Raw genomic sequence first — 144179 nt, 5'->3', positions numbered from 1 at the left:
TCTTAGAATGTGTAAATGAGCGCGAAACTTATATTAGCTATTGTGGCTCTGATTATCATTATATCGCTATACTTTCGACAAACTTTTCATAAAATAAAGTGTATTATTTCATTTTTTGTTTGCGTCATATTTTAATACTTTAAAAACTCTATTTGTTGATCTACACTGGATCTTCATGCGATTTACAATGAGGAGAATACGGGTGCTTTCCAGAAATGATATTTTTTTTGACCCACTGAGGGTATAATGGTCATGTCATTTGATGTAAAAATATTTTTTCATTTAAACTACTTGGGTTAGAAAGCAAATTGGACAAGCTTTCTAATGGCTCAAACCACGCATAAATCGGAGTTCGGGAGTGTCTGGGGCAATATTACAAAGTTTGACATTTCTGTATTGTCTAGCGTGCGCCCGAGGCACAATGGAATGCGCCCGGGGCGCAAGAACTGAAGCCTGGGCGCATTAATGCTGCAAAGAAGTTTAAACTTTGCGGGTTTGCCCCGAACACATCCGAACTTCGATTTGCGCATGATTTGAACCTTAGAAAGCTTGTTCATTTTACTTTCTAACCCAAGTGGTATGGATAAAAAATCATTTGTACATCAAAAGATGTTACAATTTTACCCTCAATGGGTAAAAAACAATTCATTTCGATAAAACACTTGCATGTCTCTCATTTCAAATCGAATAAAGACCAATTATACATCAATCCTTAGAGTTTTTAAAGTAGTAAAACATTGTAGAATCATTAACACTAAAAATATTTATGTTTGCTTTATAAAAATTTTGTAGAAAGAAGACCGGCACAAAAATTCGTCAGAACCACTAAGGCTAAGACACGTTCTAAGTTTCATTCTGTACACAAATCTCTAGGTCTTATGTATTTCGTTCAATGCCTAAGTGTTCCACAGAGTTCGTTGAAGCGTAGAAAAAATAGTGCCATCACGGACATTGGCCAAAGCAGGACTTCAATATTTTCGAAGTCAAAATTTGGATGTCTACAACTACCCATGACGAAAATTTTGAATGTTTCCAAACTAGAATACCGAAAAGGATTTATGTTGTTCCCTATATTTTAAACATACCGCCACCACATTACAACAACTTCCTTCAGGGCCACCACAACGCATTGAGAACATTTTCTATTCAAGAATTTCAGAATTTTCATGTTCACAAGGTTAAGATCCTTCACTACATTATAACCACCACCTCTATGTAAAAGGTCATCGATTTTTTTTTTTGGGAGTGTAGTATGTATTTGTAAGAATTGAGATAATTCTCAATAGTTTTCGAGTTTTCTTTTTTAATGGAGATAATTTTCATTCATTTTTTGGCTGGTATGGTGATGGCCGCAATGGTTGTGACAATGGTGATGGAAAAAGTAACCAGCTCACTATTGGCATTGCTGTTAGTCAGATTATAGTGGACCCTCTCAACTAGTAAAGCGTCCCAAGCAACAAAAAAAGTAAATATACGGTGTTACGTAACATGAGTAGGAATGGCTTTAGACACTTGATCCGTCAGTGGCATTCTGCGTGCCTTGTATCTACCTTATTGCTTTTCACCCATCCACAAGATTTTAAAAAAAGTGGCAATACATGCTCGCGTGACGTTCCAGACCTGCCATAATTAATTAATGGACTCTGCATCATGAACCCAGTAATTACCCAAAATATTACACTTCTGCATGAATGATTTGTTCGACAAAAGTTTTAACGGTATCCAAGTTCAAAACAATTTTGAACCCTGCATATTTCACCAGCAACATTCTTAAAATCTCTTGAATTTAAGCATTGCTAAACCAGTATCTGCTTCACCCTCCTCCAAAATGAGAGAGAGAGAGAGAGGGAAGGAGAGAGAGAGAGGGAGAGAAGGAGGGAGGGAGGGAGAGAGAGAGAGAGTCTTGACTCTTGTGGTTTCTAGTGTTTGAAAGCGGAAGCGATAGGTATCACTGAGTTAGGGATATGGAAGTTAAATGGATCTTAGAATGTGTAAATGAGCGCGAAACGTATTTTAGCTGTTGTGGCTCTAATTATCATTATATCGGTACGCTTTCGACAAACTTTTCATAAAATAAAGTGTATTATTTCGTTTTTCGTTTGTATCAACTTTTACCACTTTAGAAACTCTATTTGTTGATATACTTTGGATCTTCATGCGATTTAAAATTAGGGAAATATGGGTGCTTTCTAGAAATGATATATTTTTTGACCCACTGAGGGTAAAATGGTAATGTCATTTGATGTAAAAATATTTTTTCATTCAAACCACTTGGGTTAGAAAGTAAAATGAACAAGCTTTCTAATGGTTCAAACCACGCATAAATCGGAGTTCTGGAGTGTCAAGGGCAAGATTACAAAGTTTGACATTTTTGCATTGTCCAGAGTGCGCCCGAGGCGCAATGAAATGCGCCCGGGGCGCATAAACTGGCGCCTGGGCGAATGAAAGCTACAAAGGAGTTCAAACTTTGCGGGTTTGCCCCGAACACATCCGAACTCTGATTTGCGCGTGATTTGAACCGCTTGTCCATTTTCCTTTCTAACCCAAGTGGTATGGATCAAAAATCATTTGTACATCAAAAGATGTTACAATTTTACCCTCAATGGGTAAAAAACAATTCATTTCGATGAAACGCTTGCATGTCTCTCATTTAAAATCGAATAAAGAGCCAATTATACTTCAATACGTAGAGTTTTTAAAGTAGTAAAACATAGTCGAATCCTTAACACTAAAAATATTTATGTTTGCTTTATAAAAATTAGGTAGAAAGAAGACCGCCACAAAAAATCGCCAGAACCACTGAGGCTAAGACACGTTCTAAGTTTCATTCTGTACACAATTCCCTAGTTCTTAGGTATTTTGTTCAATGCCTAAGTGTTCCATAGAATTCGTTGAAGCGGTGAAAAAATAGTGTCATCATGGAAAATGGCCAAAGCAGGACTTTAATATTTTTGAAGTCAAATTTGGATGTCTACAACCACCCAAGATGAAAATTTAGAATGTTTCCAAACGAGAATACCGAAAAAGATTGAGAGTATTCCCTATATTTCAACATACCGCCACCGCATTACAACAACAACCTTCAGGGCCACCACAACGCATTGAGAACATTTTCTATTCAAGAATTTTAGAATTTTAATGTTCACAAGGTTAAGATCCATCATTACATTATAACCACCACCTCTATTTGAAAAGTCATCAATTTTTTTGGGATTGTGTTGTGTGAATTTGTAAAAATTGAGATAATTCTCTATAGTTTTCGAGTTTTTTTTTTTAATGAAGATAATTTTCATTCATTTTTTGGCTGCTATGGTGATGGCTGCGGTGGTTGTGACGATGGTGATGGAAAAAGAAACCAGCTCACTATTGGCATTGCAGTTAGTTAGATTATTGTGATCCTCTCTACTAGTAAAGCGTCCCAGGAAACAAAAAAGGTCAATAAACGAAGTTCCGCAGCGTACTAGGAATGGCTTATGACACTTGATCCGTCAGTGGCGTTCTGTGTGCCTTGTATCTATCTTATTGCTTTGCTCCCATCCACAATATTTAAAAAAAAAAAAGTGGCAATACATGCTTGCGTGATGTTCCAGACCTGCCATAATTAGTTAATGGACTATGTATCTGTAGAAACTTTATATCCATCTCAAAACCAATTGGCAATGAGTGGAGAGATCCCAAATGATATTAAGTGATCACCCATTTCACTCCCAAGCAATGTGGGACTCTATTTTCTTAACATCCCCTCACGTGCAGCCACATTTGAGGTCTATCACGTGTGTCCACTTTTGGGTCTTATCATCGTGTAGCCTTTTTGCTGGTCTGTCATTGTGGGGTGTGAATTGTAAATTTTTTAAAATATGGGGTGGAACGAGCCCCGTTCTGATACCATGTGGAAACTTTAAGGAAATGAATCCCACATTGCTTGGGAGTAGAATGAGTGATCACTTAATAACATTTGGGACCTCTCCACTCATTCTCAATTGGTTTTGAGACGGATATAAAGTTTCCACGTGGTATCAGAGCAGGGCTCGTTCCACCCCACATTTTGAAAATTTACAATCCACACCCCACAATGACGAATAGCAAAAAGGTTGCATGATGATAGGACCCAAAAGTGGCCACACGTGACAGACCTCAAAAGCGACTGCACGTGAGGGGGATGTTAAGCAAATAGAGTCCCACATTACTTGGGAGTGGAATGAGTGATCACTTTATAACATTTGGGACCTCTCCACTCTTTGCCAATTGGTTTTGAGATGGACTTAAAGGTTCCACATGGTATCAAAGCAGGGCCTGTTCCACCCCACATTTTATAAAATTCACAATCCATACCCCGCGATGATAGACCAGCGAAAAAGGCTGCACGATGTACAATGTTCATGTCTTTTGATGTACAAATAATTTTTGATCCAAACCACTTGGGTTAGAAAGTAAAATTTTCAAGCTTTCTAATGGTTCAAACTACGCGCAAATCGGAGTTTGGGTGTAATTGGGGCAAGCCAACTAAGTTTGACATTTTTTTTTATTGGAGAGTGCGCCCGGGAAGCACTGAAATGGGCCTGGGGCGCATAAACTTGCCGCGCATTTAAGCTACACAAAAGTTTAAATTTTGTGAGTTTGCCCGGGAAACTTCCAAATTCGGATTTGTATGTAGTTTGAACCGTTAGAAAACTTACTCATTTTACTTTCTAACTCAAGTTTTATGGATCAAAAATCATTTGTACATCAAAAGATGTTACCAATTTACCCTAAGTGGGCCAAAAAAAAATCATTTCTGTAAAATACTTGCATATCTCTCACTTATAATCGAATCAAGACCCATTATATATTAACACATAAAGTTTCTAAAGTAGTAAAAGATTGTAGAATCTAACAATAAAAATAATTTTGTTTGCTTTATAAAATGTAGGTAGAAAGAAGACCACAACAAAAATCGTCAGAGCCACATAGGCTAAGACATATTCTAATAGAGTTTTTATATGACACTCAAATCCCCAGTTCTTAGGCACGTAATTTTTTTAATGCTGAAGTGTTTCACTGAGTTAGGGATATGGTAGTTGAATGGAAGTTAGAATGTATAGATGAGCGTGAAAACGTATTTTAGCTATTGTGGCTCTGATGATCATTATATCGGTATGCTTTCGACAAACTTTTCATTAAATAAATTGTATTATTTTATTTTTCGTTTGTATCATTTTTTACTACTTTAAAAACTCTATTTGTAGATATACAATGGATCTTGATGCGATTTAAAATGAGGGATATACGGGCGCTTTCCAAAAATGAGCTATTTTTTGACCCACTGAGGGTAAAATGGTCATGTCTTTTAATGTAAAAATATTTTTTGATTCAAACCACTTAGGTTAGAAAGTAAAATGAACAAGCTTTCTAATGGTTCAAACCATGCGTAAATCAGAGTTCGAGAATGTCTGGGGCAAGATTTCAAAGTTTGACATTTTTGTATTGTCTAGAGTGCGTCCGAGGCGCAATGAACTGGCGCCGGGGGCGCATGAACTGGCGCCTGGGCGAATTAAAGCTACAAAGGAGTTCAAACTTTGCGGGTTTGCCCCGAACATATCCGAACTCCGATTTGTGCGTGATTTGAACCGTTAGAAAGCTTGTTCATTTTACTTTCTAACCCAAGTGGTATGGATCAAAAATCATTTGTACATCAAAAGATGTTACCATTTTACCCTCAATGGGTAAAAAACAATTTATTTTGCCAAAACGCTTGCATGTCTCTCCTTTCAAATCGAATAATGACCCATTATATATCAAAACATAGAGTTTTTAAAGTAGTAAAACAAAGTAGTATCCTTAACAGTAAAAATATTTATGTTTGCTTTATAAAAATTAGGTAGAAAGAAGACCGCCACAAAAAATCGTTAGAGCCACTGAGGCTAAGACAAGTTCCAAGTTTCATTATGTACACAATTCCCTAGTTCTTAGGTATTTTGTTCAATGCCTAAGTGTTTCATAGAGTATACGCACTTTGTTGAAGTGTAGAAAAAATAGTGTCATCATGGACATTGGCCAAAGCAGGACTTCAATATTTTTGAAGTCAAATTTGGTTGTCTACAGCCACTCATGACGAAAATTAAAAATGTTTCCAAATGAGAATACCGAAAAGGATTGAGAGTATTCCCTATATTTCAGCATACCCCTGCCACATTACAACCACAGCCTTCAGTTCCACCACGACGCATTGAGAACATTTTCTATTCAAGAATTTCAGAATTTTCATGTTCACAAGGTTAAGATCCATCCCTACATTATAACCACCCCCTCCATGTGAAAGGTCATCAATTTTTTTGGGATTGTGGGGTGTGAATTTGTAAGAATTGAGATAATTCTCAGTAGTTTTTGTAGTTTTTGGCTCGTTTTGGACTTCTCAACCTCCGTGGTCCAGACCAAAGCCTTGGTCGTCCTGACCAGCCCGTGTTCTAAGTTTCTGGAGCTTGCTAATTTTTTGGTCCGGCCCAGCACACACTTGGTCCGGCCCCGCACACACTTGGTCCGGACCAAGACAGATTAGTATATAAGCATATTTTAGGGTTTTTTGCCTATAGTATTGCATTCACAGCAGCTTTTCTGTGAGAGGCAAAGAGAGGAACTCTGAGAGATCTCATCTGTAGCCCTTTGGGCATCTGATTACTTCCGTATAGTGAAACCCTTGATCGTTTGACTGCCCGTGGAGTAGGTATTCATTACCGAACCACGTATATCTCTGTTTTCTCTGTGTTCTCTGTGATTGCTCTCTCTTTCTCTCTCTCTCTCTCTCTCTCTCTCTCTCTCTCTCTCTCTCTCTCTCTCTCTCTCTTTTCTGTGGTTTGTTCAATTACAAAGCAATTAATCATGTCCGTTTCTGAGTTTGTTAATGCTTTCGCACTACAAACTGGTATCAGAGCCCTAGGTTTTCGATCTAGGGTTTGTTTCTGGTGATTTTTTCTTTGTTATTGAAGAACGATGTCTGAAGAATCCGGTAAATCTTGTAAAACTCCAAAAGATGGAGAGTCCACCAAAACTGAATCGAGTTATCGGCCTGGGGCTTCGAGGCCGATTATGTCGAGTGCGAAGTTTGATGTGGAAAAATTTGATGGCAAAAATAACTTCGGTATGTGGTAGTGCGAAGTTATGGACGTTCTGATCCAACAGGAGTTGGATTTTACTTTGGAAGACAAGCCTGAGGACCTTGATGCAAGGGATTGGGATCGGATCAACCGTCAGGCGTGCGGTTTTATCAGGATGTGTCTTGGCAAAGATCATGAGTATTTTGTTATATGGGAAACGAATGTGAAGGTCCTGTGGAAAAAGCTCGAGGACAAGTACATGACCAAGAGCGTGGAGAATCGCCTTTATCTGAAGAAGAAACTCTTCAGGTTTCAGTATCGTTCAGGTATATCAATGACCGAGCACTTGAATGATTATAATAAAATACTTGCTGATTTGTTGAATCTAGATGTTGAGATTCTAGATGAGGATAAAGCCCTGCTTTTGTTAAATTCCTTGCCCAAAGATTATGACCATCTGTCTACCACTTTAATGTATAGGAAGGATACCATTAAATTTGATGATGTCTCCAATGCTCTTGTGAACAATGAGTATCGCAAGAGGGATATGCAAGCACATGGAGATTCTAGAGAAGCCTTATCTGTCAGGGGCAGGTCTGAAAATAGGAAGAATAGCGGTAATCGGGGTCGCTCCAACTCTAAAGGGAGAAGGACCTCAACTTCTGGTAGAGTTGCTAAGGATGAATGCGCCTATTGTCGTGAGAAGGGCCATTGGAAGAAAGATTGTCCCAAGAAAAAGGGCAAAGATAGTTCCAAGGCCAACATAGTACATTCTGATGAAGATGATGATCCTAATTTAGCTCTGTTGGGTTCGTCGCTAGTTTGTCAGTCTGATCAATGGATTTTGGATTCCGGCTGTACCTACCATATGTTTCCTAACAAGGATTGGTTTTCCAGCATTGACATGGTTGATGGTGGAGCAGTGTTTATGGGTAATGATCATGCCTGTAAGACAATCGGGGTAGGGAAGATCAAGCTGAAGCTACATGATGGGTCTGTTCATATTTTGTCTGATGTTCGGTATGTACCGAACTTAAAGAAGAATCTGATATCGCTGGGTACTTTAGACTCCACAGGTTACCGGATTACCATTGAAGGTGGAGCTCTAAAGGTTTTGAAAGGTGCTATGGTTGTGATGAAGGGCATTTGACAGAACAATTTGTATTACCTGCAGGGTATTACAGTTGTAGGTGGGCCAGCCGCCGTTTGTAGCAACGTCGGGGAGGATGATTCGGACACTACCAGACTGTGGCACATGTGTTTGGGTCATGCTGGCGAAAAGGCCATGCAAGGCCTGCTGAAGCAGAATTTGCTGAAAGGTGTCAAGACCTGCAAGATGGATTTCTGTGAACATTGTGTTCTGGGGAAGCAGACTAGAGTCAAGTTCGGCACTACTATTCACCAAACGAAGGGTACACTTGACTACATTCATTCAGATGTCTGGGGGCCAGCTAGGGTTGCTTCTTTGAGTGGTAAATATTATTTTGTTTCATTTGTTGATGATTACTCTCGCCGTGTTTGGATTTATATCATGAAACATAAAGATGAGGTGCGTGATATTTTTCTTAAATGGAAAAAGTTGATTGAGACCCAGACAGGTAGACAGGTCAGGCGCCTCAGATCAGGCAATGGGGGAGAGTATCGATCTGATCATCTTTTCGATATTTGTGAAAAATTTGGTATAGCGCGGCACTTTATGGTGAGAGGCATTCCATAGCAAAATGGTGTGGCAGAGAGGATGAACCGTACTTTATTGGACAAGGTGCGGTGTATGCTATCGACTTCTGGTTTGGGTAGACAGTACTAGGCTGAAGCAGTGACGTATTTATGTCATTTGGTCAACCGTTTGCCATCTGTTGCACTTGAGGGTAAAACGCCATTGGAGGTATGGTCAGGTAAACCTCCATCAGATTATGATTCCTTACATATTTTTGGTTGCCCTGCTTATTATCATGTTAGGGAATCAAAGCTGGATCCTAGAGCCAAGAAGGCATTGTTCTTGGGTTTTATGGAAGGTGTTAAGGGATACAAGTTGTGGTGTCTCGATTCAAAGAAGGCGATCATTAGCCGTGACGTGACCTTCAATGAATCTGAGATGATCAAGCCACCTGTGCAGGTTATGGGTAATAAAGTTGCTCAGAAACAGGTGGAGTTAGAGACCTCGGTGGTTCCTCAAGATCCGATTCAGTTAGTTGAAGAAGACAGTGGGGTTGAATCAAATGATAGTGATACGGTTGAGGGTGAAGTCCCAGTAGACAGTTCTTCGCAACAGCAGCAGCAGAAAGATTCCATTGCAACATGTCGACCCAAAAGGGTCATCCGTGTACCCGTAAGGTATGTTGATATGGTTGCCTATGCATTGCCGGTTATAGATGCTGACATCCCGTCCACTTTCAAAGAAGCTATGGGTAGTCCAGAAACTGTGGAGTGGAAGAAAGCAATGGGTGAGGAGATGACTTCTCTTCACAAGAATCAGACATGGCATTTGGTTTCGCTTCCGAAAGGCAAGAAGGAGATTGGTTGCAAATGGGTCTACACCAAGAAGGAAGAGTCAACAAAGAAGGGTGGTATTCACTTCAAAGCTAGGCTGGTAGCTAAGGGCTATGCACAAAAGGAGGGAATCGACTACAATGAGGTATTTTCTCCTGTTGTGAAACATGCTTCAATTCGCATTTTGCTAGCTTTGGTAGCCCAGTTTGATTTGGAGTTGGCTCAGTTAGATGTTAAAACTGCATTCCTACATGGTCATTTGGAGGAAGAGATTTATATGTCTCAACCTAATGGTTTTCGTGTTGCTGGTAAGGAGAAGTTGGTTTGTCGATGACAAAAGTCTCTCTACGGGTTAAAACAGTCGCCGCGTCAATGGTATAAACGTTTTGATAGCTTCATGTTGAGTCAAAAATACACTCGGAGCCAATTTGATCATTGTGTATATTTCAGAAAGCTTGCAGATAAGTCCTTTATTTATTTGCTTTTATATGTCGATGATATGCTAATCGCATGTAAAAGTCAGGCGAAGATAGACAGGTCGAAGATTCAGCTGAGTTGGGAATTCGAGATGAAGGATCTCGGGGAGGCACGTAAGATTTTGGGGATGGAGATTACTCGGGATAGGGTGAAGGGCACCGTTCACCTAACTAAGCAGCAATATTTGAAGAAGGTGCTTGAGCGGTTCGGTATAGGTGGTAGCTCAAAACTGGTGAGCGTACCACTGGCTCCCCATTTTAAGCTTAGTGCTTCGCTATCTCCCACCACAGATGAGGAACGAAAATACATGGCGACCGTTCCTTATGCAAGCTTGGTTGGAAGTCTGATGTACGCCATGGTCTGCACGAGGCCTAATTTGGCACAGGCTGTCAGTATGGTTAGTCGTTACATGCACGATCCTGGCAAGGTGCATTGGCAAGTGGCTAAGTGGATTTTGTGGTATGTTCTGGGGACCGTGAATTTGGGTTTGAAGTTCGAAAGGTGCGCATCAGTTATGATCTGGTTTCTGGTTTTGTGGACTCGGATTATGCGGGTGATTTGGATAAGCGTCGTTCAACAACTGGGTATGTGTTTACCATGGCTGGTGGGCCTGTGAGTTGGTGATGTACTTTGCAGTCGACGGTTGCACTGTCCACTACCGAGGCCAAATATATGGCTGTGACTGAAGCCATAAAGGAGGTGATCTGGTTGCATGGGTTGATGGCTGATTTGGGTGTTGGGCAAGATCACGTCGTTGCTCATTGTGACAGTCAGAGTGCAATTCATCTTGCGAAGAATCAGGTGCATCATGCTCAGACCAAACATATTGATGTCCGCTTTCACTTTGTTCATGAGATCATTGATGAGGGGGATATTCTGTTGGAGAAGATTGGTACTGCGGACAATCTGGCTGATATGATGACTAAGGTTGTCACTGGGGTCAAGCTTCAGCGTTGTGTGGACTTGATCCATATGCAGCAAATCTGAGCACCTTTGGGTGCATGCGCCGTTGGGCTCTCTGATGGCAGTCAGAGCACGATTCGTTTGGGTATTCTGGTTATCTAGTTTTCTGGTTGCTGCATGTCTGGTTTTTTGGTTCGTAGTCCAATATCTTACCAAGGTGGAGATTTGTAGTTTTCGGCTCGTTTTGGACTTCTCAACCTCCGTGGTCCAGACCAAAGCCTTGGTCGTCCGGACCAGCCCGTGTTCTAAGTTTCTGGAGCTTGTTGATTTTTTGGTCCGGCCCAGCACACACTTGGTCCGGACCAAGACAGATTAGTATATAAGCATATTTTAGGGTTTTTTGCCTATAGTATTGCATTCACATCAGCTTTTCTGTGAGAGGCAAAGAGAGGAACTCTGAGAGATCTTATCTGTAGCCCTTTGGGCATCTGATTACTTCCGTATAGTGAAACCCTTGATCGTCTGACTGCCCGTGGAGTAGGTATTCATTACCGAACCACGTATATCTCTGTGTTCTCTGTGATTGCTCTTTCTCTCTCTCTCTTTTCTGTGGTTTGTTCAATTACAAAGCAATTAATCACGTCCGTTTATGAGTTTGTTAACCCTTCCGCACTACAATTTTTGAGTTTTTTTTAATGGAGATAATTTTCATTCATTTTTTGGCTCCCATAGTGGTGGCTGCGGGGGTTGTGACGAAGGTGATGGAAAAAGTAACCAGCTCACTATTGGCATTGGTGTTAGTTAGATTATTGTAGATCCTCTCAACCAGTAAAGCCTCTCAAGCAACAAAAAAGGTCAATAAATGAAGTTACGCACCATGACTAGGAATGGCTTCCGACACTTGATCCGTCAATGGCTTTCTGTGCGCCTCGTAGCAACCTTATTGCTTTGCTCTCGTCCACAAGATTAAAAAAAAGAAGTGGCAATACATGCTCGCTTGATGTTCTAGTCCCGCCGTAATTAGTTAATAGACTCTGCATCGCGAACCCAGTAATTACCCATTAAAAATACACCTCAGCATGAATGATTTGTTCCACAAAAGTTGTAACAGTATCCAAGTTCAATACAATTTTCAACCCTGCATATTTCACCAGCAACATTCTTAAGATCCCTGGAATTTAACTGTGTGTGTGTGTGTGTGTCTTCACTCTTGAGGTTTCTAGTGTTGGAAATCGAAAGCAATAGGTATCACTGATGGGAGGAGGAGATTTTAACACACAATAGTTAGCACACTTTTATTGATAAAGCACACAAACGATTACACAAAGCTCTCACGCTTCTCTCTGTCTTTTACTCTCACTCAACTCCCATACTTTTCAATACAGGTTACAACCCATATATATAGGCAAAAGAATAACAAAAACAAAGATGAAATAACTCTCATTTATTTTGCAAATCCCAAAACATATCACGGAAGCTCCAAAATTCTTCAAGCCTGATGAGGAATAGTGCTCCACATTTTTCTTCTCCCAATCATCCACTTGCCTTTTGAAACTTATCACCTCCAAACCAATAGTTCTACCAACACGTTTTTGTACATCAAGCTTACTTTTCAACATCTAGTTCTAATATTCTTAATAGAGAGCACGTTCAAATGAAGGTTCCGCAATATTTGGGTAAATATTACAACACAAAAAGCTGTGGCAAAGGAAAGACACAAGTACAACCTGTGTCTATAGGCAAAACAATAACAAAAACAAAGATGAGATAATCTCTCATTTATTTTACAAATCCCAAAACATATCACAGAAGCTCCAAAAGTCTTCAAGCCTGATGAGTAATAGTGCTCCACGTTTTTCTTCTCCCAATCATCCACTTGCCCTTTGTGTTGGAAATTGACTAGAATTCCTAAATTGACTAGGATTCGTATTCCTATTCGATTTAGGTTTATTTAGTGTTTTCCTATAAATAGAGACCTTGGGGGTTCTTAGAGTTATGGTCTTTTGTTCAAGGGCTTAGATATTAGGGTTTTGTTCATCTCTTAGGGTTCCACCAAGGGTTTGTGTCTCCCTTTTGGGTTCCACCAGAGATTTGTCCCTAGATATCTGTTTGGTGCTTCAAATAGAGTTACGGGTATAGCCGGCTCTTTGTTTCTCTCCCCATTTATAATGAATCCTCTTGCTCTTTTTCCCGTGGAGTACATTCTTGCTTTGTGCTTGAACGGAACCACGTATATCTTTGTGTTCTTGTTTATCGGTTGTTGATTTGTTATCTTCTCAATTTCGTTTTCAGCACAACAAATTGGTATCAAAGCTCCGGGTTTTCAATCCGAGGCTTTCGTTTTCCGCTGCGTATTGTGCAATTGGTGATCGTTTCAATGGCGACTCATTTTGAAATTGTGAAGTTCGATGGCCAGAGCACTAGCTTCGGTTTATGGCGTATTAAGATGAAGGCTTTGCTTGTTCAACAAGGATTACACAAGACTTTGTTGGGAAAATCGAAGAAGCCTGCTAATATGCAAGATAGTGTGTTTGAGGATCTCGATGCGAAGGCGCTCAGTTTGATTCAGTTGTGTTTAGCCGATGATGTGCTTCGCGAGGTTGGGGAGGAGGATACGACTGCCGGTATTTGGTTGAAGTTGGAAAGTATCTATATGACGAAGTCTCTTACCAACCAGTTGTATTTGAAGCAGCGCCTTTATATGTTTCGTATGAGGGAAGGTATGCCCATAAAAGACCATCTAGATGAGTTAAATCGAATTATTATGGATTTAAAAAATATTGATGTTGTGATTGATGATGAAGATCAAGCCCTTATTGTGTTATGTTCTTTGCCTGCGTCTTATGAACATTTTGTTACTACCCTACTTTACAGGAGAGATACGATTTCCATGGAGGATGTTAAATATAGTTTATATTCAAAGGAATTAAGGAAAAAAGTATCCGGTGAAAGTAAGGTTTATGCTGATGGTTTGGTGGCGCAAGGAAGAACTTCTGAGAGGGATAATGGCAGTAGAGGGGTTTCTTGCTCTCGTTCCACAAATCAGGAAGTAAAGTGTTTTTACTGTAGGAAATACGGGCACATGGTGAGAAATTGTCCTAGGTTGAAAAATAAGGACAATTTTGAAAAGAAGATTGTTGCTGGTATTGTTGAAGAGGATTCCGAGGATTCACTTATGGTTCTTTCTGTGAATGTCGGTGATGTCTGTTCGAATACCGAATGGATTCTGGACTCCGGATGTTCTTACCACATATGTCCGAATAAGAATTGGTTCGATACTTATGAATTGGTCAGCTGTGGTACAGTTCTTATGGGGAATAATATGCCCTGTAGAATTGTTGGGATTGGAACAGTTAAAGTCAGAATGCATGATGAGTTTGTGAGGACGTTGTTTGGTGTTCGACATATACCAGATTTGAAGAGGAACCTTATCTCTTTGGGTACTCTCGACTCTTTGGGTTGGAAGCATACCGCTGAAGGTGGAGTCTTGAGGGTTTTGAAGGGTGCTCGTGTTTTAATGAAGGGTCAGAAATCGAATAACCTCTATGTGCTTGATGGTAGTACGATTGTGGGTGCTACATCTTTGGGTTCTTCATCAGTGAATTTGAGGTTGACTCAGTATTGGATTTTTAACTCTGTGGTGGAGTTGGTAATTAACTCCGTGTGGAGTTTGAGCAGATCTTCGTGTGTGTCCGAGAGGAATGCATTGGGTGGGAGGTGCCCGTTGGAAGATAGAGGCTCAATTTGGAGGCATGTGCGGCTGGGTTTCCTGAGTCGCATTTACAAGGTCAAGCAGGTGTGCTTGAGCCTTGCTCGTTTGTGCCGTTGGTGATTGCCCCATGGGGGGCTTTTGGGGGAGATAAGCGATTGAAGGAGAGGATGGCCTATAGTGTTGAGTTCGATGGAATTCAAGTCAAGGTGGAGATTTGTTGGAAATTGACTAGAATTCCTAAATTGACTAGGATTCGTATTTCTATTCGGTTTAGGTTTATTTAGTGTTTTCCTATAAATAGAGACCTTGGGGGTTCCTAGGGTTATGACCTTTTGTTCAAGAGCTTAGATATTAGGGTTTTATTCATCTCTTAGGGTTCCACCAAGGGTTTGTGTCTCCCTTTTGGATTCCACCATAGATTTGTCCATAGATATCTGTTTGGTGCTTCAAATAGAGTTACGTGTATAGCCGTCTCTTTGTTTCTCTCCCCATTTATAGTGAATCCTCTTGCTCTTTTCCCCGTGGAATACGTTCTTGCTTTGTGCTTGAACGAAACCACGTATATCTTTGTGTTCTTGTTTATCGCTTGTTGATTTGTTATATTCTCAATTTCGTTTTCAGCACAACACTTTGAAACTTATCACCTCCAAACCAATAGTTCCCCCAACACGTTTTTATATATCAAGCTTACTTTTCAACATCTAGTTCCAATATTCTTAATAGAGAGCACGTTCAAAAGAAGGTTCCGCAATATTTGGGTAAACATTACAACTCAAAAAGCTGAGACACATGAACGGCACAAGTACAACCTGTGTCACACATCCATTTTATTTCACTGATATAAGTTTCTGATAGCTGCTGCCACGACTCAACAGCTGAAAAGTTTCCTCTCCTTCAAGCTTTCAATGGTTTCCTTGATGCTCTCCTTGAAGGGAATGTAGTCAATGCCCAAGCTATTTGCTTTTTCACTGGATATCTGGTAAGTTGGTGAATATGGATAGTCATCCGCGCACCTATACAAATTACAAGCAATAGAAAAGAAAAAAGGGATTCAAGTTAGAAAGCACCAACTGCAGAGGGAGAGAGAGAGAGAGAGAGAGAGAGAGGGGATGGACTCCCCCGTTAAAATACGAGCATCTACAGTTATGAAAGGATTAGAATCTCTACATTCATCAATTGGCTAAGCGGACAAACTAAAAAGGATATCCCCAAAATCAGATGATTCACTTACTTTTCTGACAAACTAAAAAGGGTTAGTATCTTCACAATTTCAGAGTAGTGTACAACACTCTCAACAACGAAATATCTTCCATTAGCAGAAGGAATTTCAATTGCTTGAACATGCGCGTTGGCAACATCTTTTACGTTAACCCATCCAAACGTAGAATTTTGAAATGTTTCTGAACCTGCAAGATAAAGGAGAACGATTATTTTCGAACGAGAAACAAAAACTAAATCGTAACGTTGAAGATTGTTCCCTCATACAAGCAAAGAAGAAAAGGCGATGAAAGGAGAAAAACAGAAAAGGAAACAGAGAATTAGAAAAAACAACTAGACTCCTTCGTCACTCGAACGAGATCCCTTGCCTTTCAGAAGCAGCGTATCCCCCACTTTTGCACTTCCTGATTTGCGCCTCTTGACAACATCTGTTACTTTGAAATTGCTTTTTTAAATTCTCCATCTCTATCCTCTTGCTTAAAACACCCTAGGAAAGTGAAGGCTTCTATGAGGGAAGCCTCCTTTTCCTTGCTTCTTTCTTCCTTCTTGAAGCTTCTGACGATCAAACATAGGTCTATCTCCCACAGCCACATGGCCTGCCCACTGCATTTCACCCACCAGCCCACTGCATTTCACCCACCAGTCAGAGCCCCATTGCTTCGCCCCGCCCCGAGGAAGAAATAAACTCGAGCACCATGTCATCCGAAACCTCACTCTTCTGCGACTGTTCTACCCTCTTCACCCCGACCTTCCCTTGTTTTCTCTCTTGTTCCTCCACCACCACACCTTGTACGTTCTTGAACCACGACCCAAATTGCAGCACTCTAGAATGAATCCCGACAGCCCTAACTGCCATAAGGCATACTGTCTGGCAACGTGCCACTGCCTCATTTAGCCTGATTCTTAACTATTGCGGAGAAAAGTGTTACCAGAATCAGCCGAACAAACCGTCAGATTTAAAGGGGAATCCCAACCGGGCCATGACTCCAAAGAAGAAAATCAACATTAAAATTACGTAATTATTACTTTTTCAATTCAACAGAAATATAATCTGATGTTCAAAAAAAGAACATTGGCGCAAACAGAATAGAGAGCACCTACCATTTATTAGGTTCAATATTTCAGCAGCACTAGAATTGAGTGATGGCTGCAACAGAGGACCGATAACCATGGCTGGATTTATTGCAACCATATCGATACCCTTTTCTTTAACAAACTTCCGGGCAGCATCGATCTCAGCTAAAGTCTTTGATAGCAAGTACCACAGCTGGTAGCAGAAAATAAAGGAGATTGGCAAAGGCAGACATATAACAGATTGGAAAGAACAGCCATTGTCATTTCATATTATCCCAGAATACAAGCATGTGCTGCATATCCACGAGAAACCAAAGAAAAAAATCACGGGCAATCATGCTCGTTTGTTGAGGACATAAAATTTGGACGTTAAGAACCAATGTAGGTAGTTAAAGAAAATAAGTCACTATGAGTGTGTGTTCAAACGCCGGATCATAACGATGGACAGAGGACTCTTTCTCTCTCTTGGGCGTCAATTTCTCACAAACCATTTCCAGTCGCAAAACCTGGAATATCAAGTTCTTGGTTATCATATTCTACATACTCTGCAAGCTAATAACAAATAACTTTGAAGACGATTATTTCCCAAAAGTGCATTGCTAGCTGCAGGGCCTACAGACATGGATTTAAAATCCAAACCCAGTACATTACTTCTTGATCTAATCAAACACAACTCGATGGAAAAACTGTAGTCGTCAAATTCTACTTATTCTGTTAGCCCTATGAACAGCTTTCATGAGCACAGGAAAGTATTTAACAGAAATGAGCGAATAGCATGTAGACATACCTTATGTTGGTTGCATAATTCTGGATCAGAAAACCGAGTCTCATCAACTACCAGTTCAGGAGTTCGAGGCCTACCATTTTGTACAACTGCAGCAATCGAGGATGTCAACACTGCTCTTTTCAACGCAGGATCAATCATTTCTGTCTGAAATAAAAAAACAAACAACAAGCGAATAACAAACACGGAGCAGAGCAAACATAACTCATATTATTACACTTAAAAGAACAATATCTAAAACACTTCCTTCTAAAGAGTCCATAAAGACCAATATGTACTTCGGGACTGCTTTGCGGACATTCAAACCATTTCACAAACACATGAGGGGTTAACCACATGTTATAACAACGTTATTCGAACCCGTAAAAGTATGGTTAAGTAGGGTGAACTTGCGGATCCTTGACATCTTGTTTACACCATATTTCACCGCCTGTCAATGATCGATCGAAAGGTGACAATTATAAAAATGCTTCCTATTTTATTATTTTGTATTAATAATATAACTAGTTTTTATTTCTTTTATTTGTTTGTATTTTAATGAAATGCAGGACACTTGACATGTTCCTACACACTTGGAAGTTAAAAGGACACTTGTCATCGTCCTACACACTGAGAAATTGAGAAGTTATTTGGACAAGTGGCATGCTCCTACACACTTTGAAGTTTGTGGGAAGTTATTTGGACACTGGAAAGATAATTAGAAGAATGAAGAGTAGTGAGAAGTTAGGAAGTTATTTCCGACACATTTTGTTTTTTCTACAAGTAGCCTCTTATAGTTTCATTATAAACTCTCTCCAACAAATCAAAGTCTTTACTTGATTCTTAAATTTTTGTCTTACTAACCCATTCGGGTTATAATTAAGAGTAGGAGTAGAATTTCATATTCTAATTAAGCTTAGCTTAGGATCTTTGATGTGTCGCTTACAGCGATAGATCGATCGTTGAAGATTGATGGAAGAATCTCTTCCATTCTTCATCTTTCTTATCACCAATTTCATGCTTGACTCGACTGCCATTTCTCTTCCGGTGAAGTTCTAAAATAACAGATCCGTCTTGTGGAGACATGGCCTTATTCGCCCTTATTTTTGTTGTTGGCATTGTTTCCCGAAATCTTTGTCGATTTTGATCGAGGAAGAAATTGGTAAACACATCCATGAAGAAAGGAGATGTGGTGTGAAAGACCCCTACACAGCCATCAATAGCAGCATCGAAGGAACCTTCTTCAAGTAGGTTTGCTTTGAACAAGTGAAGTCTCTCTTTAGCACCCTCAAGCGAAAGTAAGTGCTCTGTCTTCTTAGGATCACCTGCGCCACAATATCAAGTGAAAAAAAGTATACTTCTATAGACTTATAATGGAAAGAGACAAGCATGAATCAATGTGGAAAAAATTGGACTGCAGTAACAGAGTCATCTGTGAAATAAATTTGGTCCCTAAAGGATGCACTTGATATTAGTGTGGTTCTCAATATAGAAATAATGTTAATTTAGCTCCAAATGTACTAAATAGTGCTGTAATCGAACCGAGCAGCTCGTGAGCTTGACTCATTAACTCTCGGCTCGAGCTCGAGCTCGAGTTTTCGGCTCATTAAGAGAGGCTCAACTCGATTAAAAAGGCTCGTTGAGTAAATGACTAAACTCGGCTCGTTAATGCTCGAGCCGAGCTCGAGCTCAAATTTTCGGCTCGTTTAATAAACGAGCCAAGCTCAAGCTTGACAAATCTTGGTTCGGCTCGTCTACAGCCCTAGTCCCATAGAATTGTGTAGATGGGTGTGAAATATATATTTTAGCATTTGTGGGTCTGATGATCTTTATATCGGTATGCTTTCGACCAACTTTTCATAAACTAAGGAGTGTAATTTTTGTTAGTGTTCGTATCATCTTTTACTACTTTAGAAACTCTATTTATTGATCTTCAATGGCTCTTGATTTAAAATGAGGGACATGCGAGCGTTTTACCGGAATGAATTATTTGACTTATTAAGGGTAAAATGGTCACGTATTTTGATGTACAAGTGATTTATAATCCAAACCACTTTGGTTGGAAAGTATAGTGAACAAGCTTTCTAACGGCTTAAACTAAGTACAAATCGGAGTCCGGGAGTGTTAGGAGCAAACCCACAAAGTTGGACTTTTTTTGAAGTGTTGAGACTTGAGAGTGCACCTGAGGCGCACTGAAATGAATCTAGGGCGCATAACATTGCGCCTGGGCGCATTAAAGTTGTACAGAAGGCCAAAATTTGCGGGCTTGCCTCAGACACTCCCTAAATACGATTTGTCCGTGATTTGAACCGTTACAAAGCTTGTTCATTTTATTTTCTAACTCAAGTGGTTTGCATAAAAATAAAGTCTACATCAAAAGACGCGGTCATTTTACCCTCATTGGGTCAAAAAAACAATTCAAATTGTTCGGCACCTACATACAGTGGGTTGCGCGTTTTGGTGATTCATGTTTGAAATCCCGAAAGAGTTAGAGGGACTAATTCTTTTTTTCTTTTTTTTGCATCAAAAAAGAACTTCATAGATTAATAAAGAGTCATTACAGCCCATAGTTCGGAAATAAAAAAGACAACCATAGTACATGATAAATAATACATCATGCATAGAAAAGAGATGCAGCTTCCTAAAATAAAAAAGAACCATTTAGAAGCTTTATTCATTGTCAAGTGGATAAGATATATCAGCTTCTGAGCGGATCTTGGAGGATGCTGCAAATTTTGCCATTGCATATGCACGATGAATCCTGTTAGGATCACATTGAGAAATGCTGCAGAGGGACTAATTCTTGAAAGGTAGGATTGAGCTCCCCTCAAATTCGTACGTAATCCACACATACCGCTGGACCACAAGGACAATTCAAATTGTTCGGCATGCAGTTTCTACTTTCTATATCTATAAAGAAGAACGTCTCTGCAAAAACAAAACTTGATCGGATTTCGATAAATGCATGAATAGATTGTGTAAAATGAACGATTTATGTCCCATCCCCATATGTCGGATCAACTTTTGTTTTGCTTATATATTCCTCTAAACGAGTCCTACGACGGGACAACGTTTTAAGCGGCCTGTGATTGATTGTTAAACTTTGTCGAATCAAAAATCGGTTAAAACGAGTCAGTCGATAGCCAACCAACCAACCTTGCACATATTATTTTCTATGCGAGGCTTACGAGATGAATGGTGATTACCTAGGGTCGTGGTGTGCCGGTAGTACACCAAAGGCACTACAGGGTTGTAGTGCAATTCAGTTGAGTCCTTGATGAGATCTCAACATCACAATAATCATCGTTCATTTTGTAGAGGTCATTAAACACTTTAGATGTACAAAAAAAGATTTCAATCGGATGACAACAACATGATCGAGATACATTTTTCGTGCAGTTTATGTGTTGAAACATTTGGACCGTTCAATTTTTGAAAACAAACGTTTATCAGATCATGTCGTTTATAGTATTAGACCTGTCTAACATTTTTTACATTCAAAGTTTAGCCGACCTCTGTAAAAATAAAAAATAAAACGGTTCAAATGGTAATGACGAGATCTCAGAGGATCCGAATTAGCCATTTAGGTGCTTCGGAATGGGGGATGCTGCCAAGTACCTCCTGCAAAGCGGGTACAAACCGGCCGATCCAATCGTTCAGGGAGATGCTCGGCAGCATCCCTTGTACTGGGTCCCTCCTCCAATGCTATGTGGACTCCATAGTGGGCCAGAAAGTGAGTATTTAGGAGGGTACATTATATATATAACGAGAAATCCATTGTGGTGCATGTTTTGGAGAGCTACAAGAGATGTAAGACCGATGATTTCGGACTTGATCCATTCGATCAACCTACTTTACAGTACCAAGGGTTCACGAGTGAATCAGGATAGTTGGCCCAACAATTGTGTAACTTCGGTAGGATAATTCTTCTACCATGTCATAGAAAAAGGGTTGGTCCATTTGGAGTATAACAAGAAATTGTTCCCGATGTCCCAGGTTCGACATCTGGTCGTGCAGCTATGATGTAACATGCACTAATTCTGAGGCTATTCCTTCAATCGCTTCCGAGACCGAAAAGAGGGAAGTTCTTACTGCCTGCAAAAAAACCTCTTGAGGCCACTAGACATTCACGAAAGGACTTTGAATTCAATCAACATGCGCGCAAGTTAACCGCGGCATCCAATTGTCAAAAATAAAGAAAATCAAACAATAATTAACCAAAATCAAGGTACTTGTACAACAGCACTAAGGGACTTGCTTATTTTCAGTCCACTTTGTTCTAATCAGCCCACCAAGGATCCCACGTCGAAGGCCAAGCTATCCGTTTTATAGCGCCCCATTTAGATCTTTCAAAAAAAAAAAATTGCACGATCAATCATAATGCATGTTTTATTTGATCCCATATACTACTTGTTAAGGGGATGAAGCATCACGTGATGATGTTCCAAAGTCACTGATAAAGAAGGTTATTTTGCTTTAATTTCGATGCCTCCAAAGCTTTTATTTGTTGAGATATGTACAATGAATAACAGAGAAACTTATCATTACCACTTGGAACCGGAGTAGAAATTCAACACCACCATATGCATTTGCCTCTCTCTCTTAAGCAGCAGAAGAAGAAGCTTTACACTTCAAAACCAATGCAAGAACCAAGAGAATGAAAAGAATCCCAGTAGAAGAACCCACCCCCCCTATATATCCAGTCAGCATCAAACCTGGTAAAACTCTGTTCCAAATAAGCCAACAGAGTGATAGCCAAGACCAAAACCAACAGCAGAAGAGGCAGCAAGTGGGAAGAGATGCAACGAATCGGTTCCTCGTCAAACTCCGGCTCGATCGTGGGTCTCCGGTTGATATAGAAAGGTGAGAGCACGGTAATGAGGTCCAAGTATATGGCCAATATCCTCTCCGGACGGTAGATTCTTCTATTTGATATAGGTTTTTTGTTCAAAGGTAGCGAAAGGTTGTAAACTGAAATTTAACAAATACAATGGGTGACTGAGTAAGGGATGTGGAAGTTGAATGGAACTTACAATGTGTAGATGAGCGCGAAAACGTATTTTAGCTATTGTGGAACTGGGGCGAGCCAATAAAGTTTGACATTTTTGTAATGTTGAGAGTGCGCCCGGCGCGCACTGAAATGCGCCTGGGGCGCATGAGCGCATGAACAAACTACACAAAAGTTCAAACTTTGCGGGTTTGCCCGGACACTCTCAAATTCGGATTTGCACGTCATTTGAACCGTTAGAAAGCACATTCGTTTTACTTTCTAACCCAAGTTCTATGGATCTGCCCGGACACTCCCAAATTCGGATTTGCACGTCATTTGAACCGTTAGAAAGCACATTCGTTTTACTTTCTAACCCAAGTTCTATGGATCAAAAAATCATTTGTACATCAAATGATGTTACCAATTTACCCGCAGTGGGTCAAAAAAAAAAATCATTTCGGTAAAATGTTTGCATATCCCTCATTTCAAATCGAATCAAGACCCATTATATATCAACATATAGAGTTTTTAAAGTAGTAAAAGATCGTACAATCTAACAAAAAAAATACTTATGTTTGCTTTATGAAAAGTAGGTAGAAAGAAAACCACTACAAAAATTGTCAGAGCCACAGAGGCTAAGACATGTTCTAATTAATTTTTTATTCGACACTCAAATCTCCAGTTCTTAGGCACGTACTTTGTTCAATGCTGAAGTGTTTCATGGAGTTAGGGATGTGGAAGTTGAATGGAACTTAGAATGTGTAGATGAGCGCGAAAACGTATTTTTTCTATTGTGGCTTTGATGATCATTATATCGGTATGTTTTCGACCAACTTTTCATGAGATAAATTTTATTATTTCGTTTTTCATTTTTATCATCTTTTACTATGTGGGGCTCCATCCCGAATGATTCACTCTTTTGGACCAAGGGTGTTGAAATCTGCTCCTAGCCTTTCTCTTTGCCCTACAAAATGAAGCACGGCTAAAGACCACACCAAAGGTTCTCCGGAATGGCCCTCCGGTGCAAGAATCAGTTCACTTACAGAGAAAAATTAAGAACCAAGAGCTAGGGTTTTTTTCTGTTCGTACCTCCTCCAGGAAGGCATATGGGGTATTTATAGCCCTAGCTTGATCTCCAAGATTGCACCTATGCTCGACACGCGTCGGCTGATGTCACCCTCACGTCACGTTTAGGGTTTTGTAACCGTTTGTGGGATGAGCTGGCACCTTCACGTGCCCCTATCCTTATCCCGATAACCGATCGGATGACGTCACGAACGTCACCACGAATAAGGTTGTTGTTCCCATGCGGGTGAATTAAAGCTACACAGGAGTTCAAATTTTGCGGGTTTGCCCCGAACACTTCGGAACTCCAATTTGCGCATGATTTGAACCATAAGAAAGCTTGTTCATTTTATTTTTTAACCCAAGTGGTATGGATCAAAAATCATTTGTACATCAAAAGATGTTACCATTTTACCCTCAATGGATAGAAAGCAATTCATTTCGTTAAAATGCTTGCGTGTCTCTCATTTCAAGTCGTATCAAGACCCATTATATATCAACACATAGTGTTTTTAAAGTAGTAAAACATCGTAGAATCATTAACAGAAAAAAAAATTTATGTTTGCTTTATAGAAATTAGGTAGAAAGAAGACCACCACAAAAAATCTTCAGAACCGCTGAGGCTAAGACATGTTCTAATTAAGTTTTTATTCAACACTCAAATCCCCAGTTCTTAGGTACGTACTTTGTCGAATGCTGAAGTGTTTCAAATAGTTAGGGATGTGGCATTTGAATGGAACTTAAAATGTGTAGATGAGCGCGAAAACAAATTTTAGCTATTGTGGCTCTTATGATCATTATATTGGTATGCTTTCGACAAACTTTTCATAAATAAAGTGTATTATTTTGTTTGTCGTTTGTATCATCTTTTACAACTTTAAAAACTCTATTTGTTGATATACAATGGATCTTGATGCGATTTAAAATGAGGGATATACGGGCGCTTTCAAGAAATGAGCTATTTTTTGACCTACTGAGGGTAAAATGGTCATGTCGTTTAACGTAAAAATAGTTTTTGATTCAAACCCCTTCGGTTAGAAAGTAAAATGGACAAGCTTTCTAACGGTTCAAACCACGCGTCAATCGGAGTTCGGGAGTGTCTGGGGCAAAATTACAAAGTTTGACATTTTTGTAGTGTCCCGAGTGCGCCTGAAGTGCAATGAAATGCACCCAGGGCGCATGACCTGGCGCCTGGGCGCATTAAAGCTACACAGGAGTTCAAATTTTGCGGATTTGCTCCGAACACTTCGGAACTCTGATATGCGCATGATTTGAACCATAAGAAAGCTTGTTCATTTTACTTTTTAACCCAAGTGGTATGGATCAAAAATCATTTGTACATCAAAAGATGTTACCATTTTACCCTCAATGGATATAAAGCAATTCATTAAGTTAAAACGCTTGCATGTCTCTCATTTCAAGTTGTATCAAGACCTATTATATATCAACACATAGAGTTTTTAAAGTAGTAAAACATTGTAGAATCATTAACAGTAAAAAAAATTTATGTTTGCTTTATAGAAATTAGGTAGAAAGAAGACCACCACAAAAAATCGTCAGAATCGCTGAGGCTAAGACATGTTCTAATTAAGTTTTTATTCGACACTCAAATCCCCAGTTCTTAGGTACGTACTTTGTTCAATGCTGAAGTGTTTCAAATAGTTAGGGATGTGGCATTTGAATGAAACTTAGAATGTGTAGAAGAGCGCGAAAACAAATTTTAGCTATTGTGGCTCTTATGATCATTATATCGGTATGCTTTCGACAAACTTTTCATAAATAAAGTGTATTATTTTGTTGGTCGTTTGTATCATCTTTTACAACTTTAAAAACTCTATTTGTTGATATACAATGGATCTTGATGCGATTTAAAATGAGGGATATACGGGCGCTTTCAAGAAATGAGCTATTTTTTGACCTGCTGAGGGTAAAATGGTCATGTCGTTTAATGTAAAAATATTTTTTGATTCAAACCCCTTGGGTTAGAAAGTAAAATGGACAAGCGTTCTAATGGTTCGAACCACGCGTAAATCGGAGTTCGGGAGTGTCTGGAGCAAGAGTACAAAGTTTGACATTGTTGTATTGTCCCGAGTGCGCCCGAAGCGCAATGAAATGCACCCAGGGCGCATGACCTGGCGCCTGGGCGCATTTAGGCTACATAGGAGTTCAAATTTTGCGGGTTTGCCCCGAACACTTCGGAACTCCGATTTGCGCGTGATTTGAACCGTAAGAAAGCTTGTTCATTTTACTTTTTAACCCAAGTGTATGGATCAAAAATCATTTGTACATCAAAAGATGTTACCATTTTACCCTCAATGGATAAAAAATAATTCATTTCGATAAAACGCTTGCGTGTCTCTCATTTCAAGTCGTACCAAGACCCATTATATATCAACACATAGAGTTTTTATAGTAGTAAAACATTGTAGAATCCTTAACAGTAAAAAAAATTTATGTTTGCTTTATAGAAATTAGGTAGAAAGAAGACCACCACAAAAAATCGTTAGAACCGTTGAGGCTAAGCCACGTTCTAAGATTCATTCTGTATGTACACAAATCCCTTGTTCTTAGGTATTTTGTTCAATGCCTAAGTGTTCCATAGAGTTTGTTGGAGCGTAGAAAAAATAGTGTCATCATGGACATTGGCCAAAGCAGGACTTCAATATTTTCGAAGTCAAATTTGGATGTCTACAACCACCCATGATGAAAATTTAGAATATTTCCAAACGAGAATACCGAAAAGGATTTAGAGTATTCCCTATATTTCAACATACTGCTGCCACATTACAACAACAACCTTCAGTGCCACCACAACGCATTGAGAACATTTTCTATTCAAGAATTTCAGAATTTTCATGTTCACAAGGTTAAGATCCATCACTACATTATAACCACCACCTCTATGTAAAAGGTCATCGATTTTTTTTGGGATTGTAGTGTGTGAATTTGTAAGAATTGAGATATTTCTCAGTAACTTTGGAGTTTTCTTTTTTAATGGAGATAATTTTCATTCATTTTTTGGCTGCTATGGTGATGGCCGCAGTGGCTGTGACGATGGTCACGGAAAAAGTAACCAGCTCACTATTGGCATTGTTATTAGTTAGATTATTGTAGATCCTCTCAACTAGTAAAGTGTCCCAAGCAACAAAAAAGGTCAATATACGATGTTACGCAGCATGAGTAGGAATGGCTTCAGACACTTGATCCATCAGTGGCATTCTGCGTGCCTTGTATCTACCTTATTGTTTTTCTCCCATCCACAAGATTTTTAAAATAGTGGCAATACATGCTCGTGAGACTTTCCAAACCTGCCATAATTAATTAATGGATTTTGCATCGTGAACCGAGTAATTACCCATAAAATTACACCACTGCATGAATGATTTGTTCAACAAAAGTTGTAACAGTATCCAAGTTCAAAACAATTTTGAACCTTACATATTTCACTAGCAACATTCTTAAGATCCCTGGAATTTAAGCATTGCTAAACCAGTATCTACTTCACCCTCCTCCAAAATGAGAGAGAGAGAGAGAGAGAGAGAGAGAGAGAGAGAGAGAGAGAGAGAGAGAGAGCCTTGACTCTTGAGGTTTCTAGTGTTCGAAAGCGGAAGCAATAGCTATCACTGAGTTAGGGATATGGAAGTTGAATGGATCTTAGAATGTGTAAATGAGCGCGAAACGTATTTTAGCTGTTGTGGCTATGATTATCATTATATCGGTATGCTTTCGACAAACTTTTCATAAAATAAAGTGTATTATTTCGTTTTTCATTTGTATCAACTTTTACTACATTAAAAACTCTATTTGTTGATACACAGTGGATCTCCATGCGATTTAAAATTAGGGAAATACGGGCGCTTTCCAGAACTAAGATATTTTTTGACTCACTGAGGGTAAAATGGTCATGTCTTTTGATGCAAAAATATTTTTTGATCCTCTCAACTAGTAAAGCGTCCCAAGCAACCAAAAAGGTCAATATACGATGTTACGCAGCATGAGTCGAAATGGCTTCAGACACTTGATCCGTCAGTGGCATTCTGTGTGCCTTGTATCTACCTTATTGTTTTTCTCCCATCCACAAGATTTTAAAAAAAGTGGCAATACATGCTCGTGAGACGTTCCAGACTTGCCATAATTAATTAATGGACTTTGCATAGTGAACCTAGTAATTACCCATAAAATTACACTTCAGCATGAATGATTTGTTCAACAAAAGTTGTAACAGTATCCAAATTCAAAACAATTTTGAACCCTGCATATTTTACTAGCAACATTCTTAAGATCCCTGGAATTTAAGGATTGCTAAACCAGTATCTGCTTCACCCTTCTCCAAAATGAGAGAGAGGGAAGGAAAGAGAGAGGGAGAGAAGGAGGGAGGGAGAGAGGTACTTTGGATATACTTTGGATCTTGATGGGATTTAAAATGTGGGATATACGAGCACTTTCTAGAAATGAGCTATTTTTTGACCCACTGAGGGTAAAATGGTCATGTCTTTTTATGTAAAAATATTTTTTGATTCAAACCGCTTGAGTCAGAAAGTAAAATGAAAAAACTTTCTAATGGTTCAAACCACGCGTAAATCGGAGTTCGGGAGTGTCTGGAGCAAGATTACAAAGTTTGACATTTTTGCATTGTCCAGAGTGCGCCTGAGGCGCAATGAAATGCGCCCGGGGTGCATGAACTGGCGCCTGGGCGAATGAAAGCTACAAAGGAGTTCAAACTTTGTGGGTATGCCCCGAACACATCCGAACTCCGATTTGCGCGTGATTTGAACCGTTAGAAAGCTTGTTCATTTTACTTTCTAACCCAAGTGGTATGGAACAAAAATCATTTGTACATCAAAAGATGTTACCATTTTACCCTCAATGGGTAAAAAATAATTCATTTCGATAAGACGCTTGCATGTCTCTCATTTCAAATTGAATAAAGACCCATTACACATCAATACATAGAGTTTTTAAAGTAGTAAAACATAGTAGAATCCTTAACACTAAAAATATTTATGTTTTGCTTTATAAAAATTAGGTAGAAAGAAGACAGCCACAAAAAATCGTCAGAACCACCGAGGCTAAGAAACGTTCTAAGTTTCATTCTGTACACATGTACAATTCCCTAGTTCTTAGGTATTTTGTTCAATCCCTAAGTGTTTCCCTAGTTCTTAGGTATTTTGTTCAATGCCTTAGTGTTCCATAGAGTTCGTTGAAGCGTTGAAAAAATATTGTAATCATGGACATTGGCTAAAACAGGACCTCAATATTTTTGAAGTCAAGTTTGGATGTCGATCTACAACCACCCAAGATGAAAATTTAGAATGTTTCCAAACGAGAATACCGAAAAGGATTGAGAGTATTCCCTATATTTATTTCAACATACCGCCACCACATTACAACAACAACCTTCAGCGCCACCACAACGCTTTGAGAACATTTTCTATTCAAGAATTTCAGAATTTTAATGTTGACAAGGTTAAGATCCATCACTACATTATAACCACCACCTCTATTTAAAAGGTCATCCATTTTTATGGGATTGTGGTGTGTGAATTTGTAAAAATTGAGATAATTCTCAGTAGTTTTTGAGTTTTTTTTTTAATGAAGATAATTTTCATTCATTTTTTGGCTGCTATGGTGATGGCTGCGGTGGTTGTGACGATGGTGATGGAAAAAGTAACCAGCTCACTATTGGCATTGCAGTTAGTTAGATTATTGTATATCCTCTCTACTAGTAAAGCGTCCCAAGCAACAAAAAAGGTCAATAAGCGAAGTTCCCCAACGTACTAGGAATGGCTTATGACATTTGATCCGTCAGTGGCGTTCTGCGATCCTTGTATCTATCTTATTGCTTTGCCCCCATCCACAATATTTAAAAAATAAAAGTGGCAATACATGCTCGCGTGATGTTCCAGACCTGCCATAATTAGTTAATGGACTCTGTATCTGTAGAAACTTTATATCCATCTCAAAACCAATTGGTAATAAGTGGAGTGGTCCCAAATGTTAGTAAGTGATCATCCATTCCACTCCCAAGTATTGTGTGACTCTATTTTCTTAACATCCCTGCTCACTTGCAGCCGCATTTGAGGTCTATCACGTGTGACCACTTTTGGGTCCTATCATTATGTAGCCTTTTTGCTGGTCTCTCATCGTGGGGCGTGGATTGTAAATTTTTTAAAATGTGGGGTGGAACGAGCCCCGCTCAAATACCATATGGAAACTTTAAGGAAATGAATCCTACATTGTTTGGGAGTGGAATAAGTGATCACTTAATAACATCTGAGACCTCTCCACTCATTGCCAATTGATTTTGAGATGGATATAAAGTTTCCACATGGTATCAGAGCGGAGCCCATTTCACCCCACATTTTATAAAACTTACAATCCACACCCTACGATGACAGACCAGCAAAAATGTTGCACGATGATAAGACCCAAAAGTGGCCACACGTGACAGACCTCAAATGCGGTTGCACGTGAGGGGGCTGTTAAGAAAATGGAGTCCCACATTGCTTGAGAGTGGAATGAGTGATCACTTAATAACATTTGGGACCTCTCCACTCATTCCTAATTGGTTTTGAGATGGATATAAAGTTTCCACGTGATATCAGAGCGGGGCTCGTTCCACCTCACATTTTAAAAATTTACAATCGACATCCCACGATGACAGACTAGTAAAAAGGCTGCACGATGATAGGACCCAAAAGTGGCCACACGTGACAGACCTCAAACGCGGTTGCACGTGAGGGGGTTGTTAAGCAAATAGAGTCTCACATTGCTTGGGAGTGGAATGAGTGATCACTTTATAACATTTGGGACCTCTCCACTCTTTTTGTCAATTGGTTTTGAGATGGACTTAAAGGTTCCACATGGTATCAAAGCAGGGCCTGTTCTACCCCACATTTTATAAAATTCACAATCTATACCCCGTGATGGCAGACCAGCGAAAAAGGCTGCACGATGATAGGACAAAAAAAGTGGCCACATGTGACAGATTTCAAACGTGGCTGCACGTGAGGGTAGATGTTAAGGAAATGAATCTCATATTGGTTGGGAGTAAAATGGGTAATCACTTAATAACATCTGAGACCTCTCCATTCATTGCCAATTGATTTTGAAATGGACATAAAGTTTCCACATGGTATCAAAGAGGGGCCCGTTCCACCCCACAGTTTATAAAATTTACAATCCACACCCCGCGAAAAAAAGACTGCACGATAATAGGATCCAAAAAGTGGCCACACGTGATAGACCTCGAACGCGACTGCACGTGAGGGAGGATGTTAAGGAAATGAATCCCACATTGCTTGGGAATGAAATAGGTGATCACTTAATAACATTTGGGACCTCTCTACTCATTGCCAATTATTTTTGAGATGGACATAAAATTTTCACATAATATTAGAATGGGGTTCGTTCCACCCCACATTTTAAAAATTCATAATCCACACCCCACGATGACAGACCAGTAAAAAGGCTGCACGATGATTGGACCCAAAAGTGGCCACACGTGACAGATCTCAAACACGGCTGCACATGAGGGGGATGTTAAGGAAATGAATCACACATTGCTTGGGAGTGGAATGGATAATCACTTAATAATATCTGGGACCTTTCCACTCATTGCCAATTGATTTTGAGATGGATATAAAGTTTTCACATTATCGCAAACCCAGTAATTACCCATAAAAATACACCTCAACATGAATGAATTGTTCCACAAAACTTGTAACAATATCCAAATTCAAAACAATTTTGAACCCTGCATATTTCACCAGCAACATTCTTAAGATCCCTTGAATTTAAGCATTGCTAAACCTGTATCTGTTTCACCCTCCTCCAAAATGAGAGAGAGAGAGAGAGAGAGAGAGAGAGAGAGAGAGAATGTGTGTGTGTGTTTGTTGACTCTTGAGGTTTCTAGTGTTGGAAAGCGGAAGTGATAGGTTTCACTGATGGAAGGAGGAGATTTTCAAAAACAATAGTAAGCATACTTTTATTGATAAAGCACATAAACGATTACACAAAGCTCTCACACTTCTCTCTGTCTTTTAATCCCACTCAACTCTCATACTCTTCAATACATATTACAACCCATATATATAGGCAAAACAATAACAAAAACAAAGATGAGATAATCTATCATTTATTTTGCATATCCCAAAACATATCACAGTAGCTCCAAAAGTCTTTAAGCCTGATTAGAAATAGTGCTCCACAATTTTCTCCTCCCAATCATCCACTTGCCCTTTGAAACTTATCACCTACAAACCAATAGTTCCCCAATATGTTTTTGTACATCAAACTTACTTTTCAACATCAAGTTCCAATATTCTTAAATAGAGAGCACGTTCAAAAGAAGGTTCCCTAATATTTGGGTAAACATTACAACCCAAAAAGCTGAGGCACATGAAAGGCACTAGTACAACCTGTGTCACACATCCATTTTATTTTACTGATACAAGTTTCTGATAGCTGCTGCCACGACTCAACAGCTGAAAAGTTTCTTCTCCGTCAAGCTTTCAACGGTTTCCTTGACGCTCTCCTTGAAGGAAATGTAGTCAATGCCCACGCTATTTGCTTTTTCACTGGATATTTGGTAAGTTGGCGAATATTTATGTTTGCTTTATGAAAAGTAGGGAAAAGAAGACCACAACAAAAATCGTCAGAGCCACAGAGGCTATGACATGTTCTAATTAAGTTTTTTATTCGACACTTAAATCCCCGGTTATTTGGAACATACTTTGTTCAATGCCGAAGTGTTTCATAGAGTTAGGGATGTGGAAGTTGAATGGAACATAAAATGTGTAGATGGGCGCAAAAACGTATTTTTGCTATTGTGGCTAAGACGATCATTATATCAGTATGCTTTCGACCAACTTTTCATAAAATAAAATTTACTATTTCATTTTTCGTTTTTATCATCTTTTACTACTTTGAAAACTCTATTTGTTGATGTACAATGGGTCTTGATGCAGTTTAAAATGAGGGATATACATGCGCTTTCTAGAAATGTGCTATTTTTTAACCCATTGAGTGTAAAATGTTCATGTCTTTTGATGTAAAAATAATTTTTGATCCAAACCACTTGGGTTAGAAAGTAAAATTTTCAAGCTTTCTAATGGTTCAAACCACGCGCAAATCGGAGTTTGGGTGTAATTGGGGCAAGCCAACTAAGTTTGACATTTTTTTATATTGGTGAGTGCGCCCGGGAAGCACTGAAATGGGCCTGGGGCGCATAAACTTGCCGCGCATTTAAGCTACACAAAAGTTTAAATTTTGTGGGTTTGCCCGGGAAACTCCCAAATTCGGATTTGCACGTGGTTTGAACCGTTAGAAAACTTACTCATTTTACTTTCTAACTCAAGTTCTATGGATCAAAAATCATTCGTACATCAAAAGATGTTACCAATTTACCCTAAGTGGGCCAAAAAAAAATTCATTTCAGTAAAATACTTGCATATCTCTCACTTTTAATCGAATCAAGACCCATTATATGTTAAAACATAAAGTTTCTAAAGTAGTAAAAGATCGTAGAATCTAACAATAAAAATAATTTTGTTTGCTTTATGAAATGTAGGTAGAAAGACGACCACAACAAAAATCGTCAGAGCCACAGAGGCTAAGACATATTCTAATAAAGTTTTTATATGACACTCAAATCCCCAGTTCTTAGGCACGTAATTTTTTTAATGCTGAAGTGTTTCACTGAGTTAGGGATATGGAAGTTAAATGGAAGTTAGAATGTATAGATGAGCGTGAAAACATATTTTAGCTATTGTGGCTCTGATGATCATTATATCGGTATGCTTTCGACAAACTTTTCATTAAATAAAGTGTATTATTTTGTTTTTCGTTTGTATCATTTTTACTACTTTAAAAACTCTATTTGTTCATATACAATGGATCTTGATGCGATTTAAAATGAGGGATATACGGGCGCTTTCCAGAAATGAGCTATTTTTTGACCCACTGAGGGTAAAATGGTCATGTCTTTAAATGTAAAAATATTTTTTGATTCAAACCACTTAGGTTAGAAAGTAAAATGAACAAGCTTTCTAATGGTTCAAACCATGCGTAAATTGGAGTTCGGCAGTGTCTGGGGCAAGATTTCAAAGTTTAACATTTTTGTATTGTCCAGAGTGCGCCCGAGGCGCAATGAAATGCGCCCGGGACGCATGAATTGGCGCCTGGGCGAATTAAAGCTACAAACTTTGCGGGTTTGCCCCGAACATATCCGAACTCTGATTTGCGCGTGATTTGAACCGTTAGAAAGCTTGTTCATTTTACTTTCTAACCCAAGTTATATGGATCAAAAATCATTTGTACATCAAAAAATGTTACCATTTTACCCTCAATGGGTAAAAAACAATTTATTTTGACAAAACGCTTGCATGTCTCTCCTTTCAAATTGCATAATGACCCATTATATATCAAAACATAGAGTTTTTAAAGTAGTAAAACAAAGTAGTATCCTTAACAGTAAAAATATTTATGTTTGCTTTATAAAAATTAGGTAGAAAGAAGACAGCCACAAAAAATCGTCAAAGCCACTGAGGCTAAGACAAGTTCCAAGTTTCAATATGTACACAATTCCCTAGTTCTTAGGTATTTTGTTGAATGCCTAAATGTTCCATAGAGTATACGCACTTTGTTGAAGCGTAGAAAAAATAGTGTCATCATGGACATTGGCCAAAGCAGGACTTCAATATTTTTGAAGTCAAATTTGGATGTCTACAACCACCCATGACGAAAATTAAGAATGTTTCCAAACGAGAATACCGAAAAGGATTGAGAGTATTCCCTATATTTCAACATACCCCCGCCACATTACAACCACAACCTTCAGTTCCACCACGACGCATTGAGAACATTTTCTATTCAAGAATTTCAGAATTTTCATGTTCACAAGGTTAAGATCCATCCCTACATTATAACCACCACCTCCATGTGAAAGGTCATCAATTTTTTTGGGATTGTGGGGTGTGAATTTGTAAGAATTGAGATAATTCTCAGTAGTTTTCGAGTTTTTTTTTAATGGAGATAATTTTCATTCATTTTTCGGCTCCAAGGGTGGTGGCTGCGGGGGTTGTGATGAAGGTGATGGAAAAAGTAACCTGCTCACTATTGGCATTGGTGTTAGTTAGATTATTGTAGATCCTCTCAACCAGTAAAGCCTCCCAAGTAAGGGTCATCATCGGGCCGGGCCAGGCCGGCCCAGCCCGCCAAGTCGCTGCCCAAGCCCGTCCACGGGCCGGGCCGACCGGCTTTTTCTTTTTGGCGGGCCGGGCTACCTATCATAAATTGAAGCCCAAGCCCGGCCCACGGGCTAGCCCAATTGGAAGGCCGGCGGGCCAACAGGTGGGCTTAAATTTCCTTGGGCAAAACTAAACCAAGGGAAAAAAGAAAGGGTTTTGTGGGATTTTGGGCTAATAGACGGGGCCGTTGGCGGGCTTTTGGGCGGGTACCACGGGCAGGCCGAGTAAAAATTCATAGGCCCGAGCCCGCCCATTACAAACTACGGGCCGGGCTAGCCCGCCCGTTTTATGGGCTCGGGCAGGGTAAAAGCCCGGCGGGCCGGGCAGGCTTTGGGCGGGTCGGGGGCCTTCGGGCAAAATGATGACCCTTACTCCCAAGCAACAAAAAAGGTCAATAAACGAAGTTACGCACCATGACTAGGAATGGTTTCCGACACTTGATCCGTCAATGGCGTTCTGCGTGCCTTGTAGCAACCTTATTGCTTTGCTCTTGTCCACAAGATTAAAAAAAAAAAAGTGGCAATACATGCTCGTGTGATGTTCCAGTCCCGCCGTAATTAGTTAATAGACTCTGCATTGCGAACCCAATAATTACCCATTAAAAATACGCCTCAGCATGAATGATTTGTTCCACAAAAGTTGTAATAGTATCCAAGTTCAAAACAATTTTTAACCCTACATATTTCACCAGCAACATTCTTAAGATCCCTAGAATTTAACTCTGTGTGTGTGTCTTCACTCTTGAGGTTTCTAGTGTTGGAAAGCGAAAGCAAAAGGTATCATTGATGGGAGGAAGAGATTTTCACACACAATAGTTAGCACACTTTTATTGATAAAGCACACAAACGATTACACAAAGCTCTCACGCTTCTCTCTGTCTTTTACTCTCACTCAACTCCCATACTTTTCAATACAGGTTACAACCCATATATATAGGCAAAAGAATAACAAAAACAAAGATGAGATAATCTCTCATTTATTTTGCAAATCCCAAAACATATCACGGAAGCTCCAAAATTCTTCAAGCCTGATGAGGAATAGTGCTCCACGTTTTTATTCTCCCAATCATCCACTTGCGCTTTGAAACTTATCACCTCCAAACCAATAGTTCTACCAACACGTTTTTGTACATCAAGCTTACTTTTCAACATCTAGTTCCAATATTCTTAATAGAGAGCACGTTCAAAAGAAGGTTCCGCAATATTTGGTTAAACATTACAACTCAAAAAGCCGAGACACATGAACGGCACAAGTACAACCTGTGTCACACATCCATTTTATGGATTGTCATCCGCGCACCTATACAAATTACAAGCAATAGAAAAGAAAAAAGGATTCAAGTTAGAAACCACCAACTGAAGAGAGAGAGAGAGAGAGAGAGAGAGAGGGGATGGACTCCCCCGTTAAAATACGAGAAACAAAAACTAAATCGTAACGTTGAAGATTGTTCCCCCATACAAGCAAAGAAGAAAAGGCGATGAAAGGAGAAAAACAGAAAAGGAAACAGAGAATTAGAAAAAACGACTAGACTCCTTCGTCACTCGAACGAGATCCCTTGCCTTTCAGAAGCAGCGTATCCCCCACTTTTGCACTTCCTGATTTCCGCCTCTTGACAACATCTGTTACTTTGAAATTGCTTTTTTAAATTCTCCATCTCTATCCTCTTACTCAAAACACCCTAGGAAAGTGAAGGCTTCTACGAGGGAAGCCTCCTTTTCCTTGCTTCTTTCTTCCTTCTTGAAGCTTCTGACGATCAAACATAGGTCTATCTCCCACAGCCACATGGCCTGCCCACTGCATTTCACCCACCAGTCAGAGCCCCATTGCTTCGCCCTGCCCCGAGGAAGAAATAAACTCGAGCACCATGTCATCCGAAACCTCACTCTTCTGCGACTGTTCTACCCTCTTCACCCCGACCTTTCCTTGTTTTCTCTCTTGTTCCTCCACCACCACACCTTGTACGTTCTTGAACCACGACCCAAATTGCACCACTCTAGAATGAATCTCGACAGCCCTAACTGCCATAAGGTATACTGTCTGGCAACGTGCCACTGCCTCATTTAGCCTGATTCTTAACTATTGCGGAGAAAAGTGTTACCAGAATCAGCCGAACAAACCGTCAGATTTAAAGGGGAGTCCCAACCGGGCCATGACTCCAAAAAAGAAAATCAACATTAAAATTATGTAAATATTACTTTTTCAATTCAACAGAAATATAATCTGATGTTCAAAAAAAGAACATTGGCACACACAGAATAGAGAGCGCCTACCATTTATTAGGTTCAATATTTCAGCAGCACTAGAATTGAGTGATGGCTGCAACAGAGGACCGATAACCATGGCTGGATTTATTGCAACCGTATCGATACCCTTTTCTTTAACAAACTTCCGGGCAGCATCGATCTCAGCTAAAGTCTTTGATAGCAAGTACCACAGCTGGTAGCAGAAAATAAAGGAGATTGGCAAACGCAGACATATAACAGATTAGAAAGAACAGCCATTGTCATTTCATATTGTCCCAGAACACAAGCATGTGCTGCATATCCATGAGAAACCAAAGAAAAAAATCATGGGCAATCATGCGCGTTTGTTGAGGACATAAAATTTGGACGTTAAGAACCAATGTAGGTAGTTAAAGAAAATAAGTCACAATGAGTGTGTGTTCAAATGCCGGATCATAACGATGGACAGAGGACTCTTTCTCTCTCTTGGGCGTCAATTTCTCACGAACCATTTCCAGTTGCAAAACCTGGAATATCAAGTTTTTGGTTATCATATTCTACATACTCTGCAAGCTAATAACAAATAACTTTGAAGACGATTATTTCCCAAAAGTGCATTGCTAGCTGCAGGGCCTACAGACATGGATTTAAAATCCAAACCCAGTACATTACTTCTTGATCTAATCAAACACAACTCGATGGAAAAACTGTAGTCGTCAAATTCTACTTATTCTGTTAGCCCTACGAACAGCTTTCATGAGCACAGGAAAGTATTTAACAGAAATGAGCGAATAGCATGTAGACATACCTTATGTTGCTTGCATAATTCTGGATCAGAAAACCGAGTCTCATCAACTACCACTTCAGGAGTTCGAGGCCTACCATTTTGTACAACTGCAGCAATCGAGGATGTCAACACCGCTCTTTTGACAGATGGCGCTTTTGCACATGACTCGAGAACATTCAGGGTTCCCTTCAACGCAGGATCAATCATTTCTGTCTGAAATCAAAAAACAAACAACAAGCGAATAACAAACACGGAACAGAGCAAACATAACTCATATTATTACACTTAAAAGAACAATATCTAAAACACCTCTTTCTAAAGAGTCCATAAAGACCAATATGTACTCCGGGACTGCTTTGCGGACATTCAAACCATTTCACAAACACATGAGGGGTTAACCACATGTTATAACAACATTATTCGAAACCGTAAAAGTATGGTTAAGTAGGGTGAACTTGGGGATCCTTGACATCCTGTTTACACCATATTTCACCGCCTGTCAATGATCGACCGAAAGGTGGCAATTATGAAAATACTTCTTATTTTATTATTTTGTATTAATAATATAACTAGTTTTTATTTCTTTTATTTGTTTGTATTTTAATGAAGTGCAGGACACTTGACATGCTCCTACACACTTGAAAGTTAAAAGGACACTTGTCATCGTTCTACACACTGAGAAGTTGAGAAGTTATTTGGACAAGTGGCATGCTCCTACACACTTTGAAGTTTGTGGGAAGTTATTTAGATACTTGGAAGATAATTAGAAGAATGAAGAGTAGTGAGAAGTTAGGAAGTTATTTCCAACACATTTTGTTTTTTCTACAAGTAGCCTCTTTTAGCTTCATTTTAAACTCTCTCCAACAAATCAAAGTCTTTACTTGATTCTTAAATTTTTGTCTTACTAACCCATTCGGGTTATAATTAGGAGTAGGAGTAGAATTTCATATTCTAATTAAGCTTAGCTTAGGATCTTCGATGTGTCGCTCATAGCGATAGATCGATTGTTGAAGATTGATGGAAGAATCTCTTCCATTCTTCATCTTTCTTATCACCAATTTCATGTTTGACTCGACTGCCATTTCTCTTCCGATGAAGTTCTAAAATAACGGATCCGTCTTGTGGAGACATAGCTGCATTCGCCCTTATTTTTGTTGTTGGCATTGTTTCCCGAAATCTCTGTCGATTTTGATCTAGAAAAAAATTGGTAAACACATCCATGAAGAAAGGAGATGCGGTGTGAAAGACCCCTATGCAGCCATCAATAGCAGCATCGAAGGAACCTTCTTCAAGTAGGTTTGCTTTGAACAAGTGAAGTCTCTCTTTAGCACCCTCAAGCGAAAGTAAGTGCTCTGTCTTCTTAGGATCACCTGCGCCACAATATCAAGTGAAAAAAAGTATACTTCTATAGACTTATAATGGAAAGAGACAAGCATGAATCAATGTGGAAAAAATTGGACTGCAGTAACAGAGTCATCTGTGAAATAAATTTGGTCCCCAAAGGATGCACTTGATATTATTGTGGTTCTCAATATAGAAATGAGTGTTGCTACAGGTACCGAAATTGGGGGACCGAAATCGGACCGACGGCCGCCGGCGGGCCGTCTCCGGCCACCGGACGGCCAATCCGAGCCGTCCAAAAATTCTAAAAAAAAAAACCGAGATACACACGAAAAGGGGTGCTCCGATCAAGCACCCTACACACCTCGGATGACGTTGATTCCCGCGTGGGCCCCCTCGGTTTTTTTTTTTAGAATTTTTGGACGGCTCGGATTGGCCGTCCGGTGGCCGGAGACGGCCCGCCGGCGGCCGTCGGTCCGATTTCGGTCCCCCAATTTCGGTACCTGTAGCATTTTTGTATAGAAATAATGTTAATTTAGCTCCAAATGTACTAAATAGTGCTGTAATCGAACCGAGCAGCTCGTGAGCTTGACTCATTAACTCTCGGCTCGAGTTTTCGGCTCATTAAGAGAGGCTCAACTCGATTAAAGAGGCTGGTTGAGTAAATGACTAAACTCGGCTCGTTAAGGCTCGGGCCGAGCTCGAGCTCAAATTTTCGGCTCGTTTAATAAACGAGCCAAGCTCAAGCTCGACAAATCTTGGTTCGGCTCGTCTACAGCCCTAGTCCCATAGAATTGTGTAGATGGGTGTGAAATATATATTTTAGCGTTTGTGGGTTTGATGATCTTTATATCGATATGCTTTCGACCAACTTTTCATAAACTAAGGAGTGTAATTTTTGTTAGTGTTCATATCATCTTTTAGTACTTTAGAAACTCTATTTATTGATCTTCAATGGCTCTTGATTTAAAATGAGGGACATGCGAGCGTTTTACCGGAATGAATTATTTAACTTATTAAGGGTAAAATGGTTACGTATTTTGATGTACAAGTGATTTATAATCCAAACCACTTTGGTTGGAAAGTATAGTGAACAAGCTTTCTAACGGCTTAAACTAAGTACAAATCGGAGTTCGGGAGTGTTAGGAGCCTTTTTTTGAAGTGTTGAGACTTGAGAGTGCACCTGAGGCGCACTGAAATGAATCTCAGGTGCATAACATTGCGCCTGGGTGCATTAAAGTTGTACAGAAGGCCAAAATTTGCGGGCTTGCCTCGGACACTCTCTAAATACGATTTGTCCGTGATTTGAACCGTTACAAAGCTTGTTCATTTTATTTTCTAACTCAAGTGGTTTGCATAAAAATAAAGTCTACATCAAAAGACGTGATCATTTTACCCTCATTGGGTCAAAAAAACAATTCAAATTGTTCGGCACGTACATACAGTGGGTTGCGCGTTTTGGTGAATCATGTTTGAAATCCCGAAAGAGTTAGAGGGACTAATTCTTTTTTTCTTTTTTTTGCATCAAAAAAGAACTTCATAGATTAATAAAGAGTCATTACAGCCCATAGTTCGGAAATAAAAAAGACAACCATAGTACATGATAAATAATACATCATGCATAGAAAAGAGATGCAGATTCCTAAATTAAAAAAGAGCCATTTGGGAGCTTTATTCATTGTCAAATGGATAAGATATATCAGCTTCTGAGCGGATCCTGGAGGATGCTGCAAATTTTGCCATTGCATATGCACGATGAATCCTGTTAGGATCACATTGAGAAATGCTGCAGAGGGACTAATTCTTGAAAGGTAGGATTGAGCTCCCCTCAAATTCGTACGTAATCCACACATACCGCTGGACCACAAGGACAATTCAAATTGTTCGGCATGCAATTTCTACTTTCTATATCTATAAAGAAGAATGTCTCTGCAAAAACAAAACTTGATCGGATTTCGATAAATGTATGAATAGATTGTGTAAATTGAACGATTTATGTCCCATCCCCATATGTCGGATCAACTTTTGTTTTGCTTATATATTCTTCTAAACGAGGCCTACGACGGGACAACGTTTTAAACGGCCTGTGATTGATTGTTAAACTCTGTCGAATCAAAAATCGGTTAAAACGAGTCTGTCGATAGCCAACCAACCAACCTTGCACATATTATCTTCTATGTGAGGCTTACGAGATGAATGGTGATTACCTAGGGTCGTGGTGTGCCGGTAGTGTTTGGACCATATATTCACCGCCCGTCGATAACCCCGAAAGGTGGCGATTATGGAAATGCAACCTATTTTATTATTATTTTTGGTATTTGTATTTTAATAACATGTGCAGGACACTTAGCGTATCTCTATTTACTCGGAAGTTGAAAGGACACATGGCATTGTCTTACACACTTGGCGGTTGAAAAGAACACTTGGCATACTCCTACACACTTTGATGTTAGTGGGAAGTTATTTGGACAAGTGGAAGCAAAGGAGAATGAGGAGTATTGAAGAAGTTTGGAAGTTATTTCCTGCACATCTTTGTTTTTCTATGAATAGCCTTTTTAGACCTCATTGTAAAGACACACAAACAACGCCAATCAGGCCTTTATCTTTTCTTTTCTAGGAGTAGAGTTAACTTGTAATTGTTCACTCAATCATCTCGATTGATTGTTCTTATACTTTGAGGGTTAATAAAGTCCATTTTTGTTAATCTTCTTCCACACTTCATCCACTTCATTGTTTGTTTCCAAAGAAGTCCTGAAATACGGCAAGGAACCAAACTCTACTTTTCACACCCATATTCCAGCAAGCTTACGATATAATTTCCCATCGATTCTCCGTCGATTGGAGAGAAAACAAGAATTTTGGTAACAGGTAGTACACCAAAGGCACTACAGGGTTGTAGTGCAATTCGGTTGAGTCCTTGATGAGATCTCAACATCACAATAATCATCGTTCATTTTGTAGAGGTCATTAAACACTTTAGATGTACAAAAAATGATTTCAATCGGATGACAACAAAATGATCGAGATTCATTTTTCGTGCAGTTTATGCGTTGAAACATTTGGACCGTTCAATTTTTGAAAACAAACGTTTATCAGATCATGTCGTTTATAGTATTAGACCAATCTAACATTTTTTACAATCAAAGTTTAGCCGACCTCTGTAAAAATAAAAAATAAAACGGTTCAAATGGTAATGACGAGATCTCAGAGGATCCGAATTAGCCATTTAGGTGCTTCGGAATGGGGGATGCTGCCAAGTACCTCCTGCAAAGCGGGTACAAACCGGCCGATCCAATCGTTCAGGGAGATGCTCGGCAGCATCCCTTGTACTGGGTCCCTCCTCCAATGCTATGTGGACTCCATAGTGGGCCAGAAAGTGAGTATTTAGGAGGGTACATTATATACATAACGAGAAATCCATTGTGGTGCATGTTTTGGAGAGCTACAAGAGATGTAAGACCGATGATTTCGGACTTGATCCATTAGATCAACCTACTTTACAGTACCAATGGTTCACGAGTGAATCAGGATAGTTGGCCCAACAATTGTGTAACTTCGGTAGGATAATTCTTCTACCATGTCATAGAAAAAGGGTTGGTCCATTTGGAGTATAACAAGAAATTGTTCCCGATGTCCCAGGTTCGACATCTGGTCGTGCAGCTATGATGTAACCTGCACTAATTCTGAGGCTATTCCTTCAATCGCTTCCGAGACCGAAAAGAGGGAAGTTCTTACTGCCTGCAAAAAAACCTCTTGAGGCCACTAGACATTCACGAAAGGACTTTGAATTCAATCAACATGCGCGCAAGTTGACCGTGGCATCCAATTGTCAAAAATAAAGAAAATCAAACAATAATTAACCAAAATCAAGGTACTTGTACAACAGCACTAAGGGACTTGCTTATTTTCAGTCCACTTTGTTCTAATCAGCCCACCAAGGATCCCACGTCGAAGGCCAAGCTATCCGTTTTATAGCGCCCCATTTAGATCTTTCAAAAAAAAAAATTGCACGATCAATCGTAATGCATGTTTTATTCGATCCCATATACTACTTGTTAAGGGGATGAAGCATCACGTGACGATGTTCCAAAGTCACTGATAAAGAAGGTTATTTTGCTTTAAATTTCGATGCCTCCAAAGCTTTTATTTGTTGAGATATGTACAATGAAAAACAGAGAAACTTATCATTACCACTTGGAACAGGAAGTAGAAATTCAACACCACCATATGCATGTGCCTCTCTCTCTTAAGCAGCAGAAGAAGAAGCTTTACACTTCAAAACCAATGCAAGAACCAAGAGAATGAAAAGAATGCCAGTAGAAGAACCCCCCACCCTATATATCCAGTAAGCATCAAACCTGGTAAAACTCTGTTCCAAATAAGCCAACAGAGTGATAGCCAAGACCAAAACCAACAGCAGAAGAGGCAGCAAGTGGGAAGAGATGCAACGAATCGGTTCCTTGTCAAACTCCGGCTTGATCGGGGGTCTCCGGTTGATATAGAAAGGTGAGAGCACGGCAATGAGGCCCAAGTATATGGCCAATATCCTCTCCGGACGGTAGATACTTCTATTTGATATAGGTTTTTTGTTCAAAGGTAGCGAAAGGTTGTAAAGTGAAATTTGACAAATACAATGGGTGACTGAGTTAGGGATGTGGAAGTTGAATGGAACTTACAATGTGTAGATGAGCGCGAAAACGTATTTTAGCTATTGTGGAACTGGGGCAAGCCTATAAAGTTTGACATTTTTGTAATGTTGAGAGTGCGCCCGGCGCCCACTGAAATGCGCCTAGGGCGCATGAGCGCATGAACAAACTACACAAAGGTTCAAACTTTGTGGGTTTGCCCGGACACTCCCAAATTCGGATTTGCATGTCATTTGAACCGTTTGAAAGCACATTCGTTTTACTCTCTAACCCAAGTTCTATGGATCAAAAATCATTTGTACATCAAATGATGTTACCAATTTACCCTCAGTGGGTCAAACAAAAAATCATTTCGGTAAAATGTTTGCATATCCCTCATTTCAAATCGAATCAAGACCCATTATATATCAACACGTAGAGTTTTAAAGTAGTAAAAGATCGTACAATCTAACAAAAAAAATATTTATGTTTGCTTTATGAAAAGTAGGTAGAAAGAAAACCACTACAAAAATTGTCAGAGCCACAGAGGCAAAGACATGTTCTAATTAATTTTTTATTCGACACTCAAATCTCCAGTTCTTAGGCACGTACTTTGTTCAATGCTGAAGTGTTTCACAGAGTTAGGGATGTGGAAGTTGAATGGAACTTAGAATGTGTAGATGAGCGCGAAAACGTATTTTTTCTATTGTGGCTCTAATGATCATTATATCGGTATGCTTTCGACCAACTTTTCATAAGATAAATTTTATTATTTCGTTTTTCATTTTTATCATCTTTTACTATGTGGGGCTCAAATCCGAATGATTCACTCTTTTGGACCAAGGGTTTGAAATTTGCTCCTAGCCTTTCTCTTTGCCCTACAAAATGAAGCATAGCTAAAGACCACACCGGAGGTTCTCCGGAATGGCCCTCCGGTTCAAAAATCAATTCACTTGCAGAGAGAAATTAAGAACCAAGAGCTAGGGTTTTTTTCTGTGCGTACCTCCTCCAGGAAGGCATATGGGGTATTTATAGCCCTAGCTTGATCTCCAAGATTGCACCTATGCTCGACACGAGTCGGCTGATGTCACCCTCACGTCACGTTTAGGGTTTTGTAACCGTTTGTGGGATGAGCTGGCACCTTCACATGCCCCTATCCTTATCCCGATAACCGCTCGGATGACGTCATGAACGTCGCCACGAATAAGGTTGTTGTTCCCATGCGGGTGAGCCGGAATGATGGCCACGCTCATATGACACCGAGCGTGCGGTGCGACCATCGGAGAGTCTGCAACCGAACGTGTTTCCCGTCCGTATGGGGGCTGGAGGCTGAGGCGATTAAGTGAATCGTAATTAACAGGGCCCTCGGCTATGGAGACCGTCGGCATGCCAAACATCGATGGATGGTAAATGACTCAGAGTTGATCTGTCCACTGGATGACGTTCGAAAATGGCGCGAGTAATTTCGCTCGGCCTGCTACATACTACTTTAAAACTCTATTTCTTGATATACAATGGGTCTTGATGCGAATTTGAAATGAGGGATATATAGGCGCTTTCTAGAAATGAGTTATTTTTTGACCCACTGACGGTAAAAAATTTTGACCCACTGACGGTAAAATGGTCATGTCTTTTGATGTAAAAACAATTTTGATCCAAACCACTTTGGTTAGAAAATAAAATGAACAAGCTTTCTAACACCTCAAACCACAAGCAAATCGAAGTTTGGGTGTAACTGGGGCATGGCTGAAAAGTTTGACTTTTTTGTATTGTAGGGAGTGCACCTGTGGCGCAAAGAAATGCGCCTAGAGCGCATTTAAGCTACACAAAAGTTCAAACTTTGCAGATTTGTACCGAAAACTCCCAAATTCGGATTTTCACGTGGTTTGAACCATTAGGAAGCTTATTCATTTTTCTTTCTAACCCAAGTTCTATGGATAAAAAATCAGCTGTACATCAAAAGATGTTACCAATTTACCCTCAGTGGGTCAAAAAAAATTTCATTTTGGTAAAATGCTTGCATATCCCACATTTCAAATCGAATCACGACCCATGATATATCAACACATAGAGTTTTTAAAGTAGTAAAAGATCGCAGAATCTAACAATAAAAAAATTTATGTTTGCTTTATGAAAAGTAGGTAGAAAGAAAACCACTATAAAAATCGTCAAAGCCACAGAGGCTAAGACATGTTCTAATTAAGTTTTTATTCGACACTCAAATCCCCAGTTCTTAGGTACGTACTTTGTTCAATGCTGAAGTGTTTCAAAGAGTTAGGGATGTGGAATTCGAATGGAACTTAAAATGTGTAGATGAGCGCGAAAGCGTATTTTAGCTATTGCGGCATTGATGTTCATTATATCCGTATTCTCTCGACCAACTTTTCATAAAATAAAGTTTATTATTTCGTTTTTTTCATCTTTTACAACTTTAAAAACTTTTTTTGTTGATATACAATGGGTCTTGATGCGATTTAAATGAGAAATATACAGGCGCTTTCTTGTAATGAGCCTTTTTTTAACCCAGTGAGGTTAAAATGGTCAAGTCCTTTGATGTAAAATTATTTTTTATACAAGCCACTTGGGCTAAAGAGTAAAATGAACAAGCTTTCTAACGCTTCAAACCACGCGATAATCGGAGTTCGTGTGGAACAGGGGCAAGCCAGAAAAGTTTGACATTTTTGTACTGTGAAGAGTGCAACCGGCGCGCACTGAAATGCGCCCCAGGCGCATGAACAAGCTACACAAAAGCTCAAACTTTGCAGGGTTACCCCGGGCACACCCAAATTCAGATTTGCATGTTGTTTGAACCGTTAGAAAGCTTATTCATTTCACTTTCTAACCCAAGTTCTACGGATTAAAAATCATTTGTACATCAAATGATGTTACCAATTTACACTCAGTGGGTCAAAAAAAATTCATTTCAGTAAAATGCTTGCATATCCGTCATTTCAAATCGAATCAAGACCCATTATATATCAACACATAGAGTTTTTAAAGTAGTAAAAGATCGTACAATCTAACAACAAAAATATCAATGTTTGCTTTATGGAAAGTGAGTAGAAAAAAACCACTACAAAAATCGTTAGAGCCACAGAGGCTAAAACATGTTATAATTAAGTTTTTATTCGACACTCAAATCCCCAGTTCTTAGGTACGTAATTTGTTCAATGCTGAAGTGTTTCAAATAGTTATGGATGTGGCATTTGAATGGAACTTAGAATGTGTAGATGAGCGCGAAAACGAATTTTAGCTATTGTGGCTCTTATGATCATTATATCGGTATGCTTTCAACAAACTTTTCAAAAAATAAAGTGTATTTTTTTGTTTGTCGTTTGTATCATCTTTTACTACTTTAAAAACTCTATTTGTTGATATACAATGGATCTTGATGCGATTTAAAATGAGGGATATTTGGGCGCTTTCAAGAAATGAGCTATTCTTTGACCCGCTGAGGGTAAAATGGTCATGTCGTTTAATGTAAAAATATTTTTCGGTTCAAACCCCTTGGGTTAGAAAGTAAAATGGACAAGCTTTCTAATGGTTCAAACCACGCATAAATCGGAGTTCGGGAGTGTCTGGGGCAAGATTACAAAGTTTGACATTTTTGTATTGTCCCGAGTGCGCCCGAGGCGCAATGAAATGCGCCTAGGGCGCATGACCATGCGTCTGGGCGCATTAAAGCCAAATAGGAGTTCAAATTTTGCGGGTTTACCCCGAACACTTCGGAACTCCGATTTGCGCGTGATTTGAACCATAAGAAAGCTTGTTCATTTTACTTTTTAACCCAAGTGGTATGGATCAAAAATAATTTGTACATCAAAGCATGTTACCATTTTACCCTCAATGGATAAAAAACAACTTATTTTGGTAAAACGCTTGCAAATCCTTCATTTCAAATCCAATCAAGACCCATTATATATCAACACATAGGGTTTTTAAAGTAGTAAAAGATTGTACAATCTAACAACAAAAATATTTATGTTTGCTTTATGGAAAGTGGGTAGAAAAAAAACCACCACAAAAATCGTTAGAGCCACATAGGCTAAGAAATGTTATAAATAAGTTTTTATTCGACACTCAAATCCCCAGTTCTTAGGTACGTACTTTGTTCAATGCTGAAGTGTTTCAAATAGTTATGGATGTGGCATTTGAATGGAACTTAGAATGTGTAGATGAGCGCGAAAACGAATTTTAGCTATTGTGGCTCTTATGGTCATTATATCGGTATGCTTTCGTCAAACTTTTCATAAAATAAAGTGTATTATTTTGTTTTTCGTTTGTATCATCTTTTACTACTTTAAAAACTCTATTTGTTGATATACAATGGAACTTGATGCGATTTAAAATGAGGGATATACGGGCGCTTTCAAGAAATGAGCTCACTACTACAAAAATAGATAAAGACCTCGGTTATTTGGTGTGATCTTTCACTTTTAATCTCGCATTCAAAACCATGGTCTATTAAGGTGTAACTAAAAGTTTTTATCTTTTAACCACAGGATAAAAATCGTGATTAAAACTCATTAATACCGTGACTAAAAACATAAAAACTGTGATTAAAAAAGACAAGACCGTGACCTTTAATAGCTTAACATCTCAGTTTCATTATAAAACCGTGGTTGTTTAGAGAGTAATAATCTCAGTTTTTGAAAAAACCGAGATTGAAAGTGGCATTTTCCTAAAGGAAAAAATCCCCCTTTATTTATCTTGCTGGGTTTTGAACCTAAGTCTCTTGAGTTTTGCATAGAAGCTTCAACCAACTGCACCACACACACTTTTCAATATATAATTGAAATATTTAATATATAACATATGCGTTTAACATTAAAATATATTTCGAACATCATTTTGAACCTTCAAATATTAAAATTAGAAATTTTGATAAACATGAAAGTTGTAGCCCTTTGTGTTATTGTTCAAACCCAATTTGAATTATCTCAATTAATGGAGTTTTGAGCATAGAGTTGTACTCGAAATACATTTGGCGACGAAACGCAACCTTCATAAATTTCATCGCCAAATGTATCCATTTTGTGACGAAATATATTTTCATCGCCGAAAGTACCCCATTTTTTGACTAAATATTTTTTTGTAGAATGGTTGAGAGTGACATTTATTTAGGAGTATTGCGCGTAGTCGATTAAGGAGTAAGCGACTTTCAACTTTTCCTATATAAGAGCTTTCATCTCAAGTCTAAAAAAAAATGTGATGTATTCTCTAACTTATGATCTCAGTTTCTAGATGATTGAGATTAAAGGTTCTTTTTATCTCAGTTTTTCAAAAACGAGATCTATTTTTTAAGTTACAATCTCACTTTTAGATTATTGAGATTAATAAATCTTTTCATCTTAGTTTTTTTCGAAACGAGATATATTCTTTCATATATAATCTCAGTTTTTTTAGAATGAGATCTATTCTTGAAGTTACAATCTCACTTTTTAGATTACTGAGATTAAAAAATCTTTCCATCTCAGTTTTTTCGTATAACTGAGATTAAAACTATAGTCCATAACATTTTATTACGCTTTTACAGAAAGTGAGATCTTTTTAGTTTTTGGACCGTGAACTTTATACCATTTTGTAGTAGTGGCTATTTTTTGACCCGCTGAGGGTAAAATGGTCATGCCGTTTAATGTAAAAACATTTTTTGATTCAAACCCCTTGGGTTAGAAAGTAAAATGGACAAACTTTCTAATGGTTCAAACCACGCGTAAATCGGAGTTCGGGAGTGTCTGGGGCAAGATTACAAAATTTGACATTTTTGTATTGTCCTGAGTGCGCCCGAGGCGCAATGAAGGCGCATGACCTGGCGCTTGGGCGAATTAAAGTTACACAGGAGTTTAAATTTTGCGGGTTTGCCCCGAACACTTCGGAACTTCGATTTGCGCGTGATTTGAACAATAAGAAAGCTTGTTCATTTTACTTTCTAACCCAAGTTCTATGGATTAAAAATCATTTGTACATCAAATGATGTTACCAATTTACACTCAGTGGGTCAAAAAAAATTCATTTCGGTATGCTTTCGACAAACTTTTCATAAAATAAAGTGTATTATTTTGTTTGTCGTTTGTATCATCTTTTACTACTTTAAAAACTCTATTTGTTGATATACAATGGATCTTGATGCGATTTAAAATGAGGGATATACGGGCGCTTTCAAGAAATGAGCTATTTTTTGACCCGCCGAGGGTAAAATGGTCATGTCGTTTAATGTAAAAATATTTTTCGATTCAAACCCCTTGGGTTAGAAAGTAAAATGGACAAGCTTTCTAATGGTTCAAACCACGCATAAATCGGAGTTCGGGAGTGTCTGGGGCAAGATTACAAAGTTTGACATTTATGTATTGTCCGGAGTGCGCCCGAGGCGCAATGAAATGCGCCCAGGGTGCATGACCTGGCGCCTGGGCGCATTAAAGCTACACAGGAGTTCAAATTTTGCGGGTTTGCCCCGAACAGTTCGGAACTCCGATTTGGGCGGGTTTGCCCCGAACACTTCGGAACTCCGATTTGCGCATGATTTGAACCATAAGAAAGCTCATTCATTTTACTTTTTAACCCAAGCGGTATGGATCAAAAATCATTTGTACATCAAAATATGTTACCATTTTACCCTCAATGGATAGAAAGCAATTCATTCCGTTAAAACGCTTGCGTGTCTCTCATTTCAAGTCGTATAAAGACCCATTATATATCAACACATAGAGTTTTTAAAGTAATAAAACATTGTAGAATCCTTAACAGTAAAAAAAATTTATGTTTGCTTTATAGAAATTAGGTAGAAAGAAGACCAGCACAAAAAATCATCATATCCGCTGAGGCTAAGACATGTTCTAATTATGTTTTTATTCGACACTCAAATCCCTAGTTCTTAGGTACGTACTTTGTTCAATGCTGAAGTGTTTCAAATAGTTAGGGATGTGGCATTTGAATGGAACTTAGAATGTGTAGATGAGCGCGAAAATAAATTTTTGCTATTGATGCTCTTATGATCATTATATCGGTATGCTTTCTTCAAACTTTTGATAAATAAAGTGTATTATTTTGTTTGTCGTTTGTATCATCTTTTGCTACATTAAAAACTCTATTTGTTGATATACAATGGATATTGATGCGATTTAAAATGAGGGATATACGGGAGCTTTCAAGAAATGAGCTATTTTTTGACCCGCTGAGGGTAAAATGGTCATGTCGTTTAATGTAAAAATATTTTTTGATTCAAACCCCTTGAGTTAGAAAGTAAAATGGACAAGCTTTCTAATGGTTCAAACCACGCGTAAATCGGAGTTCGAGAGTGTCTAGGGCAAGATTACAAAGTTTGACATTTTTCTATTGTCCCGAGTGCGCCCGAGGCGTAATGAAATGCGCCCGAGGGGCATGATCCGGCGCCTGGGCGCATTAAAGCTACACAGGATGAGATAATCTCTCATTTATTTTGTCAATACATATTACAACCCATATATATAGGCAAAACAATAACAAAAACAAAGATGAGATAATCTCTCATTTATTTTGCAAATCCCAAAACATATCATGGAAGCTCCTAAAGTCTTTAATCTTGATGAGAAATAGTGCTCCACGTTTTTCTTCTCCCAATCATCCACTTGCCCATTGAAACTTATCAACATCCAGCCAATAGTTCCCCCAACACATTTTTGTACATCAAGCTTACTTTTCAACATCTAGTTCCAATATTCTTAATAGAGAGCACGTTCAAAAGAAGGTTCCGCAATATTTGGGTAAACATTACAACACAAAAAGCTAAGACACATGAACGGCACAAGTACAACCTGTGTCACACATCCATTTTATTTCATTGATATAAGTTTCTGATAGCTGCAGCCACGTACGACTCAACGGCTGAAAAGTTTCCTCTCCTTCAAGCTTTCAACGGTTTCCTTGATGCTCTCCTTGAAGGGAATGTAGTCAATGCCCAAGCTATTTGCTTTTTCACTGGATATCTGGTAAGTTGGAGAATATGGATTGTCATCCGCGCACCTATACAAATTACAAGCAATTGGCTAAGCTGACAAACTAAAAAGGATATCTTAATAGAGATATCTATATATAGGGAAAAGACCGCTGACAAGTTAGCTCTCTCTCTCTCTCTCTCTCTCTCTCTCTCTCTCTCTCTCTCTCTCTCTCTCTCTCTCTCTCTCTCTCTCTCTCTCTCTCTGTATGTGTGTGTTAGCTTTTAATGTTTCCAGTTTTCTCTCATTGCGCTGCTACGCCTATCTATATATAGGGAAACTAATCAATATTGGAAATTTGGAAGTCATGATTTTAGGCATGTAGCGGTGAATGTATAGCAGGAGGGACTGACGATTGTACCGGTGGAGTGAAAGGGGAGGTGGTCAAATGACGATGGTTGTGGTGGTGCGATAGTCCTGCTCGTAAAGTGATGGTGTTGGTGGTGTAGACGATCGAATTTAGCTTCGTAAATGAAGAAGCCTCGCCTTGGCCCTTGGCAAATCTTGGCAAATCCTGAAGATGAAACGTTTTTGATGGTTTGATAAAGAAAGCGCCTACGATTTCTGTGGAACTCATAGGAAGGAGTGAATACCCTAGAGCTATGGATGTGAAAGTTCAATGCAACTTAGAATTGTGTAGATGGGTGTGAAACATATATTTTAGCGTTTGTGGGTCTGATGATTTTTGTATCAGAATGTTTTCGACCAACTTTTCATAAACTGAGGAGTATAATTTTTGTTAGTGCTCGTATCATCTTTTACTACTTTAGAAAGTCTATTTATTGATCTTCAATGGCTCTTGATACGATTTAAAACGAGGGACATGCGAGCGTTTTACCGGAATGAATTATTTGACTTATTAAGAGTAAAATGGTCACGTATTTTGATGTACAAGTGATTTATAATCAAAGCCACTTTGGTTGGAAAGTATAGTAAACAAGCTTTCTAACGGCTTAAACTAAGCACAAATCGGAGTTTGAGAGTGTCAGGGGCAAACCCACAAATTAAAGTTGTACCTTTTTTTGAAGTGTTGAGACTTGAGAGTGCGCCTGAGGCGCACTGAAATGCATCTCGGGCGCATAACATTGCGCCTGGGCGCATTAAAGCTGCACAGAAGGCCAAAATTTGCAAGCTTGCCTTCGACACTCCCGAAATACGATTTGTTCGTAGTGTGAACCGTTACAAAGCTTATTCATTTTACTTTCTAACCCTAGTGGTTTGCATAAAAATAATTTCTACATCAAAATACGTGATCATTTTGCCCTCATCGGGTCAAAAAAAAACAATTCAAATTGTTCGGCATGTACATACAGTGGGTTGCGCATTTTGGTGAATCATGTTTTGAAATCCCGAAAGAGTTAGAGGGACTAATTCTTTTCTTCTTCTTTTCATAAAAAAGAACTTCATAGATTAATAAAGAGTCATTACAGCCCATAGTTTGGAAATACAAAAGACAGCCAGAGTACTTGATAAATAATACATCATGCATAGGAAAGAGATACAACTTCCTAAAATAAAATATATCTGCTTCTGATTAATGGATCCTGGAGGATGCTGCAAATTTTGCCATTGCATATGCATGATGAATCCTGTTATGATCGCATAGAGAAATGCTCAGAGGGACTGATTCTTGAAAGGTAGGATTGAGCTCCCCTCAAATTCGTAATCCACACATACAGCTGGACCACAAGGACAATTCAAATTGTTCGGCATGCAGTTTCTACTTTCTATATCTATAAAGAAGAACGTCTCTGCAAAAACAAAACTTGATCTGATTTCGATAAATGCATGAATAGATTGTGCAAAATGAATGATTTATGTCCATCCCCATATGTCGGATCAACTTTTGTTTTGCTTATATATTCCTCTAAACGAGGCCTACGATGGGACAACGTTTTAAGTGGCATGTGATTGATTGTTAAACTTTGTCGAATCAAAAATCGGTTAAAACGAGTCTGTCGATAGCCAACCAACCAACCTTGCACATATTATCTTCTATGCGAGGCTTACGAGATGAATGGTGATTACCTAGGGTCGTGGTGTGCCGGTAGTACACCAAAGGCACTACAGGGTTGTAGTGCAAATTCAGTTGAGTCCTTGGTGAGATCTCAACATCACAATAATCATCGTTCATTTTATAGAGGTCGTTAAACACTTTAGATGTACAAAAAATGATTTCAATCGGATGACAACAACTTGATCGAGATACATTTTTCGTGCAGTTTATGTGTTGAAACGTTTGGACCGTTCAATTTTTGAAAACAAACGTTTATCAGATCATGTCGCTTCTAGTATTAGACCAGTCTAATATTTTTTACAATCAAAGTTTAGCCGACCTCTGTAAAAATAAAAATAAAAAACGGTTCAAATAGTAATGACGAGATCTCAAAGGATCCGATTTAGCGATTTAGGTGCTTTGGAATGGAGGATGCTGCCAAGTACCTCCTGTAAAGCGGGTGTAAACCGGCCAATCCAATCTTTCAGAAAGATGCTCGGCAGCATCCCCTGTATTGGGTCCCTCCTCCGATGCTATGTGGACTCCATAGTGGGCCGGAAAGTCAGTATTTAGGAGGGTACATTACATAAATAACGAGACATCCATTGTGGTGCATGTTTTGGAGAGCTACAAGAGATGTAAGACCGATGTAACATGCACTAATTCTGAGGCTATTCCTTCAATCGCTTCCTAGACCGAAAAGAGGGAAGTTCTTACTGCCTGCAAAAAAACCTCTTGAGGCCACTGGACATTCACGAAAGGACTTTGAATTCAATCAACATGTGCGCAAGTTGACCGCAGCATCCAATTGTCAAAAATAAAGAAAATCAAACAATAATTAACCAAAATCAAGGTACTTGTACAACAGCACTAAGGGACTTGCTTATTTTCAGTCCTCTTTGTTCTAATCAGCCCACCAAGGATCCCACGTCGAAGGCCAAGCTATCCGTTTTATAGCACCCCATTTAGATCTTTCAAAAAAAAAAATTTGCACGATCAATCGTAATGCATGTTTTATTCGATCCTATATATTACTTGTTAAGGGGATGAAGCATCACGTGACGATGTTCCAAAGTCACTGATAAAGAAGGTTATTTTGCTTTAAATTTCGATGCCTCCAAAGCTTTTATTTGTTGAGATATGTACAATGAAAAACAGAGAAACTTATCATTACCACTTGGAACAGGAAGTAGAAATTCAACACCACCATATGCATTTGCCTCTCTCTCTTAAGCAGCAGAAGAAGAAGCTTTACACTTCAAAACCAATGCAAGAACCAAGAGAATGAAAAGAATCCCAGTAGAAGAACCCCCCACCCTATATATCCAGTAAGCATCAAACCTGGTAAAACTCTGTTCCAAATAAGCCAACAGAGTGATAGCCAAGACCAAAACCAACAGCAGAAGAGGCAGCAAGTGGGAAGAGATGCAACGAATCGGTTCCTCGTCAAACTCCAGCTCGATCGTGGGTCTCCGGTTGATATAGAAAGGTGAGAGCACGGCAATGAGGCCCAAGTATATGGCCAATATCCTCTCCGGACGGTAGATACTTCTATTTGGTAGCGAAAGGTTGTAAAGTGAAATTTAACAAATACAATGGGTGACTAAGTTAGGGATGTGGAAGTTGAATGGAACTTACAATGTGTAGATGAGCGCGAAAACGTATTTTAGCTATTGTGGAACTGGGGCAAGCCTATAAAGTTTGACATTTTTGTAATGTTTGGAGTGCGCCCGGCGCGCACTGAAATCCGCCTGGGGCGCATGAGCGCATGAACAAACTACACAAAAGTTTAAACTTTGCGGGTTTGCCCGGACACTCCCAAATTTAGATTTGCACGTCATTTGAACCGTTAGAAAGCACATTCGTTTTACTTTCTAACCCAAGTTCTATGGATCAAAAATCATTTGTACATCAAATGATGTTTTACCAATTTACCCTCAGTAGGTCAAAAAAAAAATCATTTTGGTAAAATGTTTGCATATCCCTCATTTCAAATCGAATCAAGACCCATTATATATCAACACATAGAGTTTTTAAAGTAGTAAAAGATCGTACAATCTAACAAAAAAAATATTTATGTTTGCTTTATGAAAAGTAGGTAGAAAGAAAACCACTACAAAAATCGTCAGAGCCACAGAGGCTAAGACATGTTCTAATTAATTTTTTATTCGACACTCAAATCTCCAGTTCTTAGGCACGTACTTTGTTCAATGCTGAAGTGTTTCACAGAGTTAGGGATGTGGAAGTTGAATGGAACTTAGAATGTGTAGATGAGCGCGAAAACGTATTTTTCTATTGTGGCTCTGATGATCATTATATCGGTATGCTTTCGACCAACTTTTCATAAGATAAATTTTATTATTTCGTTTTTCATTTTTATCATCTTTTACTATGTGGGGCTCCATTCCGACTGATTCACTCTTTTGGACCAAGGGTTTGAAATCTGCTCCTAGCCTTTCTCTTTGCCCTACAAAATGAAGCACGTCTAAAGACCACGCCAGATGTTCTCCGGAATGGCCCTCCGGTGCAAGAATCAGTTCACTTGCAGAGAGAAATTAAGAACCAAGAGCTAGGGTTTTTTTCTGTGCGTACCTCCTCCAGGAAGGCATATGGGGTATTTATAGCCCTAGCTTTGTCACGCCCTCGATTTTCAACAGAAATAAAGATAGCTTTTCATAAATAAAGCCCCTCACGTTATTTTACATAATACCCCAAAAGAGTTCACCATGTTCTAATCATTAAATTACAGATCCAACTCCAAGAGTTTGAATACATTACATCATAAAAAAAATAGAGTTAAGGTGCTATTAAATTCCCAAAACATGTTTTATCAAACATCCATGAGTCTCTTTGGCCACTTCTTTTGAAAATATGCACTTGAATGCATGCACTTCGCTCCATTCTACTACTCCGGGTTCACACCTGAAAAATGATAGGTTGAGCTACAGTAGCCCAGTAGAGAAATCTACACAACCATTATATGCAAATGGGATGACTGGTAGGATGAATAACAAGAGTGACTAACAGAAGCAAGGTACGATATCTCAATGGAAAAACAAAACACGACTAGTAGTTTTCCCAACGTCGATGACATAAATGAAGTACCATGACCACACACTAAGACTCTAAGCTAACCACAACACCCTATTCCGTATATACTCTATCCGCTCTTCGACTTCACTTTAGTCATAACGTCACACGTTTAAAGAAAAGAACCTGTTGATACATGACTCTATGGTGTTGTTTCGACAACCAATCATTTCTCTCATACATTCATCAAACAAACCCTTACGTTTACTCACATACATCACTCTTGCAATCCCACATCACACGTCATAAGCCAGTGCTCTTTCCGGGCTGTTTATGGAGCCCCGCTACTCCTTACAAATACCTTCCTCACACTACAAGAAAATTGATCTATAGCAACGGCTGAAAGCGTTGCCAAAAAACCCAAAAACCGTTGGTAGAGACCCGTTTAAGCTATACCAACGGTACAGCCAAACCGTTGCAATATATCCGTTGCTATAGAGGTATAGCAACTGTTTTGACGAGCGTTGGTATAGATTTTTTTTTACCAACGGTTTCATTAGCACGGTTATAACCGTTGCTAAAGGCAATTTTCATTTTTTTAAAAACCAACCACTGTGTGACGTAAGCCTCCACGTGGCGCTGACGTGGTAGCCACATGTCGCCCGCGTGGCGCTGACGTGGCACCCGTGTGACAGCCTACATGGCGCTGACGTGGTAGCCTACGTGGCGCCCGAGCCCACGTGGCGGGCGAAATATTCTTGCTCCTCCTGAGAATCGAACCTCCGACCTCGTGTGTGCGCACGCGTGCGCGAACCAACTGTGCTAGCCAATAAATTGTGAAAAATTATACACCTTTTAATATTTATACTATATTAACCGATTTTTTTTAATTCTTTTTTTTTAAATCCGGTTTCTAGTAACGGTTAATGAAAACCGATGCTATAGACCAGTTTATAGTAACGGTTATTGAAAACCGTTGCTAAAGGTCAGTTTTTAGCAACAGTTAATGAAAACCGTTGCTATAGTCCAGTTTTTAGCAACGGTTAATGAAAACCGTTGCTCTAGTGTTGTAATCTACTAACGGTCACATGAAAACCGTTGCTATAGTCCTGTTTCTAGTAACGTTTTGGAAACCGTTACTATACACCATCTATACCAACGGTTTTTTTAACCGTTGCTAAAAAACCGTTGGGAGATCCTAAATTTCTTGTAGTGTCACTAAAGGAACTAATCACATCACATAGTATAGATCACCATACCACAATTCGTCCAAAACACCTCACAATTCAACCGTTCATCTCAATCACATATAATGATTTCACAACGAAGACTTATTCACAAGAGGTAGTAGTTGTAATAGTAATAAGGATAATCCGACTTCAGTCAACTCATAATCACTACACCATTCATTCTTCATATAAGCATTCACATATCAAAGGCTATTCTCTCGCAACGGCTCATAGATTTTCACCTTACAACTCATAAAACCATACAATTTACGCAAATGACATATCACATATCGAACATAAGGAACATGTCTCACATACCCCTGCCTAGCGTTGTTTAACTCAAAGGAGTGTCCTATGTGTTTGTTTCTCACATTGCATGTCAACACATACAAACCTCGCCCACTTATATTTCTTATGTTCTCTAAACCCTCGTTTCGGTGTCATAAGACTCATACGGAACCCAACGACCACCACAAAGACTAGTATACCACTAGCCTCGTCAAACCACTCAATTAAGTACTTAGGAGAACCTAAAAACATCCATGTCTCACCTAGACGATTCTAAGGAAAAGGATTTTCCAACATCTACGAACATATCTATCTTATTTTGGCTACCAAATCTTATTGGTTAAGAATTAGGAGATGAGACCACCACCATTGGAAAGTAGACTTCCGGCACATGAATTTCAGTATAAAATTTACCCAAAACGGAGTTCGGATGAAAAAGTTATGCCCTTCCGAAGTTTTACCAAAAATGCTGATTTTCCATTTCCTACCAGTAGGACACAATTTTCTACCGGTAGGAGACCAGAATTTCACAAAATGACTCTACTGGACAACGTTTCTACCGGTAGGGCCAAAACTCCTACCGGTAGGACTTGGGTTTTCAGTGCACGACTTTCAGATTTCACCAGAACAATTCCAACAACAAAACCAATGATCTAAGGTGCGATTCAAATACCAAATCAACACATAAACATATAATAGTTGTGAGAAATCCCTACCTCGAAGTCAAAGAACGAAATCCAAGCCCAACCAAGCAAGCCCTAGCTCCGAAAACTTCGAAAACTTCGAATCATCCGAATACTCTTCTCCGAGCTCAAACCCACGAATTTCCAAGCTCTAGAACACTTGAATGCGAGAACTTTGCAGCGGATTGAGGTGGGTTCGAGGTATTTTGGGGTGTTAGAGTGTGAGAGTTTGAGAGAGAGAGGGAGAACGAGAGGAGCCGAGAGAGAGAGATCGGGAGGAGAGAGAGAGGGTTGGGGATTTTGATCCTCTCCACTCTCACACAAACACACACACACACATATATATATATATATACTAGGACACACACCAACCACGCTTGCACTCCCTCCACTTTTAATCCTATCACATTGACCCCAAATCAAATAATTTCAACAAATTTCACATTTACTCGATAGTCTAACATTAATAAAACCTTTAAACGATTTTTTTTTGAAAATACAGGTCTCTACAAGCTTGATCTCAAAGATTGCACCTACGCTTGACACGCGTCGACTGATGTCACCCTCACGTCACGTTTAGGGTTTTGTAACCGTTTGTGGGATGAGCTGGCACCTTCACGTGCCCTTATCCTTATCCCGATAACCGCTCGGATGACGTTACGAACGTCACCACGAATAAGGTTGTTGTTCCCATGCATGTGAGCCGTAATGATGGCCACGCTCATACGACACCGATCGAGCGTGCAGTGCGACCATCGGAGAATCTGCAACCGAACGTGTTTCCCGTCCGTATGGGGGCTGGAGGCCGAGGCGATTAAGTGAATCGTAATTAACAGGGCCCTCGGCTATGGAGACCGTTGGCATGCCAAACATCGATGGATGGTAAATGACTCAGAGTTGATTCGACCACTGGATCACGTTCGAAAATGGCACGAGCAATTTCGCTCAGCCTGCTACATACTACTTTAAAAACTCTATTTCTTGATATACAATGGGTCTTGATGCGAATTTGAAATGAGGGATATATAGGCGCTTTCTAGAAATGAGTTATTTTTTGACCCACTGACGGTAAAATGGTCATGTCTTTTGATGTAAAAACAATTTTGATCCAAACCACTTTGGTTAGAAAATAAAATGAACAAGCTTTCTAACACCTCAAACCACAAGCAAATCGAAGTTTGGGTGTAACTGGGGCATGGCTGAAAAGTTTGACTTTTTTGTATTGTAGGGAGTGCACCTGTGGCGCAAAGAAATGCGCCTAGAGCGCATTTAAGCTACACAAAAGTTCAAACTTTGCAGATTTGTACCGAAAACTCCCAAATTCGGATTTTCACGTGGTTTGAACCGTTAGAAAGCTTATTCATTTTTCTTTCTAACCCAAGTTCTATGGATAAAAAATCAACTGTACATCAAAAGATGTTACCAATTTACCCTCAGTGGGTCAAAAAAAAATTCATTTCGGTAAAATGCTTGCATATCCCACATTTCAAATCGAATCACGACCCATGATATATCAACACATAGAGTTTTTAAAGTAGTAAAAGATCATAGAATCTAACAATAAAAAAATTTATGTTTGCTTTATGAAAAGTAGGTAGAAAGAAAACCACTACAAAAATCGTCAAAGCCACAGAGGCTAAGACATGTTCTAATTAAGTTTTTATTCGACACTCAAATCCCCAGTTCTTAGGTACGTAGTTTGTACAATGCTGAAGTGTTTCAAAGAGTCAGGGACATGGAATTTGAATGGAACTTAGAATGTGTAGATGAGCGCGAAAACGTATTTTAGCTATTGCGGCTTTGATGTTCATTATATCCGTATTCTCTTGACCAACTTTTCATAAGATAAAGTTTATTATTTCGTTTTTATCATCTTTTACCACTTTAAAAACTTTTTTTGTTGATATACAATGGGTCTTGATGCGATTTAAATGAGAAATATACAGGCGCTTTCTTGTAATGAGCCTTTTTTTGACCCAGTGAGGTTAAAATGGTCATGTCCTTTGATGTAAAATTATTTTTTTATACAAGCCACTTGGGCTAAAAAGTAAAATGAACAAGCTTTCTAACGCTTCAAACCACGCGATAATCGGAGTTCGTGGAACAGGGGCAAGCCAGAAAAGTTTGACATTTTTGTACTGTGAAGAGTGCAACCGGCGCGCACTGAAATGCGCCTGGGGCGCATGATTAAGCTACACAAAAGCTAAAACTTTGCAGGGTTGCCCCGGACACACCCAAATTCGGATTTCCATATTGTTTGAACCGTTAGAAAGCTTATTCATTTTACTTTCTAACCCAAGTTCTATGAATTAAAAATCATTTGTACATCAAATGATGTTACAATTTTACCCTCAATGGATAGAAAGCAATTCATTTTGATAAAACGCTTGCAAATCTCTCATTTCAAATCGAATCAAGACCCATTATATATCAACACATAGAGTTTTTAAAGTAGTAAAAGATCGTACAATCTAACAAGAAATATATTTATGTTTGCTTTATGGAAAGTGGGTAGAAAAAAAACCACTACAAAAATCGTTAGAGCCACAGAGGCTAAGACATGTTATAATTAAGTTTTTATTCGACACACAAATCCCCAATTCTTAGGTATGTACTTTGTTCAATGCTGAAGTGTTTCAAATAGTTAGGGATGTGGCATTTGAATGGAACTTAAAATGTGTAGATTAGTGCGAAAACAAATTTTAGGCATTGTGGCTCTTATGATCATTATATCGGTATCCTTTCGACAAACTTTTCATAAAATAAAGTGTATTATTTTGTTTGTCATTTGTATCATCTTTTACTACTTTAAAAACTCTATTTGTTGATATACAATGGATCTTGATGCGATTTAAAATGAGGGATATACGGGCGCTTTCTAGAAATGAGCTATTTTTTGACCCGCTGAGGGTAAAATGGTCATGTCGTTTAATGTAAAAATATTTTTTGATTCAAACCCCTTGGTTTGGAAAGTAAAATGGACAAGCTTTCTAATGGTTCAAACCACGCGTAAATCGGAGTTCGGGAGTGTCTGGGGCAAGATTACAAAGTTTGACATTTTTGTATTGTCCCGAGTGCGCCCGAGGCGCAATGAAATGCGCCCAGGGCGCATGACCTGGCGCCTGGGCACATTAAAGCTACACAGGAGCTCAAATTTTGCGGGTTTGCCCCGAATACTTCGGAACTCCGATTTGCGCGTGATTTGAACCATAAGAAAGCTTGTTCATTTTACTTTTTAACCCAAGTGGTATGGATCAAAAATCATTTGTACATCAAAAGATGTTACAATTTTACCCTCAATGGATAGAAAGCAATTCATTTTGCTAAAACGCTTGCAAATCTCTCATTTCAAATCGAATCAAGACCCATTATATATCAACACATAGAGTTTTTAAAGTAGTAAAAGATCGTACAATCTAACAAGAAATATATTTATGTTTGCTTTATGGAAAGTGGGTAGAAAAAAAACCACTACAAAAATCGTTAGAGCCATAGAGGCTAAGACATGTTCTAATTAAGTTTTTATTCGACACTCAAATTCCCAGTTCTTAGGTACGTACTTTGTTCAATGCTGAAGTGTTTCAAATAGTTAGGGATGTGGCATTTGAATGGAACTTAGAATGTGTAGATGAGTGCGAAAACGAATTTTAGCTATTGTGGCTCTTTTGATCATTATATCGGGTATGCTTTCGACAAACTTTTCATAAAATAAAGTGTATCATTTTGTTTGTCGTTTGTATCATCTTTTACTACTTTAAAAACTCTATTTGTTGATATACAATGGATCTTGATGCGATTTAAAATGAGGGATATACGGGCGCTTTTAAGAAATGAGCTATTTTTTGACCTGCTGAGGGTAAAATGGTCATGTCGTTAATGTAAAAATATTTTTTGATTCAAACCCATTGGGTTGGAAAGTAAAATGGACAAGCTTTCTAATGGTTCAAACCACGCGTAAATCGGAGTTCGGTAGCGTCTGGGGCAAGATTACTAAGTTTGACATTTTTGTATTGTCCCGAGTGCGCCTGAGGCGCAATGAAATGCGCCCAGGGCGCATGACCTGGCGCTTGGGCACATTAAAGCTACACAAGAGTTCAAATTTTGCGGGTTTGGCCCGAACACTTCGGAACTCCGATTTGCGCGTGATTTGAACCATAAGAAAGCTTGTTCATTTTACTTTTTATGGATCAAAAATCATTTGTACATCAAAAGATGTTACCATTTTACCCTCAATGGATAGAAAGCAATTCATTTCGATAAAACGCTTGCAAATCTCTCATTTCATATCGAATCAAGACCTGTCATGACCCTGACCCGCCCTTTAAGATCTTAATCATGACAAATGCCAGTGATTTCTCACTAAGGCCAAATCACAAATCAAATATCATCTAAACAAGTGATAATCAAAAGGGGCTAAAACATAACAGCGGAAGCAAAAATCAACTTTTATTGATAACAAACCAAAGTCTTACATAGGTTTTACAAACCAAAAGGTAAACCTCTTTGAGCTATGCTTACCTGCAAACTTAAAAGCTAAATCACCATAGACAAAGCTAAGTGTCTACAAAGCCTAACTTACTTTCTACAAGCTTCCAAATATACATCACATCTCAAAAATAAACACCTTGCCACACTACGCGTCGCTTCCTGAAAGGTGGAAAAGAAAATACATAAGCCAAAGCTCGTGTGAATGATTAATACTTAACTCACATACTTTCTATGGACAATGCAAAATAATTTGCTAGTATCTCAAAACAAAGAACTCAAATCCATAAGCCAATTATAATGCACATTCCGCTATTCAAAATTCAAAAGCTACCAGGTATCCCCGGTAGTGGATAAGCCAGACGTCTATGCATTATCCCAAAACACACACCAACCTCAAACACCCTTGCTAGCCATTAAGCCGTCCCCTAGCAAGACCAGACGTTGGGAATGCCATTAAATAGATTTGCAAATATTTCACAAATAGGTCCACCTTCCATTGGTATCCATGAAGTATACAATTTATAAAACATGTTCAAATAAGTTCGATAAGGGAAACAAGTTCAAAACCATGTATTTAGGTATTAAATCACTCACCTCGCGTCCACGTATCACCCAAACCTCCTAAGACAATTAGGCAACAAAACATGATTAGAAGAAGCTAAACAAGCCTATCTTTAATGAACATAAGGTCCTAGAGTGAAAGATATGAAGTTAGACAACCAATCTCAGGAAATAATTTCAGAATCTGCAATTTCATCAACTTTAACTTAAAATCTGACTTTGCACAGAAATAACTAAGGTACAAACTTCATGCATTTTTTTAGGTCTATGAGTCTAGTTTCAAAATCAGAAATCGGATCGCAATTTCATCGCCCGAACTGAAAAATATGACCATTTCCATAAAGTGCGACGATGCTGTCAGCACTGCAGATACCAGAACAGCAGGTCGGTTAATGAATTTTATCTCCTTCCACATTTTGAGTTAGGTTCTGAAAATTGTACACAATAAAGAAGACACATACAGGTATTTACAGTAAAAATATCAAAAAATATCAAGGTCAGGAAGTTGGTGAGAAAAACCCCTCAAGAACATGGCAGATTCTATTCTGTTGAAGCTCTAAATTGCCTACCCACAACCTGGACGAATTTCTGAAGTAAAACCCTAAAATTCACATCAAAACTCATACAAAAGCTTCACAAAACATAAGTAAACTTGAACATACTCATGGGCTACCTCAAATATACCAAATTCATGAATTACACAACTTCAAACATGTCAATTTCTAGGAATTTAAAGGAGGTTCATGGGTTTCCAACACAAACTTCAATCTCTACCCTAAACCCACTTAGATTCAGCACTTCTAGCAAAAATTGAACATCAAGAACAAGAAATATTACTCTTCTAGGCATGTACTTACCAAATTAGGCTTCAATCCAAGTCTAGGAAGAAATCTCTTTTCCTCTTCTTTTCTTTTTTTTCTTCTCACCGAGCGGTTCTCTCCTCTCTCTCTCTCTCTCTCTCTCTCTCTCTCTCTACGTGATGAGGATGAGGGAAAATATTACATGTGTTTCTTTCATTTTAACAGAGTGCAAGAAAAATTATCATGTGTAGGTGAGACCTATAACCACCTATGTTCCATTTCCTAATAACTAGCAAAAGAAAGCTAAAATCACATAATTAACATCAAGTTCAACACATACTTAAATTCTAAACACAATTAAAAGTCGGGGTATTACACTCTCCCCCACTTAGAGAAGTTTGTCCTCAAACTTACCTTGATCCGAAAAGAGAAACGGATACCGCTTTTGCATGTCTTCCTCCGTTTTCCATGTCGCTTCTCCCCCACATTGATTAGTCCACCACACTTTAACTAACGGTATCACCTTGTTCCTAAGAACCTTGTTCTTCCGGTCAACGATTTTCTCCGGCTTCACTACGTAGCTGAGATTCTCCCAAAATTCAATATGAGTCGTAACAAGCTGTTTCTCATCGGCATTAGGCAAGTATCATCGCAACATAGATACATGAAAGGCATCATGAGTACAGGATCATTGCAGCAGTAAAATCAATCGGTGTCTTACCTCCCCAATCTTCCCTATAAATTTAAACGGCCCAACATTTTTCAGTTGTAGTTTTCCTGCCTTCCAAAACCGTTTCACTCCTTTCATTGGCGATGCTTTCAAAAACACAAAGCCTCCGACTTCAAATTTCAACAGCCTCCTCTTCTTATCCGCATAACTCTTTTACCAATTTTGTGCCGCTTTCAACCTTGAATTTCTCGAATTCTCACAGTAGTTTCATCGACTAGTGCTAGTCCTTCTTAATTTCTCTCCCCCTCATCAGTCCAACATATCAGTGATCGACATTTCCTCCTATATAGTGCCTCGTACAGTGTCACTCTTATACTTGCCTAATAGTTATTGTTGCATGCAAATTCTGCTAACGACAAGTGTTTCTCCTAATTCCCCTGAAAATCCAAAACACTAGTTTGAAGTATATTTTCCAGAACCAGAACCATCCATTCAGTCTACCGGTTTGTGGATGAAATGAGGTGCTAGATTTCAACTTCGTGCCCACTGCCTTATACAAACTCCTCCAGAAATAAAAGTAGACTTCAAATCTCAATCTGACATGATAGATATCAATGTGCCATGATATAATCTATCTAAGATACAATTTAACCAATTGATCTAAGATAAAATAAAAACATTTACGGCCAAGAGATGTGTAGACTTAGTCAATCGGTCCATAATCACCCATATTGCATCATTACCTTTCTTTGCGATAAACCACAACAAAGTCCATCGTGATATGATCCCATTTCCATTCTGGTATAGGCAACGGTTGAAGCGACCCTGCTGGATTCTTATGTTTAGCCTTAACTCATTGACACATCAAGCATTACAAAACAAATTCAACTACCTCAATGATAGCCTGACAACTTTCAAAATCTGAGTAGTACACTTCGATTGCTTATCGGATTGCTGATAAAGAATAGTTTTGAATTTCAGAGAAGTTCTCATGATACATCGTAACTAGGACAGAATTTAAAAATAGATTTCAAACCTCCAACTCAATAAATAAAGAATAAATAGATACAGTAGACTATCATCGATCACTCAAATAAGATCATCCGAGGCAAAGTAAGATTGATTCCCCCTTCTATTCTGTTTCATTCAGTGTGCCAGTGACATTCGCATAAATATGATACAACTTCATGCTGCTCGCTGCATAACATACACCAAATGATGTATCCATTCAAGAATTCCCGTTCAGAATAGTGGCATTGGGTACACATAGCATAATCGAACACGAAATATCAGAGCATCATCTTCTTTTGATAGCAGGATCTGATCGAATACCTTCTTCTATTTTAATTCTACCAGTCACAAATATGAATTTTGAACTTACACCAGTTTCACCGATAAATAGTAGTTTCGATAAAAAAGTTACTAACAAAAGCTCTGTTGTCTTTCCTTGAAGTATGTGGAATAACACAATCAAGTCCATTCATCTTTGCTGTCACATAGTTAATCCCTTCTGCGTAACAAATATTCAAACTCTGCTGACCCGTAAGATTTTTCAAGTCTCACCATAACGATAATGCTTCCAGCCCACTCCAGAATTATATATATTGGATGAGTATATTTGCGAGTTTTTTAGTTATCCAACCATATAGGTAGTCATCTTTCCGAGATACATCAATTCCCAATCTAAACTCTGACAAGATACCCCACTATAGATCATGTACCCTCCATTTTTCAAAAGAAATAGTCAACGCAGACGTCATTATTAATCTATTCCTCGAATCTCATAAATCCTTTTCACAATAATCTATTCAATTGAAATTCGCCCTCCTCTTAGTCAATAAGATAGAAATAATCGAAAGAAAACTCTTTAGGTGACAACAATAACATTCAGTTATATCAAAAGAGAATCCTGCTTAGAACGACGATAATACCTAGACATATTAGAAGAAAATTCCACCCAAAGCGATAATATTATCCAGCTGAATTCAAGAAACTTTGAGCTCCAATAATGATGATTAACCCTTTCCCAGTTTAGAATAGCCCCAACTCTATTAGGATCTACCAAATCCCATTTCCCCAACGACATAGACCAAAAATATCTTCCAGTCTAATCAAAACTCAAACGTGCCCAATTTCCCCATGACTTTTCCCTTCTGAATATGTGTACAATCGGTATATAAACATTCCCTATATTTTCCATTGCCTCGTAAATGGACCAATGTATCATCAATAGAAATTGTAGCAAAGAGATTAACATACAGTTGATGCAAAGATAATCATAGAGATATCATCATCACATCACATTGTACCATTCTTCTTTTCCAATAAATGACTTTGATGTTTCCCCAAGGAAAACACAAAATTGTAGAATTCTCCGCCAAATGGATCCCAATAAGTAATTTAGTATTGAACTCCATTTTCCTTATCATATAGCAAACTGGTAACTCATCTAATAACAGATCAAAAATTCTCAAATCCTCGATAGTCAGCTGACTGTGCACCCCAAATACTTACTTAAATGACATATGCCAAAATAACCCAAACATCCTTTCCTCGATAATTTTCCTTGCCTCAAAAATAAAATATAAGATTGCGCAAAGTGACGCCATGATTACTCCAAATTGAGTGTTGATCTTGACAGCAAATTACTATCTCCTTACGGAAGTAATCAATTATAGCATGATAGGAGAGTAACCAATCCATCCCCAGTACGACACCAAAATAACCCATGTTTTCAGCAAATAAATACATTTCCAACTAATATGTTATATGCCTTGTAAACAATAAAACACATGATACTACTACTTGTAGGCTGTAACATATGCGATTCAGGTTCAAATAGTCAAGTGACTCAATCAATCCATTAGCAATTAGTGCAGAAACAAACAACTACGCAAATCTCGAATCAATAATTATTTAAGCTAAGCTACCACAAATCTAAATGGTACCTGACACCACCAAGTCCACATTTTGAGGTTCCTCCTGCGCCAAAGCAAGAACACTGCCCTGCCTTTTTCCCGGATCCAATTTTGTCCCCGAACTCTGCCCCGAATTGGTAGTAACTGTTGATTTTGGTATAAATCTTGAACTAATTGTAGTTGTTGACCTTTTCGCAAATCCTGCCCTCGACACCTTTGGACAACCCCTCGTTAAGTGCGCCATTTACCACATTTGTAGCATGCTCTGCATCCTTATAACACTAAGCCCTATGCATCCTTCCACATTTTGGACATGGCCAGAACCCACTACTCTTGCTACTACTTCCACCCTGACTCCATTAAGATATTTTCACATTCTGCCTCTTAAATGGATTATTCTGAGCCTGTTGATTCACTACGTGAAGTAACCCCTCAAGTACCCGCTCGATCCTTTCCATTCTATCCACTGAAGACTCTGAAGGTTGTGCTCTCTCTGGCACATTATTATTCTCCATTTGTTTATTCAAAAGAGAGGAAATTCACATTGTACAAATAATATACAAATCATGTAGGTTATGCATGTCTAATCAAGCATCAACACATCCGAATTCACATAGCAAGACATTTGATATAACTTACTTAGCACATAGATTTCACTTGTCCTATAGCTCTGAGGGTACGTGTGTGAGTCATTGCTAGACGTGCATCTAATTGTTCATACGCATTGCTCTGATACCAAAAACTTTGTCACGACCCTGACCCGCCCCTTAAGGTCTTAATCATGACAAATGCCAGTGATTTCTCACTAAGGCCAAATCACAAATCAAATATCACCTAAACAAGTGATAATCAAAAGGGACTAAAACATAACAGCGGAAGCAAAAATCAACTTTTATTGATAACAAACCAAAGTCTTACACAGGTTTTACAAACCAAAAGGTAAACCTCTCAGAGCTATGCTTACCTACAAACTTAAAAGCTAAATCACCATAGACAAAGCTAAGTGTCTACAAAGCCTAACTTACTTTCTACAAGCTTCCAAATATACAACACATCTCAAAACTAAACACCTTGCCACACTACGCGTCGCTTCCTGAAAGGTGGAAAAGAAAATACATAAGCCAAAGCTCGTGTGAATGATTAATACTTAACTCACATGCTTTCCATGGACAATGCAAAATAATTTGCTAGTATCTCAAAACAAAGAACTCAAATCCATAAGACAATTATAATGCACATTCCGCTATTCAAAATTCTAAAGCAACCAGGCGTCCCCGGTAGTGGATAAGCCAGACGTCTATGCATTATCCCAAAACACACACCAACCTCAAACACCCTTGCTAGCCATTAAGCCGTCCCCTAGCAAGACCGGACGTTGGGAATGCCATTAAATAGATTCGTAAATATTTCACAAATAGGTCCACCTTCCATTGGTATCCATGGAGTATACAATTTATAAAACATGTTCAAATAAGTTCGATAAGGGAAACAAGTTCAAAACCATGTATTTAGGTATTAAATCACTCACCTCGCGTCCACGTATCACCCAAACCTCCTAAGACAATTAGGCAACAAAACATGATTAGAAGAAGCTAAACAAGCCTATCTTTAATGAACATAATGTCCTAGAGTGAAAGATATGAAGTTAGACAACCAATCTCAGGAAATAATTTCAGAATCTGCAATTTCATCAACTTTAACTTAAAATCTGACTTTGACAGAAATAACTAAGCTACAAACTTCATGCATTTTTTTAGGTCTATGAGTCTAGTTTCAAAATCAGAAATCTGATCGCAATTTCATCGCCCGAGCTGAAAAATATGACCGTTTCCATAAAGTGCGACGATGCTGTCAGCACTGCAGATACCAGAACAGCAGGTCGGTTAATGAATTTTTTCTCCTTCCACATTTTGAGTTAGGTTCTGAAAAGTTTACACAATAAAGAAGACACATACAGAAATTTACAGTAAAAATATCAAAAAATATCAAGCTCAGGAAGTTGGTGAGAAAAATCCCTCAGGAACATGGCAGATTCGATTCTGTTGAAGCTCTAAATTGCCTACCCACAACCTGGACGAATTTCTGAAGTAAACCCTAAAATTCACATCAAAACTCATACAAAAGCTTCACAAAACATAAGTAAACTTGAACATACTCATGGGCTACCTCAAATATACCAAATTCATGAATTACACAACTTCAAACATGTCAATTTCTAGGAATTTAAAGGAGGTTCATGGGTTTCCAACACAAACTTCAATCTCTACCCTAAACCCACTTAGATTCAGCACTTCTAGCAAAAATTGAACATCAAGAACAAGAAATCTTACTCTTCTAGGCATGTACTTACCAAATTAGGCTTCAATCCAAGTCTAGGAAAAAATTTCCAAGATTTTCCTCTTCTTTTCTTTTTTTCTTCTCACTGAGCGGTTCTCTCTCTCTCTCTCTCTCTCTCTCTCTCTCTCAACGTGATGAGGATGAGGGAAAATATTACATGTGTTTCTTTCATTTTAACAGAGTGCAAGAAAAATTATCATGTGTAGGTGAGACCTATAACCACCTATGTTCCATTTCCTAATAACTAGCAAAAGAAAGCCAAAATCACATAATTAACATCAAGTTCAACACATACTTAAATTCTAAACACAATTAAAAGTCGGGGTATTACAAGACCCATTATATATCAACACATAGAGTTTTTAAAGTAGTAAAAGATCCTACAATCTAACAACAAATATATTTATGTTTGCTTTATGGAAAGTGGGTAGAAAAAAAACCACTACGAAAATCGTTAGAGCCATAGAAGCTAAGACATGTTCTAATTAAGTTATTATTCGACACTCAAATCCCCAGTTCTTAGGTACGTACTTTGTTCAATGCTGAAATGTTTCAATTAGTTAGGGATGTGGCATTTGAATGGAACTTAGAATGTGTAGATGAGTGCGAAAACGAATTTTAGCTATTGTGGCTCTTATGATCATTATATCGGTATGCTTTCGACAAACTTTTCATAAAATAAAGTGTATCATTTTGTTTGTCGTTTGTACCATCTTTTACTACTTTAAAAACTCTATTTGTTGATATACAATGGATCTTGATGCGATTTAAAATGAAGGATATACGGGCGCTTTCAAGAAATGAGCTATTTTTTGACCCGCTGAGGGTAAAATGGTCATGTCGTTTAATGTAAAAATATTTTTTGATTCAAACCCCTTGAGTTCGAAAGTAAAATGGACAAGCTTTCTAATGGTTCAAACCACGCGTAAATCGGAGTTCGGGAGTGTCTGGGGCAAAATTACAAAGTTTGACATTTTTGTATTGTCCCGAGTGCGCCCGAGGCGCAATGAAATGCGCCCAGGGCGCATGACCTGGCGCCTGGGCACATTAAAGCTACACAGGAGTTCAAATTTTGCGGGTTTGCCCCCGAACATTTCGGAACTCCGATTTGCGCGTGATTTGAACCATAAGAAAGATTGTTCATTTTACTTTTTAACCCAAGTGGTACGGATCAAAAATCATTTGTACATCAAAAGATGTTACCATTTTACCCTCAATGGATAGAAAGCAATTCATTTCGATAAAACGCTTGCAAATCTCTCATTTCAAATCGAATCAAGACCCATTATATATCAACACATAGAGTTTTTAAAGTAGTAAAAGATCCTACAATCTAACAACAAATATATTTATGTTTGCTTTATGGAAAGTGGGTAGGAAAAAAACCACTACAAAAATCGTTAGAGCCATAGAGGCTAAGACATGTTCTAATTAAGTTTTTATTCGACACTCAAATCCCCTGTTCTTAGGTACGTACTTTGCTCAATGCTGAAGTGTTTCAAATAGTTATGGATGTGGCATTTGAATGGAACTTAGAATGTGTAGATGAGCGCGAAAACAAATTTTAGCTATTGTTGCTCTTATGATCATTATATCGGTATGCTTTCGACTAACTTTTCATAAATAAAGTGTATTATTTTGTTTGTCGTTTGTATCATCTTTTACTACTTTAAAAACTCTATTTGTTGATTTACAATGGATCTTGATGCGATTTGAAATGAGGGATATACGGGAGCTTTAAAGAAATGAGCTTTTTTTTGACCCGCTGAGGGTAAAATGGTCATGTCGTTTAATGTAAAAATATTTTTTGATTCAAACCCCTTGGGTTAGAAAGTAAAATGGACAAGTTTTCTAATGGTTCAAACCATGCGTAAATCGGAGTTCGGGAGTGTCTGGGGCAAGATTACAAAGTTTGACATTTTTGTATTGTCCCGAGTGCGCCCGAGGCGCAATTAAATTCGCCGAGGGCGCATGACCTGGCGCCTGGGCGCATTTAAGCTACACAGGAGTTCAAATTTTGCGGGTTTGCCCCGAACACTTTGGAACTCCGATTTGCGCGTGATTTGAACCATAAGAATGCTTGTTCATTTTACTTTTTAACCCAAGTCGTATGGATCAAAAATCATTTGTACATCAAATGATGTTACCATTTTACCCTCAATGGATAAAACAAAATTTATTTCGGTAAAACGCTTGCAAATCCCTCATTTCAAATCGAATCAAGACCCATTATGTATCAACACATAGAGTTTTTAAAGTAGTAAAAGATCGTACAATCTAACAACAAAATTATTTATGTTAGCTTTATGGAAAGTGGGTAAAAAAAAAAACCACTACAAAAATCATTAGAGCCATAGAGGCTAAGACATGTTCTAATTAAGTTTTTATTCGACACTCAAATCACCAGTTCTTAGGTACATACTTTGTTCATTGCTGAAGGGGTTCAATTAGCTATGGATGTGGCATTTGAATGGAATTTAGAATGTGTAGATGAGCGCGAAAACGAATTTTAGCTATTGTGGCTCTTATGATCATTATATCGGTATGCTTTCGACAAACTTTTCATAAAATAAATTGTATTATTTTGTTTGTCGTTTGTATCATCTTTTACTACTTTAAAAACTCTATTTGTTGATATACAATGGATCTTGATGAGATTTAAAATGAGGGATATACGGGCGCTTTCAAGAAATGAGCTATTTTTTGACCCGCCGAGGGTACAATGGTCATGTCGTTTAATGTAAAAATATTTTTTGATTCAAACCCCTTGGGTTAGAAAGTAAAATGGACAAGCTTTCTAATGGTTCAAACCACGCGTAAATCGGAGTTCGGGAGTGTCTGGGGCAAGATTACAAAGTTTGACATTTTTGTATTGTCCCGAGTGCGCCCGATGCGCAATGAAATGCACCCAGGGGGCCATGACCTGGCGCATGGGCGCATTAAAGCTACACAGGAGTTCAAATTTTGCGGGTTTGCCCCGACCACTTCGGAACTCCGATTTGCGCGTGATTTGAACCATAAGAAAGCTTGTTCATTTTACTTTTTAACCCAAGTGGTATTGATCAAAAATCATTTGTACATCAAAAGATGTTACCATTTTACCCTCAATGGATAAAAAACAATTCATTTCGATAAAACGCTTGCGTGTCTCTTATTTCAAGTCGTATCAACACCCATTATATATCAACACATAGAGTTTTTAAAGTAGTAAAACATTGTAGAATCCTTAACAGTAAAAAATTTATGTTTGTTTTATAGAAATTAGGTAGAAAGAAGACCACCACAAAAAATCGTCAGAACCGCTGAGGCTAAGCCACGTTCTAAGTTTCATTCTGTATGTACACAAATCCCTTGTTCTTTGGTATTTTGTTCAATGCCTAAGTGTTCCATAGAGTTTGTTGGAGTGTAGAAAAAATACTGTCATCATGGACATTGGCCAAAGCAGGACTTCAATATTTTCAAAGTCAAATTTGGATGTCTACAACCACCCATGATGAAAATTTAGAATATTTCCAAACGAGAATACCGAAAAGGATTAAGAGTATTCCCTATATTTCAAGATACCGCTACCATATTACAACAACAACCTTTAGTGCCACCACAACGCATTGAGAACATTTTTTATTCAAGAATTTCAGAATTTTCATGTTCACAAGGTTAAGATCCATCACTACATTATAACCACCACCTCTATGTAAAAGGTCATCAACTTTTTTGTGGATTGTGGTGCGTGAATTTGTAAGAATTGAGATAATTCTCAGAAGTTTTCGAGTTTTTTTTTTTTAATGGATATGATTTTCATTCAATTTTTGGCTGCTATGGTGATGGCCGTGGTGGTTGTGACGATGGTGGTGGAAAAAGTAACCAGCTCACTATTGGCATTGCTGTTAGTTAGATTATTGTAGATCCTCTCAACTAGTAAAGCATCCCAAGCAACAAAAAAGGTCAATAAACGAAGTTACGCAACATCACTAGGAATGTCTTCCGACACTTGATCCGTCAGTGGCATTCTGCGCGCCTTGTATCTACCTTATTGCTTTCCTCCCATCCACAAGATTTAAAAAAAAAAAGTTGTTATACATGCTCGTGTGATGTTCCAGACCTGCCATAATTAGTTAATGGACTTTGCATCGCGAACCTAGTAATTACCCTTAAAAATACACCTCAGCATGAATGATTTGTTCCACAAAAGTTGTAACAGTATCCAAGTTCAAAACAACTTTGAACCATGCATATTTCACCAGCAACATTCTTAAGATCCCTGGAACTTAAGCATTGCTAAACCTGTATCTGCTTCACCCTCCTCCAAAATGAGAGAGAGAGAGAGAGAGAGAGAGAGAGAGAGAGAAAGAGTCTTGCCTCTTGAGGTTGCTAGTGTTGGAAAGCGGAAGCGATAGGTATCACTGATGGGAGGAGGAGATTTTCGAACACAATAGTAAGCATACTTTTATTAATAAAGCTCACAACGATTACACAAAGCTCTCACACTTCTCTCTGTCTTTTAATCTCGCTCAACTCTAATACTCTTCAATACATATTACAACCCATATATATAGGCAAAACAATAACAAAAACAAAGATGAGATAATCTCTCATTTATTTTGCAAATCCCAAAACATATCATGGAAGCTCCTAAAGTCTTTAATCCTGATGAGAAATAGTGCTCCACGTTTTTCTTCTCCCAATCATCCACTTGCCCATTGAAACTTATCAACATCAAACCAATAGTTCCCCCAACACGATTTTGTACATCGAGCTTACTTTTCAACATCTAGTTCCAATAGTCTTAATAGAGAGCACGTTCAAAAGAAGGTTCCGCAATATTTGGGTAAACATTACAACACAAAAAGCTAAGACACATGAACAGCACAAGTACAACCTGTGTCACACATCCATTTTATTTCATTGATATAAGTTTCTGATAGCTGCAGCCACGACTCAACGGCTGAATAGCTCTCTCTCTCTCTCTCTCTCTCTCTCTCTCTCTCTCTCTCTCTCTCTCTCTCTCTCTCTGTATGTGTGTGTTAGCTTTTAATGTTTCCAGTTTTCTCTCATTGCGCTGCTACGCCTATCTATATATAGGGAAACTAATCAATATTGGAAATTTGGAAGTCATGATTTTAGGCATGTAGCGGTGAATGTATAGCAGGAGGGACTGACGATTGTACCGGTGGAGTGAAAGGGGAGGTGGTCAAATGACGATGGTTGTGGTGGTGCGATAGTCCTGCTCGTAAAGTGATGGTGTTGGTGGTGTAGACGATCGAATTTGGCTTCGTAAATGAAGAAGCCTCGCCTTGGCCCTTGGCAAATCTTGGCAAATCCTGAAGATGAAACATTTTTGACGGTTTGATAAAGAAAGCGCCTGCGATTTCTGTGGAACTCATAGGAAGGAGTGAATACCCTAGAGCTATGGATGTGAAAGTTCAATGCAACTTAGAATTGTGTAGATGGATGTGAAACATATATTTTGGCGTTTGTGGGTCTTATGATTTTTATATCAAAATGTTTTCGACCAACTTTTCATAAACTGAGGAGTATAATTTTTGTTAGTGTTCGTATCATCTTTTACTACTTTAGAAACTTTATTTATTGATCTTCAATGGCTCTTGATACGATTTAAAACGAGGGACATGCGAGTGTTTTACCGGAATGAATTATTTGACTTATTAAGAGTAAAATGGTCACATATTTTGATGTACAAGTGATTTATAATCCAAGCCACTTTGGTTGGAAAGTATAGTAAACAAGCTTTCTAACGGCTTAAACTAAGCACAAATCGGAGTTTGGGAGTGTCGGGAGCAAACCCACAAATTAAAGTTGTACCTTTTTTTGAAGTGTTGAGACTTGAGAGTGCGCCTGAGGCGCACTGAAATGCATCTCGGGCGCATAACATTGCGCCTGGGCGCATTAAAGCTGCACAGAAGGCCAAAATTTGCAAGCTTGCCTTCGACACTCCCGAAATACGATTTGTTCGTAGTGTGAACCGTTACAAAGCTTATTCATTTTACTTTCTAACCCTAGTGGTTTGCATAAAAATAATTTCTACATCAAAATACGTGATCATTTTGCCCTCATCGGGTCAAAAAAAAACAATTCAAATTGTTCGGCATGTACATACAGTGGGTTGCGCATTTTGGTGAATCATGTTTTGAAATCCCGAAAGAGTTAGAGGGACTAATTCTTTTCTTCTTCTTTTTCATAAAAAAGAACTTCATAGATTAATAAAGAGTCATTACAGCCCATAGTTTGGAAATACAAAAGACAACCAGAGTACTTGATAAATAATACATCATGCATAGAAAAGAGATACAACTTCCACAAATAAAAATGAATCGTTTGGGAGCTTTATCCATTGTCAAATGGATAAGATATATCTGCTTCTGATTAATGGATCCTGGAGGATGCTGCAAATTTTGCCATTGCATATGCATGATGAATCCTGTTACGATCGCATAGAGAAATGCTCAGAGGGACTGATTCTTGAAAGGTAGGATTGAGCTCCCCTCAAATTCGTAATCCACGCGTACAGCTGGACCACAAGGACAATTCAAATTGTTCGGCATGCAGTTTCTACTTTCTATATCTATAAAGAAGAACGTCTCTGCAAAAACAAAACTTGATCGGATTTCGATAAATGAATGAATAGATTGTGTAAAATGAACGATTTATGTCCCATCCCATATGTCCGATCAACTTTTGTTTTGCTTATATATTCCTCTAAACGAGGCCTACGACGGGACAACGTTTTAAGCGGCCTGTGATTGATTGTTAAACTCTGTCGAATTAAAAATCGGTTAAAATGAGTCTGTCGATAGCCAACCAACCAACGTTGCACATATTATCTTCTATGCGAGGCTTACAAGATGAATGGTGATTACCTAGGGTCGTGGTGTGCCGGTAGTACACCAAAGGCACTACAGGGTTGTAGTGCAAATTCGGTTGAGTCCTTGGTGAGATCTCAACATCACAGTAATCATCGTTCATTTTATAGAGGTCATTAAACACTCTAGATGTACAAAAAATGATTTCAATCGGATGACAACAACATGATCGAGATACATTTTTCGTGCAGTTTATATTTTGAAACGTTTGGACCGTTCAATTTTTGAAAACAAACGTTTATCAGATCATGTCGCTTCTAGTATTAGACCAGTCTAATAGTTTTTACAATCAAAGTTTAGCCGACCTCTGTAAAAATAAAAAATAATAAAAGGGTTCAAATAGTAATGACGAGATCTAAAAGGATCCGATTTAGCCATTTAGGTGCTTTGGAATGGAGGATGCTGCCAAATACCTCCTGCAAAGCGGGTACAAACCGGCCGATCCAATCGTTCAGGGAGATGCTCGGCAGCATCCCTTGTACTGGGTCCCTCCTCCGATGCTATGTGGACTCCATAGTGGCCCAGAAAGTGAGTATTTAGGAGGGTACATTACATATATAACGAGACATCCATTGTGGTGCATGTTTTGGAGAGCTACAAGAGATTTAAGACCGATGATTTCGGACTTGATCCATTAGATCAACCTACTTTACAGTACCAAGGGTTCACGAGTGAATCGGGATAGTTGGCCCAACAATTGTGTAACTTCGGTAGGATAATTCTTCTACCATGTCATAGAAAAAGGGTTGGTCCATTTGGAGTATAACAAGAAATTGTTCCCGATGTCCCAGGTTCGACATCTGGTCGTGCAGCTATGATGTAACATGCACTAATTCTAAGGTTATTCCTTCAATCGCTTCCGAGACCGAAAAGAGGGGAAGTTCTTACTGCCTGCAAAAAAAACTCTTGAGGCCACTGGACATTCACGAAAGGACTTTGAAATCAATCAACATGCGCGCAAGTTGACCGCGGCATCCAATTGTCAAAAATAAAGAAAATCAAACAATAATTAACCAAAATCAAGGTACTTGTACAACAACACAAAGGGACTTGCTTATTTTCAGTCCACTTTGTTCTAATCAGCCTACCAAGGATCCCACGTTGACAGCCAAGCGATCCGTTTTACAGCGCCCCATTTAGATCTTTCAAAAAAAAAAAATTTCGCACGATCAATCATAATGCATGTTTTATTCGATCCCATATACTGGCCAAGGGGATGAAGCATCACGTGACAATCGATGTTCCAGAGTCACTGGTAGAGAAGGTTGTTTTGCTTTCGATGCCTCCAAAGCTTTTATTTGTTGAGATATGTACAATGAAAAACAGAGAGACTTATCATTACCAGTTGGAACAGAAAGTAGAAATTCCACAACACCATATGCACGAAGAAGCTTTACACTTCAAAACCAATGCAAGAACCAAGAGAATGATAAGAATCCCAGTAGAAGAACCCCCCACCCTATATATCCAATAAGCATCAAACCTGGTAAAACTCTGTTCCAAATAAGCCAACAGAGTGATAGCCAAGACCAAAACCAACAGCAGAAGAGGCAGCAAGTGGGAGAAGATGTAACGAATCGGCTCCTCGTCAAACTCCTGCTCGATCGTGGGTCTCCGGTCGATATAGAGAGGTGAGAGCACGGCGATGAGGCCCAAGACTATGGCCAGTATCCTCTCATAGGATAAAGATCTTCTGGTACTGGTGTGGATAGCTGATGGTTCCATTGAGGAAATAGATGGCTTAGGGAGAGAACAGAATGAGAAGTGTTTTGTTTATTGTGGAACTTGATCTCATTGGTCAAATGAAGGGGGATTTGGAATCACACTTTCATTAACGTTTAATTTAAGCTTCCTGTTGGAAAGAGCTTTTAAAGATGCTTCTATTTGATATAGTTGTTGCCAACAGACAAGGGCACGCAGATGAGTCCAGACGACTGTCCTATCCCTGTTTTAAATTTATGTTAGAATTATTTAAAATTTTCCAATTATATGGAAATTTTAGGTTTGCTCGATGGTGGTTCTCTGGCGGTAGATACTTCTATTTTATGTAGTTTTTTTTTTTTTTTTTCCGTTTTCTTCTCAAATTAAAAGAAGGAAGCCAAAAAGGTTGAAAACTGAAATTCAACAAATACAATGGGTGACTGAAGTTGGCAGTTAACTTCCCTCAGTACTGTAGGGAATCCTTCCAGAAGATAGAAAGGTTGTTTTATGAAGATTAGGTGCTTGCAGCTTGTTCAGGAAGTTTCAGACTTTTTGATGAATGGTTGAGAATAAGATACAACAGAGAGAGAGAGAGAGAGAGAGAGAGAGATCATTATTCTCCATTAAACAAACTTAGGAGTTGATAGTGGTATTATTCTTTGGAATCTGATTCCAACAGAATCAAAATGAGTTTCTCAGATCTGCACTAGCTGCTGATCACAAACAAAAACAGACAGAGAGAGAGAGAGAGAGAGAGAGAGAGAGAGAGAGAGAGATTTGCACCAGCTGCTGTGAATTTTCACTTTTGGGAAACGAGCAGTGCTACCAACAGACACAACTACGTCCGTAGCCGTTCGATACATATAAGGCCACATGCATCAAACGGTTACGGACACAGTTGTGTTTTGTAGACTTTTTAAGGAGAAAAGTTATACGATCATAAACATAAAAGAATTTTGACATTTCATGTTTTTGAAGTCAATATAATTGCCGGAGTACCATACCAACCGAAAATGAAGAGAATACAGAGATTGTACACCATGAAGAGGAGACTATTTGAAGTTGAGGAAGAACAAAAACCCAAATGTATACACTTCAAAAAAACAGAATGGCCTAATGACCACTGTCGGAACCCTTTCTTCTGCTTCCGTTGAGCCTTCTCATCCATTTCTGATGTGACGTGTTAGGATTAGATGGTGGAAATTCTTGAGAAACGCCTGTCGATGGAAGTTCAGCAGGTAGTGCAGAAGCGGTGCTTGTAAAGGCGTTTAGAACAAGGAATGCCAATATAGGAGAAAGATCCAAAGTCCCCCCCAGTGGTGGAATGATGCCGCGGAATATGTTCAAGTATGGATCACACAATGTGCTGAACAAGGAACAACCACACATATTACGAAGGCGCATGGGTTTCCAACCAAATCATAACTTAAAAACTATCAACGAGCACAAAAATCGTACTTCAGATAAAGAGGCAGCTGATCGAACTCAAGCATTTTCAATATAGACATTACATTCCCTGGATTATATACGTTACAAACCTGGGACTTTCTTTCGAGCATCTCCAATGGGTTTCTATATCTCCATCTTGGAGACCAAATCTCTACATGGAGGGAGGATTTTGTAATCTATCCCCTCTTTTCTTCAACTTTTTGTACTTTATGGAGAAATCTTGGAGGGGCCTATCGTCCTTTTTAGAGATTTGGAGCTTTTGGACGATGGGTCCCTCGAAGATTCCTTATAAAGTACAAAAAGTTGAAGAAAAAAAAAAGAGGGAGTAAATTACAAAATCTCCCCTCAATATGAAGATTTAGTCTCTAAAATGGAGATATAGAGCTTGAGTGGAGATGCTCTTTGTGTTCCTTTATGTGTCCTAGACCGCGTTAGGCCTCTGTCGAAATAACAATATTACAAAACGGACTCGATAAATATTGAACCTTTTATAAACCTAAAATAGACAGACCGTTTTCCATCACACAAGCTTTTTAGGTAAGGAGTTTGTGTAGTGTTTTGGTATTTTTATGGGACAGAGAGTCTTACCTATAACACTGGCAGATTTGATATGAAAGAAAGCTAAAAATGATTAGTTACTCTGGCCTCTGGGTGTCTGCGGGTTTGTGGGAGTATGTGTGTCTGTTTGTGTGCATGTTGTGTTTGACACAGAAACCACCAGCGTCTGTCTAGTGTGGGACAATGCCCATGAATTATAGAGACACGGACAACATTGGACAGCAATAACCATCAGATCAAAAGCTCTTATTTGTCAACTTATAAAAGAAGATAACAGCCGCCTGGTCAATTAACGCATATTTCTTTGTAACATTAAGGTCAATACAATTCAATGCAAAATACAACAAATAAACTTCACATATCAAGAGGCGTACCTCAGGGGGCTAACAATGGCCGGAGGAGAGTTAGGGAACCATGTTAAAACAAGCCTTACAACCAACAGTGTGTTGTAGATATTCAAGAAGTTGATAATACCATTGGCAACCACAAGCCCTGCCACTGAATCCCCAGGTAAAACGGCACCAAAATTGTGTTTGGAAAGACAGTTTAAATTCCTGTAGTTCTTCTGATGGATCTGGAAGCAAAGTTAAATTGTCAATTCAGGAACAACGGAACTGCCCCATATAGCTCATAGATAAAACCATAATTAAAGAACAACAAACTAAGGAAATAAAACAAAAATCGTTATGAAATACTGAACAAGCCTACTATAATCATCACACAATTGACAAAAGCATTTTTGGCTATAAAAAAAAAAAAAGGCAGTTTGTCTACCACTTTGGTGGTTTGATTTGTTGTTTATAACCCATTTCATTTTATCAATTGTCAGTTTGATAGAGGAGTGGCCCATCCGCTTTGATGGCTATGCATTGTAATGCAAATATCTTGTTATGGTACTGCTAGGGTACCTACTTACTGTTTCAAGGAAAACACAATCAGGGATCCACCATGCTAACAATAATAGTCATGATAGAAGCAAAGAAGGCATTGTAAACAGCTTTTGCATTGCGATTGTTTCATGTGGCATTAGATAAATGAAAAACATACGTTAACAGCGGTTATGTACACAGCAGCACAGGGGTGACAGAAGCTTATAACTAGTGGGTCAGCTACTTGGCGTGTTAGGAAGAGATGAACAATTATTGATTAACACAAAATCTATTTTGCTCCTACAGTATGTGGAATTTGATTTCGTGAATGATCTGGTCTACAAAAACTATTTGTTGTAGATGAGAGAAAAATGGTTCTCAAGTCGGTTTGTAAGTCAAATTGAGAGTCTGAGACTGCTATAACTTATAGATGTATAAGTGGAAGGGGGTATTTACATGCAAGAAATTACAAATTACTCCCTCCCAAATTATAGGTCCACCATTCCATTTTTTGGGTTGTCCCAACTTCTTGTCCTATGATTCCTATTTGAAACGGCAGTACAAAATTTATACATTTTTGAAGCTGTTCCTTAGATGGCCACAGAATAAGGACATATTCAACAGGGTATACAAGGGCAAGGATTTGAAATAATGCCTCTGGATTTGAGTCTTAATGCCAATTATTACATGTCTTTTGAAAATTCCCAACAGTTCTAACATTTAGGGATGCAGGAGTACTAAATTAGAACAAATGGTGGAGCATAAAAATCTGCATTGGGAGGACTTTTAACCTAGACAAAAGACTCTACCCAAATCTTGCCCCATAGCAGAACTAAACAAGAGGGTCCCAAACAAGTACACAGTGGAGGCTATACTATACTTCAATTCAACAAGTTATATATGCAAAATCTCTTTTCTCAGATATATACAAGTTCCGCGATTACCTGGGCCAAAAACCCAGGGACTCAAAGGAACCACCGAGAGCAGCAGACACAGGGGGTGCCCGGCTATTGCACAACTCTAATTATTCTCACTACTTATAGTACTAGTTTTTCAAATTAGTATTAAAAAGTTCAATAAGATTGCCCCTGCAAGTTTCTTGAACCAAACCAAATAAAGTAGAACCCTAAATTATATATATGCTAAACCCATGTGTGGAAAAGCTCCTGAAATTTCAAGTTATGATAGCTCGAACAAAATTAAACGGCGTCAACATAAACACACACAATCTCGTCTCTCCCCCAAACCTTATCCATGTGGTTCGTGCCCCGCAATCACCCATTACGCGTCCGCCCTTGGCAACTAAGCTAGTCCCAGTTGCAAATTATAGTAGTAAATGAAAACTTGGGAATTTATAAACCAAAAACCATAGAGCAAATGCTGAAATACTTAGAATGCTTGTATGTAGTTACCTGGGAGAAATTACGGAAATGAGAAGGTAAAGAGAGGAGTTTGTCGAAAAGCGGAGACTTGGAAGCGAATGACTGTACAAATCCGAGACACCCATCGGCAGCAGAGACAACCGATTTGTGGAAATCTCGGAAGAGGCGCTCCGCCACTGCTACTTGGGCAGGGACATGGACATTGAACTTGGGATACGAGGGTTGTTGGTTGAGTAGCAGTAATGGCGTAAAATGTCTGAACGAAGAAGAAGAGGAGCAAGAAGAAGAAGAAAGCAATAAAGCGTTCGACAAGAGCTTGTTGGCCACAAGGGTTTTCTGGGTTCCGGGCGAAGAATCGTCGGATTGATGCAACAAAGAAGAAGGAGGAGGAGAAGGAAACGCCATTTTTTCACGTCAAATGCTCTCTCGGAAGTGAAAAGAGAAGGGATTGGCCTTTCCTTTGTTGGAACAAGATAAGAATTTGGAATTCGCTACGAATGGAATAAAATAAATATATGTATCAGGCTAGCTTACTCGCATTTCAATGCATTTCACATTCTCAATTAATCTTTTTCCAGGTCTGTTCAGGTCAAAGTCAAGTCCTCTGTGTCGGGATTAAAGAATTTACAAAAGTTTACTTTCTTGCTGTCTGATTCCAAAATTTAAACATTATCAATTGTGTGAACAACAAACGCACGAACGCATCCGACTAACTCTTGGGGGCTGAGATTGGGGCAAATCTGTCCCTTTACTAACCCCACATGGCAGATTTCCTTTTCTAGTCCTCTCATAGGATATCCATCCTGCAATATACTCATTCCCTCTCATATTACATGTCCCTCTCTATTTTTAGATGCCGGAAAAATTTAGTTTTTGAAAAACATAGTATAGCAAATGCGTGAATTTTTACAAATTAACCCTCGTAAATAAAAAAAAAAAGTAGTTTTGAAAGTAGAGGATAAGGATTAGAATTGGTAATCTCATTAAACTTTACATGGAGACATTCATTAATTGCATGTAACCTCGAGTTTCCATACATGACAAGAAATACGAAGCGGAGGGAGTGCAATTGAATAAATTACATTCTGGCTCAATGATTCGACTCATTCATTTTATCATCGTTGCTAAAAAATATGGAAGGTAGATTCATAAATTCTTACTGAAATAATGCAAGCAAACCATCTTTGCAACTGATCGAGAGCACGTTTGCTGAAAATGAGTACTTCAAACTGCAAGTCTATCAATGATAAAAAAAAAAAAAAACTGAAAGTCTATCTGAGATGCATAGCATGAGTTTAGCTACTAAAGTTTACTTAAGTGATTTGATTTTGTCTTAAGAATTGAGATAGTGAAATTATGAGTAACTAGCAGCTTGCCGTTTGAATGTTTATGTATGCGCACGCGCTTGAGAGGCAGAACGGACAATATCTGTACCGACTAAATTTCCATATCCGATCTTACTAGCCGATAGATCATTCAGAAGACGGTTCCAAAATTTCGGTGAACATTACAACACAAGATGGGCCATTTCATTGTCTCATTGTTCTTTTGGTTGGGAGAAACAAGATGGAGACACAATCAATGTAAATCTTTCCAGTAGCTGCCGCCACGGTTCACTGGATGAAAAGGTTCTTCTTCAAGCTTTCAACGGTTTCCTTGATGCTTTGCTTCAGGGGAATGAAGTCAGCGCGTAAGGTTTTCGCTTTTTCCTGGGATACCTGGTATGTTGGCATAAATGGCTTGTCATCCTCGCACCTACACAGATTAGAACAAGCAAGGGAGAAAAAACTGGAACATGTTAGAAACCATCGAACCATGATCCATGTAGAGCTTTGGCCTGAAAACTTGATCCGGTTAGCTAACTATGGGTATCGAGAATTTGAATAATAGGAGCGGTCCTTCCAAAGGTGATGATAGCAAGAGCATCAGTTTAGAAGAAACAGAAATCAAGTGTAGTAGTCGTGGTTATTTTTAGGACAACATTTGCCACCCGAGCACTTAAAGCAGTTGTAACGGTCAAGTATTGGCAGTGAAGTAAACGAAAAATCAGATACAACCGTATACGTAGCCAGAATCGGCCGACACCTTTACGATTTTTTTAGTATCACCGGCATACCAATACTATTTGCAATGAATGTATCGATCCCGAATCAGATGATCACTTACTTCTCTGGAAGTTGCAAATCAGGAAAAAGCTCGTGCAGTATCTTCACAAGTTGAGAGTAGTGTGCAACGCTCTCAACCAAGCAATATCTTCCATTAGCTGAAGGAATTTCAAATGCTTGAACATGTGCATCGGCGACATCTTTAACATTCACCCATCCAATTGAAGAATTGGGAAACGTCGTCGAACCTAAAAAAAACAAAGCAGAACATAAAAAGATGCGTTATTCCCTCGATTAGAAATATCATCATCATCAATCGAGGTCGGCTTCAGGAATTCGTTTTCTCCATTGAGCTTTGTGATGGCATTGCGTGTTCTGTGATATTCAAAATAACTAGATCCTTTCAAACTGCGTCATTTAAGTTCACTTTTAGTCTAGTACTCATTCCATTAGTTACCTTCTACTGACTACCATAACTACATCACTCCTTGTAACTATTGCATCAGCCAATCTGAGATAGACATGTTCAAATCGGTCCTACCCACTCCCATTGCGCGTATATTTTCATTTCTAATTCTATCTCACAAAGTCTTATTACACCATCAATATCAAATTCTCATTTCAGCAACACTCATCATACATACTCACATGGTGTTTCTTAGTAGACCAACACTCTGCGCAACATAACATGGTTGGCCTAGTATGGTATCATGATTTTAAAACTAAGAAAACAGAAAGACGAAGCCCACTAGGCCATCAAGATACTGTTTCATAAAACTACTCATTGTTCCTCATTAACAATAGCCTGAAAGGAAGTGGGAAATCACTCTAAAAGGAGACTAAAAGGAGAAGAGTAATTAGTCAGCGTTCCTGGAGTATCACGTGGCGTGACCTACCGATTATGAACATGTGGTAGAATACATACCATTTATTACGTTCAATATTGCAGCAGCACTTGCATTTAGTGTAGGCTGCAACAGAGGACCAATAACCATTGCTGGATTAATGGCGACCATGTCAATACCCTTTTCTTTCACAAAATTCCAGGCAGCGTCCTCTGCTAAACTCTTTGACAGTGGGTACCAAAGCTGGTATGGAAAAGAAGAAAAGAAAGGATATTGGCGAAGGCAGACATTCAACAGGTTAGAAAGAAACAGTCATTTCCATCGCGAAGTATCAAAAAGAGTGCAATCATATCAAGTAGAAACCAATTGAAGCACTGACACTTCCGTTGGCCTCAAGTATGAGCGTCCTAAGTCACAAAAGCGTGTGAGAATGCGTGACTGGGATCAGTGCGAGCATAAAAGTGGCCACACGTGACAGACCTCAAACGCGGCTGCACGTGAGGGGGGATGTTGAGGAAATGAATCCCACATTGCTTGGGAGTGGAATGGGTGATCACTTAATAACATATAGGACCTCTTCACTCATTGCCAATTGGTTTTGAGATGGATATAAAATTTCCACATGGTATCAGAGCGGGGCCCGTTCCACCCCACATTTTATAAAAAATTCACAATCCACACCCCGCGATAACAGACCAGCGAAAAGGCTGCACGATGATAGGACCTAAAAGTGGCCACACGTGACAGACCTCAAACGCGGCTGCATGTGAGGGGGGATGTTGAGGAAATGAATCCCACATTGCTTGGGAGTGGAATGGGTGATCACTTAATAACATATGGGACCTCTTCACTCATTGCCAATTGGTTTTGAGATGGATATAAAATTTCCACATGGTATCAGAGCGGGGCCCGTTCCACCCCACATTTTATAAAAAATTCACAATCCACACCCCGCGATGACAGACCAGCAAAAAGGCTGCACGATGATAGGACCCAAAAGTGGCCACACGTGACAGACCTCAAACGCGGCTGCACGTGAGGGGGGATGTTGAGGAAATGAATCCCACATTGCTTGGGAGTGGAATGGGTGATCACTTAATAACATATGGGACCTTTTCACTCATTGCCAATTGGTTTTGAGATGGATATAAAATTTCCACAGGAAGTGCATCTTTTGCACATTATTCTCCACGTCGTGCCCTATCCATGCTTCTTAGCTTGGAACAAAACAAATGCATGAGCCATCATTCAGTTTTTTTGCCAAGGCGCCAGAGCTAACTTTTCAACATCATTAAAAAAAGGGCAAAGCCCACTTTCACCCCTTGTGGTATTGGCCATGTGCAGATACACCCCATGTGGTTTAAAAGTGTGCACATAACCTCCTGTGGTTTTAAAATTATGCGGATAAATCTCCTGCCGTCATGCTTTCCATCCATATTAACTGAGGTGTATCTCACACGCCTCTACAATGTAATCTGAGTCGTTCATAATGTATAACATAAAGAATAGAGTATCTCTATAAAAATTCATCTCGATGAGGCATCAATAACCCAGTGATCTAATTTGTGGTAAATTCAAATTGGAAAATTTAATTTCATAACAAAATCGATTCGACCATGAACTTTTCATTTTTTGATTGACTTGAATTTTGGCATAATGTAGTACTCGTCAAACTCTACCATATCAACGGTTTGGATTCAATTTTTGGTATAGGGGATAGTGTTAGATTTAAAAAAGAAGAAGAATCAAGGGAGATGATGATGGTATATCGGTCTTTTAATGTTGTGTCCGTTAATATCGATGAAAAACATAACGGCAGGGGGTCTATCTGCACATTTTCAAAACCACAAGAGGTTATGTGCATACTTTTAAATCTTAGGGGATGTATCTGCATATGACCCATACCACAAAGGGTCAAAGAGAACTTTGCCCCTAAAAAAATGTAGCTAATTAAGTAAACACTGAGGTAATCAAAGAAAACACAAAACAACGGGTTGTATGAGCAACCGTTGTATTACGCTGATGGACACAGGATTCTTTTTAACAATCTCAAGAGATCATAGCAAACGCATCGATGTCTCACTGATCGATTTCTGAAGTGTCCAAGCCTGGATGGTCCATTCTAGAGCTTTGATTTCCAACAAGAGATCAGCTGAAGGACTTTGGCATGATTTGCCAACAACACACAAATTAGAATGCTGAAAATGTGAGATTAGGAGTTCTTACACAATTTGAAACATGATCTATTATGCAGAAGGCGTACATTTCGGTAAAGGAAAGGAAAAAACACTCACTGTGAACGAATCCTTATGGGATTTTATTAAGACATACCGGAACTATCAATGTCAAATCTTCTTGGTAAAGGATTCAGAAAGGGCATTTCCAAGTGTTGGTTCTGCCAATGTTTATAATCTTCTTGGTAAAGGATTCAGAAAGGGCATTTCCAAGTGTTGGTTCTGCCAATGTTTAAAAGGGCATTTCCAAGTGTTGGTTCTGCCAATGTTTAAAAGCTTTTGCTAGCATGTGCGCAATGAATTACATCATAGAAGGACAATGAAAAAATAGCACCTATGCATACCTTATTTCGCTCGCATAACTCTTGATCAGAAAACCAACTCTCATCGACTACCACTTCAGGAGTTAGAGGCCTGCCAGCATAGACAACTGCAGCTGCAGAGGATGTCAACACCACTCTTTTGACAGAAGAGTATTTTCCACATGACCCGAGAACATTCAGCGTTCCCTTCAATGCAGGATCAATCAATTCTGCCTGACATCCGGTTTAAGAACAATCAAGTTACAAACAAAGAATAGCAAGACATGCTTCTTAACCAACAAAGAGAAGCAAAGAGTTGGATACGTCTATTGTTATGGTTGTAAAGATTGCAGTTATCAAAAATATACTCTAAAGGTTTCCCATTGGACCAGGGTGAAGAAGCCCACCGGACAACATCTAGTTGGAACCAATATCACTAATTTTACACTTGAAACCCCTCTTTCTAATAACAAGAACCTATATTCACTTTGGCAACATTTTATACACACTCAAACCATTTGATGAGCACATTTATATTTATTTTTTTTAACAGCAAAAAAGAAATTTTATTTAGGAAAATTCTAAAATCAGCCCATTACATTATAGTAAGTGTGTGAATGTGTATTAAAGGGTGTGAAAAATACACAAAAATATGTGTTTTTCTTGTCTTCTAGTGTTCTTATCGTCAGCCCAGTAGCAAGACCGTTTTATTAATCAGTGAACAAGGTACAAAGATTAACCAAACAAGGAGAATAGCACATATGCCGAGTCCGAGACCCAATCCCTTGATTGGCAAGATGCCAACCAAAGAACAATCCAATGAGACAAGCCCAAACTCCTAAAAGGCCTGAAAGCCCAAATAAAATGGGACAAGCCAAAGCAATTAAGATCCAAACCCCTAAAAGGCCTAAAAGTCCAGATAATTGGAATAGCCCAATACAATTAAGCCCAAATCAAACCCTAGCAAAACCCTAATCTGCCAACAGCCGCTCCCAACTGAACAACATCAACCTGGATCTGAAACGCCACCACGAGGACCGCCGTGAACGTATGTCGCCGGTGGGGAGTTAAACGTTTACAGAAAAATAGAAGAGGCCCGTGGGGAGTTACCATGTAAAGGTTTACTAATATTTATGGAAAAAAAAATCTAGACAATTGTGGAGATTTCCAAATAGGGGGGCAAAAAGGAGGCGGCCCTGGCCCCCGTAAGCCCACCTATAGACCCGTCTCTGAAAGCCGGCAGAGAGAAAGTGCTTAATCGGGTTGCCAAAAATGTTCCCTTTTCGTTTATGGCTAACCATAACATAAATGTGCTCAGCCATAAACGAAAGCTGAAATAGAGATCTCTTCTTGTTGTTTTTGGTTTGTTCGGTGCCCCTAGATATTGTTTGTATTGGCTATGAGTTTATACTAAGCCTAAGTGAACAACTAGTGCATGACAGAGCCCAACAAAAGAAAAGGATTCATGTAGCCAATTCTAATTGATTGGGATATAAGGCTTGATTTGGTTTGCTTTGGTTTTTGTTATTCATGTCGTGGCCCCTTCGCATATGTGAAATCCTGGTTCAGTCCTTGCCGGCCTTAGCTTGCCCTTAGTTGGCCTATGTTATTACAAACACAGAAAAACACGTATATGTAGAGGGTGAACCTGGGGATCCTTGACAGAATGAGTACAAGGAGATGCTGTATGAAAAACTCCTACACACCCATCAACAGCAGCATCAAAGGAACCTTCTTCAAGTAGGTTTGCTTTAAATAAATGAAGTCTCTCTTTTGCTCCATCAAGTGAGATTAAGTGCTCTGTCTTCTTAGGATCACCTGCACAATAATATCATGTTTTGCAAGTACTAATTACAACTGATCTGCCAAAAAGGAACAATTTTCTTGAGCATAAACTCAAAATGGAAAAAACTTAGCTAGGCTGTAGTGAGAGTGTCAAATGAGAAAATCTTTTTTACAGAGCAGCTGTAAACAAGTGTTTACGGAGCTCAATCTTGGCCGTCCAAAAATGTTTATCGTTAAGAGATTATTTTCAGTCCGGACCGTCCAATGCCGAAACGGATGGCTGAGATCACTCAGATCCGTAAAGAGCCGCTTTGTAGTGGCTCCATAAATAAGTATATCTCTCTTGAACTAAAATAAAGGACAAAACACACTTTGAGTATGCAGTTGGTGTAGTTTTGGTTTCAATCATTAAAAGCAGTTTAAAAAGTATAGAACAAGGGGTAGTGTTGGCAATCTAATCAAGTTTTTTTTTTTTATAATGGGACATGCATTAGTTGTTGGAAAAGTCAACTATCACAACATGTTATACAACCCATTTACGCAGCAAGCATATACGGCATTCTATCATTCGTGAGTAAACGATTTGCAGATCGTTTGTTCAAAGCCATTCACCAATGAAATAATATCACATACACCGGCGTGTTGTATAAATAAATGACCGTGTAGAATTTAAGTAGACTTTCGATTCTCCCTACTGGACAAGCAATACGGGACGGATGGAATACAAACAACCATATGGGAGAGAGAGAGAGAGAGAGAGAGAGGGGGACTGACTGGGGTCGCGAACAGAGGCTTTGACAGTGTAACCACGTTGAAGCAAGAGCTTCACTATCCAAGAAGCTATGTACCCTGATCCCCCCGTCACACACACGGTCTTCCCTTCTCCACTCATCCTCTCTCTCTCTCTCTCTCTCTCTCTCTCTCTCTCAAATTTCCAGTCATTGCTCTGCTATGCTTATATACTGAAAGTTGACCGTTGCCTATTTGGGGAAGTACACATATACCCGGCTTATAGTATCTTATCAACGAGGCTACTCACACAACGATTCAAACACAACAATTTACACAACCTCTCACATACATGTGAGGTCCACACATAGCAATGTGTGTGGAGTCCATATGTACGTGAGAAGTTGTGTTTAAATTGTTGTGTGAGTATCATTTTTGCTTATAGTTGTACTTTATAAAAGGTTCCAAAAGGAGAAAGTAAATGGAGTAGTTTATACCAAAGTTGTCAATCCCGTCCCGACCAGCGTACCGTTTGGTATGTACCGGTACCGGGTTGTATCTCTGTACCGTTCTGAATTTACCGCAATTAATATTTTATATATATTTAATATATATCTATCAGGTTGCAAAACCATTTCCGTGAAACAAATGGTAGCAAAAAATTATCCAAAAAGACTCAAAACAAAGTTATGAAACAAATCAGGATTCCATCGTGATCTTAATCGAAGAAAATCATATATAAGCCCATAAATTTCTTTTAATTAGTTTAGAGCTCATAACTTATGTCATAAAAGAGAGAGAGAGAGAGAGAGAAGGTAATTTTGTACCGTCCGGAACACCGGAAAATGTCCGAAATAGACCGGTATCGTCCGGTACATCCGGTATTGGCCGGAACAGGCCGGTATTTCAACCGGAAAGGATCTTGAGTTTTTGTGTTCCGTTTAAGCACCGGCCAGTACAGAACGAATTTCACAACTTTGATTTATACACCATATAAAGCTAATTTTATATACATAATTTATAAGAGATCCTACCGTGCATACACAACCACCACCAAGTCCAACCACAATCCTCGCAGTATGTGTGGTCCTACACATAAGAGTATGAGGCCTGTATTCATGTGAGACAGTGAGAAAGGCAGTAACATAGCCAGGATTATCTTCTCAAATACTACTCTGTTGCAAAATTTATTTTCCACATACCTCCCAAATACTATCAGATTCATGATCTATTCTGAGCATAATCCAAAATCAATAGCTCACCATCCAAAATAAAAAATACAAACTAATTAGCTCCCAAACCGGCCCTTAGTTGCGAAATTTTCAGATTGATATGATATCAGAAGCAATATCATCTGACATAGCCAGGATAGTCAGTATGTTTCGAATAGTAAATTACTAAATTGTAAGACAAATTTATCTCGAGATGTTGTTGCCATTTTTCGATTAATCACAATTTTTGCTCATCCAAAGTGCTTAGTGGCTTCTATCGAAAAGATCGGCATCGCGGAAGGACTCAATCAAGATGCACTATAATCCTGTAGTCCGTTTGGGGCACTAGAGGGACCTCAGGTCCAATAAAAAAAAAACCGACAACAGTAATGAAAATTATGCTTATTAGTTTGAGTTTAGAAAGTCGAATAGTAGTTTTGAAGCATAGAAGAGACTGAAATCCCTGCAGATTCTTTGCTAATGGATTCCGAACGAGAAATACTTATTTACGAATGTGTTATAAATAGATTGTTTGCAGCACTAACCAATCACGACTGTCCAAAATACTTCTAGACGGTCACAATTGAATGCTGCAAACGACCTCCAGAAATAAGTATTTCTCTTCTGAAACAAGAAACATAAAGAAAGATAAGTCAGCTGCTGGACTCTCTCTTTCCATTTGTTTACTTAATTTGGAAGGTGACGCATTCCATGACAATCAAGAAACATAAAGAAAGATAAGTCAGCTACTGGACTAGTGGACTCTCTCTTTCCATTTGTTTACTTAATTTGGAAGGTGACGCATTCCATGACAATCAATGGTGTTTTAAAATGAATGAAAATACTATATACTCCCTCCGTCCCTTTATTATAGTCCAGCATTTTATTTTGGGCTGTCCCTTAATAACTGTCCATTTGGTAAAATTAGTAGATAAAAATTGATAAATTGTCTATTTTGTCCTTAAAAGTATATTCCATTTTGGAAAGTTAGTGAGTAAAAAGTGTAATGATGATGAGTAAGTAAGAAAAGTAGAGGAAAAAGTTGATGTGAAAGGTATAATGATGATGTTTTTTTAATACGTTGGAGTTACGAAATAGGATATTTAAAAAGGGACGGAGGGAGTACGAATTTTCAACCAACTTCTTGGTATTTTTGCATTGCATACCCTGTATCTGCTGCGCCGCCGCCCTTGAGAGAGAGAGAGAGATCCTTGTTGCAGCAATAGACGACAATCATGAGGTTTCAACTCAATTCTACCAAACCAATACTGCAGTCCAAAGAAAGGTTCCAAACTTTTGGGGCAAATGTTACAACACAAAATGGAGACCATTTCGTTTTCTTATTGCTCTAGTCAGGAGAAACAAGATAGAGACACATGAATGACCCAACCTGTCTCACATCCATTTTATTCTACTGATAATAGTTCCTGATAGCTTCCGCCACGACTCAATGGCTGAAAAGTTTCTTCTCCTTCAAGCTTTCGACTGTTTCCTTGATGCTCTCCTCGAGGGGGATGAATTCAATGCCTAAGCTTTTTGCTCTTTCCTTGGATACCTGGTAAGTCGGTACATATGGATTGTCATCTGCGCACCTAAAAAATTACAAGCAAGCAAAAAAACAAAACACGAAGACAGGTTAGAAATCATCGAGCGAGTCTATTTGCTTAGAGAGAGAGAGAGAGAGAGAGAGAGAGAGAGAATATAAGCACTAGCTATTATGAAAGAATTAGAATCTCTACGAGCATCAATTTGACAAACTAAAAAGATACAAAGGGAGACATGCATAGTGCATACATGCATACGACACACCCCCACATATTAAGAAATCGATGGATGTCGATGTTGGAAAACACATCTAATCCAGTTATCATTTGCAGGAAGATCATCGTAGTAGAACTTCAGAAAAAAAACGAAAGGGTTTCTCAAGTTTCTATTTCCAAGGTAATACTTACAGCTAAAAAAAATCTCCAAAATCAGATGATCACTTACTTTTCTGGAAGTTGAAAATCAGGATAAAGCTTATGGAGTATCTCAACAATTCCGGAGAAGTGTACAACTCTCTCAACCATGCAATATCTTCCATTAGCTGAAGGAATTTCAAATGCTTGAACATGTGCATTGGCAACATTTTTGACATTAACCCACCCAAATGAAGCATTAATAAATGTTTTCGAACCTGCAAAAAGCAAAATAAAGGAGCATATTTCTTTTTAAACAAGGTGAAGAAACACTGAAGTCGGATTAAAGATTGTGCCCTAATACAAGAGTGCAATTTTGTTCACCCTCCTTAAAAGAGGGTGAACATTTCCCTCCCTCTTATTGGTTGAAATGGTGTGGATCCCACCAATAAAGTGATGTCATGCTTACCATGCAATATACTTTTTGGTAAGCATAACATCACTTTGGGGTTGGATCTACACCATTTCAACCAATCAGATGGAGGTTAATGTTCACCCGCTTAAGTGGAGGGTGAACAAAACTCAACTCCTAATACAAGCAAAGAAGAAAATAGCAAATAAAGGAGAAAAACAGAAACGGAAACAGAAACAGAAACAGAAACGGGAACTAGAAAAACAACTAGACTCCGCAATCACTAAAGCCAAACCGAAGCACTCAAGCCTTATCCTTGCTTCAATAAGCCTGCCATCATAACCGATATAGCATTATAGTCTCTTCAGATCCCTTTCCTTTCTAGAGGCAGAGTAGCACCCACCGGTGCACTTCCTGATTTTCTTGGCCTCTTGACCAAGGCTTACCACCTGTTTATTTGAATATGCCTTTCCAAGGTCTCCCTTCTTTCTATCCTCTTAGTCAAAGACCCTGGAAAGAGGAAGCTTCAATGATGGAAGCCTCATTTCTCTGGTTCCTTTCTTCCTCTTGAAGCTTCTGACATTGAAACAAAGGTCAAGCTCCCACAGCCAGATGACCCACCCACTGCATTTCACCCACCAGCTAGAACTTCATAGCTGCACCCAGCCCAGAGGTTCAAACTAGCCCTTGGGTCTGCTACCATGGCACTCAAAATAATACTCCCTCCATCCCTTTTTAAGTGTCACCTACGAAAAGACTTTCAATTTTCGAATGAAAAATAAAGTACGTCCATGCATATAATATTTTCAATTTCTTTGCACCAAATTAAAGATCTCATTGCGATCTATAATTTTGTGCAAGGAAATTTAAAAATTTATGCACGAAAGTACTTTATTTTTTTATCCGAAAATTCACCGTCTTTTTGTAGGGGACACTTAAAAAAAAGTTTTTGGTAAGTGCAAGGCAAAGCTGTGGACCTCTCATGAGGCAAGGCGTAACCCTCAAGGCAGGCATAAGCCTTCGGAGTTTTTACTATTTATTTATAAAAATAAATAAAATTAACTTAAAATACCATTAAAAAAATGGGGATCATGTTTGCGCCATAGATAGGTGCATGCATCACTAATAACAAGAAAATAGTATATAGAATTCACAAAAAAGCATGTTAAGGCGTATAAACATATTGCATTCATACATCCAACATTTAAAAGCACTCTAAGTCGTCTACAGTCTTTGCCCCAACAACTTCAAAGGAACCAACTCTTTACTTGCAAAAAGAAAAAGAACCAACTCTTCTGAGTCATTCGCCTCCGTCATCTGACCAGAAAGGCATGCAAAGCGTACGCCTCTGTACGCCTCCGACGGATGGGCGAACACCTTTGTGGTTCTCTGCCCAAAAATCCATGCCCAGAGGCGTTTTTTATGTGCCTTGCCTCAAGGTGAGCCCCAAAATTGCCTTTGAAAACATTTAAAAATGGGATATGGAAACCTATACTTATAGCCAAAACTAGTGCCTAGTTATAGTGTCCTGACTCCTGCCAAAGCCCACAATATATCCACCCGATTTTGCACAGACCCAAATGCGAACCAGCTTCAGATTTCAGTTTCAAAACATAACTCCACCAACCACCACATAATATGATCCAACCCAAGTACAAGTTCCCAAATAGCTTCTCCATCGCTGAGCTGAAATTGATGTTGCTCCAAAACATCAGCATATCCAACCAATCAAGTTCAACAATAAACCTCAGCTTCTTGAAGCGACGCACCCAAATCCTCCACGGGACCAATCATACACAAACCCATAAATCAAGAACAATGCATCTGAAACTTCACTCTTCTGCGATTGTTCTACCTTACCACGCTTTGATGAGGCTCCTACAAAACTAGTAATCGAAGAGATCTCAATCTACTTGTGCCTCACTCTATCACCGGAACACTTCTACCATCCCTATCCCCACCAAAAGGTGTGCTGTCTCGCGACGCGACATTACCTGGTTTCGCCTGATCCTTAACTACTGTGATACCAGAATCAGCCACATGAACCTTCAAATAGATCAAGGAGAACCTAAACATGGCCATGATTCCCAAATATAGAAGAAGATCAGCACTATCTTCTAAAAATATCAGGAAAAATATCAGGTAAAACTAACTTATTAATTCAACAGCAATATAGATAAGTTTGATTATGTAAAAGAAAGCCAGAGCCCAATATCCAGCTTCTTACGAGAATAGTTTGATTCAACAGAAATGTAGCTATGTTTTTCAACAATAGTATCCACTTTTCAGCCTTAATATCTGAAAGAAAGAGTGACAGTCACACATAAACAATAGCAGATAATGTGTATCGGTATGTGTGCTTATGTATATATGCACACAAACTGAAGAAAACGTACCATTTATTACGTTCAATATTGCAGCAGCACTTGTATTGAGTGTTGGCTGCAACAGAGGACCAATAACCATTGCTGGATTTATTGCAACCATATCAATACCCTTTTCTTTCACAAATTTCCAGGCAGCATCCTCTGCTAAAGTCTTTGATAGCACATACCACATCTGGTAGCAGAAAAATAAGGGATATTGGCAAAGGAAGACATTTAAAAGATTAGAAAGAACAGCAATTGCCATGGCAAATTATCAACAAAATACGAGCATATCAAATTGAAACAAAACTGAAATCATGGGCCCTCATGCACATTTGTTGACAACATAAACTTGGACAACAGAAATAAACATAGGTAGTTGAAGAAAGCAAGAGGAAGGGTGGGCCAGGCGCAACGGTAAGGTTGCTCCATTGTGACCCGAAGGTCACGGCTTCAAGTCAGTCGGAAGCAGCCTCTCTCTCTCTCACAACAAAATACGAGCATATCAAATTGAAACAAAACTGAAATCATGGGCCATCATGCGCATTTGTTGACAACATAAACTTGGACTTGAAGGTCACTGCTTCAAGTCGGTCGGAAACAGCCTCTCTCTCCGGAATTGCATTACGCAATCCAAACCATCAGCTTCTACATACTCTCTCTCTCTCTCTCTGGAATTGCATTACACAAACCAAATCATCAGCTTCTACATACTCTGCAAGATAATAAGAATCAACTTGGAAGACACTAGACAAACAACATGAATTTAAAATCAAAACCCAGAAAACGACTTGTGATCCAATTGAATACAACTGAAGGACCCTTTACAAGAAACTGTGTTTATCTTATCAGGGGAAAAAACTCTAATCTCAAAGCACCATACACTGGAACTAGTCCATGCATTTCTCTGATCATGCATACACATCAAAGCTCAGCTAATACTCACTGAAGAAAACTCATTATGAAACCTTGGTAAGACAACTTAACTATCAATGTCAAGTCCCACCTCGTTGAAGGATGCAGAAGCAGCAGAAAGATATTGAGTTCACCCAGTTTCCTACTTCTATGAAAGAAATTTTGAAGTAAACTCTCCTTTGTCATTGAAGGCAAAGAATACAAACATCTGAAAGCATTCTTCTCATCTATTGCTTAAGAAACTTCTTGTCATATGTTACCCGCATAATAAAATCAAAATATTTCTGGAGAGACTCTTCTTGTAGAAGCTCCTTGTTTTTCGGGAAACAAATTGTTGACCCACCCCCACACCCCAAAAGAAGTGAAATTTTTGTAATGTACTAGCACATAAATCACTGTTTAAAAACATACAGTCATATAATTGGATAGTTGGATGAGATTATGTAGAAAAATGCATTTCAAAGTGTGAGTCCTGCCGTTATTGGTTGATGGTACAAGCTTTTGTTAGCCCAACGTCAAGCTTCCATGTGCACAATGAAAGTATTGATCAGAAGGACAATGATTGAATAGCATGTGCACGTACCTTATCATGCTTGCATACTTCTGGATCAGAAAACCAACTCTCATCAACTACAACTTCCGGTGTTCGAGGCCTACCATTATATGCCACTGCTGCAACAGAGGATGTCAACACCACCCTTTTGATAGATGGGGCTTTTGCACACGACCCAAGAACATTCAGCGTTCCCTTCAAAGCCGGATCAATCAATTCTACCTGAAATCAACACACAGAATGATACAATGCCAAACACAGAACAGAAGACAAGCTTATTAATCAACGAAGGAATTTAAGAAGAAAAAAAAAAGTACACATGTAAAGTCATGGCAATGAAGATTGCTCTTATCCAAAATATACTCTATGGGTTTCCCATTGCACCAGGTGAACAAGCCCACCTAAAAGATCTAGTTGAAACAACTATACAACTGACTGGAAACAAAATGGCAACTAGAAAAACATCCTGAATATTTTGGACTAAAAAATAGTAATGAGTAGAAAATAGCCCGAGTAGAAAGTCCAATACAAAGATTGTTAGAACCCCATGCTAACTAGTCAAGTATTATTGGTTGCTTTAAATCATATTTTGATATATCCTATAGGCTATAACACCTCCATATTTCTTATAACTATAGATCCAAAAGGCACTAGCGTATTTTCTGGTTTAGCTTTAGTTACTGGGTCATCATATCTAATTTTTACGTTGTAGTCTATATTGTGAGATTAAATAATTATTTCGAGCATTAGTTGTAGTAAGAAAAAACTACCACCCTTCCAAATACCAATGTGTCTTTTCTATTCCACAGAGTTGCAATTTGACAATTTGAGCTTGTTCTTGTAATTTTAACTCTCATTTCTGCCCTATCAACTTTCAATGGTAGGATAGTGGCCTACTACGGTGGTGACGGGTGACGGAGAATTAGGGATCGATTCCGAAGAGGGAGCCTGGCAAGGCATGGCAGAACGTGTGCTTGTCACCGGGCTAGGCAAGGCATGGCACAGCCTGTGCTTGGCGGCACAGCACGGCACTTTGGCATTGGCACTTGGCACTTGGCTTCAACACCCACATCAAGTATAGAGCTTAAAAATCCAAGATAAGATAAAAGGACGGAGGTACAAAGTTTAGCCGGGGATGCCAAGCAAACACATCTGTCAGTAAACCAAATCTCTAAATTAGTTTCCCTTACAGCCACAATTCAGGGAACAGTCTTCGTTTTTCCAGAGTCGAGTTAGCATCTAACCCTTCTATATACCATCTTTTCGAAAAATTGAAAGACTTTTTGGCAGCATCTCTTAGTCCAAAAAATCGGGGAACAGTCTTCTATTTTACCCTGTTCTTTTTTGAAAGGTTGAAAGCATTTTGAAAGTTCTCGGATTTGCAGGGTGTTACAGTTAGTGGTACATGTAATACAAATCAGATCGAATTTTTGGCCATATCTCTTAGGGCATTAACAGTTTTAACTGTCAAAAAGCATAAGCTTTCTCATTTCACCGTCTACATCACCGTTGCAGCAGGACTGTCCAAAAAAAAGAACCTATAGAACTCTATGTAACCTCTCTAAGCAACGAGACGAGAATTTAGAAATCGTGCTCTGCATGGAATGCTTACCCTTGAGGATTCTGGGTATGAATCCTATACTCCTTCCAATATTTCTAAAAAATTCTGCACTTTGTATGCTATGACTAGACCATATACTTTCATATTTTCAACACTTAATTAAAACAAACCAGTAAGAAAAATTCATCTTGATGAAGGATGACTCATAACAAGAAACCTACATCAAGATAAACATTAATGTGGTTAGGTAGGAAAGCCATTCAACTTTGGATTCCTGGGAAAACTCCTCCCGTATTAGAAAAATAAATAAAACAGTAAAACACCCAACAGGTGAAGAAAAACAAGTTGGAGAAAATAAAAGGTAAAGCATCCTAAACAACTTATAGAAAATGTTACCTTACCTATAAAAATAAACATATAGAAAATGCCAGGGAATGGCCATCAAAAATCCTGAATTATATGATTGAACTGATACAACCAAGATATTGCAAAGACACTGGTATCGCCATTTGATAGATTAGTAAGTTGGTGGAATCAAAAAATCTCAAGTTATAGTTTGCCCTAAACGGAATGATGCCATCAAAAGCAATGCTCACAAGTACAAACCATGCAGCATTCTCTGTCACTTCTCCCTCCCCCAAAAGGGCAACCAAAATTTCCACCCATACAGTACTAGAAGAATAATATTCGGAACCCCTCTTTCTAAGAAGAACCAATAGTTACTTTGGGAATGTTTTGCGGACAATAAGACCATTTGACTAACACGTGAGGAGTTAACTGTAAACGAAAGAGAAAACATTTATATTTTGTTAGAACTACTAAAATACGACTATGTAGGGTCAAGGGTGAACCTGGGGGTCCTTGACATCATGATAAAACGGAGATGCTGTATGAAAAACCCCTATACAGCCATCAACAGCAGCATCAAAGGAACCTTCTTCAAGTAGGTTTGCTTTAAACAAATGAAGTCTCTCTTTAGCACCGTCAAGTGAAAGTAAGTGCTCTATCTTCTTAGGATCGCCTGCACAACATCATCTAGTTACAAACACTTCTAAAAACTAAACAATCAAAAAAACAAAAATTCCGACCATGAACCCAACGTGGAAAAATTAGACTGTGGTAAGTCAGTAACAGGGTCATCTAGACAAAAGAAAGAAAAAAAGAGGGACTGGATAATTGTTTGGACCCTAAAATATGCACTTGGTGTCATTTTGGATATCAATATTCCAATGGTGACAATTTGGTCTCTCACGTACCAAATTTGGGATTTATAGTCCCTTGACTGACACAGTCCACTGCTCCACCCTTCCATAATCACAACGATGGTACTTAGAGATGTTGAAAACAATGTGATGCCTGAATGCATAAGTTAAGAGTTCAATTGCAATATCGTTTTAAATTGAAAACAAATTTCCATAGCCTCCACGGATCTGGTGTTGTCAAGTAGACACAAAACCTCGTAGACACCTACCTCCTCCAAAATCAGGCTCGGGTATGCGTACTCTTGGTTTTAAAAAGTTCTTAAATGTTCAAGGTTTAAAGTACCATCGAAAAATTTAACTCCTCACATCACGATTTTCTTAAAATTATCAACGTTTAACTAATACATCAACCAATTAGTATTCACCGTGAACAGGATTAGAACAATACAGTCAATTAGATAATGAACTGTGAAATCTGATAGTGGATCTTGGTATTATTCAATTCACACTAAGACTGTCTCCAGCTCTTGATCTAATGCCCACTCAAACTCAAACTTGAATTAACAAAACCTGTAAATCTCTCTCCACTCCTTACTCAAAACTAGTTTTACTCAAGTCAAGGGACACGAAACCCCACGGGGTTGGCCTTGTCATCGGGGTCTGGGAGTGTTCTCTATAAGTCAAAACGTCCCAAATGCTATCAAACTCTTTTGGGGCCGGTCTATGCAGAAGAGACCCCATTATTAGATGGTGGGATTTGCGATTGTTCCAGGATTAGTCGAGGTGCGCATAAACTGACCCCATACTTGAGTTATAGAAAAAAGGGGGACTTGATTCGCATGAAGGTAATGGTGTGGCCGTGTGGGATTTGGGATTGATCCTAGGATTAGCTGAGGTGCGCAAACTGACCGGGATACCTGAGTTAATGGTGTATCTTCCAAATTTGAAACTTTGGCCATTAACAAGCTTTTTGCTACTTAACCAAAAAAAGAAAAGGCCTTTACTCCAATTTTTTCCCATAGATTTTATTCTCCCATCGAAAAAAAATCAGAAATCAAAGTGAACGCACAGTGTAAAAAGTAACCATCAGAACCCTAGCTTCCAAATCAGATAGAGAGAGAGAGAACTGACTGGGGTCGCGAACAGAGGCTTTGACAGTGTAACCGCGTTGGAGCAAGAACTTGACAATCCACGAAGCTATGTACCCTGACGCTCCCGTCACGCACACCGTCTTCCCTACTCCACTCATTCTCTCTCTCTCTCTCTCTCTCTCTCTCTCTATGTTAACTATAGGACTAGTAGGAAATAGGAATGGTATTGTTTCCTTTTCATTGCTTTATACAGATCATTTAGGGTGAACTACATATATTACCCCTGAACTTTACAAGATGTCACACAAAAGCCCCTCCTTGTTTTGCTTGCTACAGTTGGACCGCACACTTTTTGAGGAAACATAAACTTATATTGATATATAACTAAACAAATAAACACAACGGTAAAAAAATAATAATAATAATAAAGAAAACAAAGAAAAATACAAAAGGGAAAAACGTAAAAAGCTAGCTTCACTATTGGAACCCACAAATCTACATGTCTCGGTGGGCGAAAAGTTCCTAATTAGCATCAAGCTATAGCTCGGTCTTGTCGTAGCCGAAGCCGCAATGACACTTTTCATCATTGCTGCTGGAAAGCCTGAAAGTCCGTCGTAAATAATTGATCAGTGCCAAGAGCCAAAAACCCATATCTGGGCCCTCCAAGTCCAAAAATTGTGAAGGTAAAATATGAGGAGAAGAGAGCTATAAGGGAACTAATATTGGAGAAAAATAAAAAGATAATCAGTAAAAGAGGGAAAAAATGAGTGGGGAAAAAGGGAAAGGGCCAACTGTAGGGGAGGGGGTGGGAACCCTACCCACAAACTCTCTCTCACTCTCTGGAAGACACTCTTGCTCCCTCTGTCACTTGGACAGCACACTTCAAAGTTCAAATTGTTGTTTGTGAGAGAATGCATTTGGAAGGACACACGTGCGATTGTTCTTAGCATTTTTATTTATCTTTCCAATATTTGCTCAACTAAGAAAAATTCACAATTGATTCACATCTTTATTATATTTAAAACAGGCTTTGAAACCAAAGTGATTGCTTCATAAATTGGAGGGAAACGTCTTCTAAGCACCTGCTCATAGATTCCATGAAAAAATATTACGGTCCGTTTGGATGAAAGATTTGATTTTGGACGGATATATATAATGAGGGTGGATATGTAATTAGGGATGATACGTTATGAAGGGTGGCCTAGGGTGACTCCACCTCTTAAGAATGATGGATTTGCAATAAGGTATTTGGATGATTTTTTGAGTAGGAGGATATGGAAGGTGGATATGATGAGATTAGATGTCGTATGACTAAATTGCCCCCACTTAGATTTTTAAATGATCAAAATTCATTTATTTAATTATAATTACAGTAAATACATATTTACCATTAATTACTTCATAAAAATGTTATCTTAAAAATGTTCAAACCTTATTTTTTATTATTTTTTTAACAAAAAAAATTAAAAAATCTGATTTATTTAAATTTATTTTAGTAATTAAAAAATTACAGTTCAAGGGAAAGCTAAATTTAAGTTTGAACAAATATTGAAGCTCATTAAAATGTTAAATAAATTTTGGAACAGTTGATACGTGCAAAGCATATTTTTCCTATAAAACATAAATTTTCAGGGTGCAAGGGTGCAAACTGTAAAACATAATTTTCCTATAAAAAACACAAGTGGAGGGCACGTGCTAGTCATTTTTACTGGGGCTCTATTGTTTCTTTCTTCTTCTTCGAAACAAAGCCCAAGCAGCTTGGAGCAGCAAGTAGCAATCGGCACTCTCTCTCTCTCTCTCTCTCTCTTAAGGGCAAATGGATCTTTCATCAACCCCGCGTGAACAACGACAGGGGTATTCCTTGTCGTTAGCTAATCCGACTCTTGATGGATTTGCAATCCTAAGTTGGCAAATTAAGGGGCCAAATCCGGGTATGCTTTTGCCCTCCCAAACACCAGAGATGAGGAGAAGTCGGAGATGAAATCTGGGTGATTCCCATATCCGGCTCCAAATCCACCAGCCAAACAGGCTGTTAATGTATATGATATGAGAGTTGGAGGTCTTAAATAGAAAGAGTAAAATTTCAAGCTTCAACTTGGAAATTTCAACAAATTTAGAGGTACTAAACTAGTAGTTTTATATATTATCTTAAAAAGAGAACAAATCTAAATTCACCTCTACCTTTGACGTACTGAAACCACGGCGGACCCTTATCTTATCTTTTCCATTTGATTTTGTCGAAAGGTCGCCTACATATGGTTGGTTTTATCTCTGTTAAAGAGTGCAACAATTGAGACTTTCTTCCCACTAATAATCCAAATTATAATCTTTTAGAATAGAGATTGGTATGAAAACAAAAGAATCACAGAATACAAGACATTAAAAAAATAAAAATAAAAAGGGACTGTTTTCAACTTTCAAGAACTACCAAGAAAAGGATTGATTTCCACAACAAACAAGAAATCATGTAAGTATATATTTCTCACAGCTTCTCTTTCGTGAATTATCAAACACTGGAATGAGATCAGTGACGGAGCCAGAATTTTTGCCTGAGGGGAGCCGCAATAAGAGAAGCATTTTCATGCAAAAATTTGTATTAAATATATGGTGTAGCTTTGTGGTATATTAATACATCGAATATAATATCTTTTGCATTATTGTCGACAATTGCAATGCACATATGTGATTATTTTTCGTCCATGAACGAATTTGAGAAATTTTTACCTAACAATGTAGTATAACTTTAATTTTTGGCTAGATGAAATTAAAATAACTCATAATTTTAAATGTCGGGAGGGGCCGGGGCCACATCCTAGGCCCCTATATACCTCCGCCAGTAAATGAGGCACCTGTTAATGAAAGTATTTCTATGTATTGAACTCATAAAAAGTATTTCATGGCATAACGTTTGTTCAATTCCTCGAATGTTGAAGGTTTAGGAGGCATGTTATTGCAGTGGCCGAGTTAAGTTTTATGAGAGCAACTATTTTTTGCATATAATGTCAAAGGTTAATTAGGTCCCTCCCTAGCCGCTTCATCATCGAACATAGCTATTGTTATTTTCTGTTAAACTCTTGATTACATAAATGGAGAGAGCTAAAAAGCAATTGTACAATAATGAGGTCAGCCATTACGCAACAAGTACGTTTCTTTGATTATTTTTGTAGAGCTAAAAAGCAATTGTACAATAATGAGGTCAGCCATTACGCAACAAGTACGTTTCTTTGATTATTTTTGTATGGTTTAGATTTTTTTACGTCTTATTCAAACTTTTAATAGTTTTGGGTATGTCAGAATTTGTTGCATTATTTATTCATTTCGACGATGACAATTAAAAATTGACCAAAAGCTGAATGCGTAAAAAAAAAAAAAAGGAGTGAAAACGAATAGATTCTTTTAACTTATTTTTGTTTTTTTTTTTCAAACTCTTTTAAATTTCGGTTTGTATTTCATTTTTCTTTCTTCTTTTTTTTGTTGAGAAGAATTAAAAAGTCGAACTCAATCTAATTGTTTCTAGTTCATGAAGACGATCAAGTTTATAGGATTGCGTATAGATATTCAATTAATTAAAGGAAAATTAATAAGTGTGAATGCAACCTCAATATGTGGTAATCGGATCTCTTTACAACGTTACTAACCTCCACACCCATGAATACTATTTTGTCATTCTTATTTTTGGACAATGAATATTGTCATACGTACTCATTTTACCAAAAAAATAGAATGGGTGTTGCACACATGTTAGGTAGTAATGGCGCTTTTCTAACTGCGCTCTCTCTCAAATGGCAATAATTTTAACATAAAATTTTGCAATATATGACAAAAGATTTTGCATTTGCTAAATCTGAGAGAATTATTTGATAAGATGAATATTGTCATACTCCGTATTTTTGGACGATATTTCATTTGATAAGATGTTTATTGGAGTAGTACTACGTTATAAAAGGAAAAAAAAACTACACTCCCTTGTTGAACTTCAAGGTGTTGGTGGGGTGGCCATGCATTATGGAGTTAACCAAATTAAATTGAGCCTTAAGTCTTAATCAATAGGGATCGATTATATGAATTCGTGTTTTTTATTAAGCTCTGTCTAATGAATCGTGTTCCGTACGTAATATTCAGTAAGCCTAAATCCCGCGGTGACCACAAGTCACCTTTTGTCTTCTCTTCTGATGACTTCAACCTTGATGACCACAAGTCACCTTCTCATTTTGTCTTCTCTTCTGATCACAAGTCACCTTCTCCTTTTGTCTTCTCTTCTCCTTTTGTCTTCTCTTCTGATCACAAGTCACCTCAGACACTCCACATACTCCGCTGGGCCGGCCACCATCTCCACCGCCCCTGTGCCAACATTAGGAAAGGTTAAGACATGAGAGAAATTCAGTCATAGTTATCAGGAGGTTATTAATGTAATAAGAGTGGATATCGTGTCGTGTCATCTCATTTTTGCATTAAAACAACCCTAATCCGATCGTGTTATCGCCCCGTGTCATATTCATATTACGTGTTAGAAATAACTGACCATAATGTGCTAATTTCGTGTCGGGTTATTATGTCTTCCATAAATACTCATCCCAAGTCGTGTCGTGTCATTTCGTGTTCATGTCATATTTTTCTTAACCATAACCCGATCTGTTTAGCTTTTTATGTTACGATATCGTGTTACATCCGACATTTGTGTTCTGTGTCAGAAATAACCGATCTTAATTTGCTAACTTTGTGTGAGATTCATGTCTTGTTTGAAATCCCCACCCCTGTTTCTTTACCCTTCTATTTATCACCCTGTTTTTTCCCTCCCTTCCAAACAGAGTGTTAAAACTTGAATAACTACGGCACACTCAACTTCTATCCTCTGCGGTCGTACTCTCGCCGGTGGGCTCGACAATTGCTGCCCGGCCGACTACATGACATCGGAACGTCATCATCGAACAAGAATGAGGTACTTTCGTCAATAATTTCTTCGATGTTTTCATGTTGAATTTGGATGTTATTGCAAAATGGGCTTGATTTCTTTGGTTATGTATTTGCAAAATTTTATTCAGATTACGTTTATGGATTAATATGTAGAATCATTCTATTTTATGTCCTCTAGAAGATAATTAACATGTGGATGGAGGAATAGAGGATTAGCTTTTGGATTGAGGTTTTTAAAAACGGTATCGGGACACATAACGGTAATGGTCCTGGTGCAATGGTATTAGGAGTATCGAACGATACTCGGTATGTGTTCTCTGTAAATCCCGCCGGGGTGGACGATGCGCGTTTTGGCCAACTTTTGGTTATATTCTGGACTTCCTAAATATTGAGAAAATTTCTTTATATCCCTTCGATTTTGACCAAAAATTCATTTTGGTCCTTCATCTTTCAATTTCGGCATAAAAATACTTCGATTTTCCAAATTTTTTCAGTGTCATCCTTTAAGGATATATACATATATACACGAAAAATAGGGTGTTTGGATCAAGCACCCTACACACATTGGATGCCGTTGATTCCCATGTCAGCCTTCTCGTTTTTTTTTTTTAGAATTTTTTAACGACTTGGATCGGCCGTCCGGTGGCCAGAGACAGCTCGGCGCGGCCGTCGGTCCCTATAGCAGGACTCAAAGAAAACGGATTTCTTCTAAAGGATGACATTGAAAAAAATTGGAAAGTCGAAGTATTTTTTATGCCAAAATTGAAAGGTGAAGGACCAAAATGAATTTTTGGTCAAATCGAAGGGATATAAAAGAATTTTTCCCATAAATATTGGTTTTGGAGTTTCTTTATTGGTTTTGGACTCTATATGCAAAAGAAACATAATTTGGTAAGGATTCTAGCTTTAGGAAGTAATCTGTGACTATAAATATAACTTTGCTCTTTTGAGTGAATCTCTCTGACCCTAGGGGCTCTTGTCTGTAGAACCTTAGGATTCTTTGTTCGATCTCGGTCTTTCTTACTCGTTTTGTTTGTAGTTTCGTTTCTCCATTTGATTTTTCGGATATGTTTTGTTTGTTGTTTTCTCAATATGATGATGGACATCAACGATCGTCAGGTTGCGGTTGGGTCCTTTGGGGGCCTGTCCGCCCGCTGTGCAACATAAATCACCCGTAAGGGTTGAGGATCCGCCGTAATGATGGTTGTTAAACCGTCCATGGATTGGAAATGGAATGATACATGTAGGGAACCAGCTAATATGCTTGCGATTTTCTATCTTAGTGGTATATTGGGTGTAACGGTGTCGAAAGGATAAAAACTGGCTGATTTTTAGAAAGATGTTTTGTATATGTTTGTCTATTTTATTTTTCCGTTTGGAGATTCAGATAAGTTTCAATTGCTCTACTCGAGTTTTTTTAAAAAAAAAAGGAGTTTACTTAATGAAAAATTACCAAACTAAGTAGAATAACCACTACACATGACTTCGCTTGTCTGCAGCCGTACTTGCCAGTGGACTGGACCATTGCGCGCTGCCCTGGCTACCACTTGATGCCAGAGACACAATCATAGACGGCGACAATGGAGAGAGGAGAGAGAGACAACCACTATCAGCTACACCATAGATGCATACAAAGACATAATTTGATGCTTAGAGACAAGTGAGGTCTTTTCATCAACCTCTGTTTGTTCTTTCATCGAACATTTTCTAAGTGTATTCATGTTTTTGATGGTTAGTTTTTACATCAAGAATGCTTAGTTTTTTATGCTTTCATGTGTGAATTTGGACGTGAGCACTGAAAAAGAACTGTATTTAGATGGTATTTCTATATTGATTCACCTTTTTTTTTTAAATTGAAATTCGTCTGATGGAAAAAATGGATTTGATTTCTGAAATTCAAACTAAGCATAGCATAGTTAGATGCTTCTGTCATTGAGTCTGCCTTTGTACTTCATACGCGTATGTCATAAATTTTCATCAAATTTGCTATTCTTTACGGTTCTTTTGAATATAGTTTGGCTAGAGGAACCTTATGCTATTCTACGTTAGCATTTAACTAGCATACAATTACTTGTGAGAATAACAAAAAAAGAAGATAGTTTTGTGTCTGTCCAGTAGAGTGAATCTGTCCCATTCAGATGAACAACAGAGGGGTATCCTCCACCATTTTATACACAGCTTTATACTTGGAGATATACAGACTGTGTTCCGGTCTCCTAAACATAGCAAAACAGATATTAAAAAAAAAAAAAAAGCGTCTTTATTGGAAAATTGGAGCCAACTAGCTAAGTATGTTGCTTTGGTTTTTCTAGTGACAGCTTTTTCTTTGATCCTTCAGCATAACCTCACACAGAGGAATGTAAATTGAGATAAAAAGAGATGGCAGGGGAGATATTGATACAACTGGATAGAAATGAAGGAGATGCAAAGCTATGTGCTATGGATCCTTGCAAACGTGCAAAGTGCCCACTTCGGATACTCAACACCCGGACATCAGACAATTGTATGAGAGCCATGTTTGACATGTTTAGTTGCACATTCACATAGCAAACATACTTTGTAATTCGGGTTTAGCATGAACTAGGTATAGAATTCGTGAATTATGCGTGGAATGCCTAAGGGTATCTTTCAAACACTATTTACCCTATCAAATAAAAGTAAAGTACTGAAGAAGTTGAATACTTTGGCGTGTCCCTGTGTCATTGACCTAGAAAAATTGATATTTATCCCACGCTGGGACATATATTGCACTGGACATACCTACCCGAGTCCATGTTACATAGATATAAGACGAGTCAGAGAGATATTTATTGGAGGAAGCAAGATTGTGAAGAGTGTTGGTTATAGAGAGAGGTAGGTTGATTATTGAGAGAGAGAGAGAGAGAGAGAGAGAGAGAGAGAGAGAGAGATGAATGGAGTAAGAATTTTCACTTGAAAGTTGAAACCAATCTCTCGTAACTCATTCCTTGGAATGGGCACTAGATTCTGCACCTTGCGTGCGGATGCTTGAGTAATGCATCATAGATACAGTCTTACAGATGTTGTAACTAATAACCCATTGCTATTGGAAGTTAAATCTTGAACAAGCAAAATTAAGAGTTTCTCTCTTTTTTCCCTTCTGGATTTGAGAAACGCCTTGGGGGTTATAGCGCGGACCGGGATGCATAAGAAACTCGACTTTTTTCGTTGTTGCTGCTTCCGACTTCCGTTATATTTCTAACGAATCGGTTTGGACTAACGTTGAGCGTAGCACCTCCAAGATAAGATAATAAAGCAGAAGAAAGTAATTTGTTATGTTTACTGCATTAATAATGCACTGGAAAAATCAACCGTAGTGGAGGATGAACATGGACCATATGTCAACTCATTTTGTGGATGTTGTTAAACTTCTTGTTTATTTCACATATCCTCGCTTCAAGATATCAAATATCTTGTGGGGCACCGTCGTGTCCTTCTCACATCATGAGGCAACAAAACATATGAAACCACGTCACTTCAACCTCCCAATTAGGTCCCAAGGGCACTCCACAAACCCTTAGTGGAGACTAGAAAGCAAAGAGGGTACAGCCCCTATTTGGAGTTTCTAACCACATGGCCTTTCCCATGCCTAGAAAAGCTCATCCACTCAGCCATCTTTCCCTGTATCAATTTGTAGGCTCCTCTTCTTTCCAGAATGTTCGTTGTTGCAATACATGCACTAGTTTTCCTTGTGGTACAGCTTATACCTAGCTTTGTGAGTATATTGCTCTCCTGCAAATTCCAGTTTCTCTGTTTTACATTACGGTATACAGCTTATGCCCTCTCTCTTTTCTTTTCTTTTTTTACTTTAGTTTTGATTCCGATGTAAGTGCAGTGAAATTTTCTTCAAAATTCAGATAGTGGTTTGGTGTGGAAGTATTGAGGTGTCTTTTCTACACTTCCTTTTATGTAACCGAAAATACAAAATTATATTTGAACCGATGTCGGGGAGTTTTCCTTTCTACTTTTACTAGTTTTCCCTCAACTGTCTCAAATTTAATACCATAAAATCAAATTAACCTCAGCTACCACCCTGTATTCACTCATCAAGAACCGTAGCTATCTTTAGAAGCAGTTTTCTCTCTTCAGCTATCCTATTCTCAGTAATATTTACCATGAACTTGATCAATTCTCCTTGGTCATAATAATCTCTAAGGTACCCTCTCTCTCTCTCTCTGACCTCCTGCAACAACCGGACTTTCAACTCTTCTGAAACATGGTGCGATCAGAGTGTGTCTCATCAATTCTGCCATCAACTGGGTATTAAATATCCACCATTATTGATCATATCACGTGGTGGGATTTTTGACCTCCGATACCTGTGTCTTCTTTCTCACCAACTAAATCAAGCGAAGCATACTTCATCAAGACAAGCAAACACAACCCCCCACAAAACTCTTGATGGCTTCTCTACACCTACATGTCCACGACCCCACACGAACCCTACATCCTCCAACTCAATTCCTACATCCTCCAACTCAATTTCTCTCGCCAAGATCAATATTTTCCCCACGAAAAACCACGAATCTCCTTCTTCCACGCAAACCCATTTCACCGAAACTCGAAACATCTCTAAGATGCTCATCTATCACCAGTTTAAGTCCAAACAAGGAAGAAGAAGAAACCGAAGAAACCCTGCAAGAGGGATTCAGTAACGTGGACGACCATGAGATCAGTAGGCCTCTCAGTGATTGTTGGAGACAAATCCAAGGGTGCAGTGACTGGAAAGGGCTTTTGGACCCCATGGACTCTCATCTTCGCCAGGAAATTATCCGGTACGGGGAGTTTTCACAGGCTTGTTATGACTCCTTTGACTTTGATCCTCACTCTAAGTACTGTGGCACGTGTAAGTATACAGGAGCTCATTTCTTTGAGAAGCTTGACATGGCGGATAGAGGGTACCACTTGAGCAGGTATGGTGAATATTCAATTCTTAGTAAAGGAAACTGATAGTATATTGTTCTCAAATTCATGAGTTTTTTTTTTTCTGTCTGTATAGCATTAGTCAACAGAAAATGCACCTATTCCTTACCTCTTTTGATAACTCCAGTTTAGGCTTTTGATAACTCCAATTTAGGCGTACTCTGAGATATGCAATGATATTCGAACTTGTTTGAAATTATTGAGATATTATCCACCTGGCAGAAATTAGCAAAACCGATATAACAATCATGGTGTCTAAATGGAACAGGTACCTGTATGCAACATCAAACATTAACCTCCCAAATTTCTTCCAGAAGTCCAAAATGAGCAGTGTGTGGAGTCAGCATGCAAACTGGATGGGCTATGTGGCTGTCGCCAACGACGAGGAAGAGATCCGCCGCCTCGGCCGTCGGGACATCGTCATCGCGTGGCGGGGCACAGTGACATACCTCGAGTGGATCCATGACCTAAAAGACATTTTACACCCGGCCCATTTTAGCGAAGACCCTTCAGTCAAAATTGAGTCGGGGTTCTATGATCTCTACACCCAAAAGGAAAATTCATGCCACTTTTGCTCATTTTCGGCCCGTGAACAAGTTTTAGCTGAAATTAAGCGGCTTACAGAGACTTACAAAGGGGAAAATCTTAGCATTACAGTCACAGGACATAGTCTTGGTGCAGCCCTGGCCATGCTAAGTGCTTATGACATTGCCGAGATGGGACTGAACATTTCGAAAAATGGCGAATCGGTTGAAAGAATTCCGATCACTGTTTTTTCGTTTGCCGGGCCCCGCGTCGGAAATCTGAAGTTCAAGGAACGGTGCGATGAGCTCGGAGTCAAGGTCCTGAGGGTAGTCAATGTGCATGACAAGGTACCATTGGTGCCTGGAATTTTCGCCAATGAAAAATTCCGGCACCAAAAGTACATTGAGGAAATGATGTCGTTTCCTTGGAGTTATGCCCATGTTGGAGTGCAGCTTGCGTTGGATCATACCCATTCGTATTTTCTAAAACCCACTAGCGATTTGCGGTGTGCCCATAACCTTGAAGCCCATTTACACCTCGTCGACGGGTACCACGGGCCTGGCCGCCGGTTCTGCCTGGCCACGAAGCGGGACGTTGCCCTCGTCAACAAGAGTTGCGATTTCTTGAAGAGCGAGTACAGTGTGCCGCCGTGCTGGTGGCAGGACTTGAACAAGGGGATGGTGAGGACCGCCGACGGGCGGTGGGTCGTGCCGGAAAGGCCCAGAATCGAGGCCCACCCGCCGGATACGGCCCACCACCTTGAACAAGTGCTCAAATTTGCCAAGTCCTCAGTGGGAACCTCTTTTAATGTTTGATAGTAACTTCTAACAACCTTTTTAAGTGTCTTGTGCTTATCGAACTGGTTTTGCTTTGTCCTCGTTTCTGAATCTGTCCTATCCCTTATATGACGTTTTTTGATAATTAAAGCATCAACACCAGCACAGGCAACATGCAAAATTAGCTACTTTGACTAGAAAAAAGTCTAAAAGGGAGCTGCACCAAATTCTCTAAGAGGTGAGGTAAAAAACATCCATGAACAGTCCGTCGGTATCTTTACCGTGGCACTGTTGATCAGCTTTCCAATTTTCTATTTTTTTTTCCTTCCCTTTCTCTCTCTCTCTCTCTCTACCAATTTGCAATTTGGGTTTTGGTGAAAGAAGGGGAAAAAATATATATTTTAATTGGTGTTAGGTAAAATAAATAGTATTGGTGTAGTTGTGAAAGAAAAAGTTGATAGGTAAAATAGAATTATGAACTGTTCACGAGGTAGTATAGCTACCGACTGATAAACTTGCTCTTAGGCATTAGGAGGGACCATCTTTCTTTTCTGCTTGCACATCTTCTTCTTCAAAAAAAAAGGACCAGCAATAATTCATATGTTTCTCAAATATGACATGATTTGTACACTCGAAGTGTGCGACACTGCGACTCCACTTAGATAGTTCTGTGGCTAGCTTAGTTGGCAATTCTTATACGCTAGAGGTTGATTTTTAGTCCTTTTTTTTTTTTGTACACAAGTCTTTTGTCGATTATTGATCTCGAATTTGTTTTTGTGAACCTCACGTAACTGATGTAGTTTTTCTCCTAAAATGTTTGTATTTCGAGATTTTGTCAATAGATATTTTGAGGTTGTGTAGAAAGATTTTTTTGCATATCGAGCAACAGGAACCCTGCTTGCACTGTGTACTTGTCATATATCTAGATGGGCACAAATCCTTTTGGAAGAATTTTTTTAAAATTCGGATCATTTAAAACATTTTTAGACGGTTCGGATGGTGTAGCAGGACCCCCCATTTGCTCTTAGAGCATGTATACCAATGTAAATGTAAAATTATTGGTCAACAGTGTATTTTTTTCATTTTACCTACTGACATTTCTTTCTACACTACACCAATACTATCGATTTTACATATTCTTTATTAAAATATGAATTTCGTATTTTCTGTTTTTTTCTTCTTCTTCTTTCCCCTTCTATTTTGAGGTTGAAACCCTAGCCCAAAGTTATACAGTTACATATATATGATACCTTATACGTATCTATAGCTATACACAAACCCATTTACACCTTCTCCAGCCATTTTAGACACCACCCATGTGGGTTAGGAAAGATTGTACTCAATCGTCGGAATTTTCGAATCGCAGATTTCAGAGGTGGGTTTTCAAAACATAGAAGCCAGTAAACCCAAAACCTTCGTTGCAGAGTAAAAAGCAAGAGAGAGAAAGAGCATTCAAGAAAAAAACTAATTAAAAAAGGGTTTCATAGTGAACAGCCCTTCGGTACTTGTAGTGAAGAACTGTAGATGGAGAAACTTCACCGACTTGTTTACAGAAGCTGGTGCTAGAGACTTTTTCTCGTTTTGAGCAGCAAAAAGCTATTTTTGCTTATCTGATTAACTTGCTCTTAGTCACATGATTCATGTAGTCATATGTTGTTATACTAGAGAATTTCTAAAAGAGAAAACAATCAAGAAATAATTATAGAAAAAAAGTTATTTGGAATCTTGGGTACCTTTTTTAGTTTGTCGCTCTTTATTAGTGGATGTTCCAGCAGATCTTTGAATTAATCTTAGGCTGCGTTATTCTGAACTTAACTTAAATCTGAAAATTTTGTTTTCATTTAATTTTTTATTTATTTATTAGTTTTGTGTCAAATTTTTATGAGTTATTGATTCGTCTCGACGAAAAGAATCGAAAAAATAGTTTTTTAAACTTTTATCCAAATATTTTAAAAAATAATCATTTTGTACTCCAAAAAGTGACTTTTTTTTTTGGCTAAAAAACAAAGAATGGGCCTGTTTTGCTATTTTTATTGTTTTGAGGTACTGGTAATTAAAGTTCACGTGAATCACATCGGGCTTCGCAACAACTCTCACAGTGAAAATCATTATATTTCACTTTTTTCCTGAGCAAGCCTACTCCTTTGTCATTATATCACTTGCATCCCCAACCATAAAAGAGTACGAGATAGAAGGACAAGCTTTTTAAGGAAAAAATTATTTGACGACCATGGGTACTTCGCATGATGTCCCGGATTGTTTTTTCAACACACATTCAATGAGGTGTCGAGCTCAAGACAAGTGTATAGGCCTCGTGCTAATGTGTGGTGGAAAAAGAGTCTTGTGCAGCACAGGAAACTAAAAAGTTTTGCGCTTTTTAATGTGGTTCATGCTAGGTGTCATTCTTGGGGGAACAAAGCAGCGTGCAATCTTACAGTCTAAAATTGTTTTGGACGGTCCGAATTAATAAAAAACTCTTCTAGAGAAGATTAAGGAAGAGTGTTTTTTTTTTTTTAAACCCGGACCATTAATTACCGAGACGGACGGTAAGATAGGGCACAGTTGCATGCTACTGTGTTTGCTCATAGCAGCCCCCATTTCCTTTCCGAAGACAACAATGTGTGTTTGTCTGTTGCTTGCTGAGCCAACGAAATAAACGATGCAAAAGAATTAATATTGGTACCATTATTTGCAAGGTATAATTTATTCTCGAATTAGTTAATTACATAAAGAAAAGAATTCGTATTCTACAAATAACTAGAGCAAGATTTCGTATCGATTAGTGATTTTGGAATGGCAGGTTTGGGGCTTTCCAGTTTCGGCTTTCTGATGTTTTGCTTCTGTTTGGAGTGGTTTTCTATGCAGTTATAGGCCTTTTTTGGTTGGATCCAGGTTCGGAGGTGTTTGGATTTCTGGTTCGGGTTTTCTTGCTTACCTATGGTCTTTGTTGTTTTGGTCGGCGTCATGTCTTGGCAGTTTAAGATTTTGGGTGACGCTTGTCGTTTGTGCCATTCATCTGTTTAATTTTTTTTTTCTCTTTCTTCAAAGATTAATACAGTAAATTTCTTTTACCACTTAGATGGTTGTTTATGCACCCTTATCCCCATTAAAAAAGGTTTACGGATGGACATAAAGGAAGCTTTCTGGCTCACATTCTTATGATCACTATCATGATCACATTGCTAAGCTGAGTAAAAGTTGGATCCCACTTGCCTTTATATCACTAATCTTTTCCTCTCTCTATGAGGCAAGAAAAGACAGTGAAATTAAAGGTAGACATCGCTTTCCATGTCTGGATCTGTGTGAAAGTGTTTCTTTTTATTTGAGAAGATACCGAATGTCTAGGTCTACTTATGCGCACTTCAATGAGTTTCGGGTCCTGAAGTTAACGATCGGGTAAAAGACTACATTAGTATATGTTCGTCTGTGTTTCTTTACGATTAGCTTGAATTTAAATTTTGATACATCTATTGATATCCGGTGAAGCTAATAAATTTTTTTTTTGAAAGGCATGAAGCTAATATTTTTGAATATTACTCTCCAGACCCTACGAGATGAAAGGTTGAGATCGGCGATTAACACATCGTAGGGCCCAAAATGATGGTAGTAAAAATCCCATAATTTCTGCCGGCGGCGGTAACGAATTTATTCTCTCTCTTTTCTTTTTTGGTAATTGTAATTCCATTAAGCACAAACAAACAAAACCAAGACCTAAGCCAGTACAAAAACAAACAAAACCAAGGGGTAAGCCAGTACAAAACCAATTGCATCCTAACTACACAAAGCAAAAATTCGAGCGGGACCCTCCACTTCAGTGCAATCCAACGATTAGCATCATTCTTCTTGACTCCTCGGAACAACACAAAACAAGCCCTTACCTCTTCCTCAAATTGGGACCACAAACCCCTAGCATCTCTCCTTTAGTGCTGAAAAAGATTAAAGCTACAGTTCCCGACCGGGGAATCTCGATCGGAATCTCGACGCTCGGCTGGATCCACTCCGGCTATCAGACGGCTGATCCGAGTTGTCCAAAAATTCTAAAAAAAAAATCCGAGTGGGCCTACGCGAGAATCGATGGCATCCGACGTGTTTAGGTGGCCGATCCAAACACTCAATTTTTTGTGTGTATTGTATATACACACAAAAAATTGAATGTTTGGATCGGCCACCTAAACAAGTCGGATGCCATCGATTCTTGCGTAGGCCCACTCGGATTTTTTTTTAAAATTTTTGGACGGCTCGGATCAGCCGTCCGGTGGCCGGAGTGGGCCCGGCGCGGCGTCGGAATTCCGATCGGAAAAATGGATCGGGACGTGTAGACTTTGTGGCTGAAAAATACAAAAGTTATGCTCTCTCCAAATCCAGTACATAGAAGCAGCGAGAGAGAGGCAAAAAAACATGGTGCGCCAAAGAGGGACCAGCCTTATGAGTACATGCCCATCTGAAAAGGCAAGCACTGTGTAAATTTTATATTCATATCTCAAAATTAATTGACAATAAGTGGAGAGATTCCAGATGTTATTAAGTGATTACCCATTTCACTCCCAAGCAATATGAGATTCATTTCCTTAACATTTCCCCTCACGTGCAGCCGTGTTTGAGATCTGTCATGTGTAGCCACTTTTTGGGTCCTATCATCGTGCAGCCTTTTCGCTGGTCTGTCATCGCGGGGTATGGATTGTGAATTTTTAAACTGTGAGGTGGAATGGGCCTCGCTCTGATACCATGTGGAAATTTTATATTCATCTCAAAATCAATTGGCAATGAGTGAAGAGGTGTCAAATGTTATTAAGTGATCATCCATTCCATTCTTAAATAATGTGAGATTCGATCATTTCCTTAGCAAGCACACCCCTACCTATGTTCATTTCTAGTTAAGTGACTCCAAACCTGGTGTGAAAAGGGGCACGCAAAAAATAATTGCTCTTGGGACTCATTCTGGGCATCACACAAACAACAAATCGTATCACCCTGCAAACCCCAACACCGTAATCTATCTTTGGTTGATAAACGCCCTCAAAATGCAAGCCATTCAATAAACGCCCATTGTGAAACATTATGAGAAAACCAGACAATTTTAGCCCACATAACAGTAGGACGAACGGGCCTCAATGCATTTCATGCTGATTTGGTAGTAAACACTCCTCCCCCATTCAAATTCCACACAAACGAATCAGGATCCGTTTCAGAACGATAAATAAGTACTTATTTTTTAAGAAGGTAATTTCAAGCTCAAAAATTATGTGCTTACACAAATAATTTTTCCATCACTATGGATCTTGTTTGATAGATCTTATTGAGATCTTTAATATGGTGTAAAAAAAATTGAAAAATTATTTTTCATTTATATTATTTTTGAGTTTGAAAATGTGAAATAAGTACTTATTTTTAAAAAAAATGTTCTGGAATGGAGCCTCAGGACTGTCTATGGTTGGGAGAAAATCTAGGGTGCATGTTCAATAATATTTTGAATTTGTAGGACTCCGAAGTCTCGGCCATTTCCAAACTCCTTGATGAATAATAGAGCTGATCACCTTAGCCAGCAAAGAAGTACCTCTATTCTGAACCACCACCGCCTCCCCAAACTTCTTAAACAACGGTCCAAGCGGGTGTCAATTATCCGGCCACAGAAAAATAGACTCCTCATTACCCACTCTAGCTGTAATCCAATGTGCAATTCACGTGGAAGGCAAGTTGCTTTCAACCATGAGTGTAATTTGTTTGTCCTTGCCTATCAGTTTTTGGCTCAACTTATTCATTTTTTCCAATCTGCTGATAAGACTTCCAACCAAGAGTCTAGTGTTCAATTTTGTTTTTCCAATCTCCTAAAAGCATAAAATTGACTAGCTTTTGACTAATTGTTTTTTTGTTCCAAAGCAGAAACAGAACTTAGACAAAAAACACACTACTAGAATTTTCTTTTTCTTCACTGTTACAACTAAGAGTGAACAAAAAATTCGTCAAACAGCGAATTCAGTCCAAACCAATCCAAACCGAAAGATTTGGTTTGGTTTTTTAGTAGTATGGTTTGGTCATGGTTTAAAAAAATTAGAAACCGCGTTATATGGTTTGGTTTGTGAATACAAGCTCACGGTTATGGTTCAAAACCGACCGGAACCGTATAATGCATATATATATATATATATATATATAATTATGATTCACCAAATAAATATGAGAGCCTTAGTTAACTACTTTCCTAATTTTATTAATCTTATTAAATTCACCGCAATATTTATTTTTTCTTTCCTAGCAAGATAATTTAGACTAACTTCTATATATCAAACTCAATCTTAATTTCTTAGGATTATTAATTTATTATATACACAAAAAGCATCACCAGATCAGTCAACTTCCACGGCCCAATTTTATTAATTTATAATACATATATAAATATAATTTAATTATGATTCACCAAATAAATATGAGAGCCTTAATTAACTACTTTCCTAATTTTATTGATCTTATTAAATCCATCGCAATATTTTATTTTTTCTTTCCTACCAAGATAATTTAGACTAAACTTTTATATATCAAATCCAATCTAATTTTCTATGATTATTACTAATTTATTATACACAAAAAACATTACCAGATCAGTCAACTTCCACAACTCAATTCCTAAATTTCTATACTTGAAAACCAATTCCAATTCCAATTCCAAATCCTATTCCTATAATTCCTTCACTACCAAGACTAATTCCCCTAAATTTCTATACATGCAAACCGTGGTTTAAAACCGAACCGTATTTTAATGGTTTGGATTGATTTGGTTCTATACCTTTTGTGGATTGATTTGATTTTTTAAATTCATAATCCGTAGATATTAATTTAGTTCTTGGTTTGCTATGAAACCAAATCAATCCGGACCTTGTTCACCCCTAGTTACAGCTCCTTTTCTCTCGGCTCTCACACAGTCACACTTGCACACACAAAATGTTGACTTTTCTTCTTGTTCTCTGCAATTTTTCTTTTTTACCCTCTCTGTTACCCACACACGGTACAGGAGACCCAATAAATAGGCATGACTAGACTAGCACAAAATGACCCTTGAACTGTCAGAAGAATATGGAACTAACCACATATTCTCCTCCTTGGAACAAAGCACAATTGACTTGTTCACTTTGTAGAGCTCGTCGAGTAGAACAACTATCTAAAAAATCAGCTTAATTGGATATTATTAAGTGCCTGATCGGAGCCCATATAACTCTCGGTCCATGGGTTACAGTGGATTTGATCTAGTGTTTCAAATTCATTCTTTTCAAGATTAAAAAGTTCCGATCAGGTACTTAATGATATCCAATTAAGCTAATTTTTTTCATAGTTGTTCTACTTGACGAGCTCTACAAAGTGAACGATTCCGATCATCGGAGCGAGACCGGAGTGGACCCCGAAAACAGGCCCAGCAGCACACTGCTGTCCCCTTGGGGACAGCAGCCCCCCGCTTCCGAACAAAGTGGCCTTTTCTTTTTTCAAACCACATGGGCAAAACCCAACAGAATCTAAAATATGCTCTATGGAAGCAAGCACACTCGTAACCACGTGATGTTCGGTAGCGGAGGTAGATAGTGGGGGTGGGGTTAGATGCCACCATCACCCCAATCTGAAGTTATATTTTTTGTTGACCAAATATAAACTGCACATATATATATATATATATATATATATATATATATGGAAAACAAAATACAAAAGGACCGAAACTTCATCGGTTCGAAAAACAAAGAAAATACAACGAAACGAAAAAAAAAAAAAAGTCGCAAGGAGAACCGAGAAAGTAAAGTCGTTGCGAGCTGCTAAATAAAAGACAAAGCGTCTTTCTTGCTACCGAAACAAGTAGTGTTCTCAAATCTTGAAGTCACACTCCATCCTGACTCAAAAATTGTGTACCAATGAACAGTACCTTGGTAAATTTGGAGAGGTTTCTCCACAAATGTAAAATACATGGGTGTTTAACTAGGCTGGTGCAAGCCCACTTTTGTGCCTTTCCTAGCCAAAGTTGCTAAAAGTGCAAATATACTTAGGCTAGTGTACATGCTCTTAGGAGTGAAACCTAGAGTAGTACTATTGGTACCGACCCCGTCGGTACCGAAATCGTAGGGACGGCCGCGACGGGCCGTCTCTGGCCACCGAACGACCGATCCAAGCCGTCCAAAATTTTTTTAAAAAAAATGAAGGGCCTGACGGGGGAATCAACGGCATCCGAGGTGTGTAGGGTACTTGATCCGAGCACCCCTTTTTGTGTATAAACGCGTAGGCCGTCCGGTGGCCGGAGACGACCCGGCGCAGCCGTTCCTACGATTTCGGTACCGACGGGGTCGGTACCAATAGTACTACTCGGGAAACCTATTCGTTGGCCATTTCTATAGCCTTGTTGGCCTGTTGAAACCTTCATAGAACATATACCTAAACTACAAGCTTTAAAGCTCCTACTTACCTCCCAGCTGGTCCTTAAGAGCAAAATCAGCACCAAAATCGAATCCACCAGACACACTTGTGAAAGTGGGAGGCCCAAATCTGGGAACCAGTTTTGGGTTTTGGCTCTTGGATTTGATCGGCCTTGACGACGGATTTCGGAGCTCTCCGACGGCATTGATGGCGGCATCTGCAACGGATTCGGTTTTAAACGCTGAGGAAATTCGGTCGGGGCCCTGGGACTAGCCCGTTGTTAATTGTGGACCCAAATTGGCGCTGGGCTCGACCCAAGCTCGCAGAAATCCCCAACTCTGATCTCCTTCAATGGGATTGCATTACCAGCCCAATCTCATAATTATAACTCCAAAAAATAAGGATAGATCATGGAGGTTGAATTTATGGTTATTAATTTTTTTTTTTATCCCAAGCGGTAGAAAATAATAGAATTAGCATTATATCAAATAGGAAAGGAAAGAAGTCCATAATCACTATAAATTCAACCATTGACGGCTTCAGAAATTTTGGGGAGGGTGTTCAGAAAATTGTACTGCCTCTAGAAATTACAACTATATACACACACAAATTTATTTATTACTTGGGTTGCATACATTTTATTGATTTTTGGGTTGGGTGTTCAAATAATTTGGATAGGGTGTTCAAATATTTTTGGACAAGGTGTTCAAGAAGGGTTAAACTAAGATAAAACTAAAAAATATTACATGTATATATTCTAACAATTTGGTTTTTTTTTGGGTGTTCAAGAGCTGCCGCTGAATCAACCGCCATTGAATCCAACTGACAAATAGCCTCATTAAGTGGACAAATAATCCCAATAAATTAATACAAGGGGAATAACACCCCCATACAGATAGAGAGATTCGAACTCCTAACCTCATAGTAAGACAGAAGTTTTGACCAACAGAACTAGTCTAGTTGGTTATGTCTATTAATCAACAAACGTTAGAAGAAGCATAAATTATTCAACTTGAGACCACAAAAAATTATTCAGTCCTCTAGGGCACCGTGCCCAAACAGTATTGTGGGGTCCAAGACCAAATGTGCAACACATGATTGTATAGGAGAAGAGGGGTCTGGAACACTAAGTGACGGGTTCTCAAAGTATTGAATATGCAATTAGTAAGCTAATTTTGAAAGAAAACTCATTTACAAAATTATGAAATTTATGCTCTAAACCACGAGTGAAATTGGTTCCATACTAGTAATAAATTTTACAGCTATATATACCAACCAAACTAATGGGATGGCTACAATAATATTTCATTATTCAAGCAATAATCTCACGATCCTTGCAATCCCTTAATTTGACCACCGCAATGTTTGAGCCACTCACATGCACAATGTCCCCGCATTCACTTCTTTCAATCTGAAACAGAGACAACCCGGGGTTGGTTAATTAGAACTTACTCGTAGATAAATAATTGTCAAATCTTGAAGTGTGCACTACAAGGCTATAATTAATGCACCATTCGTGCCGCCCGTCTTGCAATTGATGGTCTAAATTTCGTCTCGGCAATGGACAACTCAAATCTGCAGGATCTATAACATTTTATATTAATCTGCTCTGTTTCACACTTACCTTCTTGCGCTTAGTTGCCGATGAGAAAACTTGAATTTTCTTGATGTAATCCGTCGAATTATTCCCCTTCCACTGACAAGGTGGGTAGGCAGGCGAGGCAGATAGAACATAGTTAGTAACAATCTGGTTTCCTGAAGTCTTCCCACCAGATTCAAAGAAGAAAACCCTCGGAGTTTCGCAAGGCCACCGCGTGTTGAACATAAACTTTGGCGGCTTCGCGTTCCTAGCCCACGGCCTAAACGTCTCCAGCGGCCTCTTCAGCATGCTCCGCGGGTGAATTTGCTCGTAAATGTGGACCGAGTAGCCCCACGAGACGGAGAAAGACCAGTTTTGGGGCTTGAGGTAGCAGATGGTTTGTTGGAGCAGACGGAATTGGTCGATTTTTGCGGCTTTCATCAGGTGGTTTGTGGATTGGAAACGGTCCATTGAAGGGAAAATAGGGTCTACAAAATCTAGGTGGTGGAGGGAGAGTAAGGGGGATTGTGGGTGGGCTGATAAGTAACCTGATATATCCCCAACTAGATCAATCTGCATCCCAATTCTCACAATGTTACCAGGAATTTATATGGCCCACAGAAAGTCAATATAAAAATCTAAAAGTGGAATACAGTACCAGGAAAACTCTGTTTCGTTCCAATTTTATCGGATGTCTCCAAAGGGATGAATACCAAGAAAACTAAAATCACTGATTTAACGATGAATTACTCGTACAATACTTATCGATGTTATGTGATTAAAAAAAGCTGTTGAATCGTGCTTGATACTAAAAAGTATTACTTGTTTAATTTTTCCAGGCTTATTTGACAAACAAACAGTGAAATTATTTCATGCTCCATATATATTTTTTAAGCTAAAAAAAAAACGTTTTACCGAGAAGCACTTGATTCAATTTGATCTTCTACAAAATTATTACGGTCAATTTAGACATTTGATTGATAATAAACTATTCGACAAGTTATTTGAAACTGAGACAACGACGCCGTGGGGTTAAGTTGGTTTGGATTTTTTTTAAGGAATAAGGCTAATAAAGAGTCGTAAGGTGCACCTTAGCATTGATATGGTAGTATCCTATTGGCTATTATTTTACACACGGAGACATAGCGGGTTGGGTGAGGTTAAAGATGGTTTTACCCGCACTCTAACTGATCCGCTTAAATTTTGTGTTTTACCCACCAAACTCAACCCTCTTATGATTTTGATTTCGTGGCGCGAGTCGGTGCGGTTGGTTTGGCAAAATAGAAGATTTATATAGACTTGTACGTATATATGTACATAAATCATAAATGGTTGTGTAATTAGAATTCCATTAAGATTTTCATGATTCTTTCAAATTCAAATTTGTTAACATTTTCATAACTTTATGCTCTCTCTCTCTCTCTCTCTCTCTCTCTCTCTCTCTCTCTCTCTCATCCGGTTATGGAATTTCTTCTTTTCCAAAATACTAAGATATACGAAGGATATGATAGGGTGTGATCCTATTTTCCCTATCATATCCAATCATATTCTCTCTCCTCTTCTCTCTTTGGCGTTCAGAAATGGGAATATCAGTATTTTCGACGGATAATATAAAATAGACTATTCGGCTTAATTTTGCAATCAAACATGCGGTAATAGTTGGAGATTTTATCTTCCTCATTTTCCTTCCAATATCCTTTTGGATTAGCTACCGAGTCTGATTTTTTTGATTAAGATTAACTCATGAATCTTATATTTTTAACATAATGACAAAGATAACATCTAAGGAATGTGGGATGTAGCCAAGCATCCCCGCCAATCCGAGCAGTCCGTACCAAGAAAAATGGCCGGATATGCTCGCCACCCGCTTTGGAGCATTTCCGGATCCCGATCGAAAACATACCTATTTACCTTGGAAACATTACCCATTTATCCTTTTTACAAACTTATACAAATAAAATCCCAAGCGAAAATTTTGAAAGAGATTTTAGTTACCTGATGAATGCCCTTTTCTACGGTAAGAGGAACTCCAAACTCGTCAACACAGAACTGTATTATTGTATCAGCTGACCTCACAAAAGGGTATCTCCTAATACACCCTTTCAAATCTTTCACCATGGCTGCAGCCAAAGGGTAACTCAACGCGATCCCGCCCCCGCCGAACCCCTGATCGAACGAGAAGAACAGATTCGACAAGACGCTCTCCGAGTAATCCCCGATGTAGTAGTACTTGGTGTGATCGTACTTGGCCAGAACATCGACCCAGTTCTCCACGAAAAAAACGGAGTCGTCGAACCCCATCACGTACCATCTCACCCCCTCGTCCCCCTCCCGGAAGGTCTCTAGTATCGCGTGCACCATGCGAACCATGATGGGCGCGACGTGTCTGGATTCTCTCTCGAGCTTGGAGGTGTCGTCGGAGATCCTGTAAGGCGGAGAAGTTGAAGGCCATGGGAGGAATTCCTCAGAGAGAGGCTTGTCGAGAATCAAGTATCCGCGCGTCACGTTTGGCTGCCACCACGCATCTATGTAGGGCTTCCTAGGTATCCATGTTACTACAGCAGTTACAAGTCCAAACACAAGGTGAGAAATATTAGTGGGAGAATCACTACGACTGGGGTAACGGTTAGGGTTAGGGTAAGGATTTGAAGGTGCGAGTCTGGGGTGCAGATATGAGAAGAACTTAGATGACGAGCGATTTGAAGAGTCGAGAAAGATTAGGCAGACCAAGCAGAAGACGAGCACCGAAATAGCAAGGGTTCTGCAAAGATTAATATTCGAAACGATACTGTTGGATAGAGCTCGAGTTTTTTGTTTCAATGCAGTACTTAACTTGATCATAGAAGCTAGAGATGACATTGTGGAGGATAACGCTAGTACAACGAAAGGAGACTACAATATAGCTTTCAATCAAAATATGACGGAGAAGACGAAGCACTTAGACTTGTAAGAAGACTGAAACAAGAAACATGTACCAGACCTGTAGCGTACCCTTGCACCACCGGGATGTAGTATACAATCTGAGCCGTTCAAAAGTGCTTTTAATGGTTCAAAGATGCTTCGATGTTTTTTTACTCCTAGAACGCTACAGAATCTATCTCCAAGGAGGTGATTAAAATTCTGTCATGCTTATAGTAAGAAGTTTATAAATGGAAATTTTGTAAACACGAATCTTGAAAGTTTTCCTTATGATCACGTGATATTTGCATTACCTAAAGAACATTGAACTGTAAATGTACGTTTAGAATGTGATGAAGTTGATAAGGTATTTTTAGAGGCACATGTAATGCTTGAGGGGAGTTATGCTTTAACGGTTATTTAGGGTGCTGTAATTATTGTAGAGTTTTTGATGATTCATGTGATAATTGAAGATGAGGTTTTTGGTACTTCGAAAATGGTTACTAGGGTAAGTATCATGCTGAGTTCACGTTAATAACCAAACTCGAGGTCACGCCTTGAACACACCACCTAATTGGATCTGGGGATACTGTAGGGCGGGCTGCCCAACAACGTTGTAGTGCGGTCAATCCGACCATTCATTTCGGCAATGAATAGCTCGGATTAAACAATGGACGATCCATATCAATAAGAGCTCAGATTAAATTCAAGCCGTCTGTGCCCAAATGGACGGTTGGATCGGCCACACTACAACCCTGTAGTGTAGTGTGGCTGTTGCACTAGAGCATAACCATTTAAGATAAGGGAAATGAATCCACTCTGGGTCGTCATTTTGGACTGAATTGAACAAATTAAATCTCGATTATTTTTTCAACCATCAATGGTTTAGATTTGCCGATAGCGTTCTAGCTGTAGTTTTTTTTACCATCCATTGCCAAGAATTGCGTGGTGAAAATGATTGATTTTCCTTACGAATTTTGAAAAAACCGTCATAAATATTCGATTGAGTTGGTTCTTTACAAATACCCATAATATTTTTTTTTTAAAATGAACAGTTTAGATCAACTTTGTATGATCCGAAGTGTGCTCCACAAAAATTATATGTGGTCTTAACGATATATGTGTGCTCATAGCACCGTTGCTGTAGGATTGAGGAGCATGGGGACCCCATAATAGGCATGCAAGTCAAATGGGATTGGATAATAATGGGCCGGATGGGCTGTCTTTGGGCTATCTGGAGTCCAGTGTGGAGGATTCATTGGGCCCTGAAATGGGCTGTAGGCCCAATTGGAAGAGGATGCCAACAGTGGCCTAATGGCCCAAGTTGTAGTTGTACAATTTCTGCATTTGAAGAGAGTAGTATCTCAGTCACTGGACATAGACTCACCGGCAGTTTTCAGAACCTCTCAGATTCAAATTTCAAGGAATTAACCTCAGGGTGGACATGCAGGCAGAAAGGCCAGGAGGAATCTTGAAATTGTCACAAGGTTATAGGAGCAAGGAAACAGTATCATGTTTAAAGAGCAATCGTTTGTCCAATCCGAGATTCAAACTTAGAATTGGCAAGAAGCCAATCAAGAACATCTTTTGGGCTGAAGCCCACCTAAAAAGACCGAAGCCTAACACCCAATATTCATAATTGGGAAGATTGTGAAAGTGGTTCGTGATTGTCTGGCACGTTAAGTGGTTCAGAGAAAAAACTTACTTCTTCTATTATTAATTAATGAGATCGAAGAAACCTACGTGATCGCTTCGTTTCCGTATCAAAAATAATTAATAAAACAAAATAGTTACTACTACCTAAAAGATAGTGACAAGTATTTCGAGTATCGTCCTCAGAGATTACGAAGGCTAAATTGCAATTGTTTTAATTAATTTCTAACTTAATTCAGAAAAAGATTTGATTGTTAATTTTTAAAATATTTAAACCTAAATAAAAATAAGCAATAAAAAGTGAGAGAGAGTTTATGAGAGAAAATATCTAGGGTTTCGAATCCACTCGACCCGTTGTAACAATATTTATGCGATGATAAATGTTAATTGTTCTAATCAATTCGGATATCGTTAGAGTTCGCGGGCCCTCACGGTATCGCTTAAAGATATTTATGATTCACCAAATAGCATGAGGTATCGCCGCCTAGCACGAACCGTCTTACTATTACGACCCGTCTCTATGGCACGGATCTTCTAATAGCACGACGCGTTTTACGGAACATAACCCATCTTACCCAGTTATCACAAACAATTAAGAACCGTTATATGAATGTGCATAAAAATCTAGAAAATCATACACAAGATTTGATAGAGAAAATTAATACCGCAAATAAATCCTTATGTCATACAACTACGATTTGAATAATTAAAACACTAAATCAAAACATAAACATCGTTACTCAGAGTTCGAGCTTCATCTACATCCTAGAAACGAGTTTAGCTGGACATAGAGAAAATATAAATGATCACGAAATAATAAAACTCCATGCAAAAGAATAAAGATTTCGATAAGTATGAACCAATCCTTAACCCTTTATTACTCCTCTGTTGTCCAGCCGTGAACGCCAATTGTTGGTTCCGACGCGTTCCCCTTATGCGCAGCTCTCTGTTTTCTTTTTTTTCTTCCGAATGCCTCTGTCCCTCGCCCACTGTTCTCTTTTTCTTATATACTACTTCCTCCGTCCCAAAATATTTATCCGGTCCGCAAAACGGAGTCTTAAAAATAATACAATTTTTGCAAGAAAAATTTGAAAGTTTTGTAACAACTTACTAGATATCAATGAGTTTTTTTAATTTGTGAAAAAATATGAATTTTTTTTTTTAAAATTACATCATTTTCAAGTTATCGTTTTGCGGACCGGACAAACAATTTTGAAGAAGGAAGTATGTTGCTGTAGCCGACTTCCGAAAACCCCTATTTTCCAAACTTTGTGGGCCATGCCCACTGCCGAGAATTGGCATGGGCCAATTATAAATCAAAGTAGGAAGTGTTTGGGCCCACCAAACATGAATCTGTACAAATGATTCATGTATTCTTCTGCATCCAATTCACTTCCAAGATTATGCGCTCCAAGATTACGTGCACAGTTGGAGTATTCATAAGGTCCATTAGAATGTTAAAACCTCAGAGTACCTAAAACACAAAAATCAAATATTAAGCATCGAGTAATAATATAAATGAACTTAGCGAGGATAAATTAAAGGGCGCTTATGTGAACATTTACGCGCCTATCACTACGCCAAACAATAACATAAACAAAACTGCCACCTGGATTGATGTAGCAAGTAAGAAAAGTGTTTTGAAACAAAAGTGCAGTATGACCAGGATCACTAAACAAATTTAAAAACAGTTAACTAATCCTAAAATTAGAATTGCTTGAACTAAAAGTTAACTAATCCACCTTAATTTGCTCGTAGCACACCAATTAAGTTGTGCCTGGTGTACCCCTTTTTCCCCAATACATGGACTTTGGCTAAAGTTTACATCGATTTTGGCGAAAGTTTAAACTTCATTCTTTTATAGTAAAATACGATATTTTTAAGAATAAACAAATGCTAATCCATAGAGCCTAATTCTTTTTTTATTTTGAGCACCGAAAATTATCTAAGTGAGATCGTGCGATAAGGACACTCCATGTTTTCGAATGATATGATACCAACAATACTTGAAATTAATTATTCACTTTATTAAAACCATTCAATAAAAATGTGAATGACTAGATTTAGTCTTGAAAATTCACTGAACAAAAATTCCACTTGTGGAGACGGATGCTTAATTTCAAAAATTAGCGTTCTTCTGCATGTCAATAAAATAAATAAAAAAAATGACAAGAAAACACATACTACAATGCACTTGTTACACTTTTCGATACATTCTTTTACACAATTCTATACACTTTTCACACATTTTAATCCACTTTTCAACCCTAATAATAGTCCAATGAGCTGTTTTTAGAAATTTCTCTTGTAAGTGGCCTCTAAAAGTAGTAGTAAGTTACATAGAGTAACTACTATAATAACGTGTAGTTTGGTTGTAATTTGGTCTATATATGTCCCTTGTGTCTATTAATCCAAGTGCTCAGCTTGGCCATGGCAGATTAGATGCCATGTTCTGAGTCAGTGTGAGACTTTTCTTCAGATGCTGCATTAATTGCTGCCTTACTCTGAAGACGCTCTCTGTTAGCTGCTGTTTTGCTGCTATTAATTGCTCTGTTGCTAATTTCAGTGTGAGACTTTTCTTCAAGTCTTTCTTTGTATGTATTCTAGAGTTTGCCGCCTCAATGTATCCTTTGTCGAGTTATAATAAAATTGTTGTCGATAAAAAAAAGAAAGAAAAAGGATAAAGATCACACTAAGAAAAGTAAAAAGATCATGGTTTTAATAAAAGTGTAATGAAGAAACGTTGACTGAATTTTCAATCACACTCTGTTAATAAAACTGTGGTAAGGGTATTCACAATGACATAACCAAAAGTGCTAGGTTTTTAAAGTTAACAATGTTGATGCAAAATATGACTCACAATGCTATAGAATTACAAAGATCATGGGTAAAATTCGCGATCTTTTATATTTATTGTAGTAATTAAGAGTACATTCAACCAAGTATATCATCATCCATGCAAGTCCTGTATTTGACCTCAGCTATGTTTTTGTCACCCGCTTGTATAATGTCGCAGCATTCACTTCGATCCATCTGAGAGAGAGAGAGAGAGAGATAAGTAACTTAGACTTTCATAATTCATATTCAGCGCGTATTAAAATGGTAATTTGATTTTCGCACGCACCCCTCAACCTTCTATCCTCTGCACTTCTATGTGGTTACTCGATCATGTGAATATAAATTGTTGTCTTTAGATCTATTAGTGCAAATGTGAACAACAGAACAAGTAAAAGGGAGACCTAGTAATCGTGTATTAGAATTGTTATTTCATCTCAAACAGCGTGCTATTGACGAGCCGGCCAGCTACTGATGTATATATAGATCGTCTCTAAATAGTGCGCTAGCTATATATACATGGGAAAGACTACAATACACACCCCTTATTTGGGTGTGTATCATATGCACCTTCCAAAATACAGTACCAACCTAAGATGCATGTGTGAAGCCACCACGTTTTTAAAGAGACCAAAAAAAAAAAAACTTGGGAAAGACTTCAATACACAAACCAAATACCCTTATTTGGGTGTGTATCATATACGTCCCCAAGATGTCATGAATTGTAGAAAAAATGTTATGAATTGTATTGCTAAAAAGTTACGAATCGTATAAAGGTTATGAGATACACCAAAACGTTATGAATCATAAAGAAAATGTTACGAATCGTACTGCTGAAAGGTTATGAATTCTAGAACAAAAGTTATGAAACACACTAAAATGTTATGAATGAATCATAAAATAGGTGTATATGGTACACCATTTTAAGGGGTGTGTATTATAAACTTTCCCAAAAAGGTTTGTTAGATAAATAAAAAACGCTTCGTGAGAGCTTGTAATCTGGCTTTTGTAAATTGTAATTCGATCTGTTTTGGGATGAGGTGGTATTTGATCAGGGTGTCATTTAGATTTGTGGAGGTGGACATAAAAAAAACAAATAAAACGTATTTCAATGAATACCTGAATGAGTTTCGTCGTTGGTGACAAGACTTGAACCTTGGAGATGTAGTCAGCAGAATGGTTGCCACTAAATGAACAAGTCGGTAAGCGTCGTGATCCAAACCGAACGTAAGTTGAAACGATTTGGTTTCCTCCAAGATTCTCGACGGACTCCATGAAGAAAACATGAGGCGCATCACATGGATCAAAGAATGACAGGCGCAGACGCGTGTTGAATGGGAAAAATGGTGGCGCCAAGCCCTTCGACCAAGGCTGAAATGTCTCCAGTGGCCTCTTCAAAAGGGTTCTGGGGATAACCTGATGTGGAAAATTTCCAAAATTCTCAACGCTCTTTTAATTTCACAATAATTTGATCTTACAGTAAGCAACTAGTTCTTTTGTTTTGATTACATATTTATAAACTTTATCGTCAGATTAGATAAGCATACAACATTTTTTGTCGCATAGGTGAAGCAGACCAACCGAAGTCAACTACTTCATAAAGTGGAATATCCTTAATTATGACCCTAAAATTTGTAACAAAATACCTTCTCGTAAATATGTGCAGAGTAGCCCCATGAGACTGAAAAGGACCAGTTGGTTGGCTTGTGGTAGCATATGGTTTGTTGGAGCAGCCGCGAATGGTCCACTTTAGCAGATTTCATTAGGTGGTATGTAGACTGAAAACGATCCATGGAGGGAAAGATTGGGGCCAAGTTGTCAAAGTGGTGGAGAGACATCAACGGTGCTTGTGGATGAGATGATAGAAGCCCCGATATGTCCCCATGAAGATCCAGCTGCATCGATTCAGAAAATACTGTAATTGGTTTTTCTTGAGGGAATTTTACGAAATGATATTTTAGGCATGTTTAAGAAAAATTCTAGATTTGTAGGTTGTAAATTCTCAAAAAAAAAAAAAATTCAAAAATATGATTTTCAACTTTGTACAACAAACACTACCGGCTTTTCCTGCAACTTAATTATAATTTCCGTAGTTAAAAAGTACCTTGAAGAATCCAATATATGGCCCATAAACACAAGATTAACTCATTGATATATTACAAGAATTTTCGACAAACACTCATTGGTTTTCGGGGTTCTTGGTTTTCAGTTTTTGGTTTCCGGTTGGCATCTTGCCTACCTTTAGGTCTCAGGTAGCTTTTTGCCGGTATGGTATGCATTTGATCCTTTTAATCTTTTTAATTTCTTTATAAAGATTAATAAATTCTTTTTACTTAGAAAAAAACACTAACAACTACAACATGTATGATATATAGCTTGTACCCACACCAAAATCGAAGCCCAACCTGATCCGATCTCTATACCCAGATCCGAACCAGTTTCTATATCAAACCCGAGCTCAAACAATGCTATATGCCGTTGAAATTGCGTATTTATGTTTTGGCCTTTTTGGCTTTCTAGAACTTTTAAATCTTACTACTTCACACAACTTTTTTCTTCTTTCTTCTTGCAAGGATCTAGGTTTACTTGATATTATAGAACACGAAGCCCACGACTAAGAGCTACATGGAAAACACGGATTCATATAGCTGACCCTAATTGATTGGGATTTAAAGCTAGATTTGGTTTGATTTGTTCTAAAAAAACCGAAACTACGTTGACTAAAATCTAAAAAGAAGTTCATGAAAAGCAAATTAAAAAGATAATTAAGTTTGTAAACTGAAACCGAATGGAGTTACATGTGCAATTTTAAATTGGAATATCAATCTAACTACCTAGCTATTATCCCACCTCTAGAGGATAAACAAAAAGAGGAGAAGCAAAACAAATATAAAAGCGTAATTTGGGATTTTTTGTATTAGTGAGTCAAAAGACATATAAGTACCTGATGAATACCTCTCTCAGCAGAGAAAGGAACACCAAGCTCATCAACACAATACTTAGTCAACGAGTCAGATGTAACCAAGTATGGATATCGCTTGAGACAACCTTCGAAATCTTTCGCCATAGCTGAAATCAAAGGGTAACTCAATGCGAATCCAGCACCACCAAATCCCTGATCAAAGGCGAACTTAAAGTCTGTTCGAAGAGTCTCTGACTGCCCGCCGATGTATATATACTTAGTGTGATCATATTTTGCTAGAACATCTACCCAATTGTCAACGAAGAAGATTGAGTCATCGTCTCCCATCACATACCTATTATGGAAAATAAGTAAGCCAAAATATTCAAGTCCTATAGAGTTGTTGGATATCGTCGAAATTGTTGTAATCTAGCAAGTACTACAATTGAAAACATAAGCTAGTACTGGAAAATTTTCGTACAAGGAAATATATGATTAGGAGTATGATCCACGTAATTCTAAATTTTAAATTTTTTTTTTGCTCGGCAATTCTAAATTTGAATTTACATCAATTTTGAAAACAAATGTGTGTATATTGCCAATGTACAGAAAAAATTCAACAATACCATCGTACTCCTTGATCTCCCTCTCTATAAACCTCCAAAATGGCGTGCGCTACCCGAACCCCCACGTGTCTCGACTCTTTTATTGCTATTTTGGAGATGTCATCGGAGACACGGAACTGTGGAGATGCCGCGGACCAAGGGAGGAGCTCCTCCGTGGGGGCGGTGTCGAGGTACAAGTATCCACGCGTCACATTCGGGCGCCACCACGATTCTATGTAAGCCTTTCTGTGTCTACATGTCTTGACGGAACCCACTAGTCCAAAAACAAGGTGGCTGATGTTGGTAGGAGAATTACCATGGGGAGGAGGAGGGGTAGTTCGGGAAGCTGCAAATATGTGTTGCAAGGGGGAGTAGAACCCAGAAGCTGACCAGTTGGATTGGGTGAAGAAGATTACCAAGGTTAAGTACAGAAATATCCCTGAGATTGCGAGGGTTTTGCATAGACTTATCAGGCAATTAAGAGATTGAAATCTGAGTTTGGGATAATTCATGGTTAGAACTTCTCAAGGAAAATGGATGAATCAACCTTGTTGAACACTACTACGTATACATACATATATATATATATATATATATATATAATAAACCATCTTTCTTGGCCATGTCAAAAGAGCCTATATACTAATCTTCAGGAGAAAAAGGTAGGTAATATTGCATATTAATTATTATATATTGAAGGATTTCTTTAAAATAAAAAAAATTGTTCATTCAAAAAGAAGAATTAAGTTGAAGTTCTGCTGATGTTTAAATTACATAAACAAAAGTGCCACCTGGATTGATGTAGCAAGTAAGAAAAGTGTCTTGAAACAAAAGGGCAGTATGATCAGGATCAGGAAACAAATTATAAAAAAAACAGTTAACTAATCCTAAAATTCAGAATTGCTTGAACTAAAAGTTAACTAATCCACCTTTGCTCGTAGCACACCCAATTAAGTTGTGCATCGTGTACCCCCTTTTCCCCAATACATAAACTTTGGCTAAATTTTAAACTTCATTCTTTTTTTACAGTAATAATACGATATTTTTAAGAATTAACATTGCTAGTCTTTACAGTCCAATTTCATTTTTATTTTGAGCACCCAAAATTATGTAAGTGAGATCGTGCGATAATAACACTGCATATATATATGATAGCAACAATATTCAAGATTAATTCTTCAATTTAGCAAAACGTACAGTTTAATAAAAACTTGAATGATTAGATTTAGTATTGAAAATTCATCGAACAAAAATTCCTTTCATAGTTTGGCGCCCCCCTCAGATTTTATTTCCTGGCTACGCCACTGTCAAGGGAGGATCTCCTCCATGGGGGCGGTGTCGAACGGGGACGACTCTGAGATTTCGGAGGCCTAAGATGATCTTCGAAAATGAAGCCCTTAATATCCTATTACTTAACGTATAATTCCTTCTTCATCAGTTTGTTGGGTTTGTTTTTGCAATGGAAATTATCGTTTAAGGAGAAAAGATGTATCTATGTTAATGATGCAATCATCACACTAAATAATTTTTCTAGAGATCAAACTTTATTCTCGTATTTTATTTTTTCCTCCGTTCCATTTTCACTGGGGCATTGGGCTTTACGTAAAACATATTCATGGGTTAAAAAACAAACCCTACAGCAACACATATATACTAGGTACTAATTAAAAACAGGTGAAGGCCCTATTTTTGGACATTTCTTTTGGGACTTAAGGCTTGGACCTAGCCTTAGCCCAGAGCCGGCCATGGTGTTGAGGTAGAGGTATCCTCGTGTCATATTCGGACGCCACCACGACTGTATGTAAGCCTTTCTATGTCTCCGGCCATTTTTTGAGGGAACCCAGTAGTCAAAAACAAGGTGTTGAACTTGATGTTGGTGGGAGAAGTATCATGGAAAGGAGGGTAGTTTGAGAAGGTGCAAATATGCATGTGTTGAAGGGGGGAGATCGAAGAACTCATAAGCTAGCCAGTAGGATTTGGTGAAGAAGAGTACGAAGGTTTGTTTGAATTACTTCCGAAGGAAAATGGATGAGCCTGTTAATAATCGAATAAAATTAATGAGGTGAGAAAATAACCTTATTTAACCATTTCATATACACATATATTAATACAAATGTCAATGCTTGCCTATGAAATTAATTTGTCATGGCCGGGCTTACTGGCATCAATTTTGGACAATGCTTTTATACTGCCTAGCCTCCACTTCCTTTTGTTGGTCATTCTAAAGAGTGCATGTACTAATCTTCGGAACAAAAAGTATTCCACATGAGATAAATTCTTTCTGGATGGGGTGGAAACCCATACTTTCCGCCATTCATTGTGGGCCCTACCAAGTGTTTACTGCAGTAATCTGAACCGTTCATCTTGTAGGGCCCATAAAGTTAAATATATTTGCTCGGCAAATCAAAACAGTTTATAAACTCGAAAGGGGTACATTGAGGATGGGGCATGCCGATGAGCATAAAAAGACTCACCAACAGAAAAGAGAAAAAAAATTACAATCAAAGTTATATTTCCACGCGAAAAAATAGCTTGATCGGACACTAATGGCTATATCGAAGATTAATGTAGCGAGCCGTGCCACTTAACCTGCTAATCTTTAACCTAACTACATGACAGAAAAAGTGAACCTCAAGTTATTTAGTAGCTGCTCACGACTCATTATAAACTACTTCCACTTTCCAGTAACAGCCGACGTGGGACAGAAAGGAAGCAGAGTAGACAGTTTACCCCTAAATTGAGTACTGAGACTATTGGTCCTTTAACTTTAGGGATAATTTCAAAATAGCACTTGATTTTTTATACAAATCACGCATAGACACTTGACCTTTTAATATTATCAAAAAACACATGACCTATTTAAAAATCCATCAATTTTTCACCCACCATTAACTTTTCATCCAAAAACAGATGGAAATGTTGAAATGGCCTACCACCTGGCCATTTGGAGGGAAACCAATATACATTTTGGAGGAAAAACACATTAGTCTACTGATTTCTTCCGCTAAAACCCACCTGTGGGGCTATGTCGTTCTAATAACAACTATTTTTACTTTTTCAATAACTTTTAGCTTAGTTTTACTTTCTTTCTTTTTTTGCGTTTGTTAGTTTTGCACCAATCTTTTGTAACTTATTGATTTGGTTCGACAAGACGAATTGGATAAATATATATTTTTTACTTTTACCCAAATATTTTAGGAAATGCATTCGAAGTTTTCCTATCAATAATAAAATCAAATGAAGTTTTAACATTATTTGAGAGGTGTAAGACATAGCACATACCGAGGCTCCCGTCAAATTGTCTAACCAGCATCGGAATGTCATCACCTCGCGGCCCCTCCGTTCTTTTGTCTTCCTATACTCTTTATTCCAAACTAAACCTCGAGGAAACAAATTTGGATCTTTGCAGGTGTTCTCGGGCGGAAACATCCTCAACACTTCGTAGGCCCAAAGCTGCATTGTTTCAAAATTCAAAATTCAAGTCAATTCAATTCAAATCAATTTCATGCGTTAAATTGAAAGGGTACCTCAACTACCCTCCAATATCCTCCAACGGTGTTGCCAACTCCGCGAGAGGAAGCCCCAAGAAAGCAGTAGAGAGTGCACAACGCAGCACCTCCCAGTCATATCTCGTATCGTACCAGCAGGTACATGTACCTTGGTGATTTGTATCAGCCGAAATACATGCATGCTGCGGCCAATAACGGGGGTACCGGAATCTCGGCAGGTAAAAAATACTAAATTTCAAGGGTCAACCACTGCCCGTATCAGTTGGATCACTCGCATGGTTAGCCTTCCATCACATGTTAAGTGGTTGACCCTTGAAATTTGTATGTTAGATAATAGGCAGACATGTTAATTTTCAACATGAATCCAGAAGATACTGAAACATGGTTAAATTTTAGCTTTACTTGAAATTTAGAGAATCCTTTACTCAAGATTTTTGACACCCGATTGGATATGCAGAAAGAACTAACGGATACATGGGCACGTTCCTTAGCCTAACTTGTGGCTGGCCAAAACTGTGAGATTTTTGTGGACGATAGTTCTTGAAATTTAGAGAATCCTTTTACTGCAGATTATTAACACCTGATTGGATACGCCAGAAAGAGCTTACGACTACAGGGGTACGTTCGATCCTTAGCCTAACTTGTGGCAGGCCAAAACTGTGAGATTTTTGAGGACGATAGTTTATGTCAGAGAATATGTTTTGATCATACATACGAGGTGGACTGGCATGCCCCATAGACATTAAAGAATGACTGCGAGATTTTGTTACTTTGTTCACTGTTAATTATGCTTAAGCTATTTTTTTTCTTGCTCAGATTCTTGGGGTTATTGCCTAAAGAGTTTTTCTATCCGCACAAGGTCATTTGTTCTTTCTGTTTCTTGGATAAAAGGGATATCAATCTCATTATAACGTTGATTGATTATCTCAGTAATTCTGTTATGGTGATGCAGAGAAAACTTTTGGCTTTTGACATTGAAGTACAACATTTCCTTGGTCACAACTTAGATGACAATGCCTCTTGCTAGCAAGGTGGACTCGAAAGCGACTCTTGATGCCGCAGCATGGGCATTCAATATCGTCACATCTGTTGGAATTATTATGGTCAATAAGGCCTTAATGGCCACTTATGGATTTAGATTTGGTAATTCCCTGAGATCTCTACTTGTCTTCCTTTTGTTTCTTTTTTTTGTTTTTTTGTCTTATGCCATATTGTGAGGTTACATTGGCCACTTTATGCCATCCGGACGTATATCTTCTTTTTAGTTATATAGGTGGAAAAGGAAAAAGAAGATTAAACTCTCACCATTTCTTTTTCTTTTTTTTTTTAGTTTGGGTTTCGGTTTAAATAGAATATTTATAAGTTTTCCAAGGTAATTGTTATGCTTGGGATAACTCATGGTTAACCTTGCTTGTTTCTATGTTCATTTTGGATCAGAACTGAGGCGCTTCCCGCATAGCGTTAGAGTGCTTTACTAGCGCATATGAGAGAGAGCCTTCTTCAGCATATTCTCTTGAGCATTCATGGTTTTTGGATGAATTGAATCCTATATTCAATCATCTTAGTTTAACCTAGAAAAACACTCTAATATTCCAGGTGTTTTCTCTAGGTTGATTTGTTTGCACAAGAATTTTCACTTTTCAAAAATCATACATACATGCCTTCCTTTCTACATGGCCGAATGATTCTAGAACCAGTGTGATTCGGAGAACGAGGTGGTGACTCTTGTAGAGTTCAAGCAATCAACGAGGTGTCTGGAGTGACGTACCAAGAGGTGGAGATAAGAGTCGCAAGTGTCTTGGGGTAATTCCTAATTCGGTGTCTCTTGTAAACCTCTTGATTATTGAAATGAATATAGAAATAGGCCGATTTTAAGCCTTGGGTGTGTTGATCCTAAGTAGTTTCTATGTATATCCTTTTGTTTGCGTTCTTTAGCTTATTCGCTATTTACTTAGATTGCTTATTTGAATTGCTTGGTATGGAAATTAGATAGTTGATTAGTGTGGTTGGTTGCTTTAATTATAATTTGGTAGCTAGTCCTATTCACCCCCCTCTAGGATTTCGTAGCACATTAGATTATTCCAAAAACAATAATAGTTCATGTAAGTTAGGATTGCAATAAAAGTCTATTGAATGGAATTTGTTTCTTTTTTCCTCTTATTGGTCTCATGACAATAATGTATCCTGAGGCATTCCCTTTGATTTCCTACAGCTACAACGTTAACTGGTCTTCATTTTGCCGCAACCACCTTGATGACTATGGTACTTAGATGGACGGGACATATGCCATATCCAGTCTTCTCATCTACCAGCGTCTGAGATTTTAAAATTTGTTGTATGTGGAAACTTTTCTATCGTTGGGATGAATGTGAGCTTGATGTGGAACACTGTGGGATTCTATCAGGTCAGTTGCAAAGAACCACTGGACTTGCATCCTTTTGGTATCTTAGAATGTCTACCGTCACTATATGTTGTCTTCTTTTGATATATCCCTCAGATTGCGAAGCTGAGTATGATCCCCGTATCTTGTTTTCTAGAAGTTGTCTTGGACAAAAAGAGATACTCAAGGGACACCAAGCTCAGCATATTGTTAGTTCTCTTGGGAGTTGCCATCTGTACTGTTACGGATATGGGTGTAAATGCCAAGGGCTTTATAGCTGCCTTTGTGGCAGTTTGGGCCGCTTCTCTTCAACAGTATGTAAGTTTATCTTCCACAGTTCCACTAAACCTTTGATCTCAGATTATGACATGAAATATTATTGGGTAACATGTCATGTCATAATCGTATCAGGGTGTTGGAGATCTAGCCTTTTTATGTTATCAGTCTAGTTTTGGGGTTACAAACCTGTTTTGGCTTTGGGTGGATTCGTATTTAGCCATCCTTGGTTAGCTCGGTTTTGTTTACGTGTATTATTGGATGTGGGTGTATGATAAATCACATCCATTGGTAAACAGAAGCTGCATTTCCTGTCCAAGTACTGATCATTGTTTTTATTACCATTTTTTGCTTCAGTTTTTCCTTTTGTTCATTTTGAATGGGAAGTATCATAAATCGAGAATTGTGTGATTTTTAGAAAAGAATATTGCTATTGTTTATTTGTATTGTTTGTTTGTTAAGTTCCTGATAATCATCCCCCTCTACATCTGTTGGCTGTCATGTCTAACTTGGTTGTTCTATTTCTTGATCTGTTTGCAGTATGTACATAACCTCCAAAGAAAGTATGCACTAGGATCTTTCGACCTATTAGGGCATACCGCACCAGTGCAAGCTGCATCTCTGCTGTTATTAGGGCCCTTTGTGGACTATTGCTTGACAAATAAAAGAGTTAACGCATATCCATATATTGTACCATCTGTGGTAAGTATATTGGGATTTTATGAAGTGTCATTTAAATAACGAGGCACACCGTCTCTACTTATGTGCATAGCATGGGGAAGTTTGGGTTGGCACATGGAGGACCAATATAGTGAAATACAATCCATTGCATTACCCTTTCATTCTTCATATTCATATTCTTGGATGTCATGCCTAATAGACTTCCCAATTTTAATTCTTGTAGGACTGATACCGGTACGGTACGGTACAGTATACATATTATTGGATAATGTTGTGATATTTTGTGTAAAATGTGTCACATTAGCTCTCCGTTCTTTTTAGGTTTTGCCTTCTGAATTAGGTTCCAAACTGTCAGGCAAGAATATTTGTTTGCATACAATCCATGTCATTCAAGGGCCCTTCTTTGTCATATAGGCCCTTTAGTGGGATCTAAGGTCATCCCTCTTAAATAAATTTGCCTGCCAAAGCGTTACAAGATGCCCCGGAAAGGTTTTGTTCATTGCATATTTACAATTGAAGTGTTAAAGTAGACCTGTAGGCAAATTTGTTGATGGTTCCTCCACTAAATAAAATCGAAATGTGTTGATTGCATTGCCTTGTATTTGATTCTAGAGTTCTCTATATGTAGATGCTTTCATATCTCTGCGCGCAGAAACTTGGCAACATAAATTCAAACACGGGTATGTAGGTGCACATAACATGGGTATATCTACGTGCACAAACTTGCACATGCCCACATATTGCTTGTCTGTTGGGTGCTTTTACTGACATGTCTTCCAAAACTGTGCAGTGCTTCATTATCTAATCGTGCACGATTGCGATAGGTACCAATCTCAGCCAGTTCATTTGCATCGGCCGATTCTCAGCCTTGACCTTCCAAGTGCTTGGCCATATGAAGACTATTCTTATCCTGGCCTTGGGTTTCATTTTGTTTGGGAAAGAGGGCCTTAACGTACAAGTAGTTCTGGCCATGGTAATTGCAATTACGGGAATGTACGGCAACGCCTCTTCTAAGCCGGAAGGAACGGAGACCCAGAACCTTTCGTCACCAAACCCCAAACCTCAAGAGCAAAATGGATTATTAGAATCAAGCGAGCTTGATGATGAGAAGGTGTAGCCTGGTCTTTCTGAACAAAGGATAAACTTGACCAGCCCATTACAAACACATGGATGAACTGTTGATTATCAAGACTTGAAGATTAGATTTTTGACTTTGGAGATATTTTGGGATTTGCAAAATAAATGAGATATCTTTGTTTTTTTCTTATTGTTCTTTCTATATATAGTTTGTAATCTGTATTGAAAAAGTATGGAAGTTGAGAGACGTGAGTGAGCTTTGTAATAATCTGTATGCCCTATAAATAGAAGTGCGCTAACGATTTTGTGTGAAAATCTCCTCCTCCCATCCGTGATTTCAGAGCATGCGCGGGAGAAGAATCCGGTGCCCTTTCCGGCAAGAATCGAGAAGTTCAGGTCACTGTTATACTTTGGTCCGAAATCAAAGTGTTCAAAACTCAATTTTGATCACAGAAGTACTTTTTTCTTGACAGGACGAATACACTGGTACCCGTTCGACGACGATTTGATGTTGCGATGGGTTTCACGTGCCGCTAGAAGTTGAGTGAGTGAGATATCTCTAATCTCACCCACGTACGAGCCGGCCTCCTCATCTCCGGTGAGCCAAACTGACGTCATCAATTCAAAAAGGGAAAATTTTGTGAATTTTTTCAAACTTCATTTATATTTTCATATTCTTTTAATTCCTCTTATGGAGACGGATATGTTTAATCTCAAAAATTAGGGCCTTTCTATCAGCAAATTAAAAAAAGACAAGAAAACACATACTTCAAATGCACTTATTACATTTTTTTTTTTATCCGCCACTTATTACACTTTCAATACATTTTTATACACTTCTATACACTTTTGATACATTTCAATATACTTTTCAACCCTAATAAAACTCCGATAGACTGTTTTAGCATTTTTCTCTTGTAAATGGCCTCTAAAAATAGTAAGTTACATAGAGTTAAGGTTACATTCAAGCAAGTATCTCATCATCCATGCAGGTCCTGTATTTGATCTCAGCAATGTTTTTGTCACCCGCTTGCATAATGTCACAACATTCACTTCGATCCGTCTGTGAGAGAGAGAGAGAGAGAGAGAGAGAGAGGAGATAAGTATCATAGACTTTCATAATTCATATTCCGCGCATATTAGAGTGGTAATTTGATTTTCAAACATAATACACTAAAACTTCTAGGGAAAGTCTTCAATACACATCCCTTTAAGGTGTGTACCATATGCACCTA

At 38.5% G+C, this 144179-nt stretch overlaps 10 protein-coding genes, 1 long non-coding RNA gene and 1 pseudogene across 11 annotated transcripts; 3 read left to right on the top strand and 9 right to left on the bottom strand.

Moving 5' to 3' along the window:
- Positions 1–15279: 15279 nt before the first annotated feature.
- LOC131314134 (phenylacetaldehyde reductase-like) lies at positions 15280–20275 on the bottom strand. The gene is made up of 7 exons (XM_058342627.1): positions 20269–20275; positions 18654–19032; positions 17929–18013; positions 17732–17875; positions 16972–17137; positions 15884–16058; positions 15280–15665 (listed from the first exon to the last, which is right to left on the bottom strand). The coding sequence occupies exons 1-7, from the start codon at positions 20273–20275 to the stop codon at positions 15521–15523; spliced, it is 1101 nt and encodes a 366-aa protein (XP_058198610.1). The 3' UTR covers positions 15280–15520.
- Positions 20276–37150: 16875 nt separating this feature from the next.
- On the bottom strand, positions 37151–38348 carry LOC131314133 (phenylacetaldehyde reductase-like). Its single transcript, XM_058342626.1, has 3 exons — positions 38316–38348; positions 38042–38233; positions 37151–37447 (listed from the first exon to the last, which is right to left on the bottom strand). Exons 1-3 carry the CDS (start codon positions 38346–38348, stop codon positions 37211–37213), a joined length of 462 nt encoding a protein of 153 aa, XP_058198609.1. The 3' UTR covers positions 37151–37210.
- A 659-nt stretch (positions 38349–39007) lies between these two features.
- LOC131314132 (uncharacterized) lies at positions 39008–40930 on the bottom strand. Its single transcript, XM_058342625.1, has 2 exons — positions 40924–40930; positions 39008–39390 (listed from the first exon to the last, which is right to left on the bottom strand). The coding sequence occupies exons 1-2, from the start codon at positions 40928–40930 to the stop codon at positions 39008–39010; spliced, it is 390 nt and encodes a 129-aa protein (XP_058198608.1).
- Positions 40931–64728: 23798 nt separating this feature from the next.
- LOC131314130 (uncharacterized) lies at positions 64729–65839 on the bottom strand. The gene is made up of 3 exons (XM_058342624.1): positions 65753–65839; positions 65446–65650; positions 64729–64832 (listed from the first exon to the last, which is right to left on the bottom strand). Exons 1-3 carry the CDS (start codon positions 65837–65839, stop codon positions 64729–64731), a joined length of 396 nt encoding a protein of 131 aa, XP_058198607.1.
- A 14639-nt stretch (positions 65840–80478) lies between these two features.
- LOC131314573 (ylmG homolog protein 2, chloroplastic) lies at positions 80479–84284 on the bottom strand. Its single transcript, XM_058343319.1, has 3 exons — positions 83827–84284; positions 81920–82119; positions 80479–80904 (listed from the first exon to the last, which is right to left on the bottom strand). Exons 1-3 carry the CDS (start codon positions 84199–84201, stop codon positions 80652–80654), a joined length of 828 nt encoding a protein of 275 aa, XP_058199302.1. The 5' UTR covers positions 84202–84284; the 3' UTR covers positions 80479–80651.
- A 923-nt stretch (positions 84285–85207) lies between these two features.
- LOC131314572 (phenylacetaldehyde reductase-like) lies at positions 85208–92030 on the bottom strand. Its single transcript, XM_058343318.1, has 6 exons — positions 91842–92030; positions 90931–91100; positions 89325–89516; positions 86827–86989; positions 85963–86149; positions 85208–85551 (listed from the first exon to the last, which is right to left on the bottom strand). Exons 1-6 carry the CDS (start codon positions 91957–91959, stop codon positions 85410–85412), a joined length of 972 nt encoding a protein of 323 aa, XP_058199301.1. The 5' UTR covers positions 91960–92030; the 3' UTR covers positions 85208–85409.
- Positions 92031–94243: 2213 nt separating this feature from the next.
- LOC131314571 (phenylacetaldehyde reductase-like) lies at positions 94244–103248 on the bottom strand. The gene is made up of 6 exons (XM_058343317.1): positions 103046–103248; positions 101564–101733; positions 99182–99373; positions 97714–97876; positions 94997–95183; positions 94244–94599 (listed from the first exon to the last, which is right to left on the bottom strand). Exons 1-6 carry the CDS (start codon positions 103161–103163, stop codon positions 94455–94457), a joined length of 975 nt encoding a protein of 324 aa, XP_058199300.1. The 5' UTR covers positions 103164–103248; the 3' UTR covers positions 94244–94454.
- Positions 103249–107696: 4448 nt separating this feature from the next.
- Positions 107697–110600, top strand: LOC131314574 (uncharacterized). The gene is made up of 2 exons (XR_009196451.1): positions 107697–107944; positions 109419–110600. It is a non-coding gene; the product is annotated as an uncharacterized LOC131314574 (long non-coding RNA).
- Positions 110601–111416: 816 nt separating this feature from the next.
- Positions 111417–114306, top strand: LOC131314569 (phospholipase A1-Igamma3, chloroplastic). The gene is made up of 2 exons (XM_058343316.1): positions 111417–112850; positions 113129–114306. The coding sequence occupies exons 1-2, from the start codon at positions 112339–112341 to the stop codon at positions 114198–114200; spliced, it is 1584 nt and encodes a 527-aa protein (XP_058199299.1). The 5' UTR covers positions 111417–112338; the 3' UTR covers positions 114201–114306.
- A 9315-nt stretch (positions 114307–123621) lies between these two features.
- Positions 123622–127218, bottom strand: LOC131314568 (uncharacterized). The gene is made up of 3 exons (XM_058343315.1): positions 126124–127218; positions 124174–124701; positions 123622–123960 (listed from the first exon to the last, which is right to left on the bottom strand). The coding sequence occupies exons 1-3, from the start codon at positions 126985–126987 to the stop codon at positions 123862–123864; spliced, it is 1491 nt and encodes a 496-aa protein (XP_058199298.1). The 5' UTR covers positions 126988–127218; the 3' UTR covers positions 123622–123861.
- A 4345-nt stretch (positions 127219–131563) lies between these two features.
- LOC131314563 (uncharacterized) lies at positions 131564–135601 on the bottom strand. The gene is made up of 5 exons (XM_058343308.1): positions 135043–135601; positions 134459–134771; positions 133161–133409; positions 132634–132930; positions 131564–131712 (listed from the first exon to the last, which is right to left on the bottom strand). The coding sequence occupies exons 1-5, from the start codon at positions 135531–135533 to the stop codon at positions 131614–131616; spliced, it is 1449 nt and encodes a 482-aa protein (XP_058199291.1). The 5' UTR covers positions 135534–135601; the 3' UTR covers positions 131564–131613.
- Positions 135602–139018: 3417 nt separating this feature from the next.
- Positions 139019–143259, top strand: LOC131314566 (UDP-rhamnose/UDP-galactose transporter 5-like; annotated as a pseudogene).
- Positions 143260–144179: the final 920 nt, after the last annotated feature.

Source organism: Rhododendron vialii, chromosome 13a (genome assembly GCF_030253575.1).
Source record: "Rhododendron vialii isolate Sample 1 chromosome 13a, ASM3025357v1".
Classification (NCBI taxonomy): Eukaryota; Viridiplantae; Streptophyta; class Magnoliopsida; order Ericales; family Ericaceae; genus Rhododendron; species Rhododendron vialii.
Note: the sequence above shows the minus strand (reverse complement) of the source record. Positions and strands in the feature narration are given on the sequence as shown.

Coding starts and splice junctions, on each gene's coding strand:
- LOC131314572 (XM_058343318.1), bottom strand. CDS start 91,959: ATGAGTGGAGAAGGGAAGACCGTGTGTGTGACGGGGGGATCAGGGTAC. Junction 89,517..90,930: donor ATTCTGTCAAGGATCCCCAG/GTTCACCCTCTA, acceptor ACCGGATGTCAG/GCAGAATTGATTGATCCTGC. Junction 86,990..89,324: donor AGTTATGCGAGCGAAATAAG/GTATGCATAGGT, acceptor TTTCCATACCAG/CTTTGGTACCCACTGTCAAA.
- LOC131314569 (XM_058343316.1), top strand. CDS start 112,339: ATGGCTTCTCTACACCTACATGTCCACGACCCCACACGAACCCTACAT. Junction 112,851..113,128: donor AGAGGGTACCACTTGAGCAG/GTATGGTGAATA, acceptor TAAATGGAACAG/GTACCTGTATGCAACATCAA.
- LOC131314563 (XM_058343308.1), bottom strand. CDS start 135,533: ATGAATTATCCCAAACTCAGATTTCAATCTCTTAATTGCCTGATAAGT. Junction 133,410..134,458: donor CTGAGAGAGGTATTCATCAG/GTACTTATATGT, acceptor GAATCGATGCAG/CTGGATCTTCATGGGGACAT. Junction 132,931..133,160: donor CTGCACATATTTACGAGAAG/GTATTTTGTTAC, acceptor TTTCCACATCAG/GTTATCCCCAGAACCCTTTT.
- LOC131314133 (XM_058342626.1), bottom strand. CDS start 38,348: ATGGACTCTTTAGAAAGAGGTGTTTTAGATATT. Junction 38,234..38,315: donor AAAGAGGTGTTTTAGATATT/GTTCTTTTAAGT, acceptor TTTTGATTTCAG/ACAGAAATGATTGATCCTGC. Junction 37,448..38,041: donor AATTATGCAAGCAACATAAG/GTATGTCTACAT, acceptor TTCTGCTACCAG/CTGTGGTACTTGCTATCAAA.
- LOC131314568 (XM_058343315.1), bottom strand. CDS start 126,987: ATGTCATCTCTAGCTTCTATGATCAAGTTAAGTACTGCATTGAAACAA. Junction 124,702..126,123: donor TAGAAAAGGGCATTCATCAG/GTAACTAAAATC, acceptor ATTGGGATGCAG/ATTGATCTAGTTGGGGATAT. Junction 123,961..124,173: donor CGGCAACTAAGCGCAAGAAG/GTAAGTGTGAAA, acceptor TCTCTGTTTCAG/ATTGAAAGAAGTGAATGCGG.
- LOC131314571 (XM_058343317.1), bottom strand. CDS start 103,163: ATGAGTGGAGTAGGGAAGACGGTGTGCGTGACGGGAGCGTCAGGGTAC. Junction 101,734..103,045: donor AGCCTCTGTTCGCGACCCCA/GTCAGTTCTCTC, acceptor GATGTTGTGCAG/GCGATCCTAAGAAGATAGAG. Junction 94,600..94,996: donor GATTTTCAACTTCCAGAAAA/GTAAGTGATCAT, acceptor GTAATTTTTTAG/GTGCGCAGATGACAATCCAT.
- LOC131314130 (XM_058342624.1), bottom strand. CDS start 65,839: ATGAAAGGAGTGAAACGGTTTTGGAAGGCAGGAAAACTACAACTGAAA. Junction 65,651..65,752: donor TTATAGGGAAGATTGGGGAG/GTAAGACACCGA, acceptor GATGAGAAACAG/CTTGTTACGACTCATATTGA. Junction 64,833..65,445: donor GTTTCTCTTTTCGGATCAAG/GTAAGTTTGAGG, acceptor TGTGAATTTTAG/GGTTTTACTTCAGAAATTCG.
- LOC131314573 (XM_058343319.1), bottom strand. CDS start 84,201: ATGGCGTTTCCTTCTCCTCCTCCTTCTTCTTTGTTGCATCAATCCGAC. Junction 82,120..83,826: donor ATTTCCGTAATTTCTCCCAG/GTAACTACATAC, acceptor CTTTGCTTCCAG/ATCCATCAGAAGAACTACAG. Junction 80,905..81,919: donor GCCATTGTTAGCCCCCTGAG/GTACGCCTCTTG, acceptor TTCCTTGTTCAG/CACATTGTGTGATCCATACT.
- LOC131314134 (XM_058342627.1), bottom strand. Junction 17,138..17,731: donor AATTATGCAACCAACATAAG/GTATGTCTACAT, acceptor TTCTGCTACCAG/CTGTGGTACTTGCTATCAAA. Junction 16,059..16,971: donor AATATTGAACCTAATAAATG/GTAGGTGCTCTC, acceptor TTTATCTTGCAG/GTTCAGAAACATTTCAAAAT.